The following is a 137,469-nucleotide window of genomic DNA, read 5'->3' as shown; positions in this document are numbered from 1 at the left end:
TAGAGGAAAGTACGGGCGATTTGTGCTCAGCTCTTCAGTCCGGGACCTGTAGGAGCTGCAGGGGGCGGGCGCGGGGGCGCTCGCTCTCATTGCACGTAGCTCCAAGGTAGGAAGACCGTTGCGTGGTAGTCCCGCAACGGTCTTCGTTAGGACAGCCTTCTCCCATTGATGGGAGGGGGGAAGGGGCTCGGGGGGCGTCCGTTGGAGAATGCCTTGCAACCTCAGGGCGCCTCCACGTCTCATGTAAAGGTAGACCATGGGGTTTTAGCCGGTAAGAGTCCGGCATAACCGCTCCCCTTTTCCCCGGGAGGGGAGAGTAATCCATGAGAATTTCCTCATGTAAAAAAAAATAGATGGATGACCGTCTGGGAACACCGTGTGACGTTGGCCTCTATTTTTTTTGTTTTTATAAGCAAACAGATATATAAACATTTATAATTCCTTTTTTTTCCCTTAGAAAATAGTAAAAAATAAATTTCATTTTAATTCTAAAAAATCCATTTTTGAAATATAATAAAATGCAAAAAAAATAAATTTACACGACGTCTGGTTGATTATTCATCCGAGTGATATAATGAAATAAAATTATAAAATATGCTTATGCAATTGTAGATCATGTATCATTCCAATCAATGTGAATATATTTATATGTAAAATATACAGTGCACTAATAATTTATAAATAACATTTGTAAATATGAAATAAAATACCATGCATAATGACTTACAAAATGTGTTTACAAAGTTTATTAAGGAATAAGAACAGTAAATATATATACAAAGTAATAATAATGCAATATTGAAGAAATTAATACGCACAGACATCAACAGAATGCAGATACGTGCACATTGTGTTCTCAACACAGGGACAAGTGCTGCTTCCCAATTACGCAACGTCTGTATTACGGCATAAAAAATCCTATTCGCTGAAAATGCAGTATATTCTAAATAAGTGGGATATACAAGATATCAAATTAAATATAGAATACAAGACCTATGCACTTGTATTTCATCCCTTACTATCGCTCTACATTTACCTATCATGAAATAATTATTATGTCTTTTACATTTATGCCATTTACAAACTACCTTTATTCTTTTTACTTAATCTGATTTCTTTAATGTACATCCCAGTGCGGCATAAATATTGACTTTACCTTATTTATTATATAATAATATACTGTAGATATAATATATATATATATATATATATATATATATATATATTAAGGTTGGGTACATTAATACATTTTTTAACTTAATACATTTAGTTATATTACAAATTACATGAACAAAAAGCTAACTCAATTAAGTATTACTTTAAATTAACTCAAGGTAAATTAAAAATTAATTTTGAAAAGCATTATGTATGTTAAATTAGAAATTCGTAAGTTTTTTAAATTAGATAACTCAAAACAATTCTAATATAGACTAAAATCATCAAATTTAATATTTTGTTAGTAAATTAAATTTATGTAAAATAACGGAGAAATATTGCTTTTATGTGGAAAAGTTTTTATAATTTCTTTCTTTTATATGTAAATAAATTTTTAATTTAGAAAGAAGTTAATAAATTAAAGTTTATATATTTTAAAAATAATTAGTTAACTTTGAAAATTAAATTATTTAAAATTAACAAAATTAGGTTCACAGTTATTAACTTTTTAACTATTATAATTATTACACAACCCTAATATACATATAGTATATTCAATATAATATACATATGTATAATATAATAATAATATCCAATTATTTTCTAGAATAATCAATTCAGAAAATTAATTTATTGATTAATTTCTCGAATTGTCATTTAAAAATAACTCAATTATATCTTATTGTCATCATCAAAAATTATTTGCTGTTATCTGTTATATATTATCTAACTTTATCAATTTTCGGTTTAGTGTGATCTAAATTATTTGTGATAAACGTGAAGAGAATATCTTATCATAATTACGTAATCTACCAAGAAATGTAAAGCTTACAGGCAAATAAAATTACTCATCGCTATATTCGTGAGAAATTTTACGATATAATGTGAGATTTTACGATATGATAAGAATATTTTAAGAATCTACAAGATCCACGAATTGGAATTAACATTTCAATTATATTAATTTAATCAACGATTAATTTATAAGGTAAAATTTATGTTATTTTTTAATATAGATATTTATTAATATAAATATATATTAATATATTATTTTATTAATATTGAGATTTATCGTTCAATAAATAATCAAAGAAAAAAAATTATATTAAAAACGATGAATAAAACCAGTTTTATTGTAAGGAAAGGTAATAGAAAAAAGAACAAAGAAATCGTTATAATTAAAATAATTATAATAAAAAAACAATTATAATAAAGACAATTACATTAATGTATTTTACAAAAATAATGTAAGTTTGCTCTCTGTCAAAGATTCATGTTCAAATCAGAACATATCAGATTACTAATTGATCACTACTTCCAGGAAAGCAGCAGTGAATCACAGAGACTACTTTTTACAAGATATTCGCTTTGAAGTATGTATTATTAACAACATTCATTACATAGAAACCATGATTTTTAATCAAAAACGATCGATTTAAGAAAGAAAGCTTTTATAAATACAAATACTGTTGAGTAGATCAGTAGTAGAATGTAGATCTATCTTAATACATGTATATATATTGCATCTAATATTGGCGACATTTTTCTACTAAACGCTTCTTTTGAAAACATTAAACATATATTTAAATCTATTTGCTACAAATCTTTTATGTACATAATGATACAAAACCTCTCGGTCACATATATAAGCAGCATAGAGCAGGAGAGAAAACGTAGTGTGCTACTCACAATCAGTATCGTAAATACGTCACGTTCGGGCCCAGGCTTAAAAAATTAAGCAGGTGAAATAACATCTACATTTCAATGTGATATTAAATTGAAATCGTAATATATTTAAATTATTTTCCTGTAAGTATATCTATCGTTTTTTTGCTAGAGGAGTAAAAAAATATATAATTTTAATTAAAACTATATAATTATACGCTTAAAAAGGAATGATGCCATAATTTTTTTTGAAAGTATGACTGAAGAGTCATGTTTTAAATATATAAATTGAATAATCATTTACGAATTTTTTTATACAATTATATGTCAATCTCATATTATTTGTACATGTTACATTTTATATTCCAATGTAGAATTTGATGAGTAATACTTATTTCTAAATTTAATTTAATTTCTGTACAAAAATTTCAAAAAAATGTATCAAGAAATGTTTTAATTACAATATACATATATTACATATATATAATAATTTAGCAGAAAAAACAACTTAAATTTGCAGAGGTAATTTTTAAGATTTTGATTTTTAATAAAAATGTTAAAATCAACATTAAAAAATAAAAAATAAAATACTTTGTGCATTCTGATATAAAATAAATATATTATTTAATTGCTTTAGTTGCTAACATTTATACTTCAATATTAAAATTTAAATAATAGAACCAAAAATCTAATTTTTATTTATATCTTTATTTATTTTGTTTATATTTTTAGGTTTTTGAAAATTGTTATAAAACCAATATTTTATAAACAAATTTTTTTTATAATATTTACGAAAAATAAACATAATATATAAATAAAAATAAGCATAAAAATATTATTATACTAAAATCTATGTTGAATCTTTTTGTTAAAAAAAAAACAGATTTTTTACATTTGTTTTAAACACATTTAAACATTAAAAAGTGTTTGTTTAAAACAATGTAATGTTCAAAATATGTGTTAAACATCTACTCTAAGTATATATGTTTTAAACATAGCAACTCTGGTTTTAACTTTATTTTTTATTGTTCCAATTATAAATTTTTAGAGATAGTATGCGAATTCGTGACGTCTGTTCGTTTATGTGTGTTTATCTACAATACGTTCTCCCAGCCACACGAATTTCTGTGAGCAAAGAAACTGATATATAGAACTAGTATAGAGTCCATATGCACCGCACTCACGTTGATAACTTCGTCAGTGTGATTTTGGTACGCGTCGCGAGCATTCGAGTGCTGGCGTTCTTCAATAAGTGTTCTTTGACGCGAAAGGTACGCTTATCTATAGTAATAAATCAGAGTTAGACCACGGTAAAAAATCATATAATCGTTGTGTTAAAACTGATCCCTGTTAAAATTTTTGTACTGAATTTGTAACATACCCAAGTATTAATTTAGTTTAATGTAATTGTGGTATTTAAGTACTTTGTGTTAAATTGATATTCAAAATTTCCTAGTGTTAAAACAATTCATGAATAACACAATTCACGAATAAATAAACAGGTAATATAAAAATCATATAGCTTTATAAATTTTAAGATAAACAAATAAAATGTACGTTTCAACGTATTATAAATGTTAATTATACTAAAAAAATACGTTTCCAAATTGTGTCTAAATTGTGTCAGTGTTAGATTTTTATGTGTTACTTTTTAACATATTCATCTCATTACATTAACATCTCATTACATTAAAAAATTTGAGTGAGCCATTTGAAACATGTGATTTATTTGAAATTTACCACAAATTTTTTCTAACTATAAAATGATCATATAAATTCACAGTTATATACTCTTCGCAATGAAAAGAAAAATCCTCGACGGAATTTATCGCGAAAGAATAGTTCGTGTTTGAAAGGAAGATAGACAGTAAAACCTTTATCAAAGAAAAATGTTATAGAAAAATGTTGTAAGAAATTATAATTCATTGCAAATTTTTATTCAAAAAAGAAAAACTATCTAAAAAAGAAAATAACGTAAAATTAATATCACAGAATAGAATTAATATTATAAACAAATATTTTATGTATCATATAAAACTTATTTTCTTTTTTTAAATTATATCCATGTATATTTGAATAAACTATTTATAAAACAAATTAAGAATAACATTTAAATTCTTTGTCAAAATAGGCAGTTACGATTTAGAGGAACTTTTATTTTCTTTTAATTAATTTTAATCAAAATGGAAATTGTTTAAAATAAAGATGTGATAATATCTGCTGATAATTTTATTAATTTCAACTAAATCGTTAGGTTGGTATATATGAAACTATTAATATAAATATTGTAATAAATATATAAATAAAAAATAATTAATAATAACTCAAAAATGTTGTATTAACAGTATTAATTATTATTATATACATATAACAACTTAATTGAAAATAATTTTGTTAATTCAATAATTGCATTAATAAAATAAATATGTACGTCATGTTCCGCAGTTTAAATAAAATAAAATTTAATAAATACTCAATGAAATTAATGTTTTGTTTCATTAACGTTATTTAACTGTTATTAAATTAACAAGATTTGTATCAATTAACTTAATAATGTTAATAGAACATTTTTCTGTGTAGAGAGGGAGAGGGGAAGAGAATTGCAATGATATTTAGGAATTAGTGGCACATTTCGAGCCGATTTCGAAGACGACGCCTGTTTCCTCTCGAGCTTTTCACTCAGCTCGCACCCATACAGCTAAGCTGCCGGCCACGCGTCTAATGTTATAGCTCAGGAGCGTTTAAAAAATTTAAAATTTTAATTTTTTAATACAAATTAACGAAAATTAAAGGGCTAGAAAGCCGCGCTGGATGTTGTGTGCGAAATTCAAAACACATTGGTAAATGAAGTCAAACGTTTCGACCTTTTAATAACGGCTTTCTTTAATGTGTATACAAAGTTCAAATATCAGACAAATGGAGAATTTGAAAAAAAAAAGTAATTTTATCTTTATCAAATCTCCTGAACGCTTTAACATATTAGAGCAGCCTCAAGGAACGTGTGAAAGACACTAGTTTCGGTCTGAATTGATCGCTCTAAGTTCCAGAACTTTTGTCTTAGCCTTGTAAAATTGGATATTTTATCTTGGCTGTTTTGACACAAATAATTATCACAATTTTGTGTCAAAACAGCCAAGATGTAACATCCCATCTTACAGGGCGAAGACAAAAGTTTTTGAACTTAGTGCGATCAATTCAGACCAATGTCCCGAAACTATAATAGTGTCTTTCACACGTTTCTTGAGGCCGCTTTAGTATGTTAGGGCGCTCGGGAGATTTATGAAGATGGAATTCGCGGTTTTTTCATATTCTCTATTTGTCTGATATTTGAACTTTGTATACACACTGAAGAAGGCCGTTATTAAAAGGTCGAAATGTTTGACTTCATTTATCAATGCGTTTTAAATTTTGCACGCAACATTTAGCGCAGCTCTTTAGTTGTTTAATTTTCGTTAATTTGTATTATTACTTACATGAACCCGTGATTATTTGTTTTTAAGTATTTTTAATTTTTTGATTATTATATATTTTTGGAAAATATATTATTATATTATATATTATATTGTATGTATATAATATATTATATACATTAATATTAACTTTTTACATGATTATTTATAAAAATAATAATTATTTCTCGATTGTAGACCCTAGGCTATTTCTTTTATAAGTAACGTTCTTGAACCATTAGACGCGCGGCCGGCAACTCAGGTGTTGGGTCACGAGCGGAGTGAGGGGCTTGAGGGGAGACAGTAGGCGTTGCTTTGGAAATCGGCTCAAAATGTGCCACTAATTCCGAGTTCTTATTGTAATTCATTTCATGAATAATTTGCATATTTATTTAATATCGTTTAAATTACTTGTAACACATAATATTAAAGAAAAAAAATTGCAATTTAAAAATAAAAATTAGAAAGAAAGAAGGAGAATTAAAGAGAAAGATATAAAAATACGAAATAGAAATATTAAATTGCTGTGTTACGATTTATGCTCGCTTCTAAAAGACAAGGTGCGGTCGGCTTTTCTTATCGGTTATCTCTGTTGAAATGTGGTCAACAGTTTGCTGAAGGTGATGCGAATGCTTATTTTATTCAATCGATATCGAACTGATCGATTATCTGAAGGACACGTGTTCACTCGTTTATCTTTATGAATCAGAAACATTTGGCAAAGTAAATTTTATGAAAATGTAAAAATACATTTATTCGATATAATACAGAAAAAAAACATACTTGCCAAAACTATAATGTGTTAATCGAAGTTTAAAGGTGTTTTAATACGAGTTAAAATGATCGAAATTTAAAACCTGAAGGCTTCTTAGGTTTAAATCTTTTTTTCCTAATCAATGACAAAAAATTTTGATTGCAAATGTCCGAATTTTGATTTGAAAGCCAGTTGCAAAGACAAAAACAAAATTTAGTTTATAATGGGTTTCGCAACAAAAATAATCATGGATATATTTGGAATGATATTAGTTTGATTTATTTCTTTTTTTAGATATTGGTAGCCATTTAATTGAGAAGTGTTCCAAACCCATTATATGTCGTATGTCATAATTAGTATAATAATAACTTGTAATAATTCAAACATTGCCTTATGAGAACTTTATATACAAATTGGAAATTTTTTAGAAATATTGAGAAAATCTACATCTTTCCTTCAAATTTTTTATATACATATAAATTCTGAAATATTTTAAGATAAATCATACAAATTTTCTAAAAAAATATAAAATTGAAGAAAAACTTTTGAAAATTTTATTTACGTACAAATTTTGAAAAATTACTTAAGAAATAATAGAAATAATAGAAGAAAAATTTCATCATTTTTGATATTTTTAAAAAATTTTACTAATAGTATTGCGTTTGTACGATAAACATGGCAAAAATTTTCTCAGAATTTTTATACGAATTGAACACTTTTCACAAAAATATATTATATTATATATTGAGAAAATCTAAATTTTTGTCTCAGAATTGTTCATATACATATGTAAATTTTGAAATATTCTAAGATTCATATAATATATCTTAGAAATTTTTTACAAAATTATAAAATTATATACAAATTCCGAAAAATTTTGAAAAATTGTATGAACAATTCTCAGGAAAATTTTTACCAAGGTTTGACTTAAAAGTGAAATTTTGACTTTTTCAATTAATTTTTCAAAATTTTTATGTAAATGTGAAAATTAATCAAAATTTCTACAATTCTATACCTTTTTTTAAATTTCTCAAATATTTTATCTTAGAATATTTCTAGAATTCATATAGGTATATAAAAAATTCTGAAAAAGGTGTAGATTTTTCCAATATTTCTAAAAAGTGTTCCAATTTGTTTAAAAATTCTAAAAAAATTTTCATCAGAGAATGATTATACAAGTTATCATTGATTATGATTCTGAACACTTCTCTGTTTAGTTAAGTGGTACAAGAGATTAATCTCTCGTTAGCCGCTTTATTGAAAACATCTCGTAGCGACTGCGGCTTTCACAATAACGTTTTAAGAGTTAGGCTTTTTATCCATGGCTTCGTTAGTCGTCGTCAATTTTTAATGGGTGATCAAACTTTTCCCCATATCACTTTGAAAAGTTGCACTTCGGAATTGGCAAACCGGCAGTGACAACCATAATTTGGATCGACGATGATTAAACTGTTAACTCGCTAAGAAGATGCGTTTTTATTGTAACATTTTTCTGATAATGACTCTAAAAAGAGTTGAAACGTCCAATTAAATGATTTTCTGTCTATAACTGACTCAATTACTTTCGTGCAAAAAGAACCGCGCAGCACTCTTATTAGCCTTCTCTACGTATTATTGTAAATAAAAGAATTGTAATCAAATTTTACAGATACTTACCCAGGGAGAAATAATAAGTCAAATCGACATTGATAGTGTCGATAACTTTTCCAAATCGAGAAATATCAATCAGATCGACGTCGATCAGACGTCAACAGCATTTGCAATCTTTGATAAGTGTAATTAATAAACGCCGATAAAAAATTTAAAAGTTGCACAAAAAGCTAAATTAATTAAGGTGCATTAAAAAATTAAATTAAGTTACATTAAAAGTTCACTTTTAAAAGTATTATTTGTATTAGGGTAAAGTCGGTATATACGCCGCAGCTATCGAAAATTTAATTTATTAAGTATTATTTACTATGTTTAAGGAAAATAAATTAGGCTAATAAAAACTTCATACTGTTTACTAGTATAAAAAAAATTTTAAGTATGAAATATTTCTTTTCTTATACTTGAAAAAAAAACTTAAAGAAACCCTTGCATTTTTGTCATATAAAAAAAGTGGCGGGATTTACGACTACTCATGTGTAAGATACACGGCGCATCGAAATTTACAAATAATATTTTCAGATATGATATAAAATAACATAATGACTTACAAAATGTGTTTATAAAATTTATTAGGGAATAAGAACAGTAAATATGTATTCAAAGTAATAATAATGCAATATTAAAGAAATTAATATGCACAGACATCAACAGAGTGCGCATTGTGTTCTCAACATAGTGCTCAACATAGAGTAAGTGCTGCTTTCCAATCACGCAGTGTCTGTATTACGGCATAAATCCCGTTCGCTGAAAAGGCCGTATATCCTAAACAAATGGAATATACAAGATATCAAACTAAATAAAGAATACAAGAGCTATGCACTTGAATCTTGCTTGTATTTTATCCTTTACTATTGCTCTACATTTACATATCATGAAATAATCATTATGCCTTTTATATTTTCTACAGTAATTATTTTACGTAGACGGTAATACACGATCGCGCTACTTCTACGTGAAAAAATTAATTCAATTTACGATATTTTCGTTAATATTAACAATAAAGAACTGTAATTACAATACAATACTAATATAACATAAAGGCACATAACAAAATAGTTCTAAGCAAACTATCTTTATTTCTTCTATTTTTTCTGACTGCTGCGGCGTACATCCCCCCGCGGCGTAAATACCGACTTTACCCTAATTGTTTTAAATTAGAACGTAATTTTTTTTAATTAAATTTTTAAAATTATTCTAAATACCAACACAATAAGAAAACATGTGAATATAATTTATATACAATATAATTATATATATTTTTTTTACATAAAAAGGCGCTAAAGATGCGTCCATTATTGTGAACGCACCAGGCGATGTGGGATATCGAAGATAAACGCGCCTTTTTCCTAGTGCATATAACTGCGGGCTATCGAGATGTGTGGTAAAGACAATTACTTTATATTTTGTGTGTGCTATTGAGATGTGTAATATTGCATCGTGCACTAACGGCACTCACTCATTATTGTTTTTATAAAATATTCATTATATTTATTTTGCAAAATTATAAAGGATATTGTTACTAACAAAAAATCAAAGTTATCAAAATTAACGTAGGAAGAGTATTCGAAACAAATTCTTAATTCCGATATTTGTTTTCCATTGAAATTGCCTCGGAGAAAAATCAGTGTTATTTTCGAAGTTAGTGTTTTAAAAAAGATAGAAACAAAACGCAAGCAAAAAAAAAACAAAATTACAACATAATTTTCTCTGAGAATATTTTCTTCACATTGTGACGTAAGTTTAAAAAAATTTCATAATCTTGAAAGGAAAGCCTTCTTACATAAGATAATCTGGATAAAATATTCTTCATTCTATTTTTTAGTATTTAGATCGTTAATCTTTACTTGTTTGTTTAAGATTCACACGCATATTCAAAAACTGTATAATTTTTAATAATTTATAAATTATGTACAATTTGCAAAGTATTATATTAATGATAGTTTGTTTTATTTTATGTGCAATTTGTAAAGTATTATATTAATAGTAGTTTGTTTTATTTTATGTGCAATTTGCGAAGTATTATACATATTACTGGTTTGAGTTCAGGAATATTAAAGTATTATAGGCTATATTAAAGTATTATAGGTTTAACTATTGGGTTGGCAACTAAGTGATTGCGGATTTTGTCAATAGGTGGTCTTAGCATATTCTTTTGTTTTGTCAACGTGTTCAAAGCATCTAACTTATATTGTTTTTTTGTTGTTTGGACTTTCGTCTTTAATTTAGTAAAAAAATTTTATCGATTAGTTATTTAATTTCGTTTTTATCCCAATTCAAAAATGGAAAAATAAGACACGCATTTCAGATATATTTTATTGTATTATTTCCGAAAAGGCAAGAACGCATCGCAAGCACACAAGAAGTTATGTGTCGTATATAGAAATAAAGTCTTGAAAGAAAGGCAGTGTCAAAATTGGTTTGCCAAATTTTGTTCTGGTAATTTTTCGCTGATTTTTAAATTATGATAAAAACAAAACTAAATAACTAATCGATAAAATGTTTTTTACTAAATTAAAGGTGAAAGTCCAAACAACAAGAAAACAATATAGGTTAAGTGCTTTAAACACGTTGACAAAACAAAAGAATGTGCCAAGACCATCTCTATTGATAAAATCTGCAATCGCTTAGTTGCCAACTCAATATTATTGGATGTATATTATATTTTTAAATAAAATGTAAATAGATGTTATAGGTGAGTTTTAACTCAAATCGGGGTGGGGGAAAGAGGAAGTGTGTGACGTCACGGGGGAGGTGTGTGATGTCACATATTTCCTCTTTTCCCCATCCCAAATTGAGTTAGAACCCGCCTATAACATCTACTAATGTATTTTTTTTTTAATGTTTTAACTTTTGATACGATTTTTTCATCCTTTCAATCTGTTAAACGACTCCCAAGAAATAATGGAATTGATGTCAAATTGATATCAATTTGATGTCGATATTAACATCCAAATAGCATCGAAATTCAAACATTTTAATATCGATGTGAATATCTTTGATTTTATTTCAACCGTCAAAGTGATATCGATTTGATGTCGATTCGACTTATTATTTCTTCCTGACTAAATGTAATAACAATCTATGAAATTTTTATATTTTTTGTTAATGTTTTGTGAGATATGATACCATATAACCCTAATTAAATTAAGTTTGACAAAGTTATAAAAAAGGAAATAATTTTTTAAACAAGATTGAAATGTAATAACAGTGATAACAACAAATGCAATATTAAATATTAATGTTATTTTATTAGTTACAATTAAATAATAATAAAACATCAGAAAAATCAATATCACATAAACCTGTTTTGTTTCTGTGGATTATATTTTGAATATCCTTTTATAAGATGTGATGTCATCTATAGGTACATTTTTTTCAGGAATAACATTAACATTATTATATTAGAAATCGCTAAAATTATTATTATTTACATATTTTATTACCCTAATTTTTACATCAAGTATTCATAAAATTTTACAAAATTCATCATTTAAAAACCTAATTTTCTCGAAACATTGTTTTAAGAAATCTTTTGTGTCAAATTCAATATATTCTTCTTCATATAAAACTTTGTTCAATGTTTTCATATTTTTTAAATACTCGTATTTTTCGATACTAAAAAAAAAAAAAAAAATGTTTCTAAAAATTTGTCACTTTGGCAAAGTTTACTCACAACGGTCCATTCGTTAATGTGTGAGAAAAATTGTGTATAATTATATACTCACTTATAATAGTTAAAAAGTTAAAAATAAATGAATCGTGATCAATATACTTTATATTTCTTCATTTACGTTTCGCAGAAATCAAATTAAAAATTTTCCATCAAAAAAAGATATAAAGATTATGATTAGTTATCGTAAAAAATATTATATTACTTTCCGCGAATGCCGATAAGCATCTCTTTTTCTCTCTCTCTTTTCTTTCTCATTTCTCTGTCTCTCTCTCTTCCTCTCTCTCTTTCTGCACTTACACATACATCGGTAAAATAAATATATTATACAATACACACACGCAAACACACACGCGCGCACGCATGCACGCACGTACGAACGTACGCACGCACGCACGCATGCACGCACTCACGTATAAATAGCCACTTTCTTTTATCTCAAAGAAAAAGATTAATTAAAAATAATATCAAATTATACGGTTTAAACTAAACTCTATTTTGAGTACAGTGGTCACTTAAAGAAATTGTCTATGTTAAAAAAACAATGCATGCTTTGCAACAAAACATGCATAACTTTTGCATGATGAAGTGAATATTTCTACATGATAAAAGTTGTAACGTTCTTTTTAATAAGTACAGTAACTTTCAATATAGCAAGATTATTTTACAAATTATACAAATTATGTCAATTTAATTTAAAATTTTGTGGGTGAATACTATCTTTTCTGTTTCAATCCTGGCGTATGGATAATTTTTGACAATTGAACCACTTTGGCGATTGACATGTAGGTCGGCCGCTTTGTGTAACCGTAACCGTAATATGTACCGTAAAAATTTGTCACTTATAGTCGAGAATTGTTAAAAGACTAAGATCATTTTCAACTATGATTGGCAAATTTTTATGTTACGTGTTATGGTTACGGTTATGCAAAGCGCGTGCGGCCGGCCGTAACACGTTGACTGTTATAAAACGGGAGTCGGAAGTTAGTCACACCGCAGGGCCGAAACTAACGAGGTAGTATTCGCCTGTAAGATTTTAAAACAATTTGTATAATTGGTATAATTTGTAAAATAATTTTAATATATTATACATCATTGTACTCATTAGAAAGAACGCTGTAACTTTTACAATATCTAAAAAAATTTTATAATGCAAATGTTATGCGTGTCTTTTCGTTTTTTAGCTTAGATAATTTCTTTAATGACCACATTGTATTCACAATAGAGTTTAATTCAAACCGTATAAATTGATATTATTGTTGTTGGGTCTATCTCTATTAGTTTACAACATAAAAGAGAGTTACCACTTATAAGACACCCTGTATATAATCGCGTTTTACAATACTTATTTGCAAATTTGATGGAGGTCAAATTAGCATTACCAATTAAATCCAAATTTTTATACATACTAATAAAACTCTAATAAATACTTGTGCAAAAATTTATTTAAATCCAATTACTCGTTTAAAAGTTATTTCAAACAAAATAGTGATTATTTCTGCTGCAAAAATCATTATAAATCAAATTTTTCATTATTTTCTTATTTGCAACTAGTTTCAGAATTAAAATTCGGACATTTGTGACCAAAACTTTTTGTTATTGATTAAGAAAAAAAAGAATAAACCTAGAGAAATCTTCAGTTTTTAAATGTTAATAATTTTTATTTTGTATTGTATAGCCTAAACATCTTTAAGAAAACAAAAATATCCCAAGCAAAACAAGGAGTTATAATAATGTCAAAATGACATCAAAGTGAATTGTGATTGATCGAAAAGTGACTTTTCATGATTATTTTTGCAGTCACTTTGACATCGTTACTTTGATATCGATGACTTCCTGTTCTGCTTGGGATAAATCTAAGAAATCTGCAATTAAAAAATTTTTAAATTTTAATAACGTTTAACTGGTATTGTAGAGCCTTAAGATCCTTATATAATAAATTGCTCGATTTTTATTAGTAAATACATTATGTTGACAGACTTTGCTGATAGGACACAAGCCTCATGAGAATATATTTGACACAAATCTGTAAATACCACAATTTTTATTTGAATTTGTTGATAAAAAGACTGTCAGCATACCAACATTTTAGCTTATTAGGCTAATTGTTCTGAATCTTGTTTACCGCTTTATACATTGTTTTATTAATGGATAAGAAATCAACAGATATAACGTTGTAAAATTGTTACAAGGTTATTTGAATACGCTTTTTGTTCTCTATTTATCTGTACTAGTTATCGTAACAATTTTTCTATATAAATCCATATTTATCCGATAGTATGACAATTACGTCATTCAACTAAAAGCTTGCTCCACTTGCGAATTTATTATTTGATCTATTTTTGTTCTGATTTCTGTTATTAACGTCGTTATTATAGTAATATTACAATCTCATATATTAAAATTAAATATTTAAAAATATAATAAAAATGTGAAGTTATAAAATTAAGTACACGTTACGTATATAGCAAATATCTTCGTGTGAATTTCCACAGTAAAAAAATTTTTTAAATTTAATACATTTTACATGTTCTTCAGACAAAATATTTATAAAAGATTTACAAAATATTTATAATAATTACTTAAATATTTTATAAATATTTAACAAAATATTCTATAAATATTTTTGATATTAGATTGAGTAGATCATCAAAATTTATAAATGTCACAACACAAAAATAATGAGAAAGTGTATATAATTAAAGGTTAAAAGTGTACCTCGACAAAGTTTAGAAGTGCTCAAAAGTAAAAATGCGTTATAACAGTTGTTAGTCATTATTTATAAGCATATTGGCATCACCAAAAAACGGCTACTAAACGAATAACTCCATGAGCAATTGTTAGAATATGTCACCTAATAACGAAAATAATAGGGGTAGTCATATTGTCGACAGTAGCCATAATACCCTTTTCTCCTCTATTCGATTTAAAAATAAGAGGAAACAAAATAGAACAAGTTGATAAAACGTTGATAAAGCAATTAAATGAAGCAATATCTTATTGCAGAAAACTGTTAAAAAAACTAGTAGCTGTTGTGAGGTCACTTTCTTCTCGTGCACTTCCATTGAGAGGTCACGAAGGAAAGTTTGGATCACCCAAAAATGGAAACTTTCTTATGGCACTGAAATTGATTTCACAATTTGATTTTTTTTGGCCAAACGTATTAAAAGATATGGTAATTCAGTTAGTGGGCATACTAATTATTTATTTGCAACGATTTATGAAGAATTAGTTCAGCTAAAGGCCAAGAAGACACAAGAAACTATTTTTGCGGAAATTAGAAAAGCGAAATATTATTTTGTGACAGTAGACTTGACTCCCGATATATCACATATTGATCAATTGTCTCTTATTATAAGATATGTTCAAGAATGTGGTTCACTAGTAGAACATTTTATTACGTTTCTTCCAAATACAGGACATAAATCACAGGAATTAGCAGAAATCGTCAGTAAAACACTTATTGATTTGGATACTGACATATCTAATTGTTGAGGCCAGTTTTACGATAATGCTGCTAATATGTCTGGTGCTTATTCAGGACTTCAGATAAGAATCAAAGAACTAAATCCTTTAAATGAGTACATGTGCGGCCCATTCTTTAAATCTCGTAGAAACTTGCGCCGCAAATTGTGGTACTAAAGTAACAAATTTTTTTGATGTCCTCCAGGAACTTTTAAATTTTTTCTTGGCATCCACACACCCCGGTGGGAAATATCACAATCATATATATAAATCAAACTAACACTGTCAATAACACGATGATCTACTAGAGATAACGTTTGCCAAAGTTTGAATGAATTTTGGTTAGAGATTATTGAAAATTTATCCTACATTAAAAATAACGGAGTAGAAAAAAATATAACCAGAAGTGAAGCAAAGGGATTGCGAATTCGTTTAGAACGATTGGAAACCGCGTTTATGGTTGTATTTTAAGGTACTTTTAAAGTGCTTTTAAGATTAAACGCATCAAGTAAGAAACTACAAAGTATAGATATTGATATTTCCATTGTTTTAGAATTGTATGTATAAGTCTCTTATTAATTTCGTCCAAAGGATTAGAAACGACTTTGATGAATTTGAGAACAAAGCAAAATTATTGTTAAATGAGTAAAAATATGAAAGATGTAAATCCCGAATAAAGAAAAAAAAATTATAACTTGACGAATCACGAGATGGCGACGCTGATAAAACGTTCAGCAGCAGAGTTCGTTTTTGAATTGAAACATTTCTTGTAATTTTAGATAGTTTACAAACTGAATTAGAAAAACGGTGTTCTGGATATAAAATTATATATGATAGATTCATTGTGCTTATCAAATTAAGAGAATTGAGTTCAGCAAAAATAAGAGAACATGCTATCTGTGAAAGCTTTCTAGATGATATTGAACTCACAAGGGGAGGACCCGACAATGATCTCGCCGATTTTAATAAAATTTTATGGGTATGTAGTATTCACTCACATCTTTATTGTAGTAAAGCCGTTCGTTGCAAATTTTAGGCATTCTCGAGAAAATAACGATTAAATATTTCCAGCATTTATAAGTACCATTACAGAAGAACGATTTTCAAATAAGCGGCGTGACGTAGGGCATTAGAACATTGACTGACACTCTTGGGATCCCAGGTTCGATCCCTGCGGTTGCGATTTTTTTTATATTATATTTTTTTATTGTTATATAATTTTTAAACCTTATAATTATTTTAATTTTAGTTTCTAATTATTTAATATAAAATGTTATTTTTAAAAAATACGCGTTGGTACTTCTGTCAATTGAGTTCAAAATAATGTCAAGAATATTTTTTGATGACATTATTCATTCGTTTGTCAAAATAAAAGCGAGGCGACATTTTGTTTAAACTTTGATATACTTCGTTTAACAAGAAAATTGTTTTGTTAATGTAGTTCCTGATTTTCAAAGATTAGTTTAAGATTATTTTAAATTAAGTTTAAGATTTAAGTTGATAATTTTATATTTCAAAAAAGAATTTTAAAAATCAATGTAGTGTGTTATTTATTATTATTCAAAGAATCATATATATATGTATATATATATATATATATATATATATATATATATATATATATATATATACAGGGTGTCATAAAAAAAGGGTCACATATTTTGATAGCAGGTAGTATTGATCAAAACAAGAAGAAAAGGTCTAATTAACATGGGTCCTAAAACTAATATCTTCAAAGATACAAGCTATTTTGTTATTTGAGCTCTTTGTCGTTTTCTTGTTAGTCGTGTGATCTTTAGAATGTGTCTCCTAATATTTACATTTGCTTCGCAATAGATACTACAAGTCAAACGACATTGCGTAGGCCTTGACGAATGTGAGCAGTCCTAGTAAACAAAAGAGTGTTTACTATTGTTGCTATACGAGAGTTTGTCAGTACAAAATTAATCGTCTGACTCGTAGTACACTACGTAGTACACTTTAGTTAGAGTGTACAGTTTACTCAGTGAACAAATATAATGGAAGCCTATTATTCCACGCGAGAAATGGCAGATATGATATTTTGTTATGGGTTAGCCAATGGAATCAACCGGGAAGCACGTGCCCGCTACGTTCAAAAGTATCCAACACGCAGGGTATCCTCTCAAAAATTATTCAGCAAACTTTTCCAGCGACTCTCAGAAATTGGATCTTTAACACCACGAGTAATTGATCGGGGCAGGACTTGCTCAGTTCGCACGCCTGACATGGAAAAACGGATATTGAAAAGAGTGGAAGAAGATCCTAGAACAAGTATAAGAAGAATAGCAGCAGCGGAAAGCATCAATCGTCATCTTGTCTGGTCCATTCTTCATGAGCAGTCATTATATCCCTATCATATCCAACGAGTGCAAGCTCTTAGACCACCAGATTACCAGGCCAGATTAACATTTTGTCAATGGTTTTTACGAAAATGTGTTGAAAATCCACATTTCATAGAAAACATTTTATTTACCGATGAGACAGGTTTCACAAAAAATGGAATAGTCAATTTCTATAATACGCATGTCTGGTCGGATGAAAATCCGCACGCGATTGAAGAATTCCGAGATCAGTTTTGCATTAACATCTGGGCAGGAATTGTTAGTGATAAAATTATAGGCGTACGTATTACCAAATAGATTAACAGGTGCTATTTACCACCAGTTTTTATTGAACGAATTGCCTATCATGTTGAAGGAAATCCCTCTCCTTCAAAGGCAACGAATGTGGTTCATGCATGATGGTGCACCACCCCATTTTCTTCATATCGTTCGACGACACTTAACCCAGGCATTTAATGAGCAATGGATTGATCGGGGAGGTCCAGTAGTTTGGCCAGCTCGATCCCCGGATCTGAACCCTTTAGATTTTTGGTTATGGGGACACTTAAAAATCTTGGTGTATTCAACAACAGTCGATGACATTCAAACATTGCAGGATCGCATTTTCAATGCGTGTCGGCAAATTTCTGACCAACCAGGTGTATTTGAAAGAGTGCGTGATTTTTTAAGACGTAGGGCTGAAACATGCGTAAGAGTGAATGGCAATCACATAGAGCAATTCCTCTAATACTGAGTCAGCATTAAAAGTTTTTGTTTTTTGTAAAAAAAGGAATTTTTATTTTGTTATCATATGTACATACATTTAGTTTCTTTATTTCAGTTTTTTTTTATAGAAGATTAATGATTACATTTCATATTAAAATAAAAATTGTTTCTTTATCTCTCTTTGTTTATTTTTTATTTTTTAAGGCACCTAGAAAAAAGATATCCCCATTGTACCCACTCCTTTGTTCATTACATTCTAAAGATGACACGACTGATAAAAAAATGACAAAGAGCTCAAATAACAAAATAGCTTATATCTTTAAAGATATTAGTTTTAGGATCCATGTTAATTAGACCTTTTCTTCTTGTTTTGATCAATACTACCTGCTATCAAAATATGTGACCCTTTTTTTATGACACCCTGTATATAAGATATCTGTTTTCTACTTTGCTACATATTTTTTATTTAATTAATAAAAAAATTCCCTCTTGCTTCACTGTCATTAAGGGATGGCAAATTTGATTCAGCCTAAGAGCAGCAGAAACCGTCCTTGTCTATGGGACTATCATTGTGTGTAAGTGAAATCTTTTTGTGAGTAAAAAATTATTCACAAATATAAGAATATTTCAAAAATCGTTCGAACAGGTTCGTTCGGAATATATTATTCGCATATATTTTGTTTAAAGCTAGAATACTATATATTAGTCATGTGGAGAAGAGGGCTTTTGCGCTTGGTCCAAAATATATCATGAAACACATCAATTTTTAATTTCAGACACCTTGAGTTAATAAAAAATATTTCTTATTCTCCTTATACAATTATATTTTTTAAAAGGAATGACAATGTCATAATTTTTTAAAATTATAACTCTTTAGCGTTAAAACGCTGTATTGTAAAATCCTTAAAAGTTTTTTGTTACAAAGATATGTCTTTTTTTTAGAAAAGTGAATTTTTAGATACCCAAAAATATCTCATGTTCTCTTTGTTACACAATTACATTTTTTAAAAGGAATAACAATGCCATATATTTTTTTAAAGTATGACTTTTTAACTATAAAATGTTGCATTTTAAAGTCCTTAAAAGTTTTTTATTGTGGAGATATGTTTTTTTAAAGGAAAAGTGGATTTTTGAACAATTTCTCATTTTTGCTTAATGGTTTCTCTTGAAGTTCTATAACTTCAAAATAAATAACTTTTCGGCAATGCCGATTATGCAGTCACATTTCTGAGAGTGTGAATTTTCATTTGTAAAAACAGATTGTTGCAAAATATTGATTGGAGTTATAGCATCTCAAAGTTGAAAAAGTTTCCGAGACCTGAAAATGTGTTTACGTGTTTTTTAGTGTGTGTAAGGGTTAAAAATACAACATATCAATTTTAACAAGGTACAGTTTTAACATAAACACAAAATATTTTTTTATTGTGTAATAACTTATATAATCTAAACACAATGCTACATTTTACAAGAAACGAATAGTGCAAGTAGACAATTTAACGCCTCATACAATTCTTCTTGTATTTTTTGTAATTAGATACATCAATAACCAAAACGTAGTTAAGCAATTATTAATGGGAAAAATGGATCAACATAGTAACACATCGCCACCGTACCCTTACCCGCAGGGGCCTCCACCATCAATGCCGCCGCCATCAATGCCAACACGTAAGTATAAAATTATGAAAAAAAGTTTCAAATTTAGAATAAACCATAATACGTATTACTGAGAAGAAAGTAATTCGATAATTATTTACTATTAGGAACCCAGCTTCAATTATGTTGATCTTGACCTTTATTACAGAGGCGAGGATATTAAACAACTTTTCCTTATAAATTAATTGGCACTCTCGTACAGTTTTTAAGATATACTTAGAGAAAGGAAAAACAGTTTTTCCTAATTATTTCAAAAAATATTCATTTTAGAAAAAATGTGTTAATTAAAAAATAAAGTTTACAAAAAACTCTACAAATAAGATTCTATACATATTTTACTTAACTTCAATACTTTAGTCGTTATAATAGAAAAACTATTTTAAAATGAGTTTTATTTTATTTTAATTAATAATTCATTTTGGTGAACCTTCGGAAAAGCGTGCTTCTCGAAAAAATGAATAAAAATGTACAATTCTTATATATTTTTGCCTCCTGAATACGAATATGAAACTTAAAAATGGCGGTTAAAATCGGAAATACTGCAAAATCCCAAAAAAACTTTGGGAAACTCAAATTTTCATACAGAAAACGCGTGGGCGGGGGAGGAACTAAGTCCCTGCCCTTGCACCCCCTCAACGTATTTTTTCTAACCCAACTCAACTCGTATTTTAGTTACAATTTGTCCATATTTTCAAATCTAAATTGCAACAAATATCTTTGGCCAAATCACAACTAAAATAGGGTTAGGCTGTGTTAAGAAAAATACGGAAGGGGGTGCAAGGGGAGATGTAGACCCTGATAAAAAGAAATCGATAGAAAACAATAGAAAGTGTCAGAAACCTGATTCAAAACGATAGAATTCTATTGTTTTAAATCAGGTTTCTGATACTTTCTATCGTTTTCTATCGGATTTTTTAATCAGGGGAGCCCCTCCCCCACCCACGCGTTCTCTGTACTATATGGGTTTTCGACTTTCTACGCAAAACGAATTTCTCATTAAGTGTTTAGTACATACACACTTCCTCCCGAACCGCTCCCTGTGTGTATGTGTCTGCGTGTGTGTGCGTGCGTGCGTGCGTGCGTGCGTGCGTGCGTGCGTGCGTGCGTGTAGTTATTACTGAAAATAAATTATTAATGAAAATTCAGTATATTGATGCTGATACGATGTATAATAACAAAAGAAAACAAAGAGTAAGAGATAGAAACATTAAGCATCGGTAAATAGATCCGTATATAAGAGGTTTAAGAAATCAGTATTGGTAAATTAAGTGGTTGTTTCTGTTTTCATATAAAAATCATTTTTGATGTTAATCTTTTATTCAAAATTTTTTCCCTATCTAAAATTTCACATCCTTCCTTTCATAAAATGAATTTCGTGAAAATTATTAATATTTTATTGACCAACGGTTATTTCCTGAACACTATTTTTGATACCTTAAGAAAAAGATTACGTACTAAGTTTTACCAATTCAACAAAAAGAATAACAATAATGACAATACACAACAAGACCCTGATGAGGAAGCTTCTCTTCTTTTTATCACTATTCCCTATATCAACAATATTTCCGAAAAATTTAAGAGACTATTTAAGGGTGACCCTAATGAGCGCATGTCTTACATGAGCTCAAATAAATTAAATAAATTTATCAGAGTTCAAAAAGATCAACTTTCAATCAGCTTGCAATCAAATGTAGTGTATAAGATTAATTGCAAAGATTGCGATGCTTGCTATGTGAGTCAGACCGACAGACTTTTAAATACCATCCTAGTCAGAACCATCTCTCAGTAACCTTGAATCAAGGTTGATTCGACGTCGATATGGTTGACAACTGATTGAGTCGATGAAAAAGTCGATATTCCTGCAATATCGATCGCTTTTTATCAAAACATGTTGATTCAAGGTCGATTCAACGTTTAAATAATTATTTGAAACTTATGTTTGTGTTCTTTTGATGTTGAAGTCTAATATTTCTTTCTTGAACACAGTACTGTTGAAAAACGTAAATATTATCGATGGACAAAATAGGTCGACAAATGGAGAAACTTCAATCTGCATTCCACTGAGCAAACAATATTTTTTAATTTTTTTTAAATGTTATTTTAATAAAAATCTTTTCATATTTAATTTAATTATTGTATTATATTGATATATATTTTCTAATTGCATTTTAATTTAAACAAATAACAGAAAAGTTATTCCAGATGCTATTCCGCATTTGTGAAATTATTTAAAAAATTATAATTTTATATTTGTTTATATAAATAATATGCTTTAATTATACATATTTCATTTCTTCGATAACGTATATTGACCTAATCTACCAGTTATATACACGTATCAGTGCAAAATGTTCACAGGTCATTACGAGGGATCAGTCCGCAGCCATTATAGAAGTTAAGCAACGTTCATTGGGACCGCGACTTGGGTAACCGCTTGGGATTTTCCTAAAAAAAATTCCTAAGAATGAAATGTTTTTTGTGAAAAATTTTTTTTAATATTACAAAAATATTGTTTTGCATACGTAGATTTCACTTGGATGATCCACATGAAAAAAGCGTCGATTCCACGTACTAGTTTTCATCGGGTTACTTCGACGTTGAATTGACATCGAAACGATAGTTGAACAGTCATTGATATTTGTTAAATTTTCGACATCGAATCGACTAGAATTTCGACATTCGATTTTCGACGTTGATTCAACGTCGTATCAACTAGACATTTCTGACAGGGCAGAATCACGGAACACAGGAATCATATTAACAGAAATACAACTCAAAACTTGATTATCACAGATCATAAAATCGGTTACTCTTATGAATTCGATTGGAATGGAGTGGACATTTTAAATAGGGAAAAAGTTTTGAATAAAAGATTAATATCAGAAATGATGTTTATACGAAAACAAAAGCAATCATTTAATTTATAGACCGATACTGATTTCTTAGACTCCTTATATACGGATCTGTTTACCATGCTTAATGTTTCCATCTCTCACTCTTTATTTTCTCTGTTATTATACATCGTGTTAGCACCAATATACCGCTCAGTTTTCAGAAATTAATCTTATTATACGCATACTGTTATTCGCAGCTTTTACTCGTGTAACAACTTGTATTTACATGTAAACCAATCTACGTTTTTATCTTTCATTATTTATGATACTCCTTTCGATTCACTTATTCCTTGTACGCATTGTTTTATATAACGGTATTCGGATAAACCTTGTTTATAATTTTTAGTATGATGGTTCAAAGTCTTTACCTTACATTGACACAGATCGTATTTGTTATGTGGCATTTTTGCATCTGGAGACGCTAAAATATTTACATTTGCGTTACATGTATTCAATCTCCGCGTGCTAACTTTGTGTACTGAAAATGATCCAAATTGCGGATCGAAACGTTTCTATGTATTTGTTAACATTAATTATCAATATACATTGTAATTACACACTAATTCCAGTGTCGGTTCTTATTGGTATTTTATCTCTCCTTTGATTTACGTCATCAGAGCCTTTATCTATCGAGAATTTTAAAAGTTAATCGAGTACACATACATTAAAAAAATTACAATGGCATTTAAAAGAATTGAAAGAAAAGCATATAGAGGGTGTTCATTAATGGTTGTCCCCACGTTTTACCGTAGGAGTTGACTTACCGACTTGCACTTGTAGTTCACTAAACGCTCCATAGATGTCAGGTGCTTGATTACAGGACCGAGTTACACGTACAGGCCTCTGGTGAAAATTTTTCTCAGATTTTTTTTGTATCATTTTTCGAAACATCTGTATAATTTTTTATGAAACGTTATAAAATTTAAAAAGTTAAAGGAATATTTTTTAAAAATTGTGAAATGAGAAATCTCAGAATATTTTAAAATTTAAATTTACGAAAAGTTTTAAGAGAAGATGTAGACTTTTTAAGTATTTCTAATTATAAGTATTTCCGAAAAATGTTCCAATTCGTATAAAAATTTTATGAGACAAATTTTAACCAGGGAGATTTCGAAAAAATGTGATAAAATATAAAAAATTTTTCATAATTATGAAATCGTTCTGAGAAGTTATAAATTTTTTATTTCTCGTTGGAAAAAATGTAAGAAAACATTAAACAATCTGAAGAATTTTATATAATTTTACATGCAAGCATTTTGAGAAATTATGAAATTTCTTATTTCATATTTCTTAGGAAAAGTGTGAAAAAATATTAGATAATCTGAAAATTTTTTCATAATTTATTATAGAATTGTTTTAATGGAGACATTATATTTCATGTCTTAGTGAAACACACTTTTCCTAAGAAATATGAAATAAAAAATTTCATAATTTCTCAGAATGCTTGCATGTGAAATTATGTGAAATTCTTCAGATTGTCTAATGCTTTCTTACATTTTTTCCAACAAAAAATAAAAAATTTATAACTTCTCAGAACGATTTTATAATTATGAGAAATTTTTCATGTTTTATCATATTTTTCTCGAAATCTCCCTGGTTAAAGTTTTTCTCATAAAATTTTTATACAAATTGGAACATTTTTCGGAAATACTTAGTTAGAAATACTTAAAAAGTCTACATCTTTTCTTAGAACTTTACATTTGAATTCTGAAATATTTTGAGATTTCTCATTTCACAATTTTTAAAAAATATTCCTTTAACTTTTTAGATTTTATAACGTATCATAAAAATTACACAGATATTCCAAAAAATAATACAAAAAATATCTGAGAAAAATTTTCACCTGCATGTATGTACGTGTAACTCGGTCCTGTAACCGAGCATCTGACATCTATAGAGCGTTTAGTGAACTACAAGTGCAAGTCGGTAAGTCAACTCCTACGGTAATACGTGGGGATAACCATTAATGAACACCCTGTATACATGTATGTTAAAAGCATTTCATTTTATTGTAATAATCAAAAACTCATTCTAATCTAATTAAAAAATGTATTACACCTATTTTTATAAATGTGTTAATACTTAAACTTTGAATCATATATATTTAATATTCCTATAATATTGTTAACGCAATCTTTCTTCAAACGTGGGAGATATACAAAGAAAGTGAGAAGCAATCGTCTGTTGTTTTTGACAACTCTTAATTGGCATTAGCAATATCATTGAAGTTTCCCTATTCCAACCCAAGTGGTACATAGAAATTAAAAAAAAATAATATCGTTAAATTGTGTTATCTAGCGGAAAGATGTTAAATGCTGAAGCTATTTTTTTATTATATTTTGCATTGTGCTGTTTTGGATGCAAATTAGAATTTGAAATTATCCTATGTTATAATCATTTATTACATGTTAATGCTTTCATTAGTAATTAATTAATTTGTTATAATTTTTTTTATAATATGCTGCAAAAGATGCAATGGTTTAGAAAACCGATCGCCAAGCGTACTTGTAAGTCTCTTAAAGTCTTTGAAAATATTAAATTTATTAATTAAAGTAATTAAAAATATAAAAAAACTTTTAACTACTATTTACTTTATTAATAATTTATCAAAAAAGCAATCATATATATATTTATTAATAAATAACAATAATGAAAAAATAAGAACATCAAAATAAAATTTGTTTGAATTTATTTTTGTAATTGACATATTTCATAACAGTTACTAATTTTATTATATCATTTATTAATCTTACTTTAGTATCATTTCTTTACAGTAAAATTTGTGGTGGTATAAATGAAAAAACTTAAAAAAATGTATAAAAATATTACTTTAATTTTTATAATAATTGTAAATGTGTATATATCGGGTGATTCTGGTCGCTCGCGACAGCCGGCACGTATGTATTCCTCATGAAAAATTAAGTAAAAAATGTTAATAACAAAATGTTGAAGGGTCAAAAGTTTTTAAATGGTAAGCGTTTGAAAATATCCAACCACGAGGCGTGATGTTCGCGCCGTTAAGGGCGACGCAATCTGTGAGAAGCAAGGAGACTCACATTAAAAAAACACCTGAATCTATGAGAAGCAAGGGGACTCACATTAGAAAAGCATTCCAATGTTGTGCCCGGTGGTGGCCCCAGGCACGTCGGTAGATATTTCGGGATCATTTACGGCGCCTTAGGAGTTAGGACTCTTAGGAAAGGCCGCTTGATGGTCGAAGATAAAACACTTGCTGTTCCAACGTTAGTATAAATGTATATTTTCTTCTAATGTTCCCGGTTACACTTGCTCAGTGTCGAGGCTTATTACTCGTACTTTTTTTTCCCGGACGGCCCGGTATATATAGGTCGGCTCTTATCTCCGGATTGTGTTACAAGCTCGATGTGTAAGTCACGCACGGCGAGTAACACACCAGACAGCTGTTCATTAGACGCTCTTCCGTCGCTTTCCAATTTTGTCGTGACATTTATGTAGAAATCTGTCGTTTGGTTTGGCCAATCATGTTCCTGCCGAAATCCGAATACTAGAAAGCGAATCAGCAGTAGCTAGCATAGCACGATGGTATTTCGGGCCGGAAGCCCGACAAACCATCAGCGTCTTTTTGATTCTTTTGCGTATGCGGAATTTGAATCTGCTGCGCGTATGCATAGTAATCTTAATTTTCTGTTGCCATGCGAGTTATTAGCGTAGTTATACTGGGTACAACACTAATCTGTGAGAGACAAGAAAACTTACATTAAGAAAGCACCTCAATCTGTGAGAGGCAAGGGGATTTACATTAAAAAATCACCCCAATCTGTGAGAGGCAAGAAAACTCTCAGTAGAAAAGCATTTTGATCCATGAAAGGCGGAATCACGTGTCACTTAAACTCCATCTATCTCGGAAAGTTTTCATGTTAGACGAAAACTAAGGTCATATTTCAATCTGGGATAAAAATCCATAAAAAACAATTTTTACGTCGTTGTACATTTTTTTAGATAGATTTTTAGATAAATATAAATAGATTCTTTTTAACGCCATGGTAAGGTAGAAATGATCATTTTTGACACTTTTCTAAGAAATCTGACGTGATAGAGCAATTTGCTTACCAGATTCGTGTTCACCGCCCAAAAATACAATGGGAAATGGTAACTTTCATTCAAACAACAGAAAAGAAGTCTAAAAATGGCGCCCTGTGTTATGAGAAACCATCACTTTCAACCTTTATATCTCCGGAACCGCGATTATGCTTATCTTAAAATTTCTCTAGGATTAATGTTTATATAGAATTATTTGGCATAAAAGAAAGTTTGAAATTCGAGGTCCAAGAAATGAGCCAAATTTGGGATTACTTTTTATTTTCGTTTGCTGAGGAATATTTTGTTTTTTCGATACGTTGTCCGATACAAAAAGTTTTATTACTTGTGTCTAGTAACTGGAAAGTAAAGATCCCAATCAAGATGTAATGTCTACCTACAGTTAGTCTTCGAATAAAAAATGCGCAAAATCTGATCTCTATTGAAGAAAAACAGGACAATACATAAAATATGTAATTATCCAATTAGCAAAATAGAAGTATGTCAGCAGAATGCCAGCAAATTTATCCCACAATTTTGCAACAGATTCCTATCTACTGCGACAGTATTAAGCTTACTTTTGGCATGGCTTGCATAATGTAATAGCAAAAATACATTATAAATTAATTATAGCTTGTCATTAATGTAATGTGAAGAAAAAACGTAACAGATATCGAGTAAAGTCTACGGATGTTAAATGATAGCAAAAAAGTGACAGAAACAAAATACACCTGCAGTTACAATGTGACGCAAATATGTAGCAGATATTGTGCAAAGTTTATCTTAAGGGAAAACTTGCGCAATAGTAAGCAGTACGTTCTGTTTTTCTGCTTCTATCTATCTCCACTACCAGCGCGAGTTCTAATTGACTTTTACATTTTTGCTTTCTGCTTTTCTGTTAAGGTGTGAATTCTCCCTAATAGAAATGGCAAATTTTTTGTATCTAGAATATAGTATCTAATATACTGTACTGTCAAAATACTTTATTTACCGTTATTTTAGAGCTTAGTTTCTTCTTCAAAATATCATTTCGTTAAAACATTAAAATATTGTTGAAAATTTTCATAATGTTGTTCTACTTTATTTTAATTACGGAAAATAGGACTGCGCTGCGTCTATCTGTGCTACATACTGTTCCCTCGATAAAAGATTTTTAAAAATATTGTAAAAAATATTTTTGCCAGAAATGTCTGGCATTTTTGTTATCACGAGTTGATTGTATATTATGTCTTCTACATTTCTACTATCATATACAAGTCCTCACATACAAGTTCAATTTGTGACGATTTTTTATTATTACAATTTTATTATTAAACAGCAGGCTGTGTTAAATTTCAGTACATTCTGTTGAAAAATAATACTAGCAACATAATGTTTTAATTTTGTCTTTTTTTGCTTAATTCTGCTAAATTCTGTTAAATTTTTGTAGCATTTTTATCGTTACATCACAATGTACATTGAGTTTAACTTTTTGCCATGATATTACCGATATTAGCTCAAACTCTGTTCAGATTTTGCTGGCTTAATATATAGCGCATAATTTGTAAAACGTGTTCTTAGACTTGCTTATTTGACAATGAGTGATTAACGAGCAAGTCTGAAAGCCTACATACGAGGTGTGTTCAAAAAATATTGGGAATTTTCGTTTTTTGAAAAAAATATTTATTTATTCGTCTACATTAATATTGTCGCTTTCAAAATAGTCACCATTAGATATTATGCACTTATGCCAGCGCTTCTTCCAATCCCCGAAACACTTCTCAAACTCGATCTTTGGGATAGCTTTTAGCTCTTTCAGCGATGCGCTTTTAATGTCATCTATGCTTGTAAAACGACGGCCCTTTAAGGTTCTCTTTATTTTTGGAAATAGGAAAAAGTCACACGGAGCCATGTCTGGCGAATATGGAGGCTGGGGCATCATTACAGTATTGTTTTTGGCCAAAAATTCACAAACAAGCAATGAAGTGTGAGCAGGTGCATTATCGTGGTTAGAAACGAAAATCGCCGAGCTCATAAAAACACGTGCAACCTTAGCGGCTGCCACAGACAAAGTAAACAATGAATACAGCTCAACATTTCAGCATACTTCAGGGGCATGTATACCAACATAAACAAAAAAAAAAATTTCACTGTCGGACTCTCCAAACCCGCGAAATTTAAAAATTCCCGTTACTTTTTGAACACACCTCGTATGCGTTTTGATACTGGGCACATGTCTACGCATATTTTTGTCGGAAAATATGCGTTTTGATACTAAATACATGTCTACGTATATTTTTGTTAAAAAAAATTGTTTCAACCATTGAATAAAACTAACAAGTTCTTGTCAATTTCTTACGTAGTAGTATTACGACTAATGAGAATACAGTAATATTAGAGTCCTAAATTAATCAAAGAAGCGTTACATGGTGTTGGTTAGACTAGATCGCTGCTGCCATTTTTTTCTTGTTAGATCCCAGCAAATAAAAATAAATTTAAATGAATTGAAAATTGCAATTTATTATAATTTATCCGAGTTTGCCCTTTAAGGCGATGCTGGACCGATCTCTATACGTGCTTATTTTTATGCACAGATAACTCTTAATTTACGGATCGCAAAATCTTTTTACGCAATTAAAGTAGTGACAAAAACATATCTGGCTAGTTATAATTTAATACAAAAAACAAAAGTTAATTAAAAAATTATAGTTTAATTATCGGTTTCTGCAGCTGACTCGTGACAACATGTGCCCATATAAAAATTTTAGACATTGTGTGTATGAAATAAGTAGCTAATAAGGTGTGAATTAAATCAAAGAACAATACGATGCTTGCAAAATGATCCTAAAAGCTTTAATATAAAAGATGTAAATGTATGAAAATAGTTATGTAATTTTCACGTGATTGGTGAGAAGAGCAGAAATTGTGTTTATGATAGTTCAGAAATCTTGCATTAGAGGCGCTAAAGTCAGAAGAACAAAGATAGATGAGTGCGTTTGACAAAGAGCGCTAGCCTATTCCCCTTACTCTTCACCTCACGCGCGACCCAAAGTTCGTCGAAGAAAAAGTCTACAGCAATCTGTTGTACCGACGTCGAGTGAGTTCCACTGTCAGTCCAATATCGCCTTAAAGTCCCGGAGTATTTTTTAATTCAAATAGACTCAAACGGACTGAAATACGAAATAGGCTATTCATTATTTTGAATTCGAATGGATTCATGTTTCATTATATTATTTTTGGAATTAAATGAATTGAAATGAACTATCGCGTTGAATCGCATTGTGTTCAATTCGGATGTATTTATATACACTTTTGAATTCAAATAAATTCGAAAAATTTGGAGTATAAATTCAAAAATGTCAAAATGAATTTATTTATATTCATTTCAATTCATTTTCGTTTATTGGAATACTATTAGGAACAGGCAATGTATGAAAATTATTGATATTTGACATAAATAATTTCCACAGCCAGATACACAGCACTTCATTCTGCAGAAACAATATTTCTCTACAGTAACATATTTACGAACACAATGCATACTAGTAAAAATTTTCGATCGAAAAAATATTATCGTTTTGAATATGGATTTTAGTTAATAAATACATTAATATGAATCGTTTTCTATCAGAAAACAATACAATAAAAATTCTATCGAATATGGATTTTGGTTTGTGAATTCACAAATCATCAATCCTTTTCTATTGCTTAATTTCTATCGTTTTCTGTCAAAAATTTTTACCAGGATATCTTTCAAAAAAAGCTTAGATTAGCTAAGTTCGATATATTAAATATTTACAAACAGGAAACTTACCCCGTAATAATAGTTTATATTGCACTTTGTATAATAATATGTATAATTTATAAATTTTCTCTACGTGTTAGTAAGTAAAGCCTAATGCGCAATAAAACGTATACCAGGTGTATGCATAAGTTTTTTCCGGTTTCACTAAGAGATGGCGCCAGCGAAAAGTACGCAGCGTATTGATTTGACACATACGTCATTTTGTTCGTCTGACATAGAACTACAAACACACACAAGTTGAGTCCGCCAAAAACTAGCGTCTTTGTTTTATTGTTCAGTGTTCATGTCGAGTTTTGTGCCTGAAAAACAACATTTGCGGCACGCATTGCTTTTTTATTTAATCAAAAGAAAAAGGCTGTTGAAAGTCATTGTTTGCTGGTAGAAACATATGGTGAACACGCTCCATCGATTAGAACATGTGAGACATGGTTTCGACAATTTAAAGTAGTGATTTCAATGTGAAAGACAGTGAGCGCTCTGGTAGACCACAAAAATGCGAAGACGAACAATTGCAGAAATTATTGAATGATGACTCAACTCAAACTCAACGGCAATTAGCAGAAGCATTACATGTATTACAAGAAACAATTAGCAGACGTTTACGAGCAATGGGAAAGATCAATAAACTCGGTAAATGGGTCCCACACAATTTGAATAAACGTCAAATGGAAAATCGTAAAGTCACTTGTGAAATTCTGCTTCAACGCCACAAAAGAAAATCATTTTTGTATCGAATTGTGACGGGTGATAAAAAATGGATTTATTTTGAAAACTCGAAGCGGAAAAAATCGTGGCTTTCACCTGGCGAAGCCGGTCCTTCAATACCAAGGCCAAATCGCTTCGGCAAGAAGACCATGCTCTGTGTCTGGTGGGACCAGAGCGGTATTGTGTATTATGAACTCTTGAAGCCTGGCGAAACCGTTAATACACAACGCTATCGCCAACAAATGATTAATTTAAACCACGCATTAATCGAAAGACGACCGGAATGGGCCAGAAGACATGGCAAAGTGATTTTGTTACACGACAATGCGCCGTCTCACACAGCAAAACCAGTGAAAGACACCTTAAAATTTCTTGGACATCCTTCCGCACCCGCCGTACTCCTCAGACCTGGCGCCATCTGACTATCACCTCTTCGCATCAATGGGGCACGCGCTCACAGAGCAGCACTTCAGCAATTTCAAGGAAGTTGGAAAATGGCTCGACAAATGGTTTGCCGCAAAAGACAAGCAATTTTTCTGGCATGGTATTTATAAATTACCTGAAAGATGGGCAAAATGTGTAGAAGCCGATGGCCAATATTTTGAATAAAAAAAATTAATTTCCCTTGAAAATTACGTGTTTTTTTTTACCAAAAAACCGGAAAAAACTTATGCATACACTTGGCAGACAACAAAAGAGAATAAGGAAGTGTTCAATATGTTAATTGTATTGCTTTCATATGCAATATAAAACAATCTGTAATTTTTTTCATAATTTTTTTGTTTTAAAAACAGGTGTAATACATTCTTAACACTTTTATCCTTAATATGTCTTTTTGTAATTTAATGCATGTATAAATTTGTGACTATAGATACAGTGCATGTTATAACGAGTACGGCTTTTAACAAGGAGAGTCAACATTTGATCTGTCCACACTGCCACGCTAATATATCTACGCGCGTAGAAACGGAAGCGAACACTAAGACACATTTTATGGCGATGCTTCTTTGTTTGTTCGGGTAAGAAAAATAAAGGGTGATTTCATTAATAATTTTTTTTTAAATTTTTTACATGATTTTTCAAAATTTTTAACAATTTCTATATAATTTTGTAACTTTTTAGAAAATTTCTTTTATACATATTGGAATATTTATTTGAGAAATACAGAGAAAGTATATATCTTTTCTAGAATTTTTTAATATATATTATGTAAATTTCAGAATTCTGTAAATTTTGAATTATTCCAAGATTTTGTATTATATAATTTTCAAAAAAATTATAATATCTAAAAAAAATTTTAAGTACTTTTTAAAAAGAAAATTCTCTTTCTTGACACAAAACTTATGACATAATAATTCTAACAATAAAAATTTCTTATATTTTAAATTTTTTTAGAAATCTTCAAAATTGTTAAAAATATCATACTCGTAATGTAAGTTTTTTTGAAAGCCTATATCAGTCACAGCAGTTCTTAATGTGAAATAATAATTTTTAATTTTTACAATTTCCAACTTATTCAAACTGTATGCCGCATATTCATCGGACTTAAAACACAGTGATAAAGCCGGAATTTATAATATTAATGTTTTAAAAGCATCTATAAAATCTCTTTTTCCTTGGAAAAATTGTAAAAAATTTTATTGTAAAAATATAACACTTCATCCAGGTTTTCGAACATAAATTTCCCAAATTCCAAGCGTCCTACCAATTCGACTACTAAAGCATGTCTACGAAATGCTGGGAAATTCAGGGTCAAAACTTAGCTAAAGTGTTATTTTTTCGCAATAAAATTCTTTACAGTTTTTCTGAGGAAATGAATCTTATAGATGCTCTTAAAACATTAATATTATGTAGTTTTGTTTCATGATTGTGTTTCAAGTCCAATTGAATATGCACAGTTTGAATAAGTTAGAGATTATAAAAATTAAAAATTATAATTCAGCAATAAGAACCGTTGTAACTGACGCAGGCCTGCTAATCTTATGTTTAATTGCATTAGTCTAGTGTAACTTTGTAATTTATATTTTTTAGATTTATTTTGATACAGATTTAATTTTTTACTTGAAAATATAATTATGTTATTTTTGTTTTATTTGTTAATTGACTGGTTAAATTTCTTATTCGTTCATAGATTTTAAAGTGTTCTTATCTATGATTAAATCTGATTAATTTGGATTATTCTTTTTCAGATGCTGCTGTTGTGCATGCTGTCCTTATTGCATGGACAGTTGCCAAGTACATAAGCACTATTGCCCCGCATGCGGTTCTTTCCTTGGAGCTTCCCAAAATTGATCATGTTCTGCCGCAATAGAATACCGCAAAATTATATTGCCGTTAATTAAAATTTTTTTGAATGGCTTTAAAAACAACTATCTAAACTAGTAACCTCCTTCTCTTAATGCGAAAAGTAAATAAAATAAAATAGAAGGTAGAGATGTATGAATCAAGCATTTGTGAGATCACTGAGAGTGAATCAAATCAAATGTTTTATATGTTCATAATTAAATTGATTCGTATCTGAAATGTTCACGTCAAATTCTTTGATTCAAACACGAATTGAATTCGAATCAAATTTTTCAGGACTTACATGCTAATTTAAAAGTAATAAAATATTTTCACTGTTGTAAAAGCTTTTTAATACATCAAAAAATTAATCTCAAGAATTTTTGGAAATAATTACAAAAAATGATGTGCTAAGTAGAAATTTATAATAGATAAGTGTGTGAATATTATATAGATAAATAAACATCTTACACTTACTACCCATCGTGGAATTACTCGCGTCTGAACAAAATTTCCCGCATTGTATACTCCAGTATAGTACATACATGCGGCACGCATCTGTATTTCGCCTTAAAAAACTTTATTGGTGAGGGAATATGACGCCACAGTCGCGCTCTTTAAGCTGTTATTACAATAGTTAGGTCGGCATAAAAATTGCATAGTGCATAACTAGAACCAAAATTCCAGCTTGGCGCGGTAAAGTTTTAGAAATAAATAATTTTTATATTTTTCATTTTATCAATATATTTGTGCAATATTTATAGTTTTTAAATTTATTACTAATAAAAGTGTTTAATTTTTGTTACTATAAGAATGTCGCATATCATACACACACACACACACACACACACACACACACACACACATAGGGGGGAGAGAGGTAAGATGACGACCTTAAGGTTTGTCAATTTTTACTAATTTCTGTGGTAATGTAAAAATAACAATCTACTTTTTTTTAGATTTACTGAAATTTTGTTTATCATCAGTAAAAATTAGAAATTGTTAAATAAACTAAAATTTTTTAAAATTTAAAATATTTTAGGACATGTCAATTTCGTCATCTTGCCTCCATATGCGGGTAAGATGACTTTTAATACCGAATGAGGTGAAAAACAGTCAAATAAAAGTAAAAATGTGCTCTTATGAATAAAAAAGATTTATTACAGTATAATAATCTTATATAATTTTGATATTACAATGCAGTTAAAGAAAAAACATAAATAAAACAAAAAATATTTATATAATCTACAAAAATAAAATTATTAAAATTGTGATATACATAATTGTGATATACATGATTACAATATATATTGCGATTAAAATTGCGTTATATATAGTCAGAATGCTGTTAAGACCGAAAAAATTAATGCACAAATGCATTATCTTGCCTATGCACAACTTTCGTCATCTTACCCCCAGTCGCTATGTTTATTTGTTTATGAAATATAAAATATTGTAATACAAAAATTGAAAATTGTAATACATTATTATACATTTTTAGCTATACAATATTGTGATTTTATAGAGAAAATAAAAATATTTATTATAATTATGTCATTTCCTATGAACACTAAAAAGTTACGGATAGGTGCTTCCAAAACACATTTCTCATTATATTATCTATTCTAATAGACAGATTGAAATCAAACTGCCACAGATTATTTGTTACCATCTAAAGTCTAATAAATTAAGCATCGGTTTGTTGTTTGTTATTAACCTGGAAAAATTAACAATTCGTCATTTTACTCCTCTCTCTCTCTCTCTCTCTCTCTCTCTATATATATATATATATATATATACATATAGTTTAAATAAATATATAAAGATGTAATTCTTACTTTTTATTACTAAATTTGTATTAAAATTCGTATTATATTTACAGAACTAAAGCATATTTTTTGAAAATCCCATTGTCCGTTAATTTTATAATAAAATAAGCATTATTTATGTTGCAAAATTAACATTAAATTATAAATCAAAACCAATGGAACATTCTTTTTTATAAAAATATGATCCTTTAACTTTAATTTCATTTTTAAATGAATTCTCTATGATGTAGGCGATTTATGCATTCACGCGATTATTTTACGCGAATCACGAATGTAAATCGTAATCGTAAACATGTTAGACAGAAATGTCCTGATCGGACTCATCGCGCAAGATTATAAACATTTCCTATTTCGCGATACACTAGGCGACTTTCAAGAGAGTCATTTTGGAGCAGCGGGCTAGTCACACGTTCTTATTTTTACTCTGATATTGTTGTTGTGGCTCAAAACTGTAGCAATTGAAATATATAACGAACGTTTCTACGTGAGAATTCTGACTTTTACCGCTTTGCACACTCCTTTGTTAATTATCCCGACTCTCCTTTTATCCTCATCAGTTCACCTAAAATGATAATTTTTAAACACATAACAGGGTCTGGGAGACCCCCCTATAAAATTTCAATCGTTTATTGTATGAAGAGGAATGATATAGGAGGTTCGAACCAGGGAGTAAAAAAAATTTGAAATCTCTCTTTTCGATTGATCAATTTTTTTGGTCAATTACAATTTGAAAAACATAGCAGCAAAGTTTTGTTGGAGTGAATGGGATTCCTATAGTGTGCGAGTGTAACTTTTTTGTGAGTAAACTTATATAAAAAAATCGGACGAAACACGTTCGAACAGGTCCGTTCGCGGATGTTACTCGCATATACTCTGTCTAAATTTGAAATACTATACATATCCCACATAGCACGTAATATTGCAGTGATATCATAGCAATATCACTTTTACATTGCAATATTACAAATGAAATATTGCAGAAATATCACGAAATATTACTGTGATATCACAGTAATATCAAAATGTCCGCGAAAACGCATCACAGTAATATTACTGTGATATTTCATAGTAATATTACTGTGATATTTCACAATATTTCTGTGATGTTTATGTGATATTTAAATAATATTGCAAAAAATTAAATAAATAAATTATTTCAGTTTATTTTATTTTTATTGTTATTCTTAATATTATTTTCATGTCGTTACATGTAATATATATTAAACATTAAAAAATTAATTATATTTATTAAAACAGAATACAATAATGTAAACGTAATAAATGTTTAATTTACAAAAAAAATCTCTTGTATCCTTTTTCATTTTTGTTAAAAAAGATTCAATTTGAATTATAATTTTAATTTATGTTCAAGATTAAATAACAATACAAAATATTATTTACATGTAAAAATATAAAATTTTATATGGAACAGCGTTCCACACGTACCCCTTAAAAAAAAATTGATAAACTTGTTTCAATAAACTGATTACTGATCAGTAACTGACAAAATATAATCAGTTACTGATCAGTAATCAGTTTATTGAAACAAGTTTATCAACTTTTTTTTCAAGGGACGTTACATTGGAAAAAAATTAGAACAAGTATTCGTTTCCAAATTACAACAAGCAACAATTTTCTTTAAAATCTCACTGAAGTGTGAGCTAGTGAGTCGTGGTGAGTCGGCCCAGGGCCACCAAACTCCCATGCATTTACATGTAGTTTTGCGTAACCAGCATTTGTGGCGCCTTCTGGGATACATTCCCCGGTAAAATGGAATTAACTATAGAAATATAGCGTCGTCAATATCTATTAATCCACGTCGGTAATGTTTTATGGTTCTTATCCGTGCTATGGCTCCATTACAATGTTAAAATAATCCTATATGAAAAAAAAAAGAATAATACATTTAAAATATTAATTCAAATTGTATAATAAATGGAAAAAGGAATAATACATTTAAAATATTAATATAAATTTTATAATAAATAATATAATACATAAAAACATTTCCTTACATGAAAAAAAATATTAACTGGAAAGTAGAATGTAATAATGCTAAAGTGTTCTTCGCCGCTGAATGATAAATAGATAAATAACAATAATGAGTTTAGATATTCACAATGAAATAAGACAGAATATAAATAATCTACCTACAAAAACTATTACAATTTTATAAATAAATTATTTAGATTAAATCAAATGTATAAAAGCTGAATAAATTATGTAAATTAAGTCAATATAGACAATAATCATAAATAAATTTTATAAGTAAAATTAAATGTATAAAAACTGAGTCAAAACGCTAAAAACAAATAAAGTACGCAAAAACATTATACATTTATCCGGCGCTTTTTATTTCTTTTTCTTGGAACGATTCAAATATATTCTTCTAGCCTCATTATACATAAAATTGGTATCAGATTCTACGTCTATTTTTCCAGTTAAGATATTATTAATAAATTTGCACCACTGTAAAATAAATTGTTGTGCAGTTACATTTATGATAATATTTCGTACTGAAGAACAATGTATGATTACTTTAGAAAATATTTCAGTACTTAGAATTTTTTTTAATTTTTCCTTTACTTCTATTTCATGGCAGAATTGAGGAAATTGTAATTCTCCTATGTCTAATGCATGCTGAACACTGTCCAAAATACTATTATATTTTATAATTTTAAAACATTCTTCACATTCTGTTATAGATTTTTCTTTTTCAAGTATTGCTATTATTTTTTGTGCATCTACAAACATATGTTTATTAATTGCATCTGATATTGCTGCTTCAGTACATTCGATATTATCATTTTGTTCTGTTTCTGATTCTTTTAAAGTATTATGACATATTTTTAATAATGATAATGACATGCCTTCTTTACTTTCTTCGCAGTTTGATGAAATATTATGTTTTGATGTAAAATTTGTGGTTACTATTGTTTTGAATGCGCCAGAAAATTGAAGAGGTGAAGGATTATTGTTTCTATGACCATTATCTCTAATTTTACTGAAAATATTTTCTACTATGTCTTGATTAATATATTTTAAATTAAATGACGAAAATTTAGATTTATAAAGCTCAGACCATAAATATTTTGCACTTTGAATAGTCCATACCCAATGTACTAAACATTTTGTTAAATTTCTTCGAATAATTGTATGAGTCCTTTTCTCCACAAACTCCATTTGGCGAAGTTTACTGCATGCATTTCTCCAAAACGGTATATGATTACTTGTATTTGTAATAGTGCTGGTAAGACCTGTAAATATTTATTTCATAATATTTTTAGTTATATTTTTAACTATATATTTTAGTTTCATTATTTAACAAATAATGAAACTAAAATATATAAATATATCATTATTTATTAATAAGTAATATACTTTACCTTGATATGTATTCCCATTGAAAGAGTCAAAAAGATTATCAAAAAATAATATTGCATCTGATGTTGCCCTGGCACTTGATGATAACTGCATTAAGCCCTTTTTTGTATTCGCACTACCTGCAACAAAATTTGAAATTTGAATATTACATATATATCTACATAAAAATATTTTACAACATATAATTTATTTTCAATATTTAAGTTTTATATATATATAAAATTTATTAGTAATATACTTTACCTTGATTAAAAGTTGATACCATATCTATAAAATTTGCTACTGTACGACTGAGTACTTGCGTTGCATATTTGACCTTCATTTTAGGTATCATATTTGGATAAATGTGCTTATCATTCAGTTTAGGCATTTGCCGTTGTCATAACAATGAATATTTGTCCATTTCATATATAATAACAATATCATCCCATGACGCATATTGTTGATCAATCTTTTTTCCATTTTTATTAATAAGTAAATCCTTTGTTAATAAATTATTGCGTACTCCCTTTTGCAAGTGTACGTAATCATAAAAAGGAATAATTTCTTGTTTTTCTACAAGAAAAGTATTACCTGCAATAAAAAAAAAACATTACATTTTTCATAATAATTATAAAAAATAATTACAACTGCATGATTAATAAAATTATGTCTACATTGTATCTACTTACTGGGATTTATACGCATTTTAGACCGTAAACGATTGGCATCTTCAATCAATAAGCGAATGGCAGCTACATTTGTAGCTCCTTGGTCACATACAGTTGCTTTTGGTTTAAATCCAGATTTTATTAAAATCGTTAGCCAGTTTTTTATGCACCTTATAAGTTGTACTGTATTTGTTGTATTTCGGCAAAATCCATATCCAATAGGCATGTGATTACCTGAAGCAAAACATCGTACAGCAAACAGTATTGCATGATCTGCAAATTTTCTAGTACGTTTCATTCCCCAATCTTCAAATCCAATAATTTTATCAGATTTGGAATCGTAATTTATGGCTGGTTCTATAGCCATTTCATCCCAAATTAGTACACAGTATAATTCAATGTCCTTGACTTCTTTTGCCACCAATTGGAGATATTTAAAAATGATAGGGTTACAACCAGAATTTAATGGAATATGTCTCAGTTGAGTATCCAAAGTAGTGATAGAAGGACACAGTAGATATTTTGATAGAAATTTATAAGCTGAACGAGATCGGCGGTAGATTCCAATACAAAACATTTTCTCTTCTAATGTATACCGCCTTGCCTTAAAAAAGGCGTACCAAAAATAATTAATACAAATAATATAAGTTTAATTAATATAAAAAAAATATATAAAGTATAATATAAAAAACACTTATATAATATTGAAATAAGTTTTAATAATGATTAATATACTAATGATCAATATATACAAATGATTAATAATATATACAAATAATTAATAATATATACAAATGATTAATAATATATACAAGTGATTAATAATATGTACACAAATTAATAATAGCTAATAATAGCTAATAAAATATAATAAATGTGTAAATATAGAGAATACAAGAATAAGTAAGTTAGAATTAAAAGAATATTGGAATGGAGTTAAGGAAATAGAATGATGGCAATGGATCATTAATATAAATTGTTGATCATTAATAAATTTCTTAATATAAACAATTTATATTAATATATTTGTATAAATTGTCATGGACCAACATTATACCTGTGGTGCTACGTTACTATTCCTTGAAATCATGTGTACAATTTGCTGTCTTACCGCTGCAGTATCATCAATTCTGCTTTTATTTGTTCCACGTTGTTTTATTAATTTTGATGTATTTGATGTGACTTGATTAAGGCGTCTCTTGAGATATCTTTTCTGTCTTTTTAATTGTACTGTTTTGTCATACAATTTTCTTGCTCTTGGAGATAGAAATATTTTTCGACTTACATCTTCAAGATCAGGTCTTGCATATAATTTCGGATTTTGGTGAAGGTGCATTGTGATTGTATCCTTTAATTGTTGAATTTCTACTGTTTGTTGCTTTAATAACTCTTGGTGTTGTAACATCTGTTCGACATGCTGTATCGTGATTGCATCCTTTAATTGTTGCATTTCTCTTGTTTGTTGATTTAATAATTTTTGTTGTTGTAACATCTGTTCATCATGCTGTATTGTGATTGTATCCTTTAATTGTTGAATTGCTCCAGTTATTTATTGCTCCAATGACTCTTGCTGTTGTAAGCTCTGTTCACCATGTATTAATTCTTGATTAATACATGGTGAACGCTGTTCTCTTGATTCATGTTGCTGTTCAATCAATATATTAGTAACTGCTGTAGTATGTATAGTCATATTTTCGTCTACTGATGTTAAATGTATTGACGGAATCGCAGTACTTTTTAAAATTCGTCTAGTGGGAGAACAACTGTAATCGTTATTATCAAAATGTTTATGGCATACTCGTAGTTTTGGTATTTCAAGTTCTGATGGGTTTATACATAGATTTTCTAGCCACAACCTGCGACGTTCTACATTTTTGGGAAATAAATGTGCTGGCACATCTTTCCCAGAGTTGCAAGCAGGAACGCAACATGCCCTAACCATTTTTAAAAATAGCACTGAACAAAATTGTAGATTTATTTTAAATAAACGTCCTGAACTTCCTCAGAAGTATTTTATAGGTTATGTGAAAAAGTCTTTTTTGTATTTTCCCGCATAGGAAAAAAGTGTCTTCCTGTAAGTGTCGATGTTTTACACTTACAATTTAGCACAATTTTTTTATTCCTATTTTATTATTATTTTTAAATAATCATAAGATTGTAGATTATTTATTACACAATGTATACATATACGTACTACGTGTAGCCACGAGATTCAACCAATGCACGTGAGAACAGTGTTACCATACAAACATGGCGAGCAATTACTCACTCTTATCGACAGATATACTATTTAGTTCCCACTCACGTAGGAATATATCCCAGGAGGCGCCACTAATGCTGGTACGAGGAGTTTAGAGGCCCTGAGTCGGCCCGGTCGGCCGCAGTGGCGTCTAGATATAACACCTGAGGCTGCACTTGACTCACGAGAAGGTCTCCAGCGGCGCGGCCACCTAGCGGTGGTGCCAGCACTCACTTGTTTGCGTGGAGTCTTATACACACGGCGGGACCGCATAGCGGCTGTGTACGTGCTCGCTTGTTTCGTCGTATGTTGTGACGGTCGGTGACCGAGCCGCAACATTATATACATACATATAATTAATGAACATTGTAAAATATCTAATTAATGATAGAATATATATAATCATATTTTTTAATAGAGTTGAAAGAAAAGTGAAATCTAAAGAAAAATTTGTTGAAAATTTAATATTTTAATTAACTTGAAAAACCTTTTACTGTGGTGTATAATAGTCTAATCAATATTAATGAATAAACTATTTCACAAAATAATGTACCGAGCAGTAAATATTAAATAACGTAAAAATGTATATTTTTTTAAAAACTTCTTAATATACTTTGAAATATTTATTGCCAAGTGAATAATAAATGTGTATTAACAAAACTTTTTGTAAACATTTTTTTTTTAAATTCCTCATGATAAAAATTTTTAAAAATTAAAATCAATTTTGTGCTCCTGTAAACATTACAAATGACAATAAGATAAATACAAAGGTTTTTCTGTAATTTTTTAATAAAATCATTATTGATCGAGTTGTAAAGCAACAATTAAATTGATAGATTACATAGAAGAGCGTACATTATAGTTTATACATATATACAGTTTAAGGAATAAACTAAGTAAATATCTAAACTAATAATAAATTTATAATTTAAATTTTTTTTTCTTAACATTTACTTTTATTCCACGAAAGGGCAAAGACATTATTATTTTATTTGTAAGTTGATTTCTTCTAGGATACCGAAATTACCAAGAATATTAAGGATACTAAAAATATCGAAATTAATCAAAGAGATAGTGACGTTGCATTAATAAGACATAATAAAAACGTGGTTTGACATTACCTTGTTCTTTGAAATTAAATATTGCAACAATATATTGCAATGATATCATTGGAATATTTTAATGTTATTATCACTGTGTAATATCACAATAATATTTCTGTGATATTTCTGTGATATCAGTGGAATATTTCAATGTCATTATCACTGTGTAATATCACAGTAATATTTCTGTGATATTTCACAGTAATATGTAATATTTCTGTGATATTGCAATGATTCTGTGATATCACAGAAATATTACGTGCTATGTGGGATAGTACTGTGGAGAAGAGGCGCTTCTGTGCTTAGTCCAAATATCTATATCATGAAATACGTTAATTTTCGATTTCAGGTACCTTGAGTTAATAAAAAATACCTCGTATTCTCCTTGTTATATAATTATACTTTTTGAAAGGAATGACAATGCTATAATTTTTTTAAAAGTATGACTCTTTAACTTTAAAATGTTGTATTTTAAAGTCCTTAAAAGATTTTTATTGCAAAAATATGATTTTTTTAAAGAAAAAGTGGATTTTTAAACAATTTTTTATTTTCGTTTAATGGTTTTTCTTTTATAACTTCACAATATATTATTTTTTGGCAATGTCGATTGTGCATTCACATTTTTAAGATTCTAAACTTTTATTTAGAAAAAAATAATTGTTAAGAAATATTGATTAAAACAAAATTTATAGCTTCACAAAGTTGAGTGAAATCAACTAGACGAGAAATATGTTAGCGTATTTTTATGTATAAAATATGTTTAATAATTAATAAAATAATAATTTTTTTAAAATGACCCTGCATTTGCCGTAAAGGACCCACATCTCTTATGGATTTTCGTTCTCGGTCAAATCTTCTTATATTTTGGGAAATTGTAGTTCCAAGTATCCTGATTAAAAGTGTCCCTATCAAAAAACAGTATTTTTTAAATGTTTTTTAAGGATTTTTTTACCGGGCTGAATAATATAATTTTAAGAAATGTTTGGAAATTTTTTGAGGGTATAAAAAAATTCTGATCTGATGGCGTAAGTCTGAGGTCATATTCGGTTTCAGAGCCTTAAAATACATAAGGATACATGGGTCTCATTTCTCAGACATGACACTTTTTTTGTGTAGCTGTATAATTAAGATATTTGCCACCGGTGGTTATTAAGATTAGAAAAATTCTGTAGTAAAAATTCCACTCTGGCAGCACTATTTCGCATTTATAAGGTTCATCTAGGTATTTTTTTCAAGTCTGTAGGCTCATGTGGAACTGAGAAACAGAGATTATTTATATCGCCCAATGTCTAAAATAATAGATATTAGCTAAGATTGACCAATTATATTTCGAAAACTATTAATTTTAGGAAGTTGCACCTATTTTTATATCGCCCAATTTCCAAAATAATAGATGTTAGCCAAGTTTGACCAATTAAATCTTGAAAACTATTAAGTTTAGAAAGTCGCGCCCATTGACACTTTTAAATGAGACACTTGGAACTACAATATTCCAAAATATGAAAAGATTTGGCGGAGATTCAAAATCCATAAGAGATGTGCGAGGTCTTTTGTTCGTATATTTGCCAAAATTACATAGTTCACTAATTGTGCCATTTCATTTTTTAATCGTATACTAGAAGGTTGAAACTAATAATAAATAAAATTGTAGTTGAAAATTATCTAATTACGATGCAACCTTTACAGACGCGTAAATCATGATTGACCCATGTTGGCTAGTGAAAAACAAAAAATTACGATGGCTAGTAAGCTAATATTATAAATTATAATGTTATATACAGGGTGTCCCACAATCCGTAGTCAAGATTTTAATAATGTATTCTTTATTTAAAAATAAGATAAAAATCCTAATACAAAAATATCGAGACTACAATACTTTTCAAATGAGAAGCATTTACAGTAGGCGCGAATCAGGTAGTCTAAAGATCGCGCGCTCAATGACGGTACAATGACAGTTGGTGCTTATGCACTTTTGTAAACTTGTTATTACATTAAAGTAATTACGATGATATTAAAAAGCTTTATTGATTGAATCATGTTTAAATATAAATTAGTATATGTATTATACATGTTATGATCATATAAAAATAATACAGAATATTAAAAATAATTATAATAAATTGTCAAAAATTCATGAGGTGTCAATGATTCACAAGACAGTCAACTTCAGAGAAAAAATACATGTATGTCATACATACAACTCGGCAATACATAATGAAAAATGTGTTGATAGAAACGTGAAATTCTTATAATACATAATTACATTTCCATTTATATGAAATAATGTTTCATCAAGGTATTTTGAGCATATGGTGTAACAATTTTTTAATAACTATTGTTATACAAACCCCGATAGCACAACCATTTATAACATATGACGAAATCTGGCACAAAAATTATAATTGGCAATTATGTATGTACATTTACAAAAATAAATGTAAGAGAATTGACTTTTTGTAAAATATTGATAATTGTTTACTCAATCAACTTAATTATGAGGATTTAATTATGAACAAACTCTGAGCCAATAATCAAATATTATATTAAATTGAATCTGGAAATACAAAGTAATTCCTAAAGAGAATTAATTAGAAAGCTATTAATTTTTAATCATAGTTTTAAGTTTTTATTATAAAACTATTAACTTTCTTGTAACAAATTATTAAGAAATATGTTATAAAGAAAAATATAATCCAATTAATGGTTTGTAATGCATACTTGATTTAATCCAATTTTGAATTAATTTCTAAATTATTGAAGCATAATTGACAATTTCATGACGAAGCAAATAATGATTCATTCACTTTATTTCAATATAACAATTTTTTATTAAGTATGCCGTTATTCTGACAATAATTTTGGATTTCTTCAAAAAAAAATACACAAGAAAATGAAGAAATTGAACGGTCACCAAATGATGACAAAATCTTTGAAAATTTGTATATTTTTTTATTTGATTTTTGGCAAATGTTATTTAAAAATTTCATTTTGACAAAACTGCTGCGTTATAATGTATCATCTTAGCGCAATTATTCAAAATTTTCGTCAATTCGTAATACCATTATACAAAATAATATCCGCACAATGTGCCTATTGGAGAATATAAATATCGTAGTATGATGTAATGATATGAAACATTATTTCATATAAATAAAAGTGTAATTGTTACGTCCGCGGATTCGTGGACGTTGTTGGAAAAGTGTATGAATCCGGGACGTAATTATCTTTGATTAGTTTTAACGAATGAGAAGGCAACTGTCACCAGTCGTGTCCCTGAGTCGTGCGATGAAACGCCCATATACACGACAATACATTTATACGAGGTTTGGTTATTAAGGACGTTTACCGGCTGTAATCGTAGCCAAAAGTTTACTGCACGCTCACTTCTCGGTGCATAGCGCATCTCTTCCCCCACTCCGCTTCCCATGCAAATACATTTTTTGTTGAGTGTACTCACGGAACAAGCAAACGGAGTTCGATGTCTTGTATGTATACACGCACACTGCCTTGCGTTGAGAAAAGCTTAGACCCGGCAACGTTGCGGATAGAAGTGAAAGAGAGAGTAACACGGACAGGAGCTGCGTAACGTCAAGCGTCAGGCATGTGTTAATGAGGTTAAAGGACGACCAACGCGTACAATGTCTCATCATATCGCAGATCGAATGGCAGATTCGTGAAAAAAAAAGATTAGACAGTGAGTTACTACGCACATATGCTGCGCGCGCGGCGTTGCCGCGTCTTAGCGGTGGCTCTTCTTTCATGCGGCGACTCGCTTCGAAGTGCTGTCGGATACACCACTTCAAACTTCGATAACTCAACAACGGCACCGCTACGAATCCCCGTTTTTTTTTATGTTGTTTATAGCATCGCCCTGCATCATATCCTACTTTTTCAGAAAAATCGTATAGATATCACAGTCGCTATGAATTAAAATGTCACTTCAGCGCACGCTTAGGCTATACCTTACATGTTAAAAGCTGCAACTTTGAAAATTAATAACTCGAATTCGGTACCGCTATGTTTCCTGGAATTTAGGGGATATATCGATAATGATATTAATAGCATACAGTTTAAATTTGAAGCATTTTGTATAGAAATCGATTAGCCGGTGAACGTCCTTAAATAACGAAACTGCGCGCGCCGAAGGCGTCCTAGAGAGGTAGGGTGGAAAACAAATGCAGCTGGATAGCTGGAAGTGTCTGCTATTTCAGTACAAAAACACGTTTTTGTCGCTGCAGTAGTATTTTTTCTATAGAGTTTAGAAACGAACGTGTTTTTTTCTCGTGTCGATAATAATGTGTGACGAAAAACACAAGCAACGGATCAATGTGAAATTTCTCGTTAAATTAAAAAAAACTCCGACTGAGTGCTATAAGTTGTTGAAAGAAGCCTATAGTGAGAATTCTTTATCTCGTGCGCGTGTTTTCGAATGGTATAAACGGTTTTCTGAAGGCCGAGAGAGCACCAAAGATGACCAACGTCCAGGTCGACCTGTCTCTGTTTCAATTCCGCAAATAGTGACCAAAATCAATGAAATTGTGCGCGGAGATCGTCGTATGAGCATTCGGATGATTGCTGAGACTGTAAACGCCGATAAAGAAACTGTCAGAAAAATTGTACATGACGAATTGAACATGAAGAAAATCTGTGCGAAATTGGTCCCAAAAAATTTGACCCCTGACCAAAAACTCGTCCGTCAACAGATCTGCTCAGATTTTCTTGAGAGATTAGATGAAAAGCCTGAATTGATAGATGTAATTCTTTGTCTTTGACTGAAGTGAAGCCGTTGATTTTGGAGGAATAATCTTGTAGACTTCTCTATGTTGCGTACAGCTTGCTTTATTATAGTTTTACAGGAGAGCTTGCTTCTCGTGCCACGTACACCCTGTGTACCCCCCAGTCTAGATAGTTCATGACCGATATCTCGCTCGCTCTCTCTTCTCCTCGCTACGATCGTACACCCAAGGACTTTGATTCTGTCCATGGGAAAATTTTCTAAACTGAAAAGTCGCTATCTTTCTACATACTTACAGTTCATGATTAACGTAACGACCAATAAGCTCTAGTCGTTACATTAATTATAAACTGCGAGTATGCAGAAAGTGGTGACTTCTTAGTTTGGAAAATTTCCCCATGGACAGAATCAAAGTCCTTGGGTGTACGATCGTAGCGAGGAGAAGAGAGAGCGAGCGAGATATCGGTCATGAACTATCTAGACTCTAGTACCATAAGCTACACTAACAGCGCCCCACTCGCTAGGAACATTTATCTCACTAAATGAACTATAATCAACGTCCAATCAGAACACTCCACCCCCCTTTGACAAATAAAATCGTTTTTTATTTTCAACATAAAATTTTTTGATATAAATCAACCCTTTATGAGATTGCTATCTATTCTAAATTAAACGCAAAAATTGAAACAAATAAACTATAAACTCTTACATAACTAATATAATGTATGACATTGCATTGTTTAATCGCATAGTGGGGTAATGTTAACAACAGATCTTTTATAAATTCCACGTTCGGTTTTTAAGGTAACTGTTCGCACCAAATCGTCTGAACCCGGGTGTATTTCCAAGATCCTTGCTAAAGTTCATTTTAATGGCTTATTTTCACCTTCTTTAGCATAACCAACTGACCGGCCTTGAATGACTCCTTGGTCTTAGACTTCCACTTAGTTCTCTGTTGGCATGTATTTAGGTATTCCTTTTGCCATCAGTACCAAAATCGCTACTTAGGTTGCTCCACATGTTGCCGTCTGCTTAATCGATTTTCTGGAACATCTCTTAAGTCAATGTCAGGATATACTTGCAAATTTTCTCCAATTAAAAAATGACCTGGTGTTAATGCATGTAGATTATTTGGGTCCTCTGACAACGGAGTTAATGGCCTGGAATTTAGAACTGCTTCAACTTGTACCAATACAGTCGTCATTTCGGAAACAGCCAGACATGAATCGCCTACGATGCGTCTTAAATGTAGCTTTAGTAAACGCACTGCTGATTCCCAAAGGCCTCCATAGTGTGGAGACCTGGCCGGTATAAAATGCCAACTTATCATTTCTTTGGTTGCAAAATCTTGGATCTCTTTCCTGAATTCCTTGTTTTTCAGTGTCTCTTGTAATATTCGATCCGCTCCAACAAAGTTTGTCCCGTTGTCAGAATATATATTTTTTACTTTACCTCTTCTTGCCACAAATCGCTTTAAAGCCGCAATAAATGAATCCGTTGTTAAGTCCTCTACCAGTTCGGCCTTAACTGCTATGCACACGAAGATCGATATAAGATTTGTATTGCTTATTATTACGATGGATACGGTCTCTTACATAAAAAGGTCCGCAGTAGTCTACTCCTGTGTTATAAAACGGTCTGGCAGCATTGACTCGGACATCCGGCAGTTGTCCCATTAACTGCCAGCTAGCCTTTGGGTTCGCCTTTCGAAATTGAACACATTTATGTATAACTTCCTTAACGCTGCTTCTCGCTAAGATTGGCCAGAATTCCTCTCTTATCGATTTAAAAGTGGTTTGCACTCCCGCGTGAAAAAGTTTTTCATGATAATGCACTATCAACAGTCTGGTAACATGATGACTAGAGGGGAGTATAGCAGAATGTTTAACCTCTTCTGGTATAGTAGCATGCTTCAATCTGCCACCAACCCTTAGTATTCCTTTGTCATCGAGGAAAGGTATGAGCGATATTAGTCTTGAACTTCGTCGCAGTTTATTATCCGTTTTTAATCTTTTTATGTCTTCTTTGAACTCTTCCGCTTGCACTAATTTGACGATTGTTAATTTTGCCTCTTTGATATCTATAGCATTTATCGCGCCTTTTAATCGGTTTTTCTTATTATTTGTAGTATTATAAATAAATCTCAAAACGTACGCGCTTACTCTTAACAATTTGTAAAACGAAGAAAATCGCTTATATTCTATGATTGTTTCGCAATTAAAAGCCGCTGCTATAATCGATTGTTTCCTTTCTTCAGGAATGTCTTTTAACATCAACTCTTCACCTTCCCGCGGCCATGTTTCAACCTCTTGCTTCAACTAGTGTGGCCCATTCCACCAAATGTCACATTTTATTAATTGTTCTGGGGTTGTACCTCTTGATATGAGGTCAGCAGGATTATCCTTGGACCCCACATGTTTCCACTGGGAAGGTGACGAATTGCTGTGTATCTCGCTAACGCGGTTCGCGACAAACACATGCCATCTTCGTGAGAAGGAACCTATCCATGCGAGTACTATTTTTGAATCTGTCCAGTAAAATCTTTGTTCTAATTCAAAATTTAGACTGCTTAGTACTCGACTCATCAGATTTACCAATAGGACGGCCCCACACAGTTCTAATCTTGGTAATGACAAGACTTTCATTGGCGCTACACGTGATTTAGAACAAATCAATGTAATCTTAATATTTCCTTGTTTATCTTTTTCGCGAATGTAAATACAGGCGCCACATGCTTTCTGACTTGCGTCACAAAAACCGTGCAATTGTATTACTGACTCATTTTTTTGGAAACTATTAGTCTCGGTATTCGTAATTCGTTTAGCAACGTTAGCTGTGATCTTATTTGACACCAACCCTTGTATAAGTGCATGGGTATCGATTCATCCCAGTTAATTCTTAAACTCCATAATTCCTGCATCAATATCTTGGCAGATGTTACCACGGGCCCTACCAGACCTAAAGGATCAAACAATTTGCACACCTGCGACAGTACCATTCGCTTTGTTACCCGAGGTTCGTGGTCCCCTTGTGCTATTTCGTAGTGAAATGTGTCATGATGCGGATTCCATATTACGCCAAGTAATTTTGAATCTTTCTCTTTTACGATATCTACGCCACCTTTGTTACTATCTGTGCTGTCTATTACTGACTGATTATTTTCGTAAGACTTATGACAGTTGGTTTTCCATATGTGTAATTTAAAACCTGCTTTAGCTAATAATTTAGTTAAATCCTGCTTTAATTTTATAATTTATGTTTCGGTACTACACCCTGTTAGTAGATCATCCATGTAGAAATGGTTGCGAATGACTTCCGCCGCTTTTGGAAAATTGTCACTTTCAAGTTCTGCTAATTGCATTAAGCATCTAACTGCTAGAAAGGAAGCTGATTTAGTGCCATAAGTTACAGTATTTAACTCAAATTCTTGTATTTCTTCCTTTGGGTCTTCACGCCAAAGTATGCTGTGTAGTGCTCTTTGTTTATCGTTTATTAATATTTGTCTGTACATTTTTTCAATGTCAGCGCATAACACGTATTTGAAACATCTAAATTGAATGATTTAAGAGAATAAATCCGATTGTAATACAAGAACTTTATACATAGCATCATTTAGCGATCGGCCTTGAGAAGATTGATTAAAAGCGTCAAAAACCACTCTATTCTTGGTCGTTGTGCTAGTTTCTTTTATTACTGCGTGATGCGGAAGGAAAACTCTAAACTTGTTTTCTTTATTTGTATCTACCCGTGTCATATGTCCTAATTGTTGATATTCTTTCATAAACGCAATGTATTCTTCTTTAAATGCAGGCTGTTTACTGAGTCTTCGCTCTAGTGATAAAAAACGTTTTAATGCTATTTCCTTTGAGTTATTTAATAAAGGCAGCACTTCTTTTTTAATGGGTAATTTAATAATAAATCTGCCATCTGCCTGCCGTTTATAACTAGAATTAAATAATTCCTCGCAATATTTCTCTTCAGGGGTAAGTTTCTTATCATTTTGAAAACCCTCTATCTCCCAGAATTTTTGACCGTTTCATTTAAGTTTTCCATAGTACTCAAATTACAGCTAGTTTGACCATTTTTATTTGAATTACTTACGTCAATAGTCCCTGAAACTACCCATCCTAGCAGAGTTTTTTGAACAATCGGCTTGTTTTTTCCTAATTTGATTTGCCCTATACACAGTAACTCCCAGAACTTCTCTGTTCGTAATAATATGTCTATTTTACTTGAGCGATAGAACTGTGGATCGGCCAATTTAATATTTTTTGGAATATCCCAGTCTGCTATCCTTAACTTGGTTATAGGTAAATTTTCTATTATGTTGGGCAATATTATATATGACATGTCCATACTGAACGTACCAAAACAAGAAGTGACATGCAAATTCACTGATTTCAAGGCATGCGACACCTGCTTGTATATACCGTTTACTTTAATGAGATCATTTTTAGCTTTTAGCCCTAATTTCTTAACAAATTCTTCCGTGAAAAAGTTGGATTGTGACCCGCTATCCAATAAAGCCTTTCCTTCTATATATTTTCCTTTATTATCTTTAACTAATACGATGGCAGTAGATAATATTGCCTGAGTAGCATTTATTAATTTTGTAGATTGAGTATGCATGCATACTGTATTGTCCTTTTTATTGGTCTCCTCTTCCCGATTCGATTTAACCGTTTCCTCTTTGTCGTCTTTTGTATAATAACGATTATCGTGAAGCAACTTGCTATGCTTCTTTGTACATTTTCTGCAAGTACTGGCTATACAATCCTTTACCGTATGTTTACTCTTTAAGCAATTTAAACGTAACCTTAATGACTTGACCTTGCTTAAACGATCCGCTACGGGTAATTCTTTAAATTCCTTGCATTGGTAGATCTGATGTAGGTCTCCTTTGCAATGAGCGCATTTAACGCCTGTTATTGCCGCACCTTTCGTCACCTTTCCGGAATTTTGACGCATTTTATTATTAAATTCTATACTTAGCTGGGCTCCTCCTCGCTACTGCTTCTAGGGTTTCGCATCTTTTAGTTAGAAAATCTATGAACTCCTTAAATTTGGGCATTTGTTTACTTTCTAAGCTATTTTCCCATTCCTTGATTGTAAGATAGTCTAACCTACTTCCTATTATACAGAGTGTTCAAAAAGTCTCGGACCGGCAAAATATCTCGAAAACTAAGCATTTTAGAAAAAAATGTTTCAGATAAAAGTTGTAGGGATTCAAAAGATCTATTTACTGATCTTATCAGTTTGACCTTGGATGGCGTCGCCAAGATCAGATCGAAATCACGTTAACTTTTTTAAATAGAACTGCCTACTTTTTATTGCATATTCTTGTAGCTTATCTCAAGACCTTTCCAAAACATTATAAACAAATGTATTTTTGTTAAGTATTTTTCGAGTTGTGAAGCTTGAAAGTTACAGTACATTACAGCTTTCAAGCCTCACAACTCGGGAAATACTCAACAAAAATAAACTTTCTTGTAGTGTTTTGGTAAGGTCTCGAAATCGATTACAAGAAAACGCAATAAAAAATATGCAGGGTGTTCAAAAAGTCCCGGACCGGTTGAATGTCCCGCGCTTTCATATCGCTACAACGTATCCGTTTCTTACTTATCTGTATTCCCAAATGCGGAACTTTACAGCGAACGAGCAGCCGTCTATCAGGCAATTGTAATCAGGTAATTGTAAACCTACAATCGCCCACTCTTAGGAGATCTGTTAGGAAATTATGACGGTTGTTGAAAATCGACCATGTTGCGCCGATGAAATCTTCAAATTAACGAGCATTACATTCAGATTGCCTTAAGTTTAAGCGACATCAATTGATTTTTAGCCGAGTGGCCGATGTTGTAAATTAAGTTAAACAGTTTATCGTAAGTTTATCATATTTCGAGATTGAAACGGCTTTTCGAATCGTCGATATCCGAGTTAAGGAAACGTTTCATATTACGTTTTACGTACGCATATGATTTTGCAGTCGTCGTTCAAAGAAAAAAATTGTAGAGGTTTATATCTATTATACTGAGACATGTTTTTCATATAAAAATCATATGATGAGCACAATCTTAATTTTATCGTATTATTACAGTAATTCTATGTCCTTTATTGTAAAAAACAGTCGTTCATTTTGGGTAGCTTGAATAATCCTTTAGACTTTTTTTCAACTCAATTTTGTCCCCAATTAACGATATTATAAGAAATTTTTTTCTAATTAGCGTTCTAATATCTAGTGGTGTATTGTAATAATAAAAGAATTTTATTATGGAAACAACTGACAAATTTAGTTTTATTACTAATAAATATAATTTGCTTCGTCTGTTGTTAGTTCTTTAATTTTTTTTTATTAGAATTATTTAGATCTATTTTTATTTTTTATTATTTTGAACCTATTTGAGGATTTAAGCCAAGGGTGTTGTACCGAAATAGTTTCAAACTATCAGAAAATTACGCAGTCCTATTTTGGTATTGAAATAAGTTAAAAATGCAAACAGGATTATTTTTACGTATTTTGTCATATTATAATTACGGTATGTACGAGGTAATGGAAAATTTTGTCTGTAATTCAAATTAAATATATTGTTAGGACTTTCAGTCCTCAAAAGAAATTTTTAGTGTCGACTATGATTAATAAGATATTCATAATTAAATGCGGGTAAATTGCGGAAAAATTGCAAATTGGATTATTGAGTTTGTCAATCATTTTTTAATTACATTCAATTAAATTTAAAGGTTTTTTAAATCGCTGAATACACACAAATCTGATGATCACAATTGACAAATTTAAAATGATAAATTCAATAAGGCGGATGTAAAAACTCAGGAAATGTCCAGGTTTTGATGTTTTTATATCCGCTATATTGAATTTACCATCTTGAATTTGTTAATTTTGATACCAGATTTGTATTCGGCGACCTAAAAAACCCTTAAGTTTAAATAAACATACTTAATTGAAAATTAACTGGCAAATTGTCAATGATCTAATTTACTCCACATTTAATCATGAATATCTTGTTAACCATAGCTAATACCAAACATTTCTTTTAAGAATTAAAAATCTTGACAACATCCTTAATTTTCTACAATCAAACTTCTTCTGCATGTCAAATACAGGGTGATTCAAAATAACCTATTGGTCCCGAAGCTGGCATATTCGTAATCGAATTCTGAGACGATTTTTCCTTTTGCAAAAATTTGTCCGAAGCTTAGTTTTCAAGTTACAATAAGAATTAGTTAGCGTATTACGGGTCAGGTACAAGTGGAAGACAGGGGCGGCGCGACTCACTGTTACACGCGGGTGTTTCCGTGGGGCACCTCCTGCGCTCAAATGACTGACAAAAGTACATGGACAGCACATTCCTATTTAAACTTTCTCTCTCTCTCTCTCTCTCTCTCTCTCTGTCACTTTAATTATGCTACATTTAACTTGCCAAATTTCGATCTGTTATCCGGCCGTCAAATATCGGGATGACCGTGAAATCTTCAAGTAAGTTTACATTATTATAATAAATGTACGCCCGCGAATAATAAAATTTAATGCAAATTAGATTACTTAAATGTGCACTTGCAAGTTAAAAGTAGAACTTTTAAAACGCACAAAAGGGATAGAAAGGAGAGAGAGAGAGAGACGGGGGGGGGGGGCTTTGAACAAGTTTAAGCACGTTTACTTACGCACATGGCGATCAGCTTATTGTTTCCACGATGCGACAATTTAATTTAAATTTGTGCTTTATCCAGATCTATCCCTCGAAGTTGTTTCATATTTCACCATATTTACACTATTTACTCTTCATTTGATTGATAAACGCGGAACAACGCGACGAACCGATCGATCGACTTTATTAATTACTATTAATCACTACTGTAATCACTACAATCATTCAATGCGTTAAAATTACTCGAAGAAACACGTATTTACGTTACGATCACACAACACGTGTTCACTCGACGATATAAAGTAGTCGACTGAATGTTATTGGTTATGTCGTTATAAGAGTGTCGAACGATTGGTTAAAGCCATAAGTCAAAACGCGGTAATTCAAAATGAAAATATTGATTAATACGATTTACATCGATACAATTTATTAGAAAAATGTGGCAAATGCATGTTTATTATTACTTGTTAAAAATTGTAAGTGACTTTATCAAGATAATTATTTAGAATATTTATTATAAAAGAACTTTAAGGATATAATTCTTGACATCTCCTTGCAGCAACGGATAATTTGCCCTTTTCAGGGCAATCAAATATTTTATTTTGAGGAATATTTTCACAGTTTTCACAAATATTCAAAAATAAGAAATAAAAAAAGTATTTAGAAAAAATTGATTTTGATAAAATTATTTTTTGAATATTTAGAATGAAAAATATTTAATTATCTTGATAAAGTCACTATCATACAATTTTTAACAAATAATGATAAATATGCATTTGCAACATTTTTCTAATAAATTGTATTGATGTAAATTGGATTAACCAATATTTGCATTTTAAATTGCCGCGTTTTGACTTATGGCTTTAACCAATCGTTCGACACTCTTATAACAACATAACCAATAATATCCAGTCGACTGCTTGATATCGTCGAGTGAACACGTGTTGTGTGATCGTAACGTAAACACGTGTTTCTTCGAGTAATTTTAATCGAATAATTGTAGTGATTAGAATAGTAATTAATAAAGTTGATCGATCGGTTCGTCGCGTAGTTCCGCGTTTATCGATCAAATGCAGAGTAAATAGTAATGTGGTAAAATATGAAACAACTTCGAGGGATAGATCTGGATAAAGGACAAATTTAAATTGAACCGTCGCATTGTGGAAACAATAAGCTGATTGCCGTGTGCGTGAGTGAACGTGCTTAAACTTGTTTAAAGCCTCCTTCTTCCCCGTCTCTATCTCTCTCACTCTCTCTCTCTCTCTCTCTCTCTCTCTCTCTCTCTCTCTCTCTCCTTTCTTTCCTTTTTGTGCGTTTTAAAAGTGCTACTTTTAACTTGCAAGTGCACATTTAAGTAATCTAATTTGCATTAAATTTTATTATTTGCGGGCGTACATTTATTATAATAATGTAAACTTACTTAAAGATTTCACGATCATCCCGATATTTGACGGCCGGATGACAGATCGAAATTTGACAAGTTAAATGTAGCATAATTAAAGTGACGGAGAGAGAGAAAGAGAGAGAGAGAGAAAGTTTAAATAAGAATGTGATGTCCTTTTGTCAGTCATTTGAGCGCAGGAGGTGCTCCACGGAAACACCCGCGTGTAACAGTGAGTCGCGCCGCCCCTGTCTACCACTTGTACCTGACCCGTTATACGCTAACTAATTTTTATTGTAACTTGAAAACTAAGCTCCGGACAAATTTTTGCAAAAGAAAAAATCGTCTCAGAATTCGATTACGAATATGCCAGCTTCGGGACCAATAGGTTATTTTGAATCACCCTGTATACAGAGAAAAGTTATATTTAATTTGATAAAATTGTTTCTTTAAATTTGATCATTTTTAACTTAAAGTAAAAATGCCTTTAAGAAAAATAAAAATTTATTTGATTTAAAAAAATGACGCTTTTTTAAAAGTAAATAAATTATTTTTTGTTTAAATTATTTGTTTAATTTCAACAAATAATTTTTTAATTCAAAGAACATACTGATGGAAATGTAAGAAATAATTTATTTTTTCTGGTTTTAAAAATATATTTCTTTTATTGAAAAAAAATTTGCGCAGCACAACCAAACTATTACTTTAATTCTAATAAAAGAAACAACCAAAAGATTTTTTTCAAATCAAACAAACCTATCTTTAACTATATAGCAATGCACAAATTTCTTTGATTCGAATAAATATTTTTTGACTAGAAGAAACTTTTCTCTGGATCATAATTATAATATAAGAAAATATCTAAAAATAGCTATTTTTTGTAATTTCAATGACAAAGAAAAAATTATAACGTAATGGAGCAATCTGAACAATAGACTCGCATTCAGCATCCAAGAAACTATAGGAAACGACTACTTTTGTTCTGATGTTTTTTTGTACCAAAACCCTGTGTAATCGCTTCGTTTTTACATCTGCGTTTTATAAAGTCTTCGCCTTTGTTCTGAAGACGCGCATTTCATTCTTGGATCGTATAATAAAATCGAATAACAGTTATTGTATTTACGATCGAGATTAATCCATTAACGGTATTGCCCACCTGTCTGCCGCGTTGTCATAAAAATTTCTGTGGGTAGTTGTACTCAATATAAAGCACACAGGATTATTATTCAGATCTACTTTTCCTAACAAATTATATTGAGCCAAAAGTTAAGTTTGTCTTTTTTCATTCCTTTAAAGTGTACATACACTTACGCTAAGAAAAAAAAAGAATTAGAAAATGTATATAAAATCAAATAAAATGTTATTTAAACACACAAAAAAATGAATTCTTAATTCACGAATATTTTTATTCTTGAATGCTATTTGTTTTCATTTAAGTATGAAATGTTCTATTCAATTACAACTGTTCACTTTTATCAATAATAAATAGATTTGTGCAAAGTATATTTTATTCTTAAGATCGTATTTTTGTTTCTAATATCATATTGTTCTCACGACGAGCTCAATCACGTTATTTGAAAGCTATTTATTCTTGAATTAAAAATTACATACAAGTGTGCTCGACTTATACTCGGAGCTCACACTTATTTCGCGTTCACGGGCAACAGATGCAACAGTGTGCATGGCACCCGGTGGACCCTAGTATCAAACAAGATGATTCAATGATTATGAGATAAGTGAGAATAGTTTTGTAAGTGAAATATTATATTCACAGAGTATATCTCCAAAATGTGATTAATACTTTCAAAAATATGTAAGATGTTCAGCTCGTCATACCTAATCTATATTAATCATTTATAGACGGCCGAATTTGTCACAGTGATAAAGAAACGCCACTTGTCTGCACACACAAGCAGACATGCCGCGACGGATCTGCCGCAGCGGATCTGCTACTTGCAAGCACAAATTTATTATTGTCTATTCTTTGAATAGAGTAAATTTATTTTTAATTCAAAATATTTTTCTGCTTTGTTTTAAAAATAATTTATTCTCAAAGATTATTTATTCTTGGCGCTGTTCTAAGCATAAAATCTTCTTAGATTAAAGCGTTTATGCATTTCTTTAAGAATTTATTTTTTTGTGTGAAGCAATAAGATCCATACAACATTAAAATTTTTTAAAAATGTCTCAGAGATATTTTAATTAAAAAAAGAAGTATTTTATAACGGTTGCAAAATCTGTCTGCAACATTCTCATGTCGATTTTGTGCTGTTTTCTCTGTGTCGATAATACGCAGCTGACATCCATGATCGGGTAATCACGTACGCATCTTGACCTCCACCTTGCGATAAGATTGCTTCGACGGCGATAAGATTACTGCATTGCGTCTTTCATCAGGCTCTATTCTTGAAAACATGCAATAATTTTGTATTTTTTTTTGCATTATTATATACATATAATAGAATATAATAGAATAAAATAGACGCGCGTTACGCGCTGCAGAGCTTTTATCAACATTTTAATAACAAAAACTACTAAACTTGAATTTAACACAATTTGAAAATTCGTCCACTTTGCAGCGAAAGTCTCTAACGATAGAAAATACGATTGAAAATAATTTAAAAAATTATTCGAATTTAATATGGTGCTATATATCTTGAATAAATTTTGAGACAATTTTTCCTGTACGAAAATTTTGTCCGATGCTTACTTTTTGAATAATAAGACGATAAACTTAGCGAATTACGGGCTGTGTACACATGGTAGACAAAGGCGGCGCAACTCACCGTCTGACGCGGGCGCTTACCCATGTCGGACATATATATATAGTATATTCCAATAGTTTTTTTACTAATCTAACAGTATTTCTCCACAAGGAGAACATAAAATTATTATTTTATTATATCGTTTTATAAAAAGAAAGTACAAAGTTCCCGGACAACAACAATACAATACACAAAAATGTTGGATTTTTTCAATTTAAATAAAGGCCTCGCTAAAGGAAAATTTAATTCTTTACACAGGAAAGAACACACAAAAGAAATGGGCAGAGCTAGCTGAGCAGAGTTAAATAATATTCCAGGAGCAACAAAAACTGCTGAACAATGGCAAGTGGTATGTGTATATTGTATTGTATCAAAGAAATTAACATAGAATTATTTACATTAGTCACTCCTAAACAGATATGTATCTAAATTTAATTAAGATAAATGTATAACTTAAGTTGTACAGCAAAGTAATAAAAATTACTTCAAAATATTCAATTAATTTTTCAATTGCATTTCAAATAAGAAAAATACAATTGAAAAATCAATTGAATTCAATCAGATTGATAAATGAATGCACACACATACACATACATATGTATGTGACTAATTTTGAACGGTCAATTAATAGAAACAAATGGTTTTATTGCTCGTTTTGAAGTGATTTTTATTACTTCATTATACAACTTGAGTTATACATTTATCTTAATTAAATTTATTATACATATCTTTTTAGGAATAAAATTAAAATAAATAATTTTATATGGTTAGGCTTGGATAGATCTGAAAAGTCGCATTTCTACGAAAGCACGCGATTTAAGAAAGACCAAGGCAATGACAAGAAACAAATCCATAAAACAATGCGAATTATCTAAAATGGAACTGCAAGTTATTGGTATAGTTGGCGGGGAATACATTGAAGGGAATAACAACTGTATTGAAAATATTCCAAAAGAGGAGATGTGTGTGTGAATGTGTGTATGTGTGTGTGTGTGTGTGTGTGTGTGGGTGTGTATGTATATATATACACACACACACACACACACACACACACACACACGCGAATGCCCTGCCGACGTCTAGGTTACGAAGTTTGACTCAGGGTCTACGTGGAGATCCAGGTACTCGAGGAAAGAAAAGAAACGTTTTAATTAACGTTTAATTGAGTGGACATTTTAACGCATGAGAAACGTTTCTAAAAGTCGGTTATAAAACGTTTCGGAAAAACGTTTATAAAACGTTTTTGAAACGTATATGAGCTACTTGGGTACCTCTTCATACACCGAAGTCATTTGCAAGATTTAATGAAAATAAATAAAAATTACTAATCTCAAAAACGGTTGATCCAGGACAAAACTTTTATCAATCACAAAATGTTTCCTTCTTTTCCCAAAGGAGGAAGAAGAGGCTTCTTAACTTTAATCTAATGGTTTTTAAACAATCGAATGTAATCGCCATAAGAAATTGAAATGAGAACGCTCTATGTACACCTTTCTGTAAAACGACAAAACAGAAATTTTCTAAAGTAATTGTAAATTAGATTTGACAACACGATAACCGTCTAAATCCACTGAAACACCTTTGATACTGTCAAAATAATAAAAGGGGGAAACAAAATGAACTATGTCTGTGACGCAGGGGAAATCGTATATATTGTTACAGTATAATAAAAATCTTTATTCTAACTAGTTATTCATTACTCTCCGAATATGTTAGATCTATTCGTCATCGAGCTGAACTAGGCTCAACATTATTCTTTGCATGTTCTACACCTATAATTTTTAAATGGAATTATTAAGATACATTGTGACGATAGTATATATTCGTTAACATGTCGCATTGCTTATCATTTTTTCCGATGCAATTTTTTTCATGCAAGATTTAGAAGTCTAATTAGTCTGTTATTACTAATGTATTATAAATTATTTTAATCACGATTTATACTTACTTTTTACGCTTTTTTAGTTTTAATTTTCTACTTTTATGTCCATTTCTACAAACATGTTGATTAACTTTAATACTTTTTACATTTTTCTACAATTGAAAAAAAATAAAAAATAATTTAAGAAATAACAATTAATTTATACTGATAGAAATAGATATAAAAGTTAGAAGATGAAAAAAAAGTATGGAAGTATGGAAGTACAACATAAATAATCTATATTACAAGTATATAATGTAATTTATATAAACTATGTTTTACTTGTCATATATGTAAACTATTATGAATGAACCATTGAAGATTTAAATTTTAACAGAAATAGTAAAAATTATCTATTTTTTAATTTTTAATACTGTATATTTTTATTTTATCAATATACTAAAGTCAGATATATTAATAATTTTATAACTCAATTATGATTTTTTGTATTGTTATCTAATTTATAATAATTTACTTTGTACCCTAGTAGCAATTTGCCGCAAGATTGTTGTAAATCTTGCACCTTATTTTAATAAATTCTACAGCAGAACGTTGTGATCTGCTCAAGTCTTGCAAAAGATTCTGAACGTCACTTCTGCTGAAAGAATCTTATGTTAGTCTACTGACAGACTGTTTAGCAGATTATTTAGATAGATATTTAGTGCTCCTCTTAGGGGTTACAATCTTTTAAAAACATAACACAAACGTAACACTTAACCTAAACCTAAACTTAATCTGTACCTTAAATTTAACTTAAATCTAAACTCTACAACGCTCGCCGTACGCACACACACGCCTGGGACCTCCGCTTCTGCCGCAAGCCATCCGCTTTCATTGTCTCTTTTACTTTTCTCTATTATTTTATATTTCTCTATTTTAACATTTGCGAGGGTCTCTCTCTCTTTCTCTCTCGTTTAGAAAATATTATTTGTGCAAAACAGTGATTCAATCTGTCATCAACGATTGAAAATTAATAGGGAAAATTAAGCAAGGGAAAAATGGTAGGAGTAATTTTCATGGATCTTAAGAGAGCGTTTGAAACAATAGGTAGAGAAAGATTGTTTGAAAAAATGTATCAATATGGAATTAGAAGAGTGGCCTTAGAGTGGTTTAAATCATATTTAAATAATAGAAAACAGCAGGTGCGATTTCAATCATACTGATCTAAATTATTGATTACAGAATACGGAGTGACACAAGGTTCGGTACTGGAACTTTTGCTATTTATAATATAGTATATACAGAGTGATTATTAATGACTGTTTCCACTTTTTACCATAGGAGCACGCATTTATAATTTCTAATATAATAATATGTTAGAAATACGTATCCGTCGGTAAATCATGCTCCTAGTAAAACATGGAAACAGTCATTAATAATCACCCTGTATAAATGATATAATTGAAGTCTGTCCGAAAGGATGCAATATAAAAATGTATGCAGACGACATGCTTATACAGGGTGTCCCGCATAAGTGGCCACCTCCTTTTATCTAGTAAACTAAAAGATTGACCCAATAAATGTTATATCAAATTAAATGGCTTAAACTAAACTTTATTGTGAGTACAGTAGTTATTTAAAGAAATTATCTATGTTAAAGAACGAAGAGACATGCGTAACTTTTGCATGGTAAAGTGAATATTTCTATATGACAAAAGTTACAGCGTTTTTTCTAATGAGTACAATGATGTATGATATATCAAAATTATTCTACAAATTATACAAGTTATGTCGGTAAAGTTTTGCGGGCAACTAATACCATTTTATTTTCGCCCCTGCGCACAGTGGGCAAAAAGGCTAATTTTTTGGACAAAAATTGACCGACAGTGTAATTCTTAACCGATTTAAAAAAAAATTTTTTTAAATTACTCGTAATGAAATGCTCTATGACCTCGTTTACACCGAGCACTTGATACGCGTACTAACTAGTAATTTTCTATTAAATTGTCTTGATTTCGGCAATAAATTTAAAAAATAGTATATTAAGTTGGTACAATATGAATCAAGATAATTAAATATATGTATTATGTATACACGCATTGTCGACAGTAAGATAAATTAATAGAAAGTTACGAGTTAGTACGCGTATTAAGTGCTCGGTGTAAACTAGGCCTATAACATGGTGCTGCGCCTTTTTTCAAACAAAGTTTTAATTAAAAATGGCGGATCAAAAATGATCAAAAATGGTTTTTTATGAAAACCATTAACTTTGTTAAAGGTTTATGATATTTTACTTTAGTCCCGTATCAGTTTATCAATGAAATAATAAAACTAGTTTAAAACACGTATAATAATATAATGTATTAATATTGAACTAATTATACATTCAAGATAAGAGAAAGATGTTACAATCAGAATCTTTGGAAACTATTGACAACATTAAATAAGAATCAACATAATATTAATTAAAATGATATTCTTAATAGAATAAACTTATCTGTATTGTACGATTATCCATTAAACTATGTAAGGCCTTACATCTGCGCCTGCACACACAATTCACACACAACACCCATTAATGATCATTAATTAATGGCAGGATCAAGAAACAAAGTCAAGATATTTTTTAATGATCTTCAATCTTTTTAATTACTATCTTCAAATATATAAATTTGTTGTAACTATCGATTATTCAACAAACTTAAAATAAAATTTAATAGAAGGTATTAATTTATTTTATGTAATGAAGCAAATGTCCAGATAGAGAACACACTTATAAAGATATTAATTCACTATTAATTTTTTATTATTTATTATACGTAAAAAACAAGGATATAATTATTTTATGCCTTAATATTAAATTTTTCAAAATCCCTAAAATGCACACATGGATCTTCCTTTGTTAGATTCATGGAAAATGATCATACTTACATAATCATCGTAATCATCGCACATATTCGTAGTGATTCAATACATCACAATTAATAATAAGATGTATCGTTTGCAGTATTATAACATATGTATTAATATTTTTTACCAAATCTCTTATTCCAAACTAAGTGGTATTTACCTTTTCAAAAAAAAAAAAGATAAAAAAGGCGCCTATGTGTGTGCGCGCACCTAAAAATCTTTATTTTTTTAACCCAAATAATATGTATTAATTAATATTTTCTACAAAATCTCTTATTCCAATATAAGTGGTATTTACTTAAAATAAATATCTTGAAATTGTGTAATCTAATAAACATGATATACATCTAATAAACATGTGATATACGTTTATTCAAAAAAATGCGTGAAATCTTTTAAAGTGCGCCTATTATGAAGAGAATATACTTTTTTTACAAAATCCATGGTAGTATTTGTATTTTTTTGAAAAATATTCCTATTCTAACCCAACTGGTAGTATTTTTAATTTTTATACAAAACCTACGTGGTACTATCTCTTCTCTGTATTGTCATTGAAAAATCTTCCTATTGCAAAAATTCCAGTGATAGCGTCTTTAATTCTCATTGAAAAATTTTATTCCAACTCAAGTGGTATTTCAACATTTAATTTCAAAGAATTAAAGAGGAAACAATACAAAATGAAAAAATTTCAATCAAAATAATAACATTATGTCCAAACAAATTTTAACTGAATAATTTTAAATATACAAAAAGTTTATTTTTTTTTAAATTTCTAATTGAACTGATCAATACAATTTTTGATTGCAAAAGATAACATTGTATTAGATAATGTTATTGTGAATGCGCAGAATAACAAGATATTTAAATACAAATTCTACTACTGCACTATAAATACATGTTGGATAAGATTTAGAAAATTCTAAATTTCTCGTAGAAAAAGATAAAACAGAGAAGAAATTATAAGAACAGTAATGTATTCTCATATTGTCAGAAACACATTTCTGTTAGAAAAAAATCTGATAAATTTTCAATCAGAGTTGTTCAGCTAGTCAATAAGTAGCTTTCATTAATTTGATAATGATTATTTTGAATGCAATAATTTAGATTTAATTAACATTGATAGTAAACTCTGCAACTATCTCTATCATCATCTCTCAATTTATATTACTAAAATCAACAAATACATAAATACTACTGTGTCCAAAAAGTAAGGTGACATTGCATTTATTTCGAAAATTCTTTATTTATTCTTGCAAATCAATTTCGTCCCCTTCAAAGTAATCCCCCCCTGATATAATACACTTAATCCAACGGATTTTCCAATCTTCGAAACAGTTGTAATAATCGATTTCAGGAATGGCCTTTAGCTCCTTCTTCGCAGCGAAACGGTGTCCCCGGAGCGGCCGCTTGAGTTTGCTGAATAGCCAGAAGTCGCATGGAGCCAAATCAGGTGAATACGGTGGTTGTGGAACGATATTAGTCGAGTTTTTGGTTAAAAAATCACGAATCACCGTTTCGAGTCGATAGAAGAGATTCAAGCCGCTACGAAGAAGGAGCTAAAGGCCATTCCTGAAATCGATTATTACAACTGTTTCGAAGATTGGAAAATCCGTTGGAATAAGTATATTATATCAGGGGGGGATTACTTTGAAGGGGACGAAATTGATTTGCAAGAATAAATAAAGAATTTTCGAAATAAATGCAATGTCACCTTACTTTTTGGACACAGTAGTAGCCTTTTAATAATACTAAGTATATTATACAGTGTTATCTGCTGATTAAAACTAATATAATTATCTAATCTTATTTATAAGAACACAATTCTTGGATTAATTATCAGTTGATATTTGACGAGAGAGATTTGGTCTTGATTTTATCTTAAATTTCTCATAATACAATCTTACTGCTTTTTCAAGTTGTAAAGATAAAGAATTTAATTTTTGTCCGTAAATATTTCTTGCAATCATTTTCTTTTTTTTTTTTTAAACAAAAGCTATTTTAGCTTTGTAGATAGTCAATTCCGTTTAAGATCTGGATGATTTATCATAAAGTAAGCTCTTCAAGTTCTTTCAGCAATTCATCTTCCTTTTTAATCTTGTCTAATTGATTGATTTCTAACTATTTTTCTAATTTCAACTGCTCTTTCAATTTAGAAATTTGATCTAATTTCTGTGACACAAATCAAAATTATTAATGTAAATCTAATAATAATGTAAGATATAGAAAAAAGAAACATCACTATTTAGATGCTATACTTACGTTTGTTACTTTTTTTATTTTCTTATTTTTTTCAAGATTATCAGTTAATTTTATTTTGGTGCTTGTTGTTATATTTGTAACATGTTCAGTGACAGTAGGATTGTTAGACTCCAGTTCTTTTTTAGCTTTCTTTGCTTCCCGATTTTTCTTCATTTTCAATGCAGCTTTGAATGGATTTGTTGTAAACAAATTTAATAAAATTAAGAGATACTTTCATATACATAAAAATTATATATATATATATATATTTGTTTAAATTATATATCTAACCTTGCTTTGGAATTATGAATATTATGCGTACGAGCATCCACCGTATCGTTTTTATATAATTCACATGACATGTACTCTTCCATAACTTTCATGAAAAACAGATTGTTCAAAGTTGACAATTGTTATATTATATTTTTTTCAATATCTGCATCGTGTTCTTGTAATGATATTTTATTACGAGGTATGTTCGGAAAGTAAGGTTACAACAAATATTATAAATCGAAAAATGTGAATTTATTTATGAAACTTACATGGAATGTTACGTAGGTATATAACTATTTTTCAACACAGTCACCATTCAGTTCCTTACATTTAATGAGCCGCGGAATCAATTTTTTTATGCCCTTGTTGCACTCGTTTCCCGCCAACTTCCTCGACCATTCGTAGACCGCGTCTTTTACCTCCAAATCGGACGAAAATCGTTTTCCACTGAGGTGCTCCTTTAGACGAGTGAAAAGGAAGAAATCAGAAGATGCAAGGTCCGGACTATGGGATGGATGGTTTAAAACACCCCACTAAAAAGGTTTAGTTGGGATGTTTTAAATCATCCATCCCATAGTCCGGATCTTGCATCTTCTGATTTCTTCCTTTTCACTCGTCTAAAGGAGCATCTCAGGAAAATGATTTTCATCCGATTTGGAGGTAAAAGACGCGGTCTACGAATGGTCGAGGAAGTTGGCGGGAAACGAGTGCAACAAGGGCATAAAAAAACCCAGCAAACACCACGTTACATGTAATGTAAATGTTAGTTGTGATTTCCTACTCAACAATGTAATTGTTATATAACATACTCGTTATATAACAATTACATTGTTGAGTGGGAAATTACAACTAACATTTATGTTACATGTATCGTTGTGTTTGGTGGGAATTGATCCCGCGGCTCACTAAATGTAAGGAATTGAATGGTGGCTATGTTAAAAAATAGTTATATACCTACGTAACATGCCATGTAAGTTTCATAAATAAATTCACATTTTTCGATTTATAATATTTGTTGTAACCTTACCGAACATACCTCATATCTATTTGCAGCGCAATGTCTGTCTCCTCCACTGACTATTTAAATATTTCTGATCACAATTTATTTTGTAGCCAATGTTCAATGCAATCCTTATGTCTGCAATAAATTATAATAAAATATATAAATTCACAATAAAAAAGAATAAAACCAAGCTAGTCAGAGACTCTTACCAAGATTATTGTTAATGACTGACAAATAAAGATCAGGTTAAAGAACTTGTCACGACGGATATGATGATGATGACAAGATGACAAAAGTACTACACCACAAGTACACCACAAGTCGCATACGGCTGACTGATGTATGCCAGCGCCACTCGTGTCAAAAATATGAAAGGGAGAATTCCTGAGGGCGACGATGACGTTTCTTAAAGATTAAAGATGAATATTTAGATTTGCGTCGCGATATCTCCGCTCGTAGAGCACGGAGAAAAAAAATAAAAACACTTTTATTATACAAGTCGGGGTCAAGCTATCATTTGAGACTACTCAGAACTTGATCGATTCAGCCGTTACTGAGATCTGATAATTTCGCGTGCTTGAAACTCGCTGATTCGCGTAAAAGAGGGTCGGTCTGCGACTTTCATAATAAAAAAAGTTTTTCTACATAGGCGCGAGTCGCGACCGCGCCTCTAGATGACGAGACATTCAGTCCTGTGGTGAGCTTGAATTACGTATTTTATTTGCTTTAGCGGCAGATAAAAACTCTGAGATTATCATTTGATGTGAAAACGTCTCTTCTTTATAACGACTTAAAAGAAAATGTTTACATGTATCCTCCTGAAGGTTTTAATTATAAAAATAAAATATGCAAGTTATTTAAATCAATGTACGGTCTAAAATAAGCATGATTAAGTTGGAATAAGCGTTTTACAAATTTCTTAAAACAAAATAATTTAGAGCAATTAAAAACAAATCAATGTATTTTCAGACATGAGAAAAGCAATTTATTGTTAACCATTTATGTAGATGACGGCATAATAAAAGGTAAAAATAAAAAGGAAATAAATGAATTAATCATAAATTTAAAACGAGAATTTGAAGTAAAAGTAAACATAATTCCGAAAGTATTCTTAGGGATGAAAATCGAGAAAACAGAGACTGGGATAAAACTGTTAGTCAAGCAAATTTTGCGAAAACATTGTTAAAAAAGTTCGAGATGGAAAACGCAAAAATTCTAAGCACGCCAATAATAATTAAAGACAAAGATTGTGAAACAAGCGTGATAGACACAAAATTTTCATATAGAGAAGCTATGGGAAGTTTATTCTATTTGTTAAATAAGACGCGACCAGATATAGCACATTCTGTCAGTATAAAAAATAAACACGTAGAAAAACCGATAAATAAGAATGTCACAGCAGTAAAAAGAACTGTTAGATATATTAAGGACACCTTAAACAAAAGTATAGGATTTAATAACAAGAACCAGAATTATAAAACTACAGCCTATTGTGACTTTGATTTCGCGGGAGACGTGGAAATTAGAAAAAGTACCTCCAGGTATATTATATTTCTATATGGAGGACCTATCGTTTGGAGTTCAAAGAAACAGCCAACAATAACTTTTTCCAGCACAAAGACGGAATATATAACAATATCGGAATGTTGTAAGGAATTGATTTACGCAAATTCGTTATTAAAGGAAATTTTTGAAAAAGTAATGTCAACAACATTGAATATTGACAATCAAAGCACCGTAAGTCTAATAAAGAATAGAATTATTAACAAACGGTTCAAACACATTGACGTCCGCTAAAAATTTGTGCATGAAATGTTTAAAAACAAATCGATTAATATAGAATATTGCAAATGTACAATTAGCTGATATCTTAACAAAACCATTAGGTAGAATTAAATTTGATGAGTTAAATAAAGAGAAACAATTTAGTTAAATAAAAATAAATAAATAAAACCTAAATGCGCGTTTTTTGCAAAAATTAAACGGATGTGTTGGACAGAGATCTAATATTAGGGAAGAACACGTACAGCTAGCACTACATATGCCGACCGTGCCATGTCGCGTGTTCGACAAGGTCACAATTCCATAGCGCGACAGTGCCTAAATTTCAGTCAGTCATTCTCAAGCCATTGTGCAGTGCGTAGTATGTTATACTACATTATATTCTCATACATCAGTTTTCGTTTTTTATGTTTGTCGGACGATATTAAACACGAGCTTGATTTTGCTTATCAAAAACGTTATTCATTCAGAAAGCGATTACGCCATCATTATTGATATAGTACGTATGTGCACACACACACACACACACACACACACACACACACGCGCGCGCGCGCGTGTGAGAGAGCGAGAGCGAGAGAGAGAGAGAGGGAGACAACTTATGATAATTATTTTTATCTTCCTCTACTTTCTCTTCAATGTATAGATAAAAAAATCTTTATATCGGACGTAGGCCCGAAAAAAGTTCAGTATCTCATGCCAAAGTGAACGCGAAGCAAGAGAGACCGAGCCTCTTTTACGTGAGTACAAGATATACAGCAAAAAAGTTAGATTTTACACACACACACACACACAAACACACACACACGTGTGCGCGCGGGTGTGTGTGTACATACTGTAAATTGCTGTATTATTACTGTATTTTATACATATGTATATATTACTGTAAAGTATCAAGTAGTTAATACAATCGATGTTATACAGAATTTTGATCTGCACTGAAAACACAAATCTTTAAATGAAATTGCTCTGCCATGTCACATTATTGAGCTATTTTACCTCTAAATTACTCTAAAATGTGAAATAATTTTTGATATTGTAACATTAATTTTAATTGTAAACCATTATTCGATAAATAATTAAATAAGTATGTACAATACATATTGTTGTGCCTGCGTTGGTGTGTGAACACAGCACTAAATATATTATATTTGTTCAGGATTCGCTTTTGTTCAAAGAGTTGGAACTCGCGGGACAACAGCTCAAACGGATTGTCAATGAACACACTTTTTACCATAATATATAAAGATGGTTTATTCGTAACGCCTTTTGTACTTATTATTAGTTGCCCCGTTATATTGGGCCGCGGAGTGCGTTATCTTCTATATTCTATCGTATTACGTCACGGCTTGACGTATGCGTATCGTATTACGCGCGGCCGGCGCGCGGCGGCTGTGACCGTGATGTTACTCTTACGATTATTCAAGTTATTCTCCGTAGTTTCCCAATTCAGAGAACTTTTTGTCCTCTAATATGGCTGATGCTGAATTGCAGGTCGACTGCAAGCTAAAGGTCGGCAGCGGTTCGGCTTTCGAAGAAAGACTATCTGCGTCTTCCGTCGTTGTCGCGTTTTCTGTGTCTTTCGAAAGACAATTCGCACCTTCCGTTGCTCTCGTGTTTCGGTCAATTCCAAAGCGCGAGTATTCGCTTTAATATGCATAAAATTAATATGCATAGCAACAAACTCGCTTTTTGTTGCTATGCACTGATGTTAGCTTAGGCTACAACAATATGTATTTATATATGTATATGTCAATTTAGTAAACATCGTTATGCATAAATATGTATGTATTCAATTATTTAAATAATGATTTACAATTAGAACTATAATACTGTTTATTGATTTAAAATATATCATAGAAATAGCATTACTTCAATTTCATTGAAACTAAGTTTAATGTTATTTATTCTTACTAAAACTCAATTATTTGTTGTTCTAAAAATAGAGCTGTAATTATTTAATAAATACATTAAGCCATTAAATAAATCCGTAGTCAGACCAGTAAAGTTAGTCAAAAAATAATTGTAAATAGGACAAGATTATGATAACACATTACGCATAAAACACTTTTCAAAAATCAATTTTGCAACAAACAAATGATTAAAAAGTGACTATATTATTTTTTTTGCAATAAAATATAAATAATTTAAAAAAAGTCATATATGTTTCTTTAGTAATTTTCTATTAAAATCGATTGGCACAATCAATTTTTCTCTTTAACTCAATTTTTAATAATTTGTTTATAACAATTAGTTGCAAAATTACTTTATGCAACATGTTTTTTATGTCAATAATGTTTTTTTACATTCCGGTTCTATTTTTAATTATTATTTTTTGGCTGTCTTCGCTGATCTGGTTATGGGCAGAAACAGGTTTTAATTATTTATACAGTTTATTATTTTTTTTTGCATAAAATATACAATAAATAATTTAAAAGATAGTCAAATTAATATCCAAACTGCCTAAAACGTTTGTGTATCAATTAGAACACAACTTGTCCTAACGTCCAAACGCAATATGATAATTAGTTTGATATTAAAAATTTTAGTACAAAATTATTTGGTGCCGTTTTTTATCTTTTCAAAAAACGGTAAAAAAAGGCGCCAAGTGCGTGCGTGCATATATCTCTCCTTCAATCTTTATTTTTTTCTACAAAACTCAAGTGTATCATCTTTGTTTCTTTATTGAAAAATTTTCCTATTTTAACCCATGTGGTACTCCTTTTAATTTCTATACAAAATATAAGTGGTACTATCTCTGCATTATCATTGAAAAATCTTCCTATTCATACCCGAGTGATATTTATTAAAAAATAAACGTATTACCATATCAATAAAGATGGTCAAAAAACAACAATTGGAAATAATACCGAAGCATTATTGACGTAAAAAGTACATAGCAAAAATCAATTTTGCAACTAATTGCGATAAATAAACTATTAAAGGTTGACTGTAAAGGAAAACTAATTGTGCCAATCAATTCTATGGAAAAAATTACTAATGAAATATATACGACTCTTTCTAAATCATTCAGGTTTTATACACAAAAATATTGTAGGATAAGAAAGAGAATTAATAAACGTTATTTTTTAAATTAAAAAATCAGGATTTAATATTTCAAAAATTCATTTATTAGATTTCAATAAATATGAGTAATATTTTATTATTAAGACATGTTCTGTCACGATCGTGCAGGATCAAGATGATGCGTTGTGTAAGCGAGGGGACCGTAAATTCAATTCCTTATTTAAAAAGAATGCGTTCACAGTCACATACAAGCAAATGGTTTACTAAAGTTGAGGAAAATTTTTTTTATTAAATTTTTTTCTCAGTGTATGTATGCCCGATAGCGCTCGAGAGATCAGATTAGAAAAACTCAGAGAAGTCAATGTAAATTAAAAATTAGTAAAAGTGAAGTGAACATTTCAATTCTGACCCTTCAAAACCCTTTATTCCTTTACCATTCTTAACAATCCGACAATATTTTAATAGAAGATAAAAGAACTTGTACATTTAAAAAATGCCTTTTAAAAGTAAAAAAATATATTTCCTGAAAATAAAAAATTGTTTTTTTTATCTGATATGTTACCTTTATTTAAGTTTACGTTCTCTCAAAAGTAATAAATTGTTCTTAAAAAATACTTATTTCTTCTAAATAAACTATTTATTAATTTTATAACTTTAAAAAACTAAATTTAAACAAATATTTAGTAAAACGTTATTTTTAAAATTAAAAAATCTGGATTTAATATTTTAAAAATTCATTTATTAGATTTCAACAAATATTTTATCGTAATTTAGTAAATCTGGCTTAAATTTAAATAAATTTTTCAACAAAAAATAATTTTTTTATTTTAATGAAACGGTTTACTATAATTAAGTAAAAAATTTTATAATTAAAAAATTAACAATAAATGCAAAGTTCGAGGCTCCTATAAATAACAATTCAAATAAGGCGAAACAATAATTATCTTTTAAACTTTATATTTTCCATGATTCATTTTAGATTAAAGTAACTTTTTTTATAAAAATGTCACCAACGGAGCGAATAAGGATGCAACAAGGTACTTCACGATTCCTCACATCAATTCGGTATCTGAGAAATTTTTGTTGTTCCCTAAGTATGACTGTAATGCAGCCTTTACAATCCCATATAAATTTAACAAGTTTATAACTACGGGAAATGATCATATTAATCGATTATTTTGTAACAATGTAGTTTATAAAATCAATTGTAGAAATTTCTACGTTCTCCCAATCAAAATCTTGATTATTCGCAATACAGAGTTTTGAAATAACCGAAGAAGAGCTAACTGTTAATAACTATGCTGTTATGCGCTCATGTAGAAATTGCTACTCTTCTTATGTGACACAAACAAAACGTCAATTAAAAACAAAAGTCTCTGAACACAAAGCAGAGACTTTTCAAAAAAACTAGCTCTCCTTCGGTTATTTCGAAACACCGTATTGCAAATAATCAAGATTTTGATTGGGAGAACGTAGAAATTTTAGATAAAGAACCATTTTTTGTAAAAAAATAAGTATCTGAGATGTTACATATCAAAAAACAACAAAAAAGACTCAACAAAGTGATACCGAACTTCTTCCTGACGCGTACCTTCCAATTCTCGAAGGTATTTCCCTTCCTTAACGTCTTATCTTTTCCTTCTTTCCACTCCTATTCTTCTATTCTGATATTTCTCTTTCGTTCGTTCCTTATTTGTGTTTGGACATCTATACTGGTATTGTCTAAGATATAGTTTTCGGAACTCACAGATATAATCCATATTAATATTTTTACAATTTCTTTTTACTATTTATTTTCTACAATTTTACTATTTTGACTTGTACAGAGTTCATTTTATTATATTTATTACTTTTTATCCTTAGTTATTATTTTTACTTCTTTGACTTTTTATGTTATTTATTTTTTTTTACATTTTTTACTATTTTGACTTATACAGCTTTCAATTTATTATTTCTATTACTTTTTTCTCGTTTATTAGTTTACTTTAACTTTTAATAGATACTGTCAGTTTAATTTTTTTGGTAATTGTTTCATTAAGTTTTTACATATTGTTTTTATGTTGCATTTTGTGCTATTTTACCAGATTCACGTTCCAAAAATGATATCTTTACACGATCCTCACGATCATCTCTTAAATTGAGGCAATTCCGACATATCTTGTTGCTATGTTTTTGTAAGCTGATGTCGCAGTTTCATATTTGGTAAGATTTTAATTTGTCAGTTAATTCGATTCGTCAAATTTGTGATGAGATTTGTAATTTTAAATGTTGTTATAGATTCTAAGTTTTGTACTGAAGAAGACCGTTGATTAAAAGTCAAAACGTTTACTTATTTAATTTGGTACTTGTTTTTGTTTTTGGCGCACAACACTCAGCACGGCTTTTAAGCTCACATTGCCTTATTTGAATAGTTAAAAAGTTGTTTTCTTTAATTAAGTAAACTTAAATTTAATAAATACCGAGGGGGAATTCACAACCCAAAATTTTGTACACCAATGCCGATTTTTGGCATTACTGTAAAATACTGCCGACATTTTTGTACACTGCCGACAATGCTTATTGTTAGTCAATGCCTACAATGCCGTCAATCCTATATTAAAATTAAGGCAATGCCATGCAATTATGAACACTACCGCGTGCCCATTATCATACGCCAATGCCTGCACAAGAATTCTAAAGCTTTCCCGAAGTATTCAAAAATTTTTGTGCTCAACCCCATGATCGAAAAACCGACTCTGAAGTGAGCTCACCACTCCCCAACCACTGACGACAATGCCGTCAATATTATAGGTCACTGCTTACTTTTTTCGGCAGTCCACTGCCGAAATTTTGTACACCAATGCCGGCTGTGAATTTCCCCTCGATAAATACATTTATTAAAAATAAAAAAAATTTTTCTCAGTGTACTAGAGTTAAACATAAATTTCTATATGAGCGCATAACTATGCTGATTTTTACCCATTATGTAAAAATCAACATAGTTTTATTCGTTGATGCAACGCGAGAACATGAATCCATAGTCCACTGTAAAGATTTTCTATTTCGACATTAGAAATATAAAAATATAAAGAGCCACAGCAAAAATCAATTTTATAAATAATTGTTGTACATAAATTTTTAAAAATTTATTAGACAAAAACTACTTATAAATTGATTTTATAGGAAAAATTAATGAAAGACAATTAACTTATTTTAATCATGTTGCAAAAAGGATGTTTACGCTGTTACATCAAACGCCTAAAAAATTCCTTTTTTTCCGCACCATTCGTTAAAATAAATTTTAATTTTTTTAAAAATAGAGTTAAGATAAATTATAACAAGAAATTAAAGTCTAAAAACAAATTTAACATAATCAATTTTCTAAATCAAAATTTATATATTCGAAACTGTTGCGCTTACTCATGGCCAACAATTTTTTGTAACACTTCTCACTACGATTAAAAATAAAAATAATAATTTGATAAATTTGAGATCGCATGATAATTGCGTGTACTGGTCGCTATCGAGTCATACACGTCAAACTGAAATCATTTATAAAATATAAATTATATTAATTCAAATATTTATCATACGCGGAATCTAGGGAATTCGTCTCGCGATACTCGCACGTACCTTCCCCGAGCCTCGCAACATTCGCGCGCCTGTTCCTTTAATATTTCAGGCGCAAAGAAAAATAATTTTCACATGGTAGCAACATTAAAATTATAAGTTTCGACTTAGAAACATGTTGTTTGCACACCGCTATCACACCGTGCTCGCCGTATCTAAATATCTTAAAAATAGTAGCTGTTAAAAATCAGAAAATTTCAAGATAAATAAAATTAAAACATACTAAAATAATAATGAGAGAGCGAATCTTAGACCAAAGATCTTTGGTATTTTATATCGCGGGAGTGGAGTCAGAGATAAAAAAAGTAAATGTAGAAATCGAGTTGAAGTGCAATTGCCAGTTTCAATGTAAAAATAATCTAAACACTCTAACAAGATAAGATACGCGTCTGAATCATTAAACGGTTACTAGGCAAAATAGCCTCCTCTTTCTCGCGCGTCTTATGTATCCTCGGTCTATCCGTGCGATTCATGTCCAACGTAAAATTTGTTTATTATTTTCTGTACCTTAAGTTTCGCTGTGTGACGTATGTACACGTTTATTTTTTTAACTCTAAATGTTTCTTTGTTTTTCTCTCTGTGACTGTTACTTTTTTATTTTGACCGTTGGGTGTGTGGCGAAGAACAGCCACAGATCCATAGCGGGCACGCGATACCACCGCACTATCAACGTAGAATAATGATAACTCAAAAATTAGAACCAGTAAAGATATTTAAAGATTTCGTCTCGCAGCACTCGCGCGCACCTACTCCATCTCGAAACTCGCGCGCGGCGATTCCATCTATTTGTCCAAAAGAAATTAAAATAGTTTTCACACGGAAGCAACAATAAAATTATGAGTTTCGACCTAAAAACTTATGGTATATGCACTCCGTTATCACACTATGCTCGCCGAATCAATATAATGTTATGCCCCGAACTGAGTCGCCCTTGCAAGGCGAGATCAAGCTGCAGGATGAATGAAGCCGCGTAGCGTTCTCCGGGACAATTTTGTTAGTAAACTAGCTGTCAACTGGATTTGGTGACAAGCCGTTCTGTTGAATGGATGTGCTTATTGTAACGTGGCTTTTAATAAAAGTGATTCTATATTTATTAAAAAAGCTTTGCTTAATTCGGGCGTGAGTGCACGGATGTGAAGACGAGTGTTACGCGGCAGCTCGATTGCTGCTCTAAACTGCGCCGATCGTAACAATAATATTAAAATTAGAGTCATTAAAAATCCTTGAAGATTTTAAAATGAACTAATTTTTCGACTTATAGAATTACTGTTAAATTAAAAACATTTTCGTCAGAAACATTCGGAATACGCATACCACAATCGCATTATGCACGTAGAATTAAGACAGCTCAAAAATTGAAGCCGCTAAAAATATTTAAAGATTCCGAGCAAATAAAAATAGTTTTTACAAGGAAACAATATTAAAACTCTAAATTTTTTGCAATGTAACGATTTTGCATGCAAAATGCTATAATGCCACATACACAAAATTAAAATCTCTTAAAAATTGTGATTTATACTAATTTATACTTCCGCGCGGTCGCGGTAAGGTGCGGTGGCCTTATCCATTATGAAAAACTGACAGAAATCGGAAAACTCTTCCTTCGGTACACATCATCTACAAACTGTCAATATAAATATCGGGTAAAATCAGAGCGAAATTCATTCCTTCAGAATCATTCAAGCTGATCAAACTAATAATCGGTCATCATTCAAGCTAATAAGGCGCCCACCATAAGCAACTCACCAACTTGCAGATTATTAGTGAGATCACGGACGGGCTAAATCTTGTTAGTTTGTTAGTTACAATCATGGAGTCAATCACCACCAAAAAAAACCTTTCTAAAATAATTTCTCTAAAAATTATTTTCTCATAATTTAATTTCTTCAAATTTATTTTTCTAAAAATTGATCTCTTGTAAATTATTTTCTTTGAGTTTAAATTATTCATATTCTAAAAGTTTATTTTTCTCAAAAATTTCAAGTATTAAAATTTACTATCAATTTCTTTGAAATCTCCTTCCTCTAAAATTCTCTTCTAGACCACTCAAAAGAGAAGCGCAGACTGGAAATTTAACAAAAACTCTCTGAGCATTCACAATCATCATATAGCCTTCCCCTCGAACTCATCAAAATCCTATTCAGTAATTAAAAATTATTTCTTTTCTTTTCTCTCAGTAAAATTAAGAAAAGGTTTCGAAGGAATTTCACAAGAAAGACGCATACAAGAATCTAAGATAAAATTCAGAAATTTAATAAAGAAACCTCTAGTCTTCTCTTCTCAACTCAGTTAAAATCAAAAGTCAAGCTTTATTTTCGTAGCAAAACTTTCTAAAAATATTTCATATAAAAATGAATCCTGCAAAAGACTATGAACAGAGGGAGAACCATCTCCGGCACCGACAGCAAAAGCAAAATTGCGTATTATAAGCAACATGATTGTAACTTATAATATTAAGAAATACCCAGCGGGAAACTATATAAATCATTTGCATTAGTACGAACACACTCATTTATATAAATTCACAAGCGCACGCGCATTTATTTACAATTAAATCCACACAAACGTACACATTAAATATATCTTCTTTCATATAATCTGATAAATACACCTAAAATACATACAGCAAATACAAATACTTTCTTTCAAATCTTCAATCCTACGCACGCTCAAAATACACCAGCCAAAAGCATTCAAAAATATATACTCAATCGTCCAGCACCTCAATAAAATATTTTCAAATCTTTAATCTCTAATAATAGTTGTAATAGTAACGGGCACGCCACCCCTTCTTGTTAACAACTGGTAACAACGGCCATACATACGCAAAAAAATAAAGAAATTACGTCATGGCCACAAAGTGTCGAAAAGCAATGCAAAAAAATTACCCATTATACTATTACGTATTTTCTTGGCTCGCCCGAGAGCGGAGACAAAATACGCGATCAAACAGTGAAAGAAAAGTTATACGAAACGCGCACACGGGCGGGATCTGTACCGACACGAATTTTCGCTAAATTACGATAATTTGGGCGCCAGACGCAATTACCCATCGCGTCACCGGATCTGAAATCAACGTACACAATAAATGGAATAATTGATAACGGAATACGTGATAGCGGACAAAAACTACGCCACTTACAGCAGTGTTGCTAGATGGGTCGCTTTTTCGCGTATGCGCAACGGTCGAGGCAGTTCATACAGTGCCGTGTAGTGATACACATAGACGGAAAATGTTAGCGGGCTGCTGAAGTTGCTGCTGCAAAGGTTAGAGATAAGTTACGTTTTAAAACATTCTTTTCAAGGAAAATTTTACTCGAAATAATATAGTATATGTTACGTGTACTGTACATTTCGAGTAAAATTTTCCTCTGAAGGAATGTTTTGAAAATAACCTTAATGGTATGTACACTGCATGAGATGCACAAGTTGTATAAGTTATGCATGATTTTTTAAAAGTAAAAATAAATTAAAGGAAGCTTGCAAAATTTATTACTTAAGCAGCATGATTTTATTTTTTACATGAATGAGGAGCTGATTTTGCATGGATAATTAATTTTTTTAATAATTTATTATTACTATATTATTTTTTTATGTTTGCGTATATTTTATTACACACACACACACACACACACACACACACACACACACACACACACACACACACACACACACACACACACATGCACACACGCACGCACGCGCACACGCGCACACGCACACACGCACACACGCACACACGCACACACGCACACACACACACACATAATTTATTTTTATTTATAAAATTCGGATTCACAAGAAGTCGTTAAAAAGTAGGGAATTTCAACATGCATGGTTAGACAAAAAAGATTTTGAAGGATGGTTGGCTCCTCATCCAATTGAAAATAAAGCTTTTTGCATTTTGTGTAATACGGGGACTTGTTTGAGTGTGGTTGCGTGAGACGGCGAGTGAGTGTATTTAGAATAGTAATTAGAATAAGTAAAGAAGCATTTCGTGTAATACGACCATCAGATGTGCTAAAACAGATTTAATACGCCATTCACAGAGGGCTAAACATATAATAAAAGTAAAATGTCAAAGGCTCAATAACAGTGACAGTAGTAATAGTAATTTAAAACATGTCATACCGTTTCGCACTCTCGCACCGTCCTCGAGTTATGTCCAACAACGGTATTTTTCCCTCTCAAAAAAAAAGTAATTTAAAACGTAAAGATCAAATCAAATGCGTAGAAATATAATTATCAGCGTTTTACGCTAAACATAATATTGCTTTTTATACCGCGGACCATTTAATACCTTTGCTAAAAAAATATTTTTATAGATTCAAAAATTGCTCAAGATCTTTCACTGGCTCGATCTAAATGTACCAAAATTGTTAAAAAAATCATAGCTAAACGGGAAATAAAAAAATTAATTAGAATTTTAAAAGATAATAAATTTTCAGTTTTAATTGATGAAAGTACAGATATCACAGATATCACAGATACCAAAGTTATGTGTGTTTTTTCACGATGTTTCTCTTTTAGATAAGAAAGTCAAAACACAATTATTAGACTTATTACTTTTAGATGCCACAAATTGTTCTGCAAAAAAATTTTCAAAATTTTCCAAAAAATATTAGAAAATAAAGATATACTTATTACAAATGTTATTGGAATGCAAGCAACAACGCATCCGTTATGATTGAACCTCACAATTCTTTTTTATCACATTTAAAATCACAAGAACCTGATTTAGTTTTATGAAAATGCATCTGCCATTCTTTCGCGATTATTGCTAGCAAAGTTTGTGAACAATTACCAGAATTATATGAAAATTAAATTAAAATCATTATCTACTTATATTTCGGATAGTGCAAAAAGATCTGCAATTTTATGTGAATTTCAAGACTTTTTTGAAGTGGAAAAAAATAAGATTTTAAAATTATCAGACACAAGATGGTTAGTTTTGCATAAATGTGTCATTCGACTTCTTTATAATCGGCAAGTCCTAAAAAGTTATTCTATTTTAGCTGTCACAGAAGATAAATTACAATCCGCAGAAATAAGTTTAACGTGTTTAAATGATAATTCCCCAATAAGAACAAGAAGGTATAATGTACGTTTATTTTTGGTATTATCGTATAATGTAAACCCAGTATATTAAACGTATTTCAAGCTGATATAATTTCCGTTTCCATGACCGTCTCATAAACGTTTTGGTATCCTAATTTTTATTCATTTATTAAACATTAAGCATATACGAATTATATTTAGATTAGAGAACCAAATAAATAATGAATTATATATAGTCGTATAAAATACATATTGATAAATCAATAACTAAAAAAATAAGTACAAGATTCAAGCTTCCTAAAGAACAATTCAAATGAGACAAGAAAAGCTTCAAGGCCGTGCAAGGCTTAACGCAACATTAATCAATAACTAAATAAGCTGATATCGCAGATATATCTGGTAAGATCTTAATTTATTGATTAATGTTGCGTTAAGTTTGTGATATGATTTGCTATTTAATTGTTTTGCTTTTATAGATTAAAACATTGTACTGAAGATAACTAGTTATTAAATAGTCAAAACGTTTATTTTATTCACATTGGTATTTATTTTGTATTGACCCACAATACCTAGCACGGTCCTGAAGCTCTTCTTGTCTCATTTGAAATCAATAATTTTGTTCGTTTTTGAAATCCTAATTATAAATGTATGTACCCTGCCAAAAATGTGCGATTAGAAAAAAAATAATCCGAATTGATCGGGATTTCTGCACCAAAAATACGGTATTACGACCAATTAAAGATAAGATTGGAACCCAGATAGATTTATTAAAACAGAATACATTAATATAAACGTAATAAATAATTAGTTTACAAAACAATATTTATTGTATATTCATTTCGTTGAAAAGTATTAAAAAAAGATCAAATTTGAATTAAACATTTAACTTAAGTACAAGATTAATTAACAACACAATTTTTGATTTACATTAAAAGATGTAAACTTTTATATGTAACAGCGTCCCGCACACACGTCACATTCGATAAGAACAAGTATTCGTTTTGAAGTTGCAACAAGCAACTACTAAAAGTTTCATAGAAGTATGAGCTGAAAAAACAGTTATGCTGGCGCCTAGATATAACGCCTGTGACCGCATTCGACTCACGAGAAGATCTCCCGCGGCGTGGCCACCTAGTGAAAGCCGCAAAGGCTGGCGTGGCGAAAAAACTTTGAAACTCAAAACCAAAACAAACTGCGCGATTTTCTAAAGAACCGTAATATGCTTTTACGTGTTAAATAACTATTAATAATTGAATATCTTGAATTTTTCGTATTTGATATTTCCGAAATGTTTTATAAATGTTTTTTATTTCATAAATAATATATGTCTACAATAAACCTTTAATTAGCTATACCAAATGTGATATAAAATAGGTTTATTATTTGTTTAAATATTGCTGCAATAAAAACGTATAAACATATAATTTATGCTCAAACTTTTATTAACATATTTAAAAAGTATATCATACCTGGATATTAAATCCTATTCTTGATACGTTATTTAAAGGGACAACTTTTGCAAATCATAAACGTAATAAAGAAACGTTTATTTAATTAGTATATGATAGTATTTGATAGTATTTCTATACGTGCTATAAACGTAGATACAATTCTGGCATTTTATAAACCATACGTATGAAATACGTAATTCGTATACGTATTATACGTATTATATATGCGTAATAAGAACGATTATTATAAACCTATATTGCACCAACGTATAAAAACCGTTTTACTTATATACGTTTCTGCCATATACCTATACCTGTTTTATATCAGATTTTTATATCATACGTTTAATAAACGTATATAAAACAATCCAGTTCTTATTGGGTCAATTAAAGCATATCTTTTATTTTTTTTTAAATATTCTTTAAAGTTTTTTAACAGCTTTAACGCTCTTTTTCAATCGCGAATGGTTTTGATTTATAAATTATTTTTAAATAATCAGCAGTTAATTCAACAAATAAGTCAAAATTGTATTAGGAGTATAAATAAGTTTCCGCCGTTTTTTATCAAAAATTGGACATTTGTTGTGAAAGAACGGTATCTAATGTTTTATTCGAAGTATTGTCCATCGCTAGCCACTACTTTTTCCCATCTTTCTGGCAGCATACGGATACCGCGTCGGAAGAATGCTTCATCTTTTGAAGCTATCCATAAATCGTCCTAATTTTTTGTATCTTCATATAATGTGAAGTGTTGCTCAGACAGGCCATGCGCCATCGATCGAAACAGGTAGTAATCAGAAGGAGCAATGTTTGGTGAATACGGCAGGTGGGGTAAAACTTCCCAATTGAATGTTTTCAGGTAGGTTTTGACCGGCGCTGCAACATGTAGACGAGCATTATCATGCAGAAGAATAACTTTGTCGTGTCTGGAGTAGTAGTGGGCACGTTTTTCCTTGAGTACTCGGCTCAATCTCATCAATTGTGTTCAGTAGAGAGCCCCAGTAATGGTTTCATTCGGTTTGAGCAACTCATAACGACACCAAGCTATCCCATCAAATACACAAGCTTTTTTCCATGAATGTTCGGCTTGGCTGTCGATGTTGAAGCATGGCCAGGTGGTCCCCATGATTTTTTCTTCTTTGAGTTATCGTAGTGGATCCATTTTTCATCATCAGTGTGACTATACGATGCAAAAAACCATTTCGTTTATGCCTGGCAAGCAGCATTTCACATGTGAAAAATCGGCGTTCAACGTTTCTCGGCTTCAGTTCATATGGAACCCAGTTTCCTTGTTTTTGAATCATTCCCAATGATTTTAAGCAATGTGAAATTGCTGGTTGAGTTACTCTTAATGTAAGTGCAAGTGCTTCTTGCGTTTGGCACGAATCTTCATCTAATAATGTTTCCAATTCCGCGTCTTCGTACACTTTCGGCTTTCCTCTACGTTCTTTGTCTTCGACGTCAAATTCACCGTTCTTAAACTTGTGAAACCACTCACGGCAACTTCTCTCACTTAAGGCAGCCTCACCATATGCTTCTACAAGCAATCGATGCGCCTCGGCTGCAGATTTCTTCAAATTAAAGAAATAAATCAAAAGCTCCCGCAAATGACGCTTATTCGGCTCAAAACTCGACATTTTCGCACGAAAAAAGATATATGATGCTGATACAAAATCGCTAATATTTTAAGGTGTTGTTGCCAGATGTCCAACCTTACGGTATAACGTTTTACAACAGACAATTTTAACCATAACATACTAGTGGCGCCATTTTTTGTGAAACGGCGGAAACTTATTTATACTCCTAATATTATTTTCGAAGCTTTAGCACACATTATTACTTTGAATGTAGACGATAAAAATATCATACAACATCTAAATAATATACAGGGAGTCCGTCCATATATATTTAAGCAAATGTCTCGTAACTGGTTGAAATTACAAGAAAGTTTGATAAGAGAAATTTACACGGCTCTTAGCTATAAAATGCATATAAAAAAATTTTTTTTACTCGTAACCTTTCCGAATTATAAAGATCAACGTAGGTTTTTTAAATGAGTAGCTATAATTTTTTTGTATATTTACATAGTGGAGGTAATTTGCAATCAAAATTATATTTGAAAAAAAATTGCTATTATGCTTCGTTTACGAGATAGTCAGCATGTTATGTATTAAAATAGATGGTTCCGTATTAAAATTTGAAAAACAAGATTCATTAGATTATATAACATTTTGAAATCTGTTATGCCGAACAGGACCACTGACCTTCAACTTGTCAAAATACACGACCGTTTGATGAATGTCGGAACAAAAATTATTTCTTTTTCCATGGTCATCTTAATTGTGACAGATACTTTGAATTTTTGCAAACAACTTTTTCAGATTATTTACGCGATCTCCCATTATCAGTTTTTCGAAATATTATTTTTCAACAAGATGGTGCTCCAGCACACAATACACGTGCTGTAATTAACTTTATAAATAATAGATTTCTTAATTGTTGGATAAGTACTAATGATCCTATATGATGGCCACCAAAATCTACGGACTTGACACTTTGCGATTTTTTCCTTTAGAGGTACATTAAGGACATTGTTTATGTAACTATCCCTGAACATGAAGAAGATTCACGACATAAGATCACTAAAACTGTTGAAACAAAAATGCTGCTTAACATTATAAAATTTAATGCTATATTGATCACGATGGTAACAAGTTCGAGCAATTTATTAATAAATGTGGTAATAAATGTTTCATAAAATAACAATGTTTACTTTTTCAACCTATTTGACATTCCAAATTGTTCAACAATACTGAATCCAAATTATTAATACTTAACATGCCGATTATCTCGTAAATTATCTCAAAGCATAATAGCGATTTTTTTCCAAATATAATTTTGATTGCAAATTATCTCTACTGTGTAAATAAAGTTATAGGTAGCTACTATGTAAAAAAAGTTATAGGTACCCATTTAAAAAACCTACGTTGACTTTTATAACTCAAAAAGGTCACAAGTAAAAAAAATTTTTTTACATGCATTTTGTAGCTGACTAAGAGCTATGTAAATTTCTTTTATTAAACTTTCTTATAACTTCAATCAGTTACGAGATATCTGCTTGGACATTTATGAACGGACACTCTGTATATGTTGGGCCCAAACGTGAAAATCTTTTGGCAACTCTGTCTCCAGAATGCGTACAAAAAAAATTAGATTAAAATGTTTAAATTTTTATAAAACAGCAATTAAAGAAATGTTAAAACGTTTACCATATAACGATAAATTTTTCGAATTATTAACTTTTTTAGATTCTCAAATTGCGTTATATGATGAAGACATAAGTAAAGTTAAAGATTTAACTGATATTGCTGTGCTCATAGAGCAAATTGATACAAAATTAGCATTTAAATGGAGAATTCTGTCATCCATGTTTAACGATGTAGAAAAAAAGAATTATCTTTCTTACAATTAGAAATAGAAGAAATATGGAAAAAATATTATAATTTAAAAATTTTAGTGATAATAAATTATTTTTAACTTTAAAATCATTAGTCGAAGTAGTATTGTCGTTTCCGCATTCAAATGCCGGAACAGAATGAATTTTTCAATAGTTTCAAATGTGAAAAATAAAAAAAAGAATTGTACGATACGTTGAATTGTTGGGTGGTATCGGGATTGAATGAATATTTCTGGATCGTGAACTGCTACCAGTTTATTCGGACGAGTGATAATGAGCGGTATGACTCCACTACTGATACAATATGTGAATGTAAATGCTAATGGTTGTTCGTCGCAGTTCTCCCAACTTAACTAAACTTTTCTACAGCGCCGCGGTACGGCCATTACTAGTGACAGCGGGAAGGAACCAAAAAAATAACTAGTGAGCGCAATTATATAAACGGCGTAAACAAGAATCGATTATCTCATGCTACAGTTTCCGGAATTTGTATTGTACACCCAAGGACTTTGATTCTGTCCATGGGGAAATTTTTCAAACTGAGAAGTCACCACTTTCTACATACTCGCAGTTTATGATTAATGAAACGACTAGAGCTTATTGGTCGTTACGTTAATTATGAACTGTAAGTATGTAGAAAGATAGCGACTTCTCAATTTGGAAAATTTCCCCATGGACAGAATCAAAGTCCTTGGGTGTACGTTCAAGTTTTCAAACTCAAGGTATTCAATGTTTAAATTTTGAAGTAGATTCAAGGCATTTAGAATTATACAATATTCAAAATTTATAGACAGATTAATGCTGTTTTACATCTGACGGTATTTATCTCATGGTATTTAATTTTGTAACTTTGTTTTTTTTAAATTGTTTATGTGCATGTTTTTTATTTTGTTTCCCATTTACATACTGACTTTCTTTATGCATGTTAATTACATTATTATTATTATTATTAACTATTATTTTTACATTTTATAGCATTTATTTTATTGTTACATATATTATATGGTATGTATTATACTTTTTAATTTTATGTTTTAGTCTAATGTGACCAAAAAAATTCGTGGTATTTTTATATTATTGATACATAATTTATATGCAGCATTGATTAATTGATTTATTTATTATTTAGCGGTTGTCAGCTTAATCATTTAATTAGTTGTTTATTATTTATTTTGAATATTTATGGAATATTAATTTTGTTATTTTGGAAAGAAATATATTTTTGAATACTATTAGATTTCTTGGTAGTTTTCCATTAAGCTTGCAACATATGTTGGTATTCTTTATGATTCTACCCAATAAATTATTTTATTTGAATTGTTAATAAATTTTGTATTTCATTATCCTTCTCTTTTACTTTGTATCATTAATCCATTTTGCACATCAATTATTTAATCTTTTTATAATTATATTCGCATATGTGCATGTAAATCTTATAATTTATTAATATTTCTTTATTTTCAAGAAGTTTTTATCATTGTTGAAATAAGGTCTCTAATAGTACCCTTTTCCTTACGATTTAGAATACTTTACTTAAGTTAGGATACGTTTTATACGCATTTGCGAAAAAAGCGACCCATCTAGCAACACTATTTACAGCATAAACGATATTGTCGCTCGCATGCGGCCAGCAAGCTCTTCTAATCGTAAAAAGGGCGGAGAACCGAAGGCAAGGGCGAAACAGCTCTCGCGAAGAAAAAAACAAACAAGCTAAAAAATACGCAAAAGTGTTAAATAATCAATTCACTATTCTTTTACCCATGTTAGACCTTAATGCACGCACTCAACATGAACACACTGTTTAATATACATCTAATAATATAACAAGCTAAAAATAAAACAATGTCAAAACTGTGAACTAATATAATGACAGTTATAGATTTTAATCGATTATTCAACACTTCCCTTTAATTTCATCATATTAATTCACTAATTGTAAGTGTCTTTTTGCAATTTTTAAATTTTGTAACATTTGAAACTTTTGTTAGTATATCTGCCTTTCATTCGTTAGACAATATTTCAATTCTATGATTTTATTTTTAACCAAATCATGCACATATCTGTATTTAACATATATGTTTCGATCTTTTGCTTACAATACCATTTGTTATCAGCAGTATTGTACTCTGATTATTTATATTTAATACAATTTTAATTTTTGTTCCTTGTAATTCTTCCAATAAATATTTTAAATGTATTAGTCTTTTGTCGCATTCTGCTGCTACTACATATTTATCTTCTATTCTTGATAGTACATGATAGTATTTTGTTGTCTTCTAGAACACCAACTTATTGGACCTCCACCATAAAATATGACGTAGCCAATTGTACTTTGTCTTGTTTGAATATCTCCTGCAAAATCTGCATCAGAATATGCTTGCAAAAAATTTAATTTTCCGTTACTGGTAAATTAAATACCTTGTTTTTTTGTTCCATTCAGACATTTCATAATACGAAGGTTATTTTTTAATTAACCTCCGATAATATTGTGCAAAATTCTTTGCAATACAGACCCCGTTCTTGCGCAATTAAGTTAGTAGTACTGTTACCTGTTTACCCATTGGTCGGATTTCCATTGTTGGTGATAGTAAAGTAGCGAGCATATAAACATGTCGACTACGATTGAGTCCCCCGCCAAGGCCGAGGAACATACGAGGTGTGATCAAAAAGTAAGGTGACTTTTCATTTTTATAAAAAAATATTTATTTATTCATCCAAAATTATGTTATCCCCTTCAAAATAATCCTCCTCTGATACAATGCATTTGTGCCAGCGCTTTTTCCAGTCGTCAAAACATTTCTGAAATGCACTTTTGGGTATTGCTTTGAGCTCCTCCAGCGATGCAGCCTTAATCTCCTCAATCGTCGCAAATCTTTGTTCTTTCATAGGCCTTTTCAATTTTGGGAAGAAGAAAAAGTCGCAGGGGGCCAAGTCTGGTGAATACGGTGGCTGAGGCATGATGATAGTATTGTTTTTGGCCAAAAAAGTACTCACTAGTAACGACGTGTGCGCAGGTGCATTATCATGGTGCAGAATCCATGAATTTTCTTTCCACACTTCCAGACGTTTTTTTCTTATTGATTCACGCAAACGCCGCATAACCTCAAGGTAATACTCCTTGTTTACCGTACGACCTTGTGGTAGGAATTCTTGATGCACAACGCCATGGTAATCAAAGAAAACTGTGAGCAAAACCTTCACATTCAAACGAACTTGGCGTGCCTTTTTCGGTCTTGGCTTTCCTGGGCTCTTCCACTGGGATGATTGGGCTTTGGTTTCGACGTCATAACCATGTACCCATGTTTCGTCACCAGTTATAACCTTTTTGAGCAGATCAGGATCATCATTGACGTCGTTCAACATGTCTTGGGCGATGTTCATGCGACGCTGCTTCTGATCAAAATTAAGCAGTTTTGGAACAAATTTCGCTGACACACGTGTCATTACCCAAAACATCCGTTAAAATTGATTGGCATGAGCCAAACGATATGTTAAGATCATCAGCTATTTCTCTAATCGTGATTCAACGATTTTTCAACACAATTTCTTTCACTTCCTGAACATTTTCGTCGGTTTTTGACGTGCTGAGGCGTCCAGAGCGAGGTTCATCGTTAACATTTTCTCGGCCCTCTTGGAATAACTTATACCATTTATAAACATTTTTTTTGCTCAAAGTTGACTCACCGTATGCCACTGTCAACATTTCAAGAGTTTTTGAACACTTATGTTAATACCATTTTTTACACAAAAATTAGTACAAACTCTCTGCTCCATTATTTTCAACAGCAAAAAATCGCCGAGCACGCAAACACAAGTTTAACCTTTATGCCTCTCACATAAAAACAACACATGCTATATAGTCAAAACTGTGAACATATGATCGTGACGAGTGTACTAACACAAAAAAAAATTTTGAAATTAGAGTGTACAGAGCGCGCGAAATTCAAAAAGTTACCTTACTTTTTGATTACACCTCGTACGTTCTGTTCTCCCGCGAAGTGCGTTCTGTTATTCGCTTTTTGCAGACCAAAGGAAATAATGTAACTGAAATTCATCGAAGAATGTGTCGTATGTATGATAACAAATTCATAAGTGACGGCGTGGCGCGTGATTGGTGTAGGCAATTTCGAGAAAGATATACCGATATTCACGACGAGGCCGGCAGAGAAAGAAAATCTGTGGCAACTGAATCGCCATCGTTTACACGACACATTCTTCGATTAATTTCAGTTGCATTATTTCCTTCGGCCTGCAAAAAGCGAATAACAGAACGTACTTACACTTGGCAGAAGGACAGAGCATATGTACACCCAAGGACTTTGATTCTGTCCATGGGGAAATCTGAGAAGTCACCACTTTCTACATACTCGCAGTTCATGATTAATAAAATGACTAGAGCTTATTGGTCGTTGCGTTAATCATGAACTGTAAGTATGTAGAAAGATAGCGACTTCTTAGTTTGGAAAATTTCCCCATGGACAGAATCAAAGTCCTTGGGTGTACTTCGCACTTGGCGGGAGACTCGATCCTAGTCGACATGTTTACACTAGAGTCCCTAGAAGTAGAGAGTCTGGACATATCGGAGTTCCACGTGATTGGATGCACGTGATTGTGCACCTAAAATGGCAGCACCAATACGGATCCCTGTTTAATCCTCTTTAGCCAATGTGATAACAGCATACAACACGTTCAAGTGCACACAATGATAAACATACACACACATAAAGCTCACGTACATACACCGACATATTCATCACCGACATTTTAGGGGCAAATGTCCAGACTCTCTACTTCTAGGGACTCTAGTTTACACGCTCGTTACTTTACTGTCACTAACAATGGAATTCCGACTAATCGTGAACGGGGTCTGTATTGCAACTAGGAATTTTGTACAATATTATCGGAGGTTAATTAAAAAATAGCCCTTGTATGTTTTACATTGTTTATATTATCTTGTTTATAATTTTTAATAAATCTAGTACAAAAACCAACTTTATACGATATATCAGCTCTTGTTTTAGATAATTAGTAGATAAATATAATAGATTTCCTATTATTCCTCTGTATAAAAATCTTCTTTCTTCATTGTGTTTCTTTTGTCATTTTTCAAAATCGGTATTTTAACAGGTTTCGCTTTATCCACTCCATATGGCTTCAAAATTTTCTTTGTGTATTCTTCTTGTTTTAATTTTATTCTATTTTCTTCTTTTATAATTTTTAATCTTACAAATTTCTTAGGCTTGTATTCTAGTTTCATTTTAAATTCCTTTGTAAGTTGTTTAATTGTCTCTTCTATTTCTTGTATATAATTTCCAAGAAGCATTCCATCATCTACATATATTCCTAAAATTATATACTTGTTACTTTTCTTAAAAATACATTGTTCGCATTCTAATGGCTTAAAATTCTTTTCTTCGAGAAAATCTATAAAGCGTATATTCTACCTCAGTGAAGCTTGCCATAAACCATGTAAAGTCTTCTTTAATTTAAAAATTTTTCCTTTACTATCATATCTTTCAGACGGATATACCTTATGATCAGAAAGTACCGGGAATTTTTAAATAAAATAAAATAGAGTTAAATTTCAGGCAAATTTATTTTATCTCCTTCAAAATATGATCCATCTGAAGCAACTTCTTTAGCCGCATTAATTTACATTTCTAATGTCAAGTTACTGTACTTAGAGCTGTGCGTCGCCGCGCCACGCCGCACAGTGGGACCAAAACCCTCTTTCCGTGAACAAAACCTTAAAAATAAAAGTTATTGTAAGAGCTTCTGACTGCTATAATGAGAGAGACTGCTATGTAGAAATGTTTAAAGTGTATGAAAACTGATTTCATATTAAGAATCATCGCCAGAATAATGGTAAAATGGCTCTAAGTACGAGATTGTAGGAGACTGCAAAATGTTTTATGAATTGTAGTAGTAATACGATTGTTTGATAATTCTGAAAAATATTAACAATAAAGAAACTTTAATTTTTTTATGTTTCATTAAACCTTTTTCTCTTAAAAAATTATAAAATAATTTAAAATATCGAGTAGAAGTAAAGAAAAAAAATTCTGTTCTGTTATATTGATGCACATAGCAATATTATAAACTTTCTCGGGAATTACAAAAAAAGCCCTATAAAACCCCGCTCTGTTTTTCTTATAAATAGAAAGCTAATAGTATTCTCAAAGTAAAAACAAAAGTATGTGCTCTGCTTTTATTTGCTCTTTTTCAAGAAAAGAATTTTTGTGTAGAGAGACATGGCATTTTGTAAAAAAACACATCGTGCACATGAAATGTTTAGACGGTAAATGCGAAAGAAGGATAATATCTTAATGCTTAATCGAGTCTTAGTGCTCAAATAATTTCCTAGATGATTTTATATACATTTTCTGTTTCGGGAGCATTATATGTCTATTAATGTATATAAAATCTTCTAGGAAATTGTTATTTGAGCACTAAGGTCCGTTTTGACCAGCATAGGCTTTTTCTTTATTTGAATGTCATACACTTTAGTCATACCCAATTAGAAATGATAATGAAATCGACGTTGATTCCATGTCGAAATCATCAAATCGGCAATCAAATCTACGTTGATTCTTTTATTATTTCTGGCTGGGTACAATATCATTGATTATAAAAAGTAATATCTTTTAATAATATTATATTTTATTTTAAAAACTAAAAAACTACAATATTTTAATTAATACGTTTTCTTTAAAAAATGACTTATATTAAAGGACAAAATTATGTAGCGTTTTTAATTTATTATACGTGCCGATGTTGCTTTGCTCGAGAAAATATCTTTCTGTTCAATTGTTCGGTTAAATGTTGCCTCTATTGATAGTCATTTGTTTTGCTTCAAGCAATTGTCGACTTATTGTTGCGTCTTGCATTTCAGTCGAAAGAGCTTCGCGTTTATAGTAACACTTTAATTTTCTTTTATGGTAGTTTGCTGACATTTCTCACTTTAGTCTCGTATTTTAATTGAACATGTCTTTTGAAATTACGCGACGTGAGCTGTTTGAAACGTTGATGTCATCATCTTCAGCCTCCTGGAATTCGCGATATCAATCTGTAGATCTTTTCATCAAAAGTATATTGTGTATGGATGTTTTGAGTATGTGTATAAAATCTGAGATACGAAAATATTACTCTAAAATTAAGAAGAAATGGGAGGATTCTAATCAAAACAAAAACGTTTTATAGAAAATAATTCAGATTAGCTCGATACTATTATTACAATTTCAATCCCAGGTAATAATTTTATATCATCTTGATTAAATCGAGGTGGTTGACCGCAAAAAGAATTCGGATTGTGCAGTGAACGAAGTAAGAAGCGGAAAATTAGTGAAATTTGTAACAAAAATAATACTGAACGGTTAATATATGCTGCAGAAAAGAGTTTACGTTTAGACGGAAAATTCGAAAAGGTAAAATTGATAAAGGAAGCAGTTATGACAACGCTTTCACACTCAAAAAAAATTAATGAGGCTTAAAGTGTTGCTAAGAAAAATAATAACGTCATTTCTTATAAACCTGTAGAAGCATTAGCTCTGATAATTGAAGCTGGATTAACAAAATACTCTTATTAAGTATTACGGACTTAAGCAAAATCTCGTTGAGCAGACATTTATCCTTCTAAAATAGAATGTTATCCATTAAAAGAATCTATCCGTATAACAGAGACAAAATCAAAAATTGAATTGCAGGTATTATTAGATCTCACTGTTCGTTGAATAGTTCAACTACAATCCAAGATTTTACTGCAAATGCCAGAGAACATGTGTAATAATTTACACTTAATCTTGAAGTGGGGCTGTGACGGAAGTGGCGGTCATTTACTTTATAAACAAATCTTCACGGATTCACAGCAGCCGCAATTGGACGGCAATTTATTTATGACCTGTTTAGTGTCTTTTCAACTTTATGTTTTTCCAAAAGTGAGTGCAAAGAAGATAATTTTGTGGCAAAATCCTCGGCCTTCCTCCATCCAATATTGCAGAGCAATAAAATTAGAATTTGTGAAAAAAACTGCAGAAATAATACGGATGGAGAAAAAAAACATGGACACAAAAATTAATGAATTAGTCGCATCAGAAATAGATATTCCAGGCATATCTCACCTAACTGTCCATCATGATCTATGCATGATAATGATTGATGGGAAGACACGTAACGCCTTAACTAATACTAATTCGTCGCAAAAATGTAACATGTGTGGTGCTACTCCTGCGGACATGAATGATATCGATAAAGTAATGAAAAGACAAATTGATAGAAGCGTCTACGAATTTGATCTTTCAACTTTTCATGCTTACATTCAATTTTTGAATAGTTATTTCACGTCTCAGTAAAACTGGATACAAAGTTGTGGCAGAAGACAAAACATACGAAGGCTCAGATAGATGCTAGAGAAGCATTTATTAAGGATTGTTTCCTCTCTGAAATGGGTTTGCCCGTTGGCATTGTTATTCAGGGAAAAGGCACAACGCACGATGGAAAGGACCCCGCATTGATTATATAGGAAATTGGATTTCGGTGAAATCGCGTAATTTTTTAATATGTTGTGGCTTGTAACCTACTGAACAAAAAATGTAATGGGCACAAAGCTAAATAATGGATAGTTTTTGAGCTACAGCCAGTCAAACATGAAAAATTATGGTCTGCGCGAGTACTATATTCCTACTCTTGGCATAACCCAGAACCAACGACATGGTAGGGGGCTGGTCCCGTGTGTATGTGTGTGTGTGTGTGTGTGTGTGTGTGTGTGTGCGTGCGTGCGTGCGTGTGTGTGTGTCAGCAGATAAGGACCCCACGGTTTGTCACTCCCGTAGTATTTAATGACTCCAAACCCTCTCTGCTGTTTGTGTGTGTGTGTGTGTGTGTGTGTGTGTATGTGTGTGTGCGGCTCAATAAAAATAAAAATAATGATTTTAATTGATACACATTTAAAATAACTTATTTCATTGTACTCCACATCAATCATTTTCCTCAACATTCATATCCTGTTGTGGTGGTCTCTCAGCAGCATCTAATATTTTATTTAATAATGATGAAGAAGGGTAACGAACGTTGGGTTGGTGTCGCGCGTATCCTAAATACCATAACACGCTGGCTACATGCGTACATGTACCCACAGTTCTTGCACCTGATCTAGAGGTGCAATAATAACCTAATATCACTTTCCTCTCATCATCTACGTCGTTTTCATCTCTCATATTGTAAGCTATAAATATTTGATGTTTCGTTACATTACGAAACCGTGAAAACACTCGCACCCTTATGAAGCCTGGTTCGTCAAATAACGAATCCAATTGAAATTCTTCTTGTGCGTCACGCTGCATCTTATCTTGAATGTAAGATCTTGCTAGTCGAACCTGAAATTTACCGACGGTCAAATCTCGTAAATACTCTATTGTCAGGTGTGGAAATAAGTTATTTTAAATGTGTATCAATTAAAATCATTATTTTCATTTTTATTAAGCCGCGCGTGCGCACACACACGTCCATGTTGTTGGTACTGGGTTATGCCAAGAGTAGGGATATAGTACTCGCGCAGACCATAATTTTTCATGTTTGAATGGCTGTAGCTCAAAAACTGTCCATTATTTAACTTTGTGTCCATTACATTTTTTGTTCAGTAGGTTATAAGCCACAACATATTAAAAAATTACGCGATTTCACCGAAATCCAATTTCCTACATAATTAGTGCGGGGTCCTTTAGCTCGTCGTTTTTTCGACAATTCGGCTAAGTCTGTAGATATAACACATATAAATGAAAATCTCATTTATAGATGCGCCGTTATATTGAAAACATTATCCTGTGGATATGCTTTCTATGCGAGAGCGTTTCAAAATTACGCATTAGACACTGCACGTTTATATGTAAAAGAATATCCTTGGTATCCAATGCCAGCATCGATACATAAAATACTCGTACATGGTTCGGATGTATTGTCGGTGTCCTTGCTCTCTATTGGAATGTTAAGCGAAGAAGCCCAAGAATCGCGTAACAAAGATTTCAGGGCATCCCGTGAGAAATTTACTCGGAAAATGTCAAGAGTTGTGACGAAAGACGATTTAATGCATATTTTTCTGATATCCTCAGATCCGATAAAATCTTCGTATAGTTTACTTCCTGCAAGAAAAGGATGTTTGAATTCAAAAATTTCTGCTCTTCTTAACCGAGAAAATAACAAACAAATTACTAAGTCAAATGACGACGAATAAATGTCCCTAATACATATGTATATTTATTTACATATTTTGAACAGGCTCAAATATATACAGAATTAAATTTAATATATAAATTATATACAGAATTAAATTTAATATATAAATTATTATAAAACAATATATTTTACTGAAAATATATATTTCATTGTAAAATTTTATCTTTAAAAATCCTTAAAGAAATTTTTTTAATAGATTTAAGGCAAATTCTAAACGTGTTTAAAAAAGGAAAGAAATTAAAACTTTAGCCTGTTTAAACTTTTTTTCGATACATTCATATATTGAGAAATCTTTTTTTAATAGGTTACCGGATAGTATTAATACATTAAGAAAATATTCTGATATGTCAACTGGAACAGTATGTCATGGAAAATTCGATGAAGAAAAGGTTTTGTCCACTAAACTAGTAGTTTGGTCCCACTGTGCGCCGCCGCCGCCGCCGAATATCTTGGTAGTCACGTGCGAATCATGCGAATAATGGATCTGGACATCATGCTTGCATCTCGTGTCACGTACGGAAAACCACTGTGACTACTGCGAGTTGTGTACATGTGCGCGCATATGTGTATGTATATTTTCAGCAACCACGTGCCAGGCAAGAAATGACAATCGTTACATACACAACTCGCACGTAGCGTTTCTCCTCGCAGGACAAGTTCGTGCATGAAGTCTGGGCCAAAAAAATTAATGATTATTCAGACTGACAAAATTTGGTGACAGTGTGACTATTCAGAATATTTATTAACGTGTAAATTAAATTTATAAAAAAATTTTTAAGATACCTCGACATGTTTTCTATTGGCATGTGAAAAAAAAAGTTTTTATGTTTAAACTGTCATTATTATTTAAGTACTTGTAAAATGGACAAAGACAATGTCGAGAACATTTTTTTAACCGGTTAAGGATTATGACATTACCTTACTGCACAACAATAATACAAAAACAAGTTTTGCATGAAAGAACTTTAGAACATTAAGTTTCGAATATCATAAAACGGAAGACGAATATCATAAAATCCAGTTTCCCCTCAGTTATTTCTATACACCGCATCAAGGAGAATTATGAATTTCATTAAGAAAATGTAATAATTTTAGACAAAGAACCATCTTATGTAAAAAGATCGATATCCGAGATGTTATACATTAAGAGACAATAGAGCAACCAGAAGACGGTAGCTAGGGGCGAATAGGGTCCCGAGTGGCCCCGGAATTAAAAAAACATTGAACATGCTACATCGCACGCCTACGCGTAGAGACATGAAAAAAATCATAAATACTCTCTAAGTACAGTACAAAACGATGGCTCTTCCCGGGGACGGCACTCATTCTTTATTAAAAAAAAAAAATAATTATTTTTAAGCAATTTAGCAGCTAAATCATACGCATACAAACAGGGACTTGAAAAAAATCACAGATACTCTCCAATGGGAGTACAAAACGATGGCAATGTGATTTGCCCTGGGACGGCACTCATTTTTCATTAAAAATATAAAAATTAATTATAAACAATTTAGCAGCCACGACGTACGCATACGCACAGGGACTTGAAGAAAATCACAGATACTCTCAAAGTACAGTACAAAACGATGGCAAAGTGCTCTTCCCAAGGACAATTCTCACTTTTCATTAAAAAAAATAAAACTTGTTTTTAAACAGTTTAGCAGCTAAGTTATACGCATACGCACAGGAACTTGAAAAAAATCACAGATACTCTCCAAGGGGAGTAAAAACCGATGGCAAGGTGCTCTTCCCGGGGACAGCACTTATTTTTCATTAAAAAAAGATATAATTAACTTATTATTAAGAAGAGTTTAGATGTTGTCGGGAATTGAGGCAGATAACTTTAACTTGGGCGGTCCCTAAGCTCTTCTTAATAATTAGTAAATTTAATCAAAACGAGCCTATGAACTTTATATATTATAAAATTAAATAATTTAACAATTATTTAGCAGCTATGTCGTATACGAATTGCGAGTTAAACAAAATGCATTTAGGTTTAAACTTTACTTTTAAACATAAATACATTTATACCGTCGGCATTTCCGATGTGCACCACGGTGAGGTTGAACGGTCGGATTTTGCACATCATGTTTGTCTTTTACAGACATGATGTCTCTTACAGACATGATGTCCTGTACAGACATGGTGTCTCCTACAGACATAGTGTCTCTTACAGACATGATGTCTCTTATAAACAAAGTTTTTTATTACATACTCCTTTTGACAAGTATGACGTTTCTCTCTTTTGTTGCCTAGTCTGTGGTTGGGCTCATCACTTTGAATTATTAAGTGCAAAGATGCTGCAAATTCGAATATAAAATAGAATGGAGCACTTTCTCATTTTTTCAAATATTTTAAAATAGAGTTTTCAGTTGTTAAGTGTTGCTCATTATTCGATAAAATTAAATGTCAAAATTTTGTTGTTTTATCTTGTGTCCGTTTGTCCAAAACTTAATTTGCTAGATAACTTACTATGCCTTTGCCTGCCACACTCATATCGTCTTCAGTAAATTGTGTTAAGGAACCAAAAGTGTATGCACCAATTATGTATGCCCATGTGCATACGTGCACTCCATAATTTCCGCCTACATTGTTACTTTTTATTTGCGAAGGAACGTCTCGTGGAGTGTGTAGTGTCCATTCATTCCACGAAGTAATTCCAACATGTTCTTGAATAAAATTGCAAATTCCATTTAATATTCTTTCTTCTGGACTTCCATGTAATGAATCTAAATACACTATGGTTTGCTGTGAATGGACTATCACCAGAAGTGTCCAATGAGCTGCAAAGTGAATTGGTATGAACCACATGGGGTAGTCCCACACTGTGTTTTACGTTGCCTACTTATTATACCCGACGCTAATAAACCCTCGCGTTAATGTATTTTGCAAAAATAAGTATCGAAACATAGCAGTGGAACGTTTTTAGTTTTTGCTGTTTTGGGTAAAAGGCTGAAAACTGCATTAATAATAGTGTCATCCAGGTATTGATCTGGTAACAGCGTTCTGAAATTTTTACTTTCAATTATGTACCCATTAATATCTTTTCTTAGGTCGGAGAATCCATCAAGATATCTGATATTTGTATGAAATAATTTGTCTGTTGCTGTTTCATGATATCCAGATTTACATTTTTCTGAAAAATCGTTATCTTTACGTGATATTGTAATCTCTTGATTTGTAGTCTCTTGATTTTGTTGAATCGTTTTGCTGTCTTTTAAAAATTTAGAATATATTAAAAATTTGTTAGGTTTGGATTTTTCCCATGTCTCGACAGGATTATTTTCGTGATCACTGATCTATTTTTTTCTCTTTACAACACGTAGTTTTTAAAGAAAACTGTCGTTCCTGTAATCGCGCTTCAATTATTTTAAAATTTGTTCGTATAAATCTAGGTGCAGGTATGCGTATTTCTCCGTCCAGTATCTAATGTTTTAAAATTTTAAAATAATTTTCGACAGGAGCATTGCTGTCCCGACTTAAGTGGAATTGTGCAATGCCCGTAGCAGACCACAGTGAGAAATATGGCATTAGAAAATCCGTGACGTAATCAAAAAACTTTTTCACGAAAAATGGGTTCAGTTTTGAATTGATTTTGTTATTTTCTCGTGCACTTTCCTCTATTTTTTTAAATGCTTGATAATACAAAGAAGATTTCCTGTTGAAAGAAAACGTTTCAGCTTGTTCTTCTGGTGAATATCTATCATCTAAGATATTGTTAACATCTTCTGTATTATTTTCACATATTGTATTACGTGGTCGAAGTCATTTATTTCGTGATCATTTCCAAAGAGTTTTACAAATACGCTATAAACTTCAGCAGCAGCTGATACACAATTGCAATGTAACGTATTTGCTAATAGCGATGCTGCTATAGAACCCACTCGTTTTTGCGTTTTTCCATTCGGATAACATTTCTTTATTTTTTTTATAGCCGTCTTTATAAAGTGGGAAGAACATATATGTATAATTGTCACATTTTCTTTCATATATATATTTCTTTTATATTCTTCATACGTGCGTTGAATATAACTTTGTAAATTAATACCATTAAAAGTTCTGCAGGCCGACTGTATTAATGTCAGACTAAAATCTGTTTCGATTTTTTTTATTTTTTTCATTGTTATTTTTTTTAAATTGTCATTGAATACATCCAAAAAATGTTTAATTGCAGTAATATCATGCTTCAACGATATAAATTTTGCAATAGGCAACGGCCCAACGTCTATATTTCCTGGTAATAGCAGTACATAATAATAAATCGTAGTTGCAGTATGAAGAAGTTTAGGTTGTGCAATAATTGAGCCAGTTGCATCCAGGTGTAAATGTCGCAATTTATTAGTAGCTAAGTATTTCATTTGTTTTTCACTAAACAGAATCACTGACAACAGTATTAGTGAAAATTCTTGCACGTAACCGTGTAGTATTTCACCTCGGATCTGTTCTTGCTGCTAATCATATAATTTTACCATAAATGTAACAAAATCTTTATCAAGATCATGTTTCCCTCTATTTTCACTTGATATTTTTTGTAAAATATTTAAACTCGGAGTATTGTTTAAATTTCCTGCTTGTAATACTTCTTTATCGGTCTTAACAAGCATTTTTAATTTAACCACTATTGTCGACCGTTTTTCTAATTCATCGGCTAACGCTGCCCTGGTTTTGCCACAATGTTTCGACGATGTCGTTCTTTTGGGAAACATGTCCACTGACATCAACATGCACAATTGTGTCAGTATAGGGTATATCAATTTTTTCTTTGACAAAAAATTTAAATTTTATACATGTTGAGTGTTTGCATTGCCCTGCAGCTTAAAAGAAAAAATTACTTCTGTTTAACTTATTCTTACATTTATGCCATGAGATGGCTAAAACGCACAGAGAATATTTTTTTTCAAATTCAATATTGAAAGCATCTACCTAACTCTTTCGTAAAGGTTTACCGTTGCCAATCCAGAATTCTTCCCAAAAGTGTTTAGAAAGAACGAAAGAGCTTCCGCGTATTGAAACTTTCTCTCTACCAATAATTTTCTTTCCAGGAAAATTATTCGGAGATAACTCAGATAAATTCGGAGATAAATCAGAATATTCCGCGGACACGTTTGATAATAAACTTTCATTAATTGCAATATCTTTTATATGCAAAGAGAATTGACTTAATGATGAATCATAGTCATCTTCAATTATCATTCGTACGTCAGAACGAAGACATTGATCGTTTGTAACAGTTGATGGTGTATGTTCGTCGATGATTAGACTTTGTGAAAACATTTCCATTGGTGTTTCTTCTGTATTCAAATCATTGTGCAGAAAATCAACATCGTTATCAATTTTAGACACGTTTGAGAATGTTACTCTTTTCACGCGTTTAATTTGCTTTACGTATTGTACAGGTGTCATTACATTATGAGTTTTGGTACCAATGACGCTTATAATGCTATTTTCTTAAAGATGTCTTTAGATTTTCTATGATGTTTTTCAACTGTATGCTGGTCCCCATTACCTATAATATTACTGCAAATGTCTAACCATACATGTTTAGAGGGATGATGTAAACGCGAAACGAAATCGTAAACGTTATTATTATATTATATATCTGTATAATAGCGTCACAGATAGCATCAATCGTAATTAATTTCGCGTATGTTTTCATGCTGCTCAAATTTTTAAAAATATTGACAATAAAGAAAACGATTGAATAAAACTGATTTTTTTTTTTCGTTAAGCTTACGTCTACCTTGACATCTACTATAGCGTTTGCAGAAAAGCCTGGTTCAGACAAAAGTGAAAAGGAGATATCGCAAGTCCCGCTTCCAGTGTGTGCCACGGAGATCGCGGAGATATGTGCTTCGATGATCAGCAAAAGTGGAAACGCTGAGAAGTAGGACTCAGAAGAGAAAAGACAGTCGCGACTGTGTGAAGTTGACGTATAATTAACAAAGCCAAAAATCACAATTTTTTGTGAGTTTCCATGAAATAATACGCCAACTTTACACACATCTTTTTCTATCTATTCCCTTTTATTTTATATGTATATATATATATATATATATATATATATATATATGTATGTATGTATGTGTGTATATATATATATATATATATATATATGTGTATGTATGTATGTATGTGTGTGTGTATATATATATATATATATATAGATATAATATTTGAGCAGCATACGCAAAATTGATTACAATTGATGCCATTTATAACGTTATTGTTCAGATATATAATAAATACGGTAATAACTTTTATACAATAATTTTGTTTTGCGTTTGCAACATCACCCCTCTAAATATTTATGGTTACATATTTGCAGTAATATTTTAGGAAATGGGGATCAACGTACAGTTGAAAAACATCATGGAAAATGTAAAGACATCTTTAAAAAACATACAAATAGCATTAGAAACATCATTGAGAGTATACAAACTTCTAATGTATGTTCACCTGTACAATACGTAGAGTAAATTGAACACGTGAAAAAAATAACATCTTCAGATGTGTCTAAGAATAATTACAATGTGGATTTTCTGCACAATGATGTGAATAAAGAAGCAACAACAATGGAGATGTTTTTACAAAGTCCGATCATTGATGAACATACATAATCAACTATTACAGATGATTAATCTCTTCGTCCTGACAAATGAATGAATTGACAATGATCATGATTCATCATTAAGTAGTCAATTCTCTTTGTGTAGAAATGATATTGCGATTAACAAAAATTCATTAACAAACGGGTCTGCGTAAAATTTTAAGCAGTTATCTCTGAATATCTTTATTAAACAAAAGGAAAAAAGTGGGAAAGAGGTGGGATACTTTTAATATCGAATTTGAAAAAAATATCCTCTGTACGTTTTAGCCATCTCATGGCATGAAAATATAAGAACAAGTTGAACAGAGGTAATTTTTTCTTTCGAGCTGCATCAGGACAATGCTAACACTCAATGTGTATAAATTTTAAATTTTTCCTCACAGAAAAAATTAACGATCGGCAATAAAGATTAAATTAAAAATGCTTGATAAAGCTGATAAAGAAATATTACAGCCAGAAAATTTGAACAAGATCCCGAGTTTAAATATTTTACAAAAAATATCATGTGAAAATCGAGCAAAACATAATCTTGATAAAGATTTTGTTACATTTATGATCAAGAACAAGAGAATAGATCCGAGGTGAAGTACTAGACGCTTACATAAAAGAATTTTCATTAATACCGTTATTATGTTTAGTGGAAAACAAATTAAATACTTAGCTGCAAATAAATTGTGACGTTTACACCTGGATGCCACTAGTTCAATTATTGCCTAGCCTAAACTTCTTCGTACTGCAACTACGATTTATTATTATGTACGGCTATTGCCAAAAAATATAGACATTGGGATGTTGCTTATAGCAGAATTTATATAGTCGAAGCATGATATTACTGCAATTAAACATTTTTTGGATGTGTTCAATGACAACTTAAAAAGAAATAACAATAAAAAAAAATCGAAACAGATTTTAGTCTAGCATTAATACAGTCGGCCTGCAGAACTTTCAATGGCATTAATTAATAAAGTTATATTCAACACATGTATGAAGAATATGAAATATATGTGCGTGCGTGCGTGCGTGCGTGCGTGCGTGCGTGCGTGCGTGCGTGCGTGCGTGCGTGCGTGCGTGCGTGCGTGCGTGCGTGCGTGCGTGCGTGCGTGCGTGCGTGCGTGTGTGTGTGTGTGTGTGTATATACATATATATATATATATATATATATATATAAATGAAATAAAATGTGACAATTATATTATACATATACGTTTTTCCTACTTTATAAAGACGCCTATACGGAAAATAAAGAAATGTTATCCGGATGGAAAAACGCAAAAACAAATGCGTTCTATAGCAGCATCGCTGTTAGCAAATACGTTACATTGTAATTGTGTATCAGCTACTGGTGAAGTTTATAGCGTGTTTGTAAAACTTTTTGGAAATGATCACGAAATAAATGGCTTTGACCACGTAATACAATACGTGAAAATAATTACAGAAGATGTTAACAATATCTCAGACGGTAGATATTCACCACCAGAAAAACAAGCTGTAATGTTTTCTTTCAGGAAATCTTGTTTGTATTACTAGGCATTTAAAAAAATAGAGGAAAGTGCACAAGAAAATAATAAAATCAATTCAAAACTGAACCCATTTTTCTCCAAAGAGTTTTTTGATTACGTCACGGATTTTCTAATGTCATATTTCCCTTTATGGTCTGCTACGGGCATTGCACAATTCCACTTAAGTCGAGACAGCAATGCTTCCGTCAAAAATTATTAAAAAATTTTAAAACATCAAATACTGGACGAAGAAACACGCATACCTGCACCTAGATTTATACAAGCAAATTTTAAAATTATTGAAGCGCGATTACAAGAACGACAATTTTCTTTAAAAACTACGCGTTGTAAAGAAAAAAAAAGATCAGTGATGACGAAAATGATCCTGTCGAGACATGAAAAAAATCTAAACTTAACAAGTTTTTAATATATTCTAAATTTCTAAAAGACAACAAAACGATTCAACAAAATCAAGAGACTACAAATCAAGAGATTACAATTTCACGTAAGGATAACGATTTTCCAGAAAAATGTTTACACCTGATTTATCAGGATATCATGAAACAGCAGCAGACAAATTATTATTTCATACAAATATCAGATATCTTGATAGGTTCCCCGATCTAAGAAAAGATATTAACGGGTACATAATTGAAAGTAAAAATTTCAGAACGCTGTTACCAGATCAATACCTGGATGACACTGTTATTAATGCATTTTTCAGCCTTTTACCCAGAACAGCAAAAACTAAAAACATTCCACTGCTATGTTTCGATACTCATTTTTGCAAAATATGTTAACGCGAGGGTTTATTAGCGTCGGGTATAATAAGTAGGCAACGCAAAACACAGTGTGGGATTACCACATGTGGTTCATACCAATTCACTTTGCAGCTCATTGGACACTTCTTGTGATAGTCCATGCACAGCAAACCATAGTGTATTTAGATTCATTACATGGAAGTTCAGAAGAAAGAATATTAAATGGAATTTGCAATTTCATTCAAGAACACGTTGGAATTACCTCGTGGAATGAATGGACACTACACATTCCACGAGACGTTCCTTCGCAAATAAAAAGTAACAATGTAGGCGGAAATTGTGGAATGCACGTATGCACATGGACATAAATAATTGCTTCCGGTTCCTTTACACAATTTACTGAAGACGATATGAGTATAGCACGTAAAGACATAGCAAGTTATCTAGAAAATTAAGTTTCGGACAAACGAATGGAAAATAAAGCAACAAAATTTCGACATTTAATTTTATTGAATAATGAGCAACACTTAACAATTAAGAACTCTATAAAATATTTGAAAAAATCAGAAAGTGCTCCATTCCATTTTATAAGTGTATTCGAATTTCCATCGTCTTTGCACTTAATAATTCAAAGTGCTAAGCCACAACCACAGACAAGGCAACAAAAGAGAAAAACGTCATACTCGTCAAAAGAAGTATGTAATAAAAAACTTTGTCTATATAAGACATCATGTCTGTAAGAGACATCATGTTTGAAAGACTCAATATGTAAAAAAGAGACATCATGTTTATAAGAGACATCATGTCTGCAAAAGACAAACATGATGTGCAAAATCCGACCGTGCAACCTCCCCGTGGTCGCAAAAGACGGCGGTATAAATGTATTCATAATTAAAAAAAAAAATTTAAACATAAATACATTTTTTTTAACTCGCAATTCGTATACGACATAGCTGCTAAATAATTGTTAAATTAATTGATTTTATTTAACAATTAAAATTTGTAGGCTTGTTTTGAATAAATTCACTAATTATTAAGAAGAGCTTAGGAAATGCGTAAGTTAAAATTATCTGACTCAATTCCCGACAACATCTAAACTCTTCCTAATAATAAGTTAAATATATATTTTTTTAAATAAAAAATGAGTGCCCTCTCCGAGAAGAGCACCTTGTTATCGGTTTTTACTTCCCTTGGAGAGTATCTGTGATTTTTTTCAAGTCCCTGTGCGTATGCGTACGTCGTGGCTGCTAAATTGTTTATAACTAATTTTTATTTTTTTAATGAAAAATAAGTGCCGTCGCCGGGAAAAGCCATTGTTTTGTACTGTACTAAGAGAGTATCTGTGATTTTTTTCATGTCTCTATGCGTATGCGTACGATGTAAGTGCATTTTAATGTTTTCTAATTCCGGGAGCACCCAGCACTCTATTCGCCCCTGGTTACCGTTTTCTAGATTTGTCTGCCAGCTTCAGCTTCATCAAGTAAAGCGACACCGAACTACTTTCTAAAGCATATCTTCCTATCCTTGACCGAAATTCCCCTCCCTAAATCCTTATCCCTTCTTTCCTATCTTGACTGTCGGTTTTGACTATCCCTCGTTTCGCTCCGAATCAGTTGCCTCTAAGTATTTCGAATGTGATGTTTGTGTATTCTTATTTCAAATTAAGACACTCTACTGTGACTAAGACACAACTTTTCAAAACTTACAGGTAATACTAATTTTAGTTTTAATCTGTTCCATTTTCTTATCTTTTTATATTTTATTTATTGACTACTTTTTCTATTAATCACGCTTTTTTAACTTCTTTTTATAATTTAATACAACATTTTGATTTATAATTTTTTATATTTATAACCCCAAAAAATCTTCTTATTATTTATTTTAATTTATTTTACTTAAGGTGAATGTCCCAATTAGTAACCTGTCCTAGTTAGTGACCAGGCACATACATTTTATTGGAATTGCAAGGAAATTTTGCATTGCACATCTTCAGGATTAACTTTTTAACGTTCTAATTTCAAAGTAGTACATGTTTATATGAGTTTTTATCATTTTTTTCTTTTATTTTATTAGTTTAAGCATATTAAATGCAAGCATATGTCACAAAGGCGTATGTATGACGTTGGCTTTTAAGATACGCGAAATTTATGATGCACTTGTGTCAATTAATGATTGTATTTAGATTATATATTTTATCAGAAATAGTAATAAAAGTGATCGCTTATATTATTTGGACGTAGAAGAAATTAACAGTAAATGCAAATGTATTACATGGCTAGTTAAAAATAAAATAATGGTGGTGATTACTAATATGTATCGAAAAATGTACGTGTCAAAATAGTGACCGACTAGATAAAATAGCTTGAATTAATGTGATTTTTTTATTTGCTTCAGGAAATAATCTTATGTTATTATTAAATTTTAGTTTATTTTCACATTAGCTACTTTTGCAGCTTTTGAACGTTAAAAAAAATCCACACAGTAAATGATTTCACAGTCTCCATTAAAAAATAATTGACATATTTTAGATGTACTATATTTTCGAAATGATACTTTTACAAAATTATTTTTTCTTACCAAAAATTGCATTTTTCTCATGTCCAGATCAATTTTTGCATAAAAGTCGCAAATTTATTCATTTTAACTTATCTATGCTTGACACTTCGTTTGCAGTTAACTAATTGGGACAAACATAGGTTACTAATTGAGACAAAGCAAAATCGAACGGTCACTTGTAGATACTATTTACATGTAGCAATATATTCGTTATTTATTGAATATGTATAGCATTATAAAATTATTAGCGAAAGTTTCTATTGATAAAATAATCTAGTTTTTCAAGAATACAAAGGGTTTTAATTGAAAACCAAGTTTTATTTATTTAAATCTCATCCATAATTTTCACGGCCTTACCTGTTCATTAACTGGGACATTTATTTATTACTTATTTATTGCGCTCGGTAGTTTATAGTGTGAGTCGTTTTAATTTCCAAAATATGTGTCTACACACGTTTCCGAGAGGTCATGATGATCTTATGTTAATTTATAACTAACAATCACTAGACGATTTTTATTTACGGATTTCCACAGATTTGGTAATTGTTATAATTATTGGTTAGTTTGATATTTAAAAGATTAGGATCAAACATTGTTAATTATTGTTACTGATGCTTGCTTTGTTTGTACTAAAGAAGACCGTTTATTAAAACGTCGAAACGTCTATTTGAAATTTGAATTTATTTCTTTGTTATTGCGTACAAGACCTAGCGTGGATCTCGAGCAAGTTTATTCATCTTTAATTTTCATTAATTTTATTATTTTGTCATAACTTTTGATATAAGTATTTCGGAATCTGTTAAATAATAAATTAATTGATTAACGGATTTTCACCCTTTTTTACATAAATTTAACGAAGTTTGTTCTACTTTCTTGGAAATTTTAATAATTTTACATTAAAATCTGAAAACTGTTGTGAACTTATAAATATTTTATCATAAATTGTTCTACTATAAAACTGTATAAACAATGTGATAAAGACTCTCGAAACAAAAATATAAAAATATAATGTGTAGGTCTAATGAGAGTGCAGCGCGGTTGATTTTGAGCGGAAATAAATAGTCATTTATAGACTGAGAATCACTTAATCAATCGACATTAATCTTTGAATGTTTCAACTCTCCTTGGAGTCATCATCAGCAAAAAATTTTGAATACTTAAATGAGAAATTTGTAAACAATTTTATCCTCTTAACGAATCAGTGCTGCAGTCATCGCCGATTCCATATGGTTGTCACTACCGGTTTACCAATTCCAAATTGAAAGATATTTTAACGTGATATGGGGAAAGTTTTGATCATCCTATAATTGATGTTATGTAATAGTAAGTTTAAAGAGTTGTAGATTTGATTGACTTACCATTAAAAATCGACGACGACTTGCAAAGCCATGGATAAGGCATTTGACAATAGTAGTTATCGAACGGAATTAGGGAAGGTCGCACTCGGTACAAGATGTTTCCAATCGAGCGGTTCCCAATCGACTGGTCGTTAAACGTACATAAAGCTGGTCGGAGATACATTGATTAAATAGGAAATAGTCAAGCAACTGAAAACAATAAGTATAAGTCGTGGAGAACATAAACATAAGTACGTGATTCCGTTGTGAAGAAATGTGTCCGTTGACAGAGTTGGTCAAAAAGAATTGAGTAAATAAATTAATACATAATTATTTAAAAAAATACTAAAGAGTCGGATCATAAAAATACATAGATAAATTAAATACACAAATAATTGAGTAAATAAACGGACACGTGAAAAGTTCCTACTCTAAGATCGCAATTTCTTTAACAGAGAAAGATACGCATGATGTAAATATTCAGTATCCGATTGTGAGTTCAAGCCATTCTTTTGCATCTGAATGTGCAACATTTCGGACACTAGTCGCTTTCCACATGTTTAGAATTTGACTTTGTATGTAACAAGGTAACATTTATTATATATCTTTTAATAAAATAAAATATTTGATTCTTAAAAGTTATTATATAAAATCTATAATATTCCATTACTTGAGAAATACATTAAATACTTTTATAAAGAAGAGCATTATGAAAAAGTCTGTTTTTGCCCTACTCGGAGAAAGTAAAAAAAAATATTTCTTTTACTTTTTAAAGCACAGAATTCAATAGTGTTAATTAAAATTACGTTACATTTTGTCTTGTGAAAAATTGCAATGCCAAGCGTTTTTCTGATTTAAATTGTCTATGTGTTCCCATTATTTTTAATTAACATTATTTGTAACGAAAGGTTTCCAATACGACTTTCTCATGGATCTTCTATTTCAAAATTAAATTTTGTAAATGATTATAATAATTTTAAATTTCTATTACCAGCACATTTTGACGATTACTATTGTGTTCTATGAGCGAGATTACATAGAACTCGTTATGAAATCAATAAATTTATAAATATAGAAACATATGGGTCTCTAGTTTTTGGGAAAATTAAGTACATTATAATTAATAAATCTAAAAATGTATTTTTCTTATTTAATAAGTACATAAATTTATGTTATTGCTAGAACTATGGAGCATATAATGAAAAAGAACTATGGAGCATATGACGAATGGGGATTTATTGCTCAAAATAATTTCGTAGATTACAAAGTTTACAGTGTTCACATTATGTCAAATAATAAATATTATATTCCTTTTTTTTTATAACTATTATATGTTGAAACATTTGATATATAAGTATAAAGTTTTTAAATTCGTTATAATGTACTTTTTCCTCTTTTTGTACTAACATTATTTTTTTAGTATTGTATGTTCACGATTGCGATACTTTTGTTACTTATTAGTAACAAAATATGCATTATAATAAAATGTTTTATTAGTAACAAAGTATGCACCACTATAATAAAATGTTTTATACGAGTCAAATGTTCTCTTTATTTTATATACAAGGTAGATTCATTATTTTGATAAGAATATCACCTCGAGAACTTAAAAAGATTTTTTATACTTAGAAATTCGTATTATTACAATTGAGTAATTTAGCAAGTCTAGAAGAGAGTTGCTGACTGATCATGTGACCATTGCAGTATGAATAACGCTGATCAATCAAATAATTCTGTGATTGGTCGAAATAATGTACACCCTAATAATAACGTGATTAGTTGGCGGTTCTCTCCTAAGTTCGTTAAATTATCCCATTAAACAATAGTACGAATATTAAAGCACAAAGAATATTATCCATTAATTAAAAAAATATAATGTAAAAAAAAAATTATGTGTTTAAATTGATTAAACAGTTTTTAACATTAATAATATATTTATTGAAGCAAACAAATATATTTATTTATTAATAAAAAAATGCTATTTATTTCAAAAAGACGTTTTCTTATTAAAATAATAGTTTATTTGTATTAAAGAAAATTTTTTGATACATTAACATCTAGAATTATTGAAATAAGTATCAATATTTTAAAAAATAAATATATATTTTTTAAAATATAAAGTGTTCTTTTTCTCTTTTAAAGAAATTATTTTTTCTTATTAAAACATTTATTTTAAATTAATAGAAATTGTTTCAATTAAGAGTTACAACTTTTAAAATAAATACTGATACTCTTTAATTATATAAATTTGGTTAAATTTAATTTGAAATTTTCTCATATAAAAAAATGTTTGCTTTGTTTTTAAATTTATTTTTTTTAACTCACATAATATTCATTGCAATATTCAAATAAATAATATTTTTGCAAGTATTCAAATAAATTATTTATTACGAACAATTAAAATTTTTTTGAATTTAAGACGTTTTTTTTTCAGTGTATTAACTCTTTGGTTTTTTCAGTACACTTTTTGTATTAGCCGAGAAATACAACTTTTTTGCTCTTGCACTTATGCTTTTCGTATAAAGTTTAAAATATTTTTTCATAAAAATTTGCCAATACTTTTATTTAAAAAATATATTTCTACGAATTTTTCTTTAAACTAGTTGTAATAACTTTTCACATTTATGTAAGTTTCAAACATGTTTTCATACAAGTTAATATAAGTGTCTTAGCATAATCATTTTTATCCATCTATTACAGTTTTAAGCTATAATTCGTTAGAAAAATTTTTATATAAAATTTGTTTTGTTTACGTTTTAGCTTTACCATTAAATCCTACAATAATACAATCAGTACAGGAAACCTCGCAAGACATTTAGCAGATCCCCATGACATCAGAGAAAAAAGAAAAGTCACTGAAAATAAATTGATGAATATTTTTACCGTTCGTCCGAAGAATCCGTTCATGAAAGAAAGTGACGAAAAATGGTTACTCGGTAGACATTTAGTATTAATGGCATGTAGAGACTTATTGCCATTTACTATTGTAGAAAATGAAGGGTTTCGAGACTTTTTAAAAAAATATAATATTATTAAAGAGGATAAAATATTATTAAAGAGGACAGTTTTGCCAGCACATATGACTTTAAGTCGTACTGCTTTAGGAGACGTCTTTGTTTTTATGAAAGCGCATATAATGGATAAGTATATAAATTGTGTAACTGGTGACTGCTGCTTTACCTTTGATACATGAACAGATAACTATCGTCACAGAAATTATATTAATATGTTTTACGCTTCATTTTATAGATAACGATTTTGAGTTTAAAAATATAACTTAACTAATAAATTAATCATTGGAAAACATACTTCAGAGAAAATTGTGTTTTATTTAGATACTGTTAAAGACAAATTTAATCTTAGCAATAAAAAATGTTTTATTGTGACTGATAGCGGTGCAAACACGAAAAAGGCTGCTAAAATTTGAAATTCTGAAAATCATTTATATTTAAAATATAGTCTTCATAATTTAGTTGTTGTTAATGGTATTAGGAAAAATAGGATTGTCAGTGATTTGATTGGAAAGATGAGAAAAATTGTGAAAATTTTAAATTATAAGTTCAGCGACTTAGAGAAATAAATAGATATATCAAACTGCAGAATGTTATTCTATCAATAAACAATGCATCCCAGTATCTAGAAATGAAAGATAATGATACGTTACTTTTAGATTTAGATGAGTTTAATGACTTAGGCACACAAAGCAATGAATTTAATTCACAAATGACAAATTGAATCGAAACAAACTTAAAACGCGTAAATTAGATGTACCAATCCGATGGCACAGCATTTTGTTTATGCTGGACAGCATAAATTGCAATAGAAATGCAATTAATATTTTGTTAGGACGATTAGGAAAAGAAGATTTAAAGTTATCAATCTCGGAGTAGCAAACCGTTGGTGCACTGATTCGTTTTTTTGAAAAAATTAAGAAAATCGAAATCTCATCTAGTGAAAAAACGTGTATACTAAACTTAGTACTTTTATTTAGGAGTAAATTAAAAAAACATTTGTGTTGCAATGACAATGATTTATGTGTGATAAAGTTAATGAAAAGTATGACAATTTTGATCACAGATTTCCTGTTACAAATTTATTTGTTTTAGCTTCCTTATTATTGGGTTGGCAACTAAGTGATTGCGGATTTTGTCAATAGATGGTCTTAGCACATTCTTTTGTTTTGTCAACGTATTCAAAGCACTTAACTTATTTTGTTTCCTTGTTTGGATTTTCGCCTTTAATTTCGTAAAAAAATTTTATCGATTAGTTATTTAGTTTTGTTTTGATCCTAATTTAAAAATGAAAGAACAAGACACGCATTTCAGATTTTTATTGTATTATTTCCAAAAAGGCAAGAATGCATATAAGCGTAAGCACATAAGAAGTTATGTGCCGTATATGAGAATGAAACCTTAAAAGAAAGATAGTGTCAAAGTTGGTTTGCCAAATTTCGTTCTTGTAATTTTTCTTTGATTTTTAAATTGGGATAAAAACAAAACTAAATAACTAATCGATACAATTTTTATACTAAATTAAAGGCGGAAGTCCAAACAAGAAAACAGTATAGGTTAGGTGCTTGAACACGTTAACAAAACAAAAAAACCATCTACGTTGACAAAATCCGCAATCACTTATTTGCCAACCCAATAGATCCTAGATTTTAAAACTTAAACAATATTAAAAAATATTTAGACATACAAAATATCAGTCCTTATAAATTTTTGAAGCGACATGCAGTTGATTGTACTAAAAATACAAAAACGGAAAATGATGGAATCAATTATTAAAAACAAACGGGCATTAACGCTAATTATATTATGGGTTTGTTTAGTAACTATTCTTCCTCTACTGCCCGTGTGGAAATTTATCCGGGCGTTCCAAAATAAGGGTTGTCAAACTCACGCCCATTTCGCACCTAGTTAGGATAGTATAACTTAGGTTTGCCTAGTTACAGCCCGTATAGGGCCCAGTTTGATTTAGATTTTTCTTCCAAGATAGTCGTAGTTAGGCTTGCCCAGTTACAGCACGTATAGTGCTCAGTTTGGTTTAAATTTTCCTCCCAAAACAGTCATCTTTAGGCTTGCCTAGTTATAGCCCGTAAAGTACTTAGTTTGGATTTTACTTTTATTCTAAGATAATAATGTAAAAAATATGTTTCAATAAAAATTTTTTTTTTAAATAAGTAAAATTTAACTAAATCATTTTGTAAATCTAAAAAAAAATTATTTTTTACAGAAAAAAATTACTATTTGTTTTAACGCATTAAAGCTCACGATTAAACCAGCAAAGATAGCTAAAAAATAACAATTTAAAATAGGCCCGGAATGTAAAAAAATATTATTGATGTAAAAAACACGTTGCAAAAATCAATTTTGCAACTCATTTGTTTATAACAATTATAACAACTATAACAATTGAGAAGCGTCATGTCTATTTCTTTAATAATTTTTTTTGTAGAATCGATTGGCGCAATCAGTTTTCCTCTACAGTCAATTTTAACAATTTGTTTATAACAATTAGTTGCAAAATAAATTTTTGCAACGTACATTTTACGTTAATAATGTTTTTTCATGCTCCAGCACTAATTTCAATTGTTATTTTTTGACTATCTTTATTGGTTTGGGCAATGGCAAGAACAGGTTTTAATTATTTATATAGTTTATTTTTAAAATATCTAAAGCTAAACAATTAAAGTGCTAGTGAGAGTGTTCGCGCAGCACTCAACACGCAAGTTTTTTCCTGTTCAAATCAACTTTAGTTCAAATACAACTTTTTATTAACAATATTGCAAAAGTAGGATTTGCTCAGTGTCAGCGTATTAGATTATGGTTCCGAAGATCTTAGGTTTGAATCCAGGCAACGCGTTTTCAAAAATTGTAAAATAATGCGCAATTGTAATTAATGAAATAAAATCTTATATGCAAAACAGTAAATACACATTCAGCTATAAGGATAGTAAAATCTGTTAAAACACTAAAAAAAAAAAATTTTTTTTTATTTTTAAAAATAAAAAAAAACGGGTTCAGACTCAAATTTTTATATTGGCCCAAGTTTGAAAACCAATGCAAGCCCTGAAAAAAAAACGTGACAATCCAAAGTTGAGCCAACGTGTCCTAACTTGGGCCTCAATCAAAGTAAGGAAAGCTAACCCAGTTTACAGCCTAGACAGAATTTCCACACGGGTAACTTAATGCAAAATGATTTGAAAAAGGAATGCCATATTTTATTTAGCAAACATACACCCTTTAGAAATATTTTAGACTTTTGAAAAGTAAGAAAACATGAATCGTTTATGTTATCTAAACTGGCAAAAAAAGTATTATGTACTCCTGCAACATCAATGTCGAGTGAACGGGTATTTTCCATTGCTAGGTTAATAATAAATAACAAAAGGTCAAGTGTATGTCCGAACACAGTTAACAAAATAATATGCATTCATGACAATTAGGAATTACGTAAACAACTATTGTACGATAAGTAAATACCGTACTATCTGTATTTTCTATATATAAATAAAAAATTGCATATTCACATGATTGTATTATACATTTACGAAAGCTCCAAAATAATAATTAAAAGAAATTAAAATATATAATACATATTGATTTCGTTCAGCAAACAACGATTAAGTGAGTATTTAATAATTATTTTTTGCAATTGGACTAGAGCTTTAAATCCAACATAAATGTAGAAGAATACATCACTAGCAATCGTTAACTCAACTGTTGTGTTTGCTGAACATTTATATATATATATATTTCAGGAGCATCCTATGAGGACACTTTCAAGGGGCCAAAGCATACTGTTGGCACATCTCGATACTTTGGGGACTGGTCTCAAAAAAATTTGAGTTTTATTGCATACATTGGGGACTTATATATTTCTATATTTAACGCATACTTCGGGGCAAAAATTTTATATGATTCGGACTGTAGGCGCCATTTAGAGGAATGTCCTCAAACAATACATTGACTACATTAAATCATATAATGCATATTTTACATGTATTCTTCTTAAGAGGAACGTGAAGACATATTAAAAGATTAATAGTAACTAATTATTGTATTGTTACTCAAGTCTAGTATCATAACGTCAGTATTAGATAAATAGTAATAAAAAAAAAATAATCTTAAAATGTAATTAAAAATTTTATTTCCAAGACAATAGAAAAGCATGCAAGTTTATCTTTATGTATTATTAAATTTTTTAATGAAAACATTATTAAATTTTTTAATGAAAACATTGATGGGAAACTGTCTCCAAATTATACAGTAGATATAATATTCTGATGAAAACATTATTAAACGAACATATAGCTTGATAAATTTAAAACAAATAAATTTAAGTTCCGACATAATGGTTTTATAACAACGTTCTTCGAGTTGTACATAATTCAAATAATATTTATTTCAAGAACCCACGGTTAAAAAATTCCAACTGTATAAAGTATATCTAGAAAGATTTCGATAAAATCTTTTCACTGACACACAGAATATATGCCCTTAAAATTCCAGAACACACGGTTAATTTGAGAACGTTCTCGAGTGCATACATAGTTTTTACAATTTAAAGTTTGTCCCCAAACAATGCTTTTGGTAAAAGAATTTAAAATTGTAATGATATACTAAGCTGTATTTTATTGGCTGAGAAAATAAAATCATACGATTTCCAATAATTTCTAACACAATGACGGTTTTAACTGTTTAATCAGATGAGAAAATTGTATGAATACATTGTGGTACCTATACGTCGGTAAACAAAAATTTAACAATAAAATATTTCTACGTCGGCCTGTGCCTGGTAGGGCAGTAACCAAACGGACACTCGTGGAGAGGATTGGGTGGTCAACCTTAAGCACATTCGTTGTTAAGCGCGGGAATATTAATGTTTACAAGTCGCGTTTGTCACGCGATCGTCGCTTGTTACATACAGGGTGTTCGCTAAAAAAAGTTCCACCTCTCTCGAGATGACATACAAAATAAGCAGAAATATCTTTTATTATATTTCAATGTTCGCAAATTTAGCGACGTTTGTAAAATCAACGACTTAACCCGGTTTCCCGCCAATTGTATACGCGCTGCTAGAGATGACGTTCTGCTGTTCGCGGTACGGGAGGAATTGTTTGTTATCTGTGACAATAGAAATTCCAGCGGTGTCTGGCCATTTGAAGAACAGTTTCCACGCAAATATAGATGCTTGGAGTGGGTGGGGGTGAATGTATCTCATAGCGTGGTAGCTCTCATCGGAAAACTGCCCGGAATCGATTATATATGTCTAAAGCATTTAATGAAGACACTTGCTTGGGTCAACGCACACTTCGGGGACATTTCAATACTATGGGGACATGTCTCAAAGAAATTTTTGATTAATTGCATTGGTTCTTCTTTTCTTCATAGTAAAAAAGCAATCTCCGTAATAATCGAAATGATTTCAATGTATATGCCAAATAAAACTAAATCTTTGTCACTGATTAAAGATATTAATATATATATTTATTTTTTTTGTACAAGGACCCACGGTTAAAATATTCCAACTGTATGAAATATATCTAGAAAGATTTGGATAAAATCTTTTTACTGACACACGGATCATATGCCTTCAAATTCCAGAACACACGGTTAATTTGAGAACATCGCGTGCATACATTGTACAATTTAAAGATTGTCCCCAAACTATGCTTTTATTGAAAAAAGTTCAAAGTGTAATGATACACTAAGCTGTACTTTATTAGCTAAGAAAATAAAATCATACAATTTCCAATAATTTCTAATACAAAAATCAATGACGGCTTTAACAGTTTAATCAGATGAGCAAATTGTATGTGTTTAGTGTTGCATGATGCGCATGTTGAGATGCCGGAATTCACCCCGAGTAGAGCGCGAGCAAGAACTGCGTGAACGATTAATTTTTGCGGCGCTCGGCCTAGACACGGCCCTGAGCGCGCGATTACGAGAGCGAGTCCGACGCGAGAGCGCGAGCGACGACGATAGCGTAACTTCTGTATAATGAGTGAAATGGGAGGTGGGAGAGGAAAAGAAGGCGAACAGAGTGATCACTTGATATAATTAAAGTTTCAATTAATCGTCTTTAATCACACAATGGTCGTGAATATTTCTGTCTCGATGATGGGCAAGAATGCCCGCGCAATCTTATTCAAGATGCGCGTGTCGACAGCATACGCAAGTTCGCACGCCTTATAACTCCCGACACTTCCCGAATTCTTTCTCGCTCGGTTTCGGATATTGTGTAACTCTCTCGCGTCGCTTCTCGAATCTGAATCTGCCGATCTCTCGCAAAGAGAGCGAACCTCCCTGCTCTCGTTTAAGCGAAGAAAAAGCCGGGAGAAGCAAATTCGGCGGAAAAATGTCTCATTGGCTCGGATGAACTAATTACGGTATCGTCATCGACGATTTAAAACGGCCACCGGACCGGACCGGTAAACTCGCTATTTGCTTGGGCCGACCTTTCCTTGGGTGTACGGACGACCACGACAAAAACTTATTTGCTTCGCACACAAAATATTATTATCTCTATCGTCAAAGTTTCTCGTATTCTTACTTTCGCATAACCAACGAGACAGAAGATTCTCGACGAGATACAGCGCGTAGAACGGATGTTCTGAGGAATATAATAATATGATGATTTGCACAATTTTCATAATTTTGAATTTGATTAATCAAATAAATTGACATGAATAAAATAAGAAAGAGAAAACAAAGTACGGTAACTTATAATTAATTTGACTCGACTATACATGAGTATTTTAACTTGAACCATCGCATAATGATTTGAATTCGAAACAGTATGAATACATTGTGATACCTATACGTCGGTGAACAAAAATTTAACAATAAAATATTTCCACGTCGGCCCGTGCCTGGTAGGACAGTAACCAAACGGACACTCGTGGAGAGGATTGGGTGGTCAACCTTGAGCACACTCGTTGTTAAGCGCGGGAATGTTGATGTTTACAAGTCGCGTTTGTCACGCGATCGTCGCTTGTTACATACAGGGTGTTCGCTAAAAAAAGTTCCACCTCTCTCGAGATGACATACAAAATAAGCAGAAATATCTTTTATCATATTTCAATGTTCGCAAATTTAGCGACGTTTGTAAAATCAACGACTTGACCCGGTTTCCCACCAATTGTATACGCGCTACTAAAGATGACGTTCTGCTGTTCACGGTACGGGAGGAATTGTTTGTTATCTGCGAAAATAGAAATTCCAGCGGTGTCTGGCCATTTGAAGAACAGTTTCAATGTTAACAGTTAACCATTCCAATGCAAAAAATTCTACACAGTGATAATTGTAAATCTCTTGTGGTCATACATTACATGAATACATTAAGATAAATACATTAAGGATTGTAATCAATCGCAACATGAGTTCTACACTAAGAGAAATCGTTTCTTTCAGTATATGGACTCGACAGTCGCAACTGACAGCTCCATATGCGATACATTTCACATATAAACTCAATCTTTTACACGTTTTGTGAAAGTAAAAGACAATTTTTACTTTAAACTTACAATAAGTAGGATGAGATTATAAACATTCACATTTAAATTAATCAAATAATGACAAACTGTTTTACAAAATGCTCAGAAAGATGCCGGAAAAGGAACAACAGAAATAACGCAGCGAGGATGTTGAACAATGAGTGCAAGATCGAGTAGCAGGAATCAAAAAAACTGCTGGAAGCCGAGAAGTGGAATTCAAAAATGTATATCCAATTCAACGATCTTTCCTACTCGGTTCGCAACCGCAAAAGCAAGTTTGTGTTATACATACTAATTTAAGAAAGCTTTCGTCATTGTTTTTCAAGAATATGTAGATCTTAAAATGTGTAAATGCGATGCGTACGCGCGGGAGAAAAGTTGCGTTGTACGCATTGTTACGTAGAAATAGTTAATATCAATTAATGTATGTTTACTGCAGGTGCTGAGAAAACAATTTTACAAAATGTGACGGGGCATTTCGAATCAGGGAAGTTTACGGTGATAATTGGTCCTTCCGGTGCAGGAAAGACTTCCCTGATGAAAATCGTATCGGGAAAACAATCCATAGATGTTAAAGGTAATATCACGATAAATGACGTTAAGTGGAACCGAAGAATGTTCCGTAAACATGTATGTTACGTACCGCAACAGTATGATTTATTGCTATTCCTCACAACGAGTGAAACGCTCTACATAGCAGCTCGATTACAACTCGACGTTAATCAGACCAAACAACAGATTAATTCAATTGTAAGTATGTAAATTTCAAGTGCAATTATACAAATTATATATATATATATATATATATATATATATATATATATATATATATAGAGGAGAAGAGGGTATTACGGCTACTGTCGATAATATGGTTACCTCTATTATTTCCGTTATTAGGTGACGTATTCTAACAATTGCTTATGGAATTATTCGTTTAGTAGCCCGCCGTTTTTTAGTGATGCTAATATGCCAATACATAATGATTTACAATTGTTATAAGGCATTTTTACTTTTGAGCACTTTTAAACTTTTACAAGGTACACTTTTAACTTTTAATTACGTACATTTTCTCATTATTCTTAAATTTGAGTGTATTATCACACGAAGGTATATTCACTCTTGTGTTTTTTTGTTATCTAACTTTTTATTCGGCCGTATACATTTCGAGTTATACAAAGTTGAAACAATAATATGGAATTTGGTTAATATGGTTTTTTAGGCAAAATTTTTATATTGAAATATTTCTTCGATAAATCGATTGTCATTCTAAACAGCGGTGTTTAAAAACATCAGAGACTAATCATTTTATGCTTGTTGTTTAATGTTAAACAGAGATAAAATGATGTTTTTAATAAAATTTTTAATGGTATTTCTAAAACTTCTGAACACAGAAAAATTTTAAATTAGAAAAATTCTAAACAATGAAAAATTATAAATATATAATTTTATAACAAAGTACTGTGTTTCTTTTTAAACTAAACTAATCTTTTAAAATTACTTTTATGGATAGCCATATTACAACCATTTTTTTTCTTCCGCCGATTATGCAGTGCGTTAGATTTTTATATATCACGTCCTAAATAATAAGTATTTCATTACTTTGAGTCTAGAATCTATCAAACAACACTCTGATGAATGTAATTGTTCAAGTTTCAATAGAAAATATTAACTATAAACAAAGTCATTCAATAAAATGAAAATAGGTGGCATATTACCCACTTCTCCTCTATTAATCATTATTAAATATTAAATATAAAATATTCTGCAAATAAAATCAATTATTAAATAAATTATATATATATATATATAAAATATATTAATTAATAATAATATAATATAAACAAATAATAGTATAAATACTTCATGTAACTTAAAATATGTACCTATGAATGAATAAACTTAAAAATAAATGTAAAATCATGTGTGTGTGTGTGTGTGTGTGTGTGTGTGTGTGTGTGTGTGTGTGTGTGTGTGTGTGTGTGTGTGTGTGTGTGCGTGCGTGCGTGCGTGCGTGCGTGCGTGCGTGCGTGCTTGGGTGCGTGCGCGCGTGTGTCTATATATATATATATATATAATTTATTTATTTATTTATTATTATACATTATGTAGAATTACTTTTACTTGCTCTCTTTCTCTCTACACACACACACACACACACACACACACACACACACACACGCACACACGCACACACGCACACGCACGCGCACACGCACATGCACACGCACACATATATATAAAATTTACAATACATCAAATATTTCTGTCAGGTGAACATATCGCAGAAAATCTCTGGTTGTCAAATTGCTTGGATACGTCAGTAATGAAATTAAGTGGTGGCGAACGGAGAAGATTGTCTATCGGCGTGCAAATGATCACCAAGTCATCAGTTTTCTTATTAGATGAGCCAACAAGCGGTCGTGACAGTGCGGCGTCTTACCAGGTATGATATAAATTATTAATGCAGCTATCAATCAATAACGATCGTTTTATTAAAATGCCCAATATTGTTATAAGTTGCTAATAATTCTATACACAGTGCGGTTCAAATATTTGACTGAATTTACTTCTTTCTTATAATGCTATCTAAAATCAAAGTATAAATTAATGCATTCTACACTGAGAGTCAACACTGGATGTTTGTATGTAATTAGTATATATATTGACAATTAATTATTAAAAGTACAATAAACGTTTCCATAAAAATTGTCGAGAGGAAAAAATCGGTTTTTGGCACCAATCGTAGATCATAAAATTATGTTTCTTAATTAAAGTTATATTTAGAAAATTTATTTTTTTCTCTTCCACCTTAATCGTGAAATTAAGTCTCGGATAATAAACATTGAACGAAACATTCAATTTATCCTTGACCCACATATTTATCCTTGACCTACATATGAGTAGAAAGTACACAGAGTCGTATCTAGAACGAATTTTGTGACAGTATCTGAGGAAAAGTAGAGAGTGCTTACAATTTAATCAAAATAACATTTTAAGATACCAATTTAAAGCCTTTTCAGAAAACTTAAAAATAAAATATATTAATATAAAAATTACAAAAATAATAATGTATTACATCTATGTATAAACAAAAAAACGTCCTTCATTGTATTTATACATACAAATAAAATAATACACTCTTAACGGTAAAAAAGCAAAAGATTGTGTAAAGGTACATTAGTTGTTATTTGTTCTGTTTAGAGGGTGTCAAAAGAATATTAGAGAGTGCCGCGCACTCTCTGGCACTCTCGTGGCTACGGCTCTGAGAATACAATGTCATTCACGTATCTAAAATCTAAAGTAAAACATGGGTCTAATCCCTCGGACGTGACACTTTTTGTGTAACTGTGTAATTAATGTTAGAATGCAATAAAACTTATACCTAATAGAAATATTTCTCGGTACGCTGTGAGAAATGAATGTAAAGACCAACGTGTGGCATATAATTTTCTTGCAAAACTTATTTGTTAATTTCGAAAACTGTCAAATTGTTTCAAAAGACTTACGGAGTTATCTCCTTAAGTCGTTCAAATATTTTCTGGTGCACATCTATGGTTGCGACAAGGGATAACTAATAAACTTCGAAAAGTCTGGCCTTAATCACTATTGAAATCACATTAATATACATTGACACATACACATGTCAAAGGTTTTTATTTCTACTGCGTTCTGATAGATAGCATTAAGAAATCGATACAAAATTCAGATTTAAAACTTTTAGATAGCACTGTTGTACAAGTATAGAATATTCTAATTATACGGCAGTAACGTTACAATGTAGGGCGAGTTTTTTAATTTATCGATTGATCAATTGTATTATGCCCAAATGCAATTTTGGTCTGTAAAAGCTGTATGTTATGATTTTCTTCTACCTATAATATTGTTCTTAATATACTGTATGGAAATATATAATTTCTGTTAAATAGTTAATTGGCATGTTGCACAATATGACGAAAGCAAATTGTGCTGTAGTTTGTGCAATACATCAACCTAGTGGTCGTATGATTTCGCTTTTCGATGACATCATGGTACTTAATCGAGGAAAATGTATGTACTGCGGACCAAAAAGCGAGATCTTGAGCACGTACAACATTGCCGGATTCACGCGTCCTAGCTTTTACAACATAGCCAAATTTGGTAATATTGATTGTACCACTCTTTGATAAATACATTATAAGAAAACTAAAATTAAGAAAAGTGAATTGATATAGAGTATTTTAGAAATCTATATACATTTCACTCACACATCTCTTTATAATTTTAAAATTAATTTTTTTTTATTAATTTTTGCACTGCAAATTTTTTAAAGTTATTAAAAAGGTAGATTTTGTCATTAATTTTAAAAAAGATAAAATTATTACTCTTTATTAACCACAAAGAACAATTGCGATATTAATTGTACTTTTTTGATTGCAGTTCTCGAGATGATAACTGAACAGAAAGATAAAGATTTAGAAAATTTACATAAGATCTGTCGTGATGAATATGAAAAATTCAAATCGCGCAGTACATATAAAAGTAGTAAGTATGATGTGTACATGGTGTGTTCGGTAGGTATCGAGACCGACTTTTTCCTGTCAATAGGAAGAAGTGGAGGGTAGTCTATGGGCGGGATTGGTTGGGGATGTTACATGAGCTAGGAAATCCGGCTGAATTGCGTCCAAGTCTTTGGAATGTTTAGATGGCGCTTGAAATCTGAAGTGAAAATGTGTTTAGCGCTAGCGTAGAGATTTAAAATGCAGCGAACCATCGAGTACGTTGGCCCAAGCAAAACAATAAGTCAAAATGACATCAAAGTGATGAACGCAGGAAAATTCTAAATCAAGAAATTTCTAAACAATGGAAAATTAAAAATATATAATTTTGTAACAAAGTGCTGTGTTTCTTTTAAACTAAACTAATTTTTTTAAATTATTTTTATAGATAGCCATATTACAATCACTTTTTTCTTTCACTGATTATGCAGTGCATGAGATTTGTATAAATCACGTCCTAAATAATAAATATTTCATTACTTTGAGTCTAGAGTCTGTCAAACAACACTCTGACGAATGTAATTGTTCAAATTTCAATAGAAAATATTAATTATGTACAAAATTATTCAATAAAATGTAAATGGGGGTGCCATATTACCCTCTTCTCCTCTACCTTTGTCTTTATACAATAAACACACCTTCACTTCAGGCGCCATCTACACATTTCAAAGTCTCGAAGACAATTCAGCCGAGTTTCCTAGCTCGCGTGACATTCCCTGTCCCCATCAATCCTACACCTTTTCTTATTGACAGGAAAAATTCAGTCTCGATACTTACCAGACACACCATGTATATTGTATATTATTGAATATTTAAACATTTTATTCATAATGATTATTTCATAATTATAATTTATATAAAATAATTTTATAATTATAATTTATATAAAAAGAAAATATTTAATAATTATACTAATAATCTCAATATAAAAAAAATAAATTTATTTATTCTTTAATAAACAATACATGTTAGCAAAATCTATACATTATTCAATAATCGTCCAAGACATTACAAAAAATTTTGTGTAAGAATTCACAAGTCTTCTAATGCCATCTAAAAAAATAAAATGAAATAAGTGGCACGTAACTTTGAGGAAATTTTTTGCAAAGAACCACGCACAATTTATATGAAAAAAACGTGTTCAGTTGATTTGCTTGAATTTTTTATATGTTGTAGTGCATTCCTAATAAAAAACCTTAAAAATTGTTATTTTAGTTGATCATAGTCAAATAAATTTTAAAAAATTATAGCATTGCAAAAACCATTAAAATAGAATAGAATTATAATACTGCGAAGAAAGTCAAAACTTGTTTTAATTGAAAAAAAAACAGATTTTCTTTAATTAATGAACATCTTGATCAATATTTAAGATTATCTTTGTCCTCTTATAATACTAATTTTTAAAAAATTGCTAAGTCATTGCAATGTCAAATAGTTATATTATTTATATTATTTTTTAAATTTTATTATACGTTTATATGTGTATTTTATTTGAATTCTATTAGAAAATTTACAATTTTTATATTAATCTTTTTCTTATTAATTTGTTCCTAATTTTAACACCTATCCCTATTAATACGTTTAATAAAAGGTTAAATCATATTTTCTCTCATTTTGTACTTTTTCTCTTACACCTTATACATACATAGGTAGATAGATCACGAAGTTGCTCTACTAAAAAGAGTAGCTCACAGAAGTAAAAAGGTTGGGCACCCCTATTCTAAAAATTGAGGTTTTTTATTAGGAATGCAAGTACTACACCATATAAAAAATTCAAACAAATCGACCAAACGAGTTTTTTTCATAAAAATCGTGCGTGGTCCTTTGGACTGCTATTGAAAAACAATGTTGTATATATTTTCTTAACATTATGCTTGAAAAATAAATAAGTTCATTTTACTCTATGATTTCATCTCGTAATTAATAAATATTTTACAGAACAGAATTTATCGATTGATTTTGAACAAAATTTCGAAACAGATAATACAGTCACATCCACTAAAATCAGAAGACACAAAAAATCGACATGGCACCAGCAAAAGATTTTATGTTCACGAGCTCTAATCTGTATCATGCGAGATAATGTAAGTACAAATGTTTAAAGTAATATTTAAATGATTTGTTAGGTAAATCAGAATGTTATTTTGATCGATCTTTTAGACCTTTACAAAACTAAGAATTGCAACGCACATCACAGCTAGGCTTCTATTCGGATTAATATTTTATAATTTTGGTGACGACGCCATAAAAGTACGAAGCAATATATCTTGCTTATTTATCGTTCAAATGTATTTATTTATGATAAATGCCCTACAGACGGTGCAGATGAGTAAGTGATATAGATTCTTTTAATATACTTTATATTTCATATTATATACATATATACTTGCACATGCACATACATGACTATATGTATGTATACATATATGTATCTTTTTATATTGTATATAAACATAATATATAAACAGCTGTACTTTATGTTTGTAAATAATTATATTAAACATTACTACAGTCTGGTAATTAAGAAAAAAACCGATAAAAATGCAATCTCAATAACAATATTTTCAATTTATCTGATTTCAAATAAGAAAAAGTTTTGAAGTTCATAAATTATAATTGTAACATGTTAAATATATCTCATTGTAGTTCCCACGGAAGCGAAGGTATTTCTACAGGAACATTTAAATAATTGGTACTCTTTCAAAGCCTACTACAGCGTAAAAGTGTTAACGGATATTCCGGTGCAAGTATGTTTCAAATTGTAATGCTGTGCATTACAATTTTGTCGCTAATTATTTCGTTTAAATATAAAGTTTAGTCCAAATATGAAGTACTTTCCAGTTGAATTTTATGTTTCTTCTTTTTCTCGTTAGAAAGAAAACGTATAACACAAAAAATTCAGTTGAAAAGAGTGAACTCATTATAGTGTCAGTTTAAAAATGTCATTGTTTTTACAAATTAGGTAAAAGTTTGTTTGACTTTTAGATACTTTGCACAACATCTTTCTTGTTAATATCATATTACATGATACAGCCAATGGTATTTAATAGAATTATACAGGTATGGAGCATTTTGTCTGTTAACTGTGATGGAATTAATATACTATTAATGATGCTTGCTGGATTTTTTGTAAAAATAACAGAATTGCCGGTGTATATAAAACCTTTAACTTTTCTAAGCTACTACAGGTACATACAAACTTATTAAACTAAAATTGTTGCTTATGTGCAAAGACGTACTTTATTGTAGTTTCAATTTAGCATGTTTCTTCAGTACATAATAAATTTTATTGCAGATATATATATGAAGGAATATCAGGCGATCTATCTTGATTGACCTAATTTATCGTGCTCTGAAGTTAATTGTTACTTCAGTTCAACAAATAAGATTCTCTCAACAATGGACCTTCCAACAATGCCATTTTACGTCATTTTGATAATACTTGGCTTTTGGATTATTTGTTTCCATACAATCGTTTATGCAGTATTTCATTGGAAACTTTATTATGCGAAAAAGCAACGTGTTAATGCTCGAACCGAGGAAATAAATAATAATTAAGAATAAAGAGAAAGTGTATGTAATTAAAGGTTAAAAGTGTACCTTGTAAAAGTTTAAAAGTGCTCAAAAGTAAAAATGCCTTATAACAATTGTCAGTCATTATGTATTGGCATATTAGCATCACTAAAAAACGGCGGGCTACTAAACGAATAATTCCATAAGCAATTGTTAGAATACGTCACCTAATAACGGAAATAATAGAGGTAACCATATTATCGACAGTAGCCGTAATACCTTCTTCTCCTCTATATATATACATAATTTCAAGTGCAATTGTACAAATTATATATATATATATATATATATATATATATATATATATAATTTGTACAATTGCACTTGAAATTTACATACTTACAATTGAATTAATCTGTTGTTTGGTCTGATTAACGTCGAGTTGTAATCGAGCCGCTATGTAGAGCGTTTCACTCGTTGTGAGGAATGGTAATAAATCATATTGTTGCGGTACGTAACATACATGTTTACGGAACATTCCTCGGTTCTACTTAACGTCGTTTATCGTGATATTACCTTTAACATCTATGGATTGTTTTCCCGATACGATTTTCATCAGGGAAGTCTTTCCTGCACCAGAAGGACCAATTATCACCGTAAACTTCCCTGATTCGAAATGCCCCGTCACATTTTGTAAAATTGTTTTCTCAGCTCCTGCAGTAAACATTCATTAATTGATATTAACTATTTCTACGTAACAATGCGTACAACGCAACTTTTCTCCCGCGCGTACGATTCGCATTTACACATTTTAAGATCTACATATTCTTGAAAAACAATGGCGAAAGCTTTCTTAAATTAGTATGTGTAACACAAACTTGCCTTTGCGGTTGCGAACCGAGTAGGAAAGATCGTTGAATTGGATATACATTTTTGAATTCCACTTCTCGGCTTCCAGCAGTTTTTTTGATTCCTGCTATTCGATCTTGCACTCATTGTCCAACATCCTCGCTGCGTTATTTTTACTGTTCCTTTCCGAGCGGTATCTTTCTAAGCACTTTGTAAAACAGTTTGTCAAAGATTAAGTCTATATATGAAATGTATCGCATATGGAGCTGTCAGTTGCGACTGTCGAATCCATACACTGAAAGAAACGATTTCTCTTAGTATAGAACTCATGTTGCGATTGACTACAATCCTTAATGTATTCACCTTAATGTATTCATGTAATGTATGATCACAGAAAATTAACAATTATCACCGCGTAGAATTTTTTGCATTGGAATAGTTAATTTGAATATTTTATATTGAATCAGCTAATTTGCAATAGATTGTCATCATACAGATAGAGTATTTAATGTAGGAGGTGTGCTTGCGAAACAAAAATTCGTGAATGCAAAAACGATAGTGAAAGTTTATGCTGTTTGAAACGTCCTTTTATTGCAATTTAAGAGAATGCTATACTGACGGGAATTACCGACCATTACAGTGTTCATTAATTTTCGAATTGGCTTTACAGATCACAAAATCCTTTTGCAAAATAAAAGTACGCACCAAACAAAGTCTGCTCTGGTAAATTTTATGAGAAAATCAATCAAAAAGTTAAAAATTCATTTATTTTCGACTCGTGGATCTGTCAACCAAGGTTAATTTTTGTTATTTACTGACGTTCTGTAGCTCGCATGTATAAAATGAGACCAGGGCGGACTTCAGAAAACTCTAACAAACAACACTGACTGTGTATCGTTTCAGTCAACAACCTAATAAAAAAGTTTAATAGGTGAACAGCTGTACGTGTCCAAATTTCGCTTAGCGTACGTAAACGATGACAAGAAGAGCAGTGGCTGTAGTTAATAGGTCTTTTCGCAGATGGCGAAATAATCGAAAAACAAAGACAGATCTATGCGTTGGACAAAGAGCGATAGCCTGGTCTCCCTCGAAAAATAATCTGCAATGCCGACGTCGAGGAAGTTCTTCGGTCACTATAGCATCCTCTTAAAACATGCAAATATACAGCCTAAGAGCGAAGTAGAATGATCATTTTATATAATATGTAGATATGCGTTTTTCAGAGCCTAGAATCACACTCCAAAGTAATTCCATTTAGTAAAACGTAATGACTTTCACGTAATCATGTTTTTTTTCAGAAGTTAATTTTATCACCCAGCCAGAAATGACTCATCAAATCAATATCAAAAACTAATCAAAATACTTATCGATTTCAATGGATTTATGTCACATCCTTTAATAAATTATCGACCCAAAAATGGATTCGATTTCGAATACTGTGTCCTTACTGCAACTGTATTGAATTGGGTTTCTAAAGTCTTATTTTTTAAGCCTTAATCTAAGTACGTATATACTTCAATATAAGAACACACACAAATATACACACGCGCGGACGTGCGCACGCGCGCGCGCGCGCACACACACGCACACACAAATACTCTTTGAAATAATCACAATTGTAAACTTAAGATGCATAAATTTATAATCGATAATTGTATAATCTTTATGATAATTTTGATATCTTTATAATCATTCATTTTCAATGTTAAAATAAATTTATGATTTTTATCTAACCCATGCTAATTTTTATTTAATCAAACCACCTCCGATTCTTCGTTCGAACAAGATTCCACTTGGTCCGATTCCGAGCAAAAACGATTTACTTTGCTCGCTTGAAATAAGGACCAGACAAATGCAGGACAATGCTTGACGTCTACGACTGCTGTAAACTGGATACTTTGTAATGATGTGTGAACACTTTATATTCTAATACGTTTATGTAACTTGTAACAACGCATGCACGTTGCATTTCCGGCGAACACCAGCCGGAAGCCGCTGTTCGGCTTCAAACAACAGAATGCGCGCTCGTGCCTACACGCTGCCACAAGAACAACGCCGCTAATGGCCGAAGGCAGCTGTTAGCACGAAGCAACTCCGTGCGCGATAGAAGACCACGCGCACGCACATCACCGACCAGCCGCGAGAAGAAATCACCAGCGAAAGCGCGCCTGTACCAGCGGCAGAGGAACGAGAATCCCGAGATGAAATCTCGAGGGATAACGAAAACACACGGAAACACCCGAGCGCGCAAGACAGGAGGTACGAAAAAAAACCCCCGCTCGTACGCTCAGGATTCATTCCGCAATCCTGATCGCGATCCGAAACTCCTTCGGCAAGAACAAGCGGTAAAGGTTGAGAGGTACTCAACCGAGCCGGCACTCGCGAGAGCTTCCTTTCGCACAACCACCCCGGAGACCAAAGGCGGTAAAGGTTTTTTGCCGCCACCAAGGTACTTGGTGGCTCCGGGCGGTCCAGACCAAAAGCTCGCGACTCCACGCACGCCAGAACCGTCGCACCGGCATTAAGCCAGACGCGTCACGAGCACGGTCTCCGAGACATTCAAGCGCACCGGGCTAGCCCGCGCGTTCGCGCCGCACCCCACCGAATATCAGCGCAACCGCGCCTGGAAACTCGGCCAGCCAAAATACTTAGGAACGCCGGCCTCGTTTTCGAGAATCGCAAGATTCCTGCTCGGCTTCGCAATCAAAGCCGTCTCTAAATATCTCGTAAATAGCTTATCATCCGAAACCTTTATATTCTTTTACAGCGTTCTTCTATTGTACTGCCGCAAAATATACCTGTATCAGGACACCGTATTCTTTTTCGCGCGCTTCTCATTTCTTGATTAAATTACCTGTATCACAACGCAGACTTCTTGTACCGCACTCTGTGTGTTCTTGATTTATATTATCGTGAGAAATAGCTGTATCAAACGTACTATTTAGTAATAAACTCAAACTCATGTGATGTCAAAAAGCAATTTATTTTCTCTTTCTCGCCACGAACCAATTGCATTAAACCAAGCCGCGACCTAAACCCGCGCACCTTAACGAAATATCGGTTGTTTCAAACTGATAGATTAAGTTAATATGTATTATGGAAAAGATGTATAATTAAGACTCCTGACTCCTCATTTGCAAACTCCGCGTTGATGGTAGCAACATAGTAGCCATCGTCAACGGTGTAGAAATTATATCCTCTTTCTCGTACTTATCGTATCGTAAAGATGACACATGGGTTTTGCTCCCTAAAATTTCGCGTGATAAATAAATTATTGTATTATCATTTTATCTGGGCATTTTGTAATAACGAGTTTATATATATTCCAACAGTACTACAATTTTTTAGAGATGTCTCAAAAATATTTTATAATTGAAAAAATAAAATATTTTAAAAAAGTTTTGAAATATGTTTGCAACGTTTCAAAGATATTGCTAGGATAACAAAACGTCCGCGATTCTTGCATTTAAAACCTCGCAGAAATATTCTTAAAAAGTTATAAAAAAAGTCTGAAATCTTTCTCAAGTATTACTGATCGTAATCCACTGAATACAAAAAATTTAAATATTATTTCTGAAGTACTCTTACAATTTAAAAAATATAATAAATTTAAACTGACTGTAGAAATAAATTGAATATAATAAAATTAAATATTATTTCTGAAGTACTTTAAATTAAAAAAAAGTGTCTTAGAAATAATATTTAAGTTGATTATATCTAAAGAATTTTAAGTAAGATTGTTTTCTCTCGTCAATGTCAGCGGTATAAAGGTATAAAAGTCTTTGAAAATTATAATACATTAATATTTCCAATTATTTGTTACTCAGTTATTGTACACACGGACTACAATTACATCTATCCATTACAGAATATGAATTTTCCACTGTAATGGTAAAATATAAATGCGCCCATGCGCACACTTAAGTAAAAGCTTTATTATACCTGCATGGAACGACTTGAGATGTGTATATACACAAAAATATTTTGACTTAAAATATAATTTTTTTATATAAACATTTTATAATAAATTCTTTAATGTAATAACGTTTACTGCACAAAATGCAGAATGCAGGTTTGTAAGCCGAGCGTTCATGTCTATACGGCACGCACGCATGCACGCACGCACGCACGCACGCACATTTTTGTCTATCTATCTATCTATCTATCTATCTATCTATCTGTGTCAATATACTTTATTATTAGGAGTATAAATAAGTTTCCGCCGTTTTTTATGAAAAATTGGGCATTTATTGTGAAAGAACGGTACCTAATGTTTTATTCGAAGTATTGTCCATTGCTAGCCACTACTTTTTCCCATCTTTCTGGCAGCATACGGATACCGCGTCGGAAGAATGCTTCATCTTTTGAAGCTATCCACAAATCGACCCAATTTTTTGTATCTTCATATGATGTGAAGTGTTGCTCAGACAGGCCATGCGCCATCGATCGAAACAGGTAGTAATCAGAAGGAGCAATGTCTGGTGAATACGGCGGGTGAGGTAAAACTTCCCAATTGAGTGTTTCCAGGTAGGTTTTGACCGGCGCCGCAACATGTGGACGAGCATTATCATGCAGAAGAATAACTTTGTCGTGTCTGGAGTAGTAGTGGGCACGTTTTTCCTTGAGTACTCGACTCAATCTCATCAATTGTGTTCGGTAGAGAGCCCCAGTAATGGTTTCATTCGGTTTGAGCAACTCATAATACACGATACCAAGCTGATCCCACTAAATACACAACATGAGCTTTTTTCCATGAATGTTCGGCTTGGCTGTCGATGTTGAAGGCCAGGTGGGCCCCATGATTTCTTCTTCTTTGGGTTATCGTAGTGGATCCATTTTTCATCACCAGTGACTACACGATGCAAAAAACCCTTTCGTTTATGCCTGGCAAGCAGCATTTCACATGTGAAAAATCGGCGTTCAACATTTCTCGGCTTCAGTTCATATGGAACCCAGTTTCCTTGTTTTTCAATCATTCCCAATGATTTTAAGCGATGTGAAATTGCTGGTTGAGTCACTCCTAATGTAAGTGCAAGTGCTTCTTGCGTTTGGCACGAATCTTCATCTAATAATGTTTTCAATTCCGCGTCTTCGTACACTTTCGGCCTTCCGCTACGTTCTTTGTCTTCGACGTCAAATTCACCGTTCTTAAACTTGTGAAACCTCTCATGGCAACTTCTCTCACTTAAGGCAGCCTCACCATATGCTTCTACAAGCAATCGATGCGCCTCAGCTGCAGATTTCTTCAAATTAAAGAAGTAAATCAAAAGCTCCCGCAAATGACGCTTATTCGGCTCAAAACTCGACATTTTCGCACAAAAAAAGATATATGATGCTGATACAAAATCGCTAATATTTTAAGGTTATGTTGTTGCCAGATGTCCAACCTTACGATATAACGTTTTACAACAAAGAATTTCAACCATAACATACTGGCGCCATTTTTTGTGAAACGGCGGAAACTTATTTATACTCCTAATAAATAATTAAAAAAGGTGAATAAACGGAAAATCAATAAAAAATTAAATAAATAAATAAAAAAAATAAAAATGGAAGCTGTACAAGTCATTAGATATAAAATTGTAAAAAAACGCCTATAAAAGTTAATGTAAATTCAAAAATGGGGGGAAAAAGGAAATAAGCCGAAGCGAAAATTGTATACAAAATTCCTCTAAGTATCAAAACTCGTGTCACAGTCTTGAGATGGGATGTTACATCTCGGTGAGAATAGATACGAATAATAAGGACCCAAAAGAGATAGCCTCGGTGGCCCGAACGAAAGGAATAGAAGGAGGAGAGGTGATGAACCTAAGAAGGGGGAATACACTCGAGGATAGGAAGATACGCATCCGAGAGAAGTTCCGTGTCGCTTTGTTTATTGAGTCCGTGCATTTGATTTTTGATGTGTAGCATCTCAGATATAGATCTTTTGACATAAGCTGGTACCTTGTCTAAAATTTCCACGTTCTCCCAATCGAATTTGTGATTATCTCCAATGACCATCTTATGTCAAAAGATCTACATCTGAGATGCTACACATCAAAAATAAAATGCACGGACTCAATAAACAAAGCGACACGGAACTTTTCTCGGATGCGTATCTTCCTATCCTCGAGCGTATTCTCCCTTCTTAGGTTCATCACCCCTCCTCCTTCTATTCCTTTCGTTCGGGCCACCGAGGCTATCTCGTTTGGGTCCTTATTATTCGTATCTATTCTCACCGAGATGTAACATCCCATCTTAAGGCTGTGACACGAGTTTTGGTGCTTAGAGGTATTTTGTATATAATTTTCGGCATATTTCCTTTTTCCCCCTTTTTATTAAATTTACGTTAATTTATATAGGCGTTTTTTTACAATTTTATATCTAATGACTTGTATAGCTTCCATTTTTATTTTTTTTATTTATTTATTTAATTTTTTATTGATTTTTCGTTTATTCACCTTTTTTAATTATTTAATTTTTATGGTTGTTTGCCACAAGTTTTAAAGTCATCATTCTAATATCTTTCTTTTATTTATTTATTTATTTGTTAGCAACCAACTATGTGGTTTCACAAAACTCTTGTCTCGGTACACGCTCTGTGAGGTCTTTCATAATATTATTATTCTAAGACGTTGCAGTAAGATGCATACCGCGGTTTTGCACAGTCTCTATCTATTCGGTAACTTGTTCTCATTTTTTATTTCTGTTCTTTATTTGTTTATTGTGATAAATTCATATCTTAATTAGTGCGATTGTTGTTTTATAGACTTGTATTATCACTAAGGAAGACCGTCATTAAAGGTCGAAACGTTTGCCTGACATTGAAGATTTTTGTTATTTATTTGCACCCGACATCCTGCGTGGCTCTTGAGCTCACTTTTCTCTAATTTAATTTAATTATAAGAGGCTTAACTTTTATTTTGTTTTGTTTGTTAATTTTTTTATGTTGTGACTACCGGGATACATTGAATATATACTTCTCTACATAAGGGGGTAGCTGGTCTAGAGCGCGAAAAAATGGGCATACTTTATGAATTTTTTGTGACTCAACAAAAGGATCAACCGAAAATCTGTGAAATAGGTTTTATAATATAGGTTTTAAAGTACAAATACAAATTTTTTCATAATTAATTTCAAAATGGCGGCTGTCCAGCATTTCTCCGAAGACGCCTTTTTTTTTCAGTGGGTCCATGGCCAAAGACGTAACCTCCTTAATTTTGGTCCTGGAACAAAAAATAAAATTTTTTTAGTTTCTATATAACAACAACAAGAGACGTACGTAGGATTTTTTCGATATTTTGTTTTTTCGCGAAATGGTGCACGTTTGAACAAAAAGTTAAAATTTTCACTATAAAAAACGACATAAAATTGTTGATTACCAAAAAACTATGCAATATAAAAAAAAAATCCTACGTACGTCTCCGGAGAAAGGTATTTCGAATGTACTGTCAAAATTTCGTATGGATCGGTGAAGATTTCCTCGAGTAATGTCTTCAGCCAGTTCAAAAAAAGTGATTTCGAGAAAAACGCGTTTAAAGTTTTAAGTACTATAAAATCATATTAAATTCGTATATACCTTTAATCTGCGATGCCTGCGTCGTACAATTGTCCTTCTACATCAACCTCTTCGGCTTCTTTTTCCTTTCGGAAAGCTTTCAATTGCATGCGGGCTTCTTTTGCGCCGACACTGAGTGATTGTTCCGCTTTCTTGATACGGTTCGCATCTATCTTCGTGCACACATTGTAACTGTTTGGTCCATTTTTCATCTTCATAACATCGAATATGTGCAAAATTGATCTTAGTGCATCGTTGAAGACACATGAAGCAATACTTGTAGCAATATCCACTATCACTTTGCCAGAATTCATAGTTTTCGGAGCCATCGCCCACACAGTTGAGTTGAAACTTTCGTTGTTGTTTTGCGTGTAGCCTCTGATACAACGAGTGAGAAGATCGTCCGACGTAAGTCTTTCGTATATCGGCTTTATAGCTTCAAACGCTTCAGCGCGCATAGGTGAATTGTGTTGATATACCCAAAAATTACAGCACGCGCCGGGATCATAAAAAGCGCTCGGGGCATACCTGAGTGCTGCCGCATTTGGGCATTTACACATTTTTTCCGGCATCCATCTTTTAGTATGTTATTTTTAAGATCCTAAAGCACCTTTTAAGACAAAAAACAAATTTTCGATCTTTTCAAAATTCTAGACCGGCTTCCCCCCATAAGGGACATTTGTAGTCTTGAATCTGCTATTCGCAATCGCTACAAATACAAAAGTGGCCGCATGTCACAAATATGTGAGTCGCAATAGTGTTTAAGCACGTACAACAAGCACCCTGATTATGCCTTGATTCTGGTAGTGGGCCTGACGGAACAGGATGATAAGGTAAGTCGTTTTGCTCTTCATTATTTACATAAAGGAAACCGTAG

General features: G+C 31.1%; 4 protein-coding genes across 4 annotated transcripts; 2 read left to right on the top strand and 2 right to left on the bottom strand.

Annotated features, from left to right (window-relative positions):
* The first annotated feature begins 3,961 nt into the window (after nucleotides 1-3,961).
* Nucleotides 3,962-35,977, top strand: LOC105200998 (lipopolysaccharide-induced tumor necrosis factor-alpha factor homolog). Its single transcript, XM_011168816.3, has 4 exons — nucleotides 3,962-4,091; nucleotides 20,411-20,541; nucleotides 32,840-32,987; nucleotides 34,158-35,977. The coding sequence occupies exons 2-4, from the start codon at nucleotides 20,448-20,450 to the stop codon at nucleotides 34,258-34,260; spliced, it is 345 nt and encodes a 114-aa protein (XP_011167118.1). The 5' UTR covers nucleotides 3,962-4,091; nucleotides 20,411-20,447; the 3' UTR covers nucleotides 34,261-35,977.
* Nucleotides 35,978-40,033: 4,056 nt separating this feature from the next.
* Nucleotides 40,034-41,632, bottom strand: LOC120359768. The gene is made up of 3 exons (XM_039458754.1): nucleotides 41,172-41,632; nucleotides 40,285-40,718; nucleotides 40,034-40,037 (listed from the first exon to the last, which is right to left on the bottom strand). Exons 1-3 carry the CDS (start codon nucleotides 41,604-41,606, stop codon nucleotides 40,034-40,036), a joined length of 873 nt encoding a protein of 290 aa, XP_039314688.1. The 5' UTR covers nucleotides 41,607-41,632.
* Nucleotides 41,633-41,663: 31 nt separating this feature from the next.
* Nucleotides 41,664-42,056, bottom strand: LOC105206991 (THAP domain-containing protein 11). Its single transcript, XM_026139528.2, has one exon. The coding sequence runs from the start codon at nucleotides 42,054-42,056 to the stop codon at nucleotides 41,664-41,666; it is 393 nt and encodes a 130-aa protein (XP_025995313.2).
* Nucleotides 42,057-56,990: 14,934 nt separating this feature from the next.
* On the top strand, nucleotides 56,991-128,531 carry LOC105193784 (ATP-binding cassette sub-family G member 1). The gene is given in 13 exon segments (XM_039458434.1): nucleotides 56,991-57,037; nucleotides 60,257-60,347; nucleotides 120,262-120,426; nucleotides 120,595-120,909; nucleotides 122,426-122,598; nucleotides 124,082-124,292; nucleotides 124,572-124,676; nucleotides 126,629-126,774; nucleotides 126,851-127,019; nucleotides 127,337-127,437; nucleotides 127,676-127,878; nucleotides 127,986-128,003; nucleotides 128,005-128,531. Coding segments are annotated over 12 exon segments (1,860 nt in total). The 5' UTR covers nucleotides 56,991-57,037; nucleotides 60,257-60,337; the 3' UTR covers nucleotides 128,249-128,531.
* The last annotated feature ends 8,938 nt before the right edge of the window (nucleotides 128,532-137,469 follow it).

This window comes from Solenopsis invicta, chromosome 16, assembly GCF_016802725.1.
Source record: "Solenopsis invicta isolate M01_SB chromosome 16, UNIL_Sinv_3.0, whole genome shotgun sequence".
NCBI lineage: Eukaryota > Metazoa > Arthropoda > Insecta > Hymenoptera > Formicidae > Solenopsis > Solenopsis invicta.
Note: the sequence above shows the minus strand (reverse complement) of the source record. Positions and strands in the feature narration are given on the sequence as shown.

What these genes read in the sequence shown, in the direction of transcription:
- LOC105200998 (XM_011168816.3), top strand. Translation starts at nt 20,448, where the DNA reads ATGGGAAAAATGGATCAACATAGTAACACATCGCCACCGTACCCTTAC. An exon ending in GCCGCCATCAATGCCAACAC is followed by an intron (nt 20,542 to 32,839) that starts GTAAGTATAAAA and finishes TTGTGACTATAG; the next exon opens with ATACAGTGCATGTTATAACG. An exon ending in ATGCTTCTTTGTTTGTTCGG is followed by an intron (nt 32,988 to 34,157) that starts GTAAGAAAAATA and finishes ATTCTTTTTCAG; the next exon opens with ATGCTGCTGTTGTGCATGCT.
- LOC120359768 (XM_039458754.1), bottom strand. Translation starts at nt 41,606, where the DNA reads ATGTTACAACAACAAAAATTATTAAATCAACAAACAAGAGAAATGCAA. An exon ending in ATAGTAACGTAGCACCACAG is followed by an intron (nt 40,719 to 41,171) that starts GTATAATGTTGG and finishes GCCTTTTTTAAG; the next exon opens with GCAAGGCGGTATACATTAGA.
- LOC105206991 (XM_026139528.2), bottom strand. Translation starts at nt 42,056, where the DNA reads ATGGTTAGGGCATGTTGCGTTCCTGCTTGCAACTCTGGGAAAGATGTG.